Genomic DNA, 144,179 nt, shown 5'->3' on the forward strand with positions numbered 1-144,179 from the left:
GCCCAGACTCCGAATAATGCACACATTCACTCAGACCTTAATGAAGCCCAGACCCCGAATAATGCACACATTCACTAAGATCTTAATGAAGCCCAGACCCCGAATAATGCACACATTCACTCAGACCTTAATGAAGCCCAGACCCCGAATAATGCACACATTCACTCAGACCTTAAAGAAGCCCACACCCCGAATAATGCACACATTCACTCAGATCTTAATGAAGCCCAGACCCCGAATAATGCACACATTCACTCAGATCTTAATGAAGCCCAGACTCCGAATAATGCACACATTCACTCAGATCTTAATGAAGCCCAGACCCGCAATGATGCACACATTCACTCAGATCTTAATGAAGCCCAGTCCCCGAATAATGCACACATTCACTCAGATCATAATGAAGCCCACACCCCGAATAATGCACACATTCACTCAGACCTTAATAAAGCCCACACCCTGAATAATGCACACATTCACTCAGACCTTAATGAAGCCCAGACTCTGAATAATGCACACATTCACTCAGACCTTAATGAAGCCCACACCCCGAGTAATGCACATATTCACTCAGATCTTAATGAAGCCCACACCCCGAGTAATGCACACATTCACTCAGACCTTAATGAAGCCCACACCCCGAATAATGCACACATTCACTCAGACCTTAATGAAGCCCACACCCCGAATAATGCACACATTCACTCAGATCTTAATGAAGCCCAGACCCTAAATAATGCACACATTCACTCAGACCTTAATGAAGCCCACACCCCGAATAATGCACACATTCACTCAGATCTTAATGAAGCCCAGACTCCGAATAATACACACATTCACTCAGATCTTAATGAAGCCCAGACCCGAATAATGCACACATTCACTCAGATCTTAATGAAGCCCAGACTCTGAATGATGCACAATTCACTCAGATCTTAATGAAGCCCAGACCCCGAATGATGCACACATTCACTCAGATCTTAATGAAGCCCAGACCCCGAATAATGCACACATTCACTCAGATCATAATGAAGCCCAGACCCCGAATAATGCGCATATTCACTCTCATCTTAATGATGCCCAGACTCAGAATAATGCACACATTCACTCAGACCACAATGAAGCCCAGACCCCGAATAATGCACACATTCACTCAGATCTTAATGAAGCCCAGACCCCGAATAATGCATACATTCACTCAGACCTTAATGAAGCCCGCAGCCCGAGTATTGCACACATTCACTCAGATCTTAATGAAGCCCCGACCCCGAATAATGCACACATTCACTCAGATCTTAATGAAGCCCAGCCCTCGAATAATGCACACATTCACTCAGATCTTAATGAAGCCCAGACCCCGAATAATGCACACATTCACTCAGATCTTAATGAAGGCCAGACCCCGAATAATGCACACATTCACTCAGATCTTAAAGAAGCCCAGCCCTCGAATAATGCATTCACTCAGATCTTAATGAAGCCCAGACCCCGAATAATGCACACATTCACTCAGATCTTAATGATGCCCAGACTCAGAATAATGCACACATTCACTCAGACCATAATGAAGCCCAGACACAGAATAATGCACACATTCACTCAGATCTTAATGAAGCCCAGACCCCGAATAATGCACACATTCACTCAGATCTTAATGAAGCCCAGACCCCGAATAATGCACACATTCACTCAGATCTTAATAATGCCCAGACCCCGAATAATGCACACATTCACTCAGACCATAATGAAGCCCAGACCCCGAATAATGCACACATTCACTCAGATCTGAATGAAGCCCAGACACCGAATAATGCACACATTCACTCAGACCTTAATGAAGCCCACACCCTGAATAATGCACACATTCACTCAGATCTTAATGAAGCCCAGACCCCGAATAATGCACACATTCACTCAGATCTTAATGAAGCCCAGACCCCGAATAATGCACACATTCACTCAGATCTTAATGAAGCCCAGCCCTCGAATAATGCATTCATTCAGATTTTAATGAAGCAAAGACCCCGAATAATGCACACATTCACTCAGATCTTAATGATGCCCAGACTCAGAATAATGCACACATTCACTCAGACCATAATGAAGCCCAGACCCCGAATAATGCACACATTCACTCAGATCTTAACGAAGCCCAGACCCCGAATAATGCACACATTCACTCAGATCTTAATGAAGCCCAGACCCCGAATAATGCACACATTCACTCAGATCTTAATAATGCCCAGACCCCGCATAATGCACACATTCACTCAGACCATAATGAAGCCCAGACCCCGAATAATGCACACATTCACTCAGATCTTAATGAAGCCCAGACCCCGAATAATGCACACATTCACTCAGATCTTAATGAAGCCCAGACCCCGAATAATGCACACATTCACTCAGATCTTAATGAAGCCCACACCCCGAATAATGCACACATTCACTCAGATCTTAATGAAGCCTACACCCCGAATAATGCACACATTCACTCAGACCTTAATGAAGCCCACACCCTGAATGATGCACACATTCACTCAGATCTTAATGAAGCCTACACCCCGAATAATGCACACATTCACTCAGACCTTAATGAAGCCCACACCCTGAATAATGCACACATTCACTCAGATCTTAATGAAGCCCAGACCCCGAATAATGCACACATTCACTCAGATCTTAATGATGCCCAGACTCAGAATAATGCACACATTCACTCAGACCATAATGAATCCCAGTCCCCGAATAATGCACACATTCACTCGGATCTTAATGAAGCCCAGACCCCGAATAATGCACACATTCACTCGGATCTTAATGAAGCCCAGCCCTCGAATAATGCACACATTTACTCAGATCTTAATGAAGCCCACACCCCGAATAATGCACACATTCACTCAGATCTTAATGAAGCCCACACCCTGAATAATGCACACATTCACTAAGACAATAATGAAGCCCAAACCCCGAATAATGCACACATTCACTCAGATCTTAATGAAGCCCAGACCCCGAATAATGCACACATTCACTCAGATCTTAATGAAGCCCAGACCTCGAATAATGCACACATTCACTCAGATCTTAATGAAGCCCAGACCACGAGTAATGCACACATTCACTCAGATCTTAATGAAGCCCACACCATGAATAATGCACACATTCACTCAGATCTTAATGAAGCCTACACCATGAATAATGCACACATTCACTCAGATCTTAATGAAGTCCAGACCCTGAATAATGCACACATTCACTCAGATCTTAATGAAGCCCACACCCTGAATAATGCACACATTCACTCAGACCTTAATGAAGCCCAGACTCCGAATAATGCACACATTCACTCAGACCTTAATGAAGCCCACAGCCTGAATAATGCACACATTCAAACAGATCTTAATGAAGTCCAGACCCCGAATAATGCACACATTAACTCAGATCTTAATGAGGTCCAGACCCTGAATAATGCACACATTAACTCAGATCTTAATGAAGCCCAGACCCCGAATAATTCACACATTCACTCAGACCTTAATGAAGCCCACACCCCGAATAATGCACACATTCACTCAGACCTTAATGAAGCCCAGACCCCGAATAATGCACACATTCACCCAGACCTTAATGAAGCCCACACCCTGAATAATGCACACATTCACTCAGACCTTAATGAAGCCCAGACCCCGAATAATGCACACATTCACTAAGATCTTAATGAAGCCCAGACCCCGAATAATGCACACATTCACTCAGACCTTAATGAAGCCCAGACCCCGAATAATGCACACATTCACTCAGACCTTAAAGAAGGCCACACCCCGAATAATGCACACATTCACTCAGATCTTAATGAAGCCCAGACCCCGAATAATGCACACATTCACTCAGACCTTAATGAAGCCCACACCCTGAATAATGCACACATTCACTCAGATCTTAATGAAGCCCAGACTCCGAATAATGCGCACATTCACTCAGATCTTAATGAAGCCCAGACCCCGAAAAATGCACACATTCACTCAGATCTTAATGAAGCCCAGACTCTGAATAATGCACACATTCACTCAGATCTTAATGAAGCCCAGACCCCGAATGATGCACACATTCACTCAGATCTTAATGAAGCCCAGTCCCCGAATAATGCACACATTCACTCAGATCATAATGAAGCCCAGACCAGGAATAATGCACACATTCACTCAGACCTTAATGAAGCCCACACCCTGAATAATGCACACATTCACTCAGACCTTAATGAAGTCCACACCCCGAATAATGCACACATTCACTCAGATCTTAATGAAGCCTAGACCCCGAATAATGCACACATTCACTCAGACCTTAATGAAACCCACACCCCGAATAATGCACACATTCACTCAGATCTTAATGAAGCCCAGACCCCGAATAATGCACACATTCACTCAGACCTTAATAAAGCCCACACCCTGAATAATGCACACATTCACTCAGACCTTAATGAAGCCCAGACCCCGAATAATGCACACATTCACTCAGACCTTAATGAAGCCCAGACTCCGAATAATGCACACATTCACTCAGACCTTAATGAAGCCCAGACCCCGAATAATGCACACATTCACTAAGATCTTAATGAAGCCCAGACCCCGAATAATGCACACATTCACTCAGACCTTAATGAAGCCCAGACCCCGAATAATGCACACATTCACTCAGACCTTAAAGAAGCCCACACCCCGAATAATGCACACATTCACTCAGATCTTAATGAAGCCCAGACCCCGAATAATGCACACATTCACTCAGACCTTAATGAAGCCCACACCCTGAATAATGCACACATTCACTCAGATCTTAATGAAGCCCAGACTCCGAATAATGCACACATTCACTCAGATCTTAATGAAGCCCAGACCCCGAATAATGCACACATTCACTCAGATCTTAATGAAGCCCAGACTCCGAATAATGCACACATTCACTCAGATCTTAATGAAGCCCAGACCCCGAATGATGCACACATTCACTCAGATCTTAATGAAGCCCAGTCCCCGAATAATGCACACATTCACTCAGATCATAATGAAGCCCACACCCCGAATAATGCACACATTCACTCAGATCTTAATGAAGCCCAGTCCCCGAATAATGCACACATTCACTCAGATCATAATGAAGCCCACACCCCGAATAATGCACACATTCACTCAGATCTTAATGATGCCCAGACTCAGAATAATGCACACATTCACTCAGACCATAATGAAGCCCAGACCCGGAATAATGCACACATTCACTCAGATCTTAATGAAGCCCAGACTCAGTATAATGCACACATTCACTCAGACCATAATGAAGCCCAGACCCCGAATAATGCACACATTCACTCGGATCTTAATGAAGCCCAGACCCCGAATAATGCACACATTCACTCGGATCTTAATGAAGCCCAGCCCTCGAATAATGCACACATTTACTCAGATCTTAATGAAGCCCACACCCCGAATAATGCACACATTCACTCAGATCTTAATGAAGCCCACACCCTGAATAATGCACACATTCACTCAGACCATAATGAAGCCCAAACCCCGAATAATGCACACATTCACTCAGATCTTAATGAAGCCCAGACCCCGAATAATGCACACATTCACTCAGATCTTAATGAAGCCCAGCCCTCGAATAATGCACACATTCACTCAGATCTTAATGAAGCCCAGACCCCGAATAATGCACACATTCACTCACATCTTAATGAAGCCCACACCCTGAATAATGCACACATTCACTCAGATCTTAATGAAGCCTACACCATGAATAATGCACACATTCACTCAGATCTTAATGAAGTCCAGACCCTGAATAATGCACACATTCACTCAGATCTTAATGAAGCCCACACCCTGAATAATGCACACATTCACTCAGACCTTAATGAAGCCCAGACTCCGAATAATGCACACATTCACTCAGACCTTAATGAAGCCCACAGCCTGAATAATGCACACATTCACCCAGATCTTAATGAAGTCCCGACCCCGAATAATGCACACATTAACTCAGATCTTAATGAGGTCCAGACCCTGAATAATGCACACATTAACTCAGATCTTAATGAAGCCCAGACCCCGAATAATTCACACATTCACTCAGACCTTAATGAAGCCCAGACCCCGAATAATGCACACATTCACTCAGATCTTAATGAAGTCCAGACCCTGAATAATGCACACATTCACTCAGATCTTAATGAAGCCCACACCCTGAATAATGCACACATTCACTCAGATCTTAATGAAGCATACACCATGAATAATGCACACATTCACTAAGACCTTAATGAAGCCTACACCCCGAATAATGCACACATTCACTAAGATCTTAATGAAGCCCAGACCCCGAATAATGCACACATTCACTCAGACCTTAATGAAGCCCAGACCCCGAATAATGCACACATTCACTCAGATCTTAATGAAGCCCACACCCTGAATAATGCGCAAATTCACTCAGATGTTAATGAAGCCCAGACTCCGAATAATGCACACATTCACTCAGACCTTAATGAAGCCCACACCCTGAATAATGCACACATTCACTCAGAATAATGCACACATTCACTCAGACCTTAATGAAGCCCACACCCTGAATAATGCACACATTCACTAAGATCTTAATGAAGCCCAGACCCCGAATAATGCACACATTCACTCAGATCTTAATGAAGCCCAGACCCCGAATAATGCAGACATTCACTCAGACTTTAATGAAGCCCAGACTCCGAATAATGCACACATTCACTCAGATCTTAATGAAGCCCACACCCCGAATAATGCACACATTCACTCAGATCTTAATGAAGCCCAGACCCCGAATAATGCACACATTCACTCAGACCTTAATGAAGCCCACACCCTGAATAATGCACACATTCACTCAGACCTTAATGAAGCCCACACCCTGAATAATGCACACATCCACTCAGACCTTAATGAAGCCCAGACCGCGAATAATGCACACATTCACTCAGATCTTAATGAAGCCCAGACCCCGAATAATGCACACATTCACTCAGACTTTAATGAAGCCCAGACTCCGAATAATGCACACATTCACTCAGATCTTAATGAAGCCCACACCCCGAATAATGCACACATTCACTCAGATCTTAATGAAGCCCAGACCCCGAATAATGCACACATTCACTCAGACCTTAATGAAGCCCACACCCTGAATAATGCACACATTCACTCAGACCTTAATGAAGCCCACACCCTGAATAATGCACACATCCACTCAGACCTTAATGAAGCCCAGACCCCGAATAATGCACACATTCACTCAGATCTTAATGAAGCCCAGACCCCGAATAATGCACACATTCACTCAGACCTTAATGAAGCCCACACCCTGAATAATGCACACATTCATTCAGACCTTAATGAAGCCCAGACCCCAAATAATGCACACATTCAATCAGACCTTAATGAAGCCCACACCCTGAATAATGCACACATTCACTCAGACCTTAATGAAGCCCAGACCTCGAATAATGCACACATTCACTCAGATCTTAATGAAGCCCAGACCCGAATAATGCACACATTCACTCAGACCTTAATGAAGCCCACACCCCGAATAATGCACACATTCACTCAGACCTAAATGAAGCCCACACCCCGAATAATGCACACTTTCACTCAGATCTTAATGAAGCCCAGACCCCGAATAATGCACACATTCACTCAGAACTTAATGAAGCCCACACCCTGAATAATGCACACATTCACTCAGACCTTAATGAAGCCCATACCCCGAATAATGCACACATTCACTCAGACCTTAATGAAGCCCAGACTCCGAATAATGCACACATTCACTCAGACCTTAATGAAGCCCACACCCCGAATAATGCACACATTCACTCAGATCTTAATGAAGCCCACACCCCGAATAATGCACACATTCACTCAGACCTTAATGAAGCCCACACCCCGAATAATGCACACATTCACTCAGACCTTAATGAAGCCTACACCCCGAATAATGCACACATTCACTCAGATCTTAATGAAGCCCAGACCCCGAATAATGCACACATTCACTCAGATCTTAATGATGCCCAGACTCAGAATAATGCACACATTCATTCAGACCTTAATGAATCCCAGTCCCCGAATAATGCACACATTCACTCGGATCTTAATGAAGCCCAGACCCCGAATAATGCACACATTCACTCGGATCTTAATGAAGCCCAGCCCTCGAATAATGCACACATTTACTCAGATCTTAATGAAGCCCACACCCCGAATAATGCACACATTCACTCAGATCTTAATGAAGCCCACACCCTGAATAATGCACACATTCACTCAGACCATAATGAAGCCCAAACCCCGAATAATGCACACATTCACTCAGATCTTAATGAAGCCCAGACCCCGAATAATGCACACATTCACTCAGATCTTAATGAAGCCCAGACCTCGAATAATGCACACATTCACTCAGATCTTAATGAAGCCCAGACCACGAGTAATGCACACATTCACTCAGATCTTAATGAAGCCCACACCATGAATAATGCACACATTCACTCAGATCTTAATGAAGCCTACACCATGAATAATGCACACATTCACTCAGATCTTAATGAAGTCCAGACCCTGAATAATGCACACATTCACTCAGATCTTAATGAAGCCCACACCCTGAATAATGCACACATTCACTCAGACCTTAATGAAGCCCAGACTCCGAATAATGCACACATTCACTCAGACCTTAATGAAGCCCACAGCCTGAATAATGCACACATTCACCCAGATCTTAATGAAGTCCAGACCCCGAATAATGCACACATTAACTCAGATCTTAATGAGGTCCAGACCCTGAATAATGCACACATTAACTCAGATCTTAATGAAGCCCAGACCCCGAATAATTCACACATTCACTCAGACCTTAATGAAGGCCACACCCCGAATAATGCACACATTCACTCAGACCTTAATGAAGCCCAGACCCCGAATAATGCACACATTCACCCAGACCTTAATGAAGCCCACACCCTGAATAATGCACACATTCACTCAGACCTTAATGAAGCCCAGACCCCGAATAATGCACACATTCACTAAGATCTTAATGAAGCCCAGACCCCGAATAATGCACACATTCACTCAGACCTTAATGAAGCCCAGACCCCGAATAATGCACACATTCACTCAGACCTTAAAGAAGCCCAGACCCCGAATAATGCACACATTCACTCAGATCTTAATGAAGCCCAGACCCCGAATAATGCACACATTCACTCAGACCTTAATGAAGCCCACACCCTGAATAATGCACACATTCACTCAGATCTTAATGAAGCCCAGACTCCGAATAATGCGCACATTCACTCAGATCTTAATGAAGCCCAGACCCCGAATAATGCACACATTCACTCAGATCTTAATGAAGCCCAGACTCTGAATAATGCACACATTCACTCAGATCTTAATGAAGCCCAGACCCCGAATGATGCACACATTCACTCAGATCTTAATGAAGCCCAGTCCCCGAATAATGCACACATTCACTCAGATCATAATGAAGCCCAGACCAGGAATAATGCACACATTCACTCAGACCTTAATGAAGCCCACACCCTGAATAATGCACACATTCACTCAGACCTTAATGAAGTCCACACCCCGAATAATGCACACATTCACTCAGATCTTAATGAAGCCTAGACCCCGAATAATGCACACATTCACTCAGACCTTAATGAAACCCACACCCCGAATAATGCACACATTCACTCAGATCTTAATGAAGCCCAGACCCCGAATAATGCACACATTCACTCAGACCTTAATAAAGCCCACACCCTGAATAATGCACACATTCACTCAGACCTTAATGAAGCCCAGACCCCGAATAATGCACACATTCACTCAGACCTTAATGAAGCCCAGACTCCGAATAATGCACACATTCACTCAGACCTTAATGAAGCCCAGACCCCGAATAATGCACACATTCACTAAGATCTTAATGAAGCCCAGACCCCGAATAATGCACACATTCACTCAGACCTTAATGAAGCCCAGACCCCGAATAATGCACACATTCACTCAGACCTTAAAGAAGCCCACACCCCGAATAATGCACACATTCACTCAGATCTTAATGAAGCCCAGACCCCGAATAATGCACACATTCACTCAGACCTTAATGAAGCCCACACCCTGAATAATGCACACATTCACTCAGATCTTAATGAAGCCCAGACTCCGAATAATGCACACATTCACTCAGATCTTAATGAAGCCCAGACCCCGAATAATGCACACATTCACTCAGATCTTAATGAAGCCCAGACCCCGAATAATGCACACATTCACTCAGATCTTAATGAAGCCCAGACCCCGAATGATGCACACATTCACTCAGATCTTAATGAAGCCCAGTCCCCGAATAATGCACACATTCACTCAGATCATAATGAAGCCCACACCCCGAATAATGCACACATTCACTCAGATCTTAATGATGCCCAGACTCAGAATAATGCACACATTCACTCAGACCATAATGAAGCCCAGACCCGGAATAATGCACACATTCACTCAGATCTTAATGAAGCCCAGACTCAGTATAATGCACACATTCACTCAGACCATAATGAAGCCCAGACCCCGAATAATGCACACATTCACTCGGATCTTAATGAAGCCCAGACCCCGAATAATGCACACATTCACTCGGATCTTAATGAAGCCCAGCCCTCGAATAATGCACACATTTACTCAGATCTTAATGAAGCCCACACCCCGAATAATGCACACATTCACTCAGATCTTAATGAAGCCCACACCCTGAATAATGCACACATTCACTCAGACCATAATGAAGCCCAAACCCCGAATAATGCACACATTCAATCAGATCTTAATGAAGCCCAGACCCCGAATAATGCACACATTCACTCAGATCTTAATGAAGCCCAGCCCTCGAATAATGCACACATTCACTCAGATCTTAATGAAGCCCAGACCCCGAATAATGCACACATTCACTCACATCTTAATGAAGCCCACACCCTGAATAATGCACACATTCACTCAGATCTTAATGAAGCCTACACCATGAATAATGCACACATTCACTCAGATCTTAATGAAGTCCAGACCCTGAATAATGCACACATTCACTCAGATCTTAATGAAGCCCACACCCTGAATAATGCACACATTCACTCAGATCTTAATGAAGCCCACACCCCGAATAATGCACACATTCACTCAGATCTTAATAATGCCCAGACCCCGAAAAATGCACACATTCACTCAGACCATAATGAAGCCCAGACCCCGAATAATGCACACATTCACTCAGATCTTAATGAAGCCCACACCCCGAATAATGCACACATTCACTCAGATCTTAATGAAGCCCACACCCTGAATAATGCACACATTCACTCAGACCATAATGAAGCCCAAACCCCGAATAATGCACACATTCACTCAGATCTTAATGAAGCCCAGACCCCGAATAATGCACACATTCACTCAGATCTTAATGAAGCCCAGACCTCGAATAATGCACACATTCACTCAGATCTTAATGAAGCCCAGACCACGAGTAATGCACACATTCACTCAGATCTTAATGAAGCCCACACCATGAATAATGCACACATTCACTCAGATCTTAATGAAGCCTACACCATGAATAATGCACACATTCACTCAGATCTTAATGAAGTCCAGACCCTGAATAATGCACACATTCACTCAGATCTTAATGAAGCCCACACCCTGAATAATGCACACATTCACTCAGACCTTAATGAAGCCCAGACTCCGAATAATGCACACATTCACTCAGACCTTAATGAAGCCCACAGCCTGAATAATGCACACATTCACCCAGATCTTAATGAAGTCCAGACCCCGAATAATGCACACATTAACTCAGATCTTAATGAGGTCCAGACCCTGAATAATGCACACATTAACTCAGATCTTAATGAAGCCCAGACCCCGAATAATTCACACATTCACTCAGACCTTAATGAAGGCCACACCCCGAATAATGCACACATTCACTCAGACCTTAATGAAGCCCAGACCCCGAATAATGCACACATTCACCCAGACCTTAATGAAGCCCACACCCTGAATAATGCACACATTCACTCAGACCTTAATGAAGCCCAGACCCCGAATAATGCACACATTCACTAAGATCTTAATGAAGCCCAGACCCCGAATAATGCACACATTCACTCAGACCTTAATGAAGCCCAGACCCCGAATAATGCACACATTCACTCAGACCTTAAAGAAGCCCAGACCCCGAATAATGCACACATTCACTCAGATCTTAATGAAGCCCAGACCCCGAATAATGCACACATTCACTCAGACCTTAATGAAGCCCACACCCTGAATAATGCACACATTCACTCAGATCTTAATGAAGCCCAGACTCCGAATAATGCGCACATTCACTCAGATCTTAATGAAGCCCAGACCCCGAATAATGCACACATTCACTCAGATCTTAATGAAGCCCAGACTCTGAATAATGCACACATTCACTCAGATCTTAATGAAGCCCAGACCCCGAATGATGCACACATTCACTCAGATCTTAATGAAGCCCAGTCCCCGAATAATGCACACATTCACTCAGATCATAATGAAGCCCAGACCAGGAATAATGCACACATTCACTCAGACCTTAATGAAGCCCACACCCTGAATAATGCACACATTCACTCAGACCTTAATGAAGTCCACACCCCGAATAATGCACACATTCACTCAGATCTTAATGAAGCCTAGACCCCGAATAATGCACACATTCACTCAGACCTTAATGAAACCCACACCCCGAATAATGCACACATTCACTCAGATCTTAATGAAGCCCAGACCCATGAATAATGCACACATTCACTCAGACCTTAATAAAGCCCACACCCTGAATAATGCACACATTCACTCAGACCTTAATGAAGCCCAGACCCCGAATAATGCACACATTCACTCAGACCTTAATGAAGCCCAGACTCCGAATAATGCACACATTCACTCAGACCTTAATGAAGCCCAGACCCCGAATAATGCACACATTCACTAAGATCTTAATGAAGCCCAGACCCCGAATAATGCACACATTCACTCAGACCTTAATGAAGCCCATACCCCGAATAATGCACACATTCACTCAGACCTTAAAGAAGCCCACACCCCGAATAATGCACACATTCACTCAGATCTTAATGAAGCCCAGACCCCGAATAATGCACACATTCACTCAGACCTTAATGAAGCCCACACCCTGAATAATGCACACATTCACTCAGATCTTAATGAAGCCCAGACTCCGAATAATGCACACATTCACTCAGATCTTAATGAAGCCCAGACCCCGAATAATGCACACATTCACTCAGATCTTAATGAAGCCCAGACCCCGAATAATGCACACATTCACTCAGATCTTAATGAAGCCCAGACCCCGAATGATGCACACATTCACTCAGATCTTAATGAAGCCCAGTCCCCGAATAATGCACACATTCACTCAGATCATAATGAAGCCCACACCCCGAATAATGCACACATTCACTCAGATCTTAATGATGCCCAGACTCAGAATAATGCACACATTCACTCAGACCATAATGAAGCCCAGACCCGGAATAATGCACACATTCACTCAGATCTTAATGAAGCCCAGACTCAGTATAATGCACACATTCACTCAGACCATAATGAAGCCCAGACCCCGAATAATGCACACATTCACTCGGATCTTAATGAAGCCCAGACCCCGAATAATGCACACATTCACTCGGATCTTAATGAAGCCCAGCCCTCGAATAATGCACACATTTACTCAGATCTTAATGAAGCCCACACCCCGAATAATGCACACATTCACTCAGATCTTAATGAAGCCCACACCCTGAATAATGCACACATTCACTCAGACCATAATGAAGCCCAAACCCCGAATAATGCACACATTCAATCAGATCTTAATGAAGCCCAGACCCCGAATAATGCACACATTCACTCAGATCTTAATGAATCCCAGCCCTCGAATAATGCACACATTCACTCAGATCTTAATGAAGCCCAGACCCCGAATAATGCACACATTCACTCACATCTTAATGAAGCCCACACCCTGAATAATGCACACATTCACTCAGATCTTAATGAAGCCTACACCATGAATAATGCACACATTCACTCAGATCTTAATGAAGTCCAGACCCTGAATAATGCACACATTCACTCAGATCTTAATGAAGCCCACACCCTGAATAATGCACACATTCACTCAGACCTTAATGAAGCCCAGACTCCGAATAATGCACACATTCACTCAGACCTTAATGAAGCCCACAGCCTGAATAATGCACACATTCACCCAGATCTTAATGAAGTCCCGACCCCGAATAATGCACACATTAACTCAGATCTTAATGAGGTCCAGACCCTGAATAATGCACACATTAACTCAGATCTTAATGAAGCCCAGACCCCGAATAATTCACACATTCACTCAGACCTTAATGAAGCCCAGACCCCGAATAATGCACACATTCACACAGATCTTAATGAAGTCCAGACCCTGAATAATGCACACATTCACTCAGATCTTAATGAAGCCCACACCCTGAATAATGCACACATTCACTCAGATCTTAATGAAGCATACACCATGAATAATGCACACATTCACTAAGACCTTAATGAAGCCTACACCCCGAATAATGCACACATTCACTCAGATCTTAATGAAGCCCAGACCCCGAATAATGCACACATTCACTCAGACCTTAATGAAGCCCAGACCCCGAATAATGCACACATTCACTCAGATCTTAATGAAGCCCACACCCTGAATAATGCGCAAATTCACTCAGATGTTAATGAAGCCCAGACTCCGAATAATGCACACATTCACTCAGACCTTAATGAAGCCCACACCCTGAATAATGCACACATTCACTCAGAATAATGCACACATTCACTCAGACCTTAATGAAGCCCACACCCTGAATAATGCACACATTCACTAAGATCTTAATGAAGCCCAGACCCCGAATAATGCACACATTCACTCAGATCTTAATGAAGCCCAGACCCCGAATAATGCACACATTCACTCAGACTTTAATGAAGCCCAGACTCCGAATAATGCACACATTCACTCAGATCTTAATGAAGCCCACACCCCGAATAATGCACACATTCACTCAGATCTTAATGAAGCCCAGACCCCGAATAATGCACACATTCACTCAGACCTTAATGAAGCCCACACCCTGAATAATGCACACATTCACTCAGACCTTAATGAAGCCCACACCCTGAATAATGCACACATCCACTCAGACCTTAATGAAGCCCAGACCCCGAATAATGCACACATTCACTCAGATCTTAATGAAGCCCAGACCCCGAATAATGCACACATTCACTCAGACTTTAATGAAGCCCAGACTCCGAATAATGCACACATTCACTCAGATCTTAATGAAGCCCACACCCCGAATAATGCACACATTCACTCAGATCTTAATGAAGCCCAGACCCCGAATAATGCACACATTCACTCAGACCTCAATGAAGCCCACACCCTGAATAATGCACACATTCACTCAGACCTTAATGAAGCCCACACCCTGAATAATGCACACATCCACTCAGACCTTAATGAAGCCCAGACCCCGAATAATGCACACATTCACTCAGATCTTAATGAAGCCCAGACCCCGAATAATGCACACATTCACTCAGACCTTAATGAAGCCCACACCCTGAATAATGCACACATTCATTCAGACCTTAATGAAGCCCAGACCCCAAATAATGCACACATTCAATCAGACCTTAATGAAGCCCACACCCTGAATAATGCACACATTCACTCAGACCTTAATGAAGCCCAGACCTCGAATAATGCACACATTCACTCAGATCTTAATGAAGCCCAGACCCGAATAATGCACACATTCACTCAGACCTTAATGAAGCCCACACCCCGAATAATGCACACATTCACTCAGACCTAAATGAAGCCCACACCCCGAATAATGCACACTTTCACTCAGATCTTAATGAAGCCCAGACCCCGAATAATGCACACATTCACTCAGAACTTAATGAAGCCCACACCCTGAATAATGCACACATTCACTCAGACCTTAATGAAGCCCATACCCCGAATAATGCACACATTCACTCAGACCTTAATGAAGCCCAGACTCCGAATAATGCACACATTCACTCAGACCTTAATGAAGCCCACACCCCGAATAATGCACACATTCACTCAGATCTTAATGAAGCCCACACCCCGAATAATGCACACATTCACTCAGACCTTAATGAAGCCCACACCCCGAATAATGCACACATTCACTCAGACCTTAATGAAGCCTACACCCCGAATAATGCACACATTCACTCACACCTTAATGAAGCCCACACCCTGAATAATGCACACAGTCACTCAGATCTTAATGAAGCCCAGACCCCGAATAATGCACACATTCACTCAGATCTTAATGATGCCCAGACTCAGAATAATGCACACATTCACTCAGACCATAATGAATCCCAGTCCCCGAATAATGCACACATTCACTCGGATCTTAATGAAGCCCAGACCCCGAATAATGCACACATTCACTCGGATCTTAATGAAGCCCAGCCCTCGAATAATGCACACATTTACTCAGATCTTAATGAAGCCCACACCCCGAATAATGCACACATTCACTCAGATCTTAATGAAGCCCACACCCTGAATAATGCACACATTCACTCAGACCATAATGAAGCCCAAACCCCGAATAATGCACACATTCACTCAGATCTTAATGAAGCCCAGACCCCGAATAATGCACACATTCACTCAGATCTTAATGAAGCCCAGACCTCGAATAATGCACACATTCACTCAGATCTTAATGAAGCCCAGACCACGAGTAATGCACACATTCACTCAGATCTTAATGAAGCCCACACCATGAATAATGCACACATTCACTCAGATCTTAATGAAGCCTACACCATGAATAATGCACACATTCACTCAGATCTTAATGAAGTCCAGACCCTGAATAATGCACACATTCACTCAGATCTTAATGAAGCCCACACCCTGAATAATGCACACATTCACTCAGACCTTAATGAAGCCCAGACTCCGAATAATGCACACATTCACTCAGACCTTAATGAAGCCCACAGCCTGAATAATGCACACATTCACCCAGATCTTAATGAAGTCCAGACCCCGAATAATGCACACATTAACTCAGATCTTAATGAGGTCCAGACCCTGAATAATGCACACATTAACTCAGATCTTAATGAAGCCCAGACCCCGAATAATTCACACATTCACTCAGACCTTAATGAAGGCCACACCCCGAATAATGCACACATTCACTCAGACCTTAATGAAGCCCAGACCCCGAATAATGCACACATTCACCCAGACCTTAATGAAGCCCACACCCTGAATAATGCACACATTCACTCAGACCTTAATGAAGCCCAGACCCCGAATAATGCACACATTCACTAAGATCTTAATGAAGCCCAGACCCCGAATAATGCACACATTCACTCAGACCTTAATGAAGCCCAGACCCCGAATAATGCACACATTCACTCAGACCTTAAAGAAGCCCACACCCCGAATAATGCACACATTCACTCAGATCTTAATGAAGCCCAGACCCCGAATAATGCACACATTCACTCAGACCTTAATGAAGCCCACACCCTGAATAATGCACACATTCACTCAGATCTTAATGAAGCCCAGACTCCGAATAATGCGCACATTCACTCAGATCTTAATGAAGCCCAGACCCCGAATAATGCACACATTCACTCAGATCTTAATGAAGCCCAGACTCTGAATAATGCACACATTCACTCAGATCTTAATGAAGCCCAGACCCCGAATGATGCACACATTCACTCAGATCTTAATGAAGCCCAGTCCCCGAATAATGCACACATTCACTCAGATCATAATGAAGCCCAGACCAGGAATAATGCACACATTCACTCAGACCTTAATGAAGCCCACACCCTGAATAATGCACACATTCACTCAGACCTTAATGAAGTCCACACCCCGAATAATGCACACATTCACTCAGATCTTAATGAAGCCTAGACCCCGAATAATGCACACATTCACTCAGACCTTAATGAAACCCACACCCCGAATAATGCACACATTCACTCAGATCTTAATGAAGCCCAGACCCCGAATAATGCACACATTCACTCAGACCTTAATAAAGCCCACACCCTGAATAATGCACACATTCACTCAGACCTTAATGAAGCCCAGACCCCGAATAATGCACACATTCACTCAGACCTTAATGAAGCCCAGACTCCGAATAATGCACACATTCACTCAGACCTTAATGAAGCCCAGACCCCGAATAATGCACACATTCACTAAGATCTTAATGAAGCCCAGACCCCGAATAATGCACACATTCACTCAGACCTTAATGAAGCCCAGACCCCGAATAATGCACACATTCACTCAGACCTTAAAGAAGCCCACACCCCGAATAATGCACACATTCACTCAGATCTTAATGAAGCCCAGACCCTGAATAATGCACACATTCACTCAGACCTTAATGAAGCCCACACCCTGAATAATGCACACATTCACTCAGATCTTAATGAAGCCCAGACTCCGAAGAATGCACACATTCACTCAGATCTTAATGAAGCCCAGACCCCGAATAATGCACACATTCACTCAGATCTTAATGAAGCCCAGACTCCGAATAATGCACACATTCACTCAGATCTTAATGAAGCCCAGACCCCGAATGATGCACACATTCACTCAGATCTTAATGAAGCCCAGTCCCCGAATAATGCACACATTCACTCAGATCATAATGAAGCCCACACCCCGAATAATGCACACATTCACTCAGATCTTAATGATGCCCAGACTTAGAATAATGCACACATTCACTCAGACCATAATGAAGCCCAGACCCGGAATAATGCACACATTCACTCAGATCTTAATGAAGCCCAGACTCAGTATAATGCACACATTCACTCAGACCATAATGAAGCCCAGACCCCGAATAATGCACACATTCATTCGGATCTTAATGAAGCCCAGACCCCGAATAATGCACACATTCACTCGGATCTTAATGAAGCCCAGCCCTCGAATAATGCACACATTTACTCAGATCTTAATGAAGCCCACACCCCGAATAATGCACACATTCACTCAGATCTTAATGAAGCCCACACCCTGAATAATGCACACATTCACTCAGACCATAATGAAGCCCAAACCCCGAATAATGCACACATTCACTCAGATCTTAATGAAGCCCAGACCCCAAATAATGCACACATTCACTCAGATCTTAATGAAGCCCAGCCCTCGAATAATGCACACATTCACTCAGATCTTAATGAAGCCCAGACGCCGAATAATGCACACATTCACTCACATCTTAATGAAGCCCACACCCTGAATAATGCACACATTCACTCAGATCTTAATGAAGCCTACACCATGAATAATGCACACATTCACTCAGATCTTAATGAAGTCCAGACCCTGAATAATGCACACATTCACTCAGATCTTAATGAAGCCCACGCCCTGAATAATGCACACATTCACTCAGACCTTAATGAAGCCCAGACTCCGAATAATGCACACATTCACTCAGACCTTAATGAAGCCCACAGCCTGAATAATGCACACATTCACCCAGATCTTAATGAAGTCCCGACCCCGAATAATGCACACATTAACTCAGATCTTAATGAGGTCCAGACCCTGAATAATGCACACATTAACTCAGATCTTAATGAAGCCCAGACCCCGAATAATTCACACATTCACTCAGACCTTAATGAAGCCCAGACCCCGAATAATGCACACATTCACTCAGATCTTAATGAAGTCCAGACCCTGAATAATGCACACATTCACTCAGATCTTAATGAAGCCCACACCCTGAATAATGCACACATTCACTCAGATCTTAATGAAGCATACACCATGAATAATGCACACATTCACTAAGACCTTAATGAAGCCTACACCCCGAATAATGCACACATTCACTCAGATCTTAATGAAGCCCAGACCCCGAATAATGCACACATTCACTCAGACCTTAATGAAGCCCAGACCCCGAATAATGCACACATTCACTCAGATCTTAATGAAGCCCACACCCTGAATAATGCGCAAATTCACTCAGATGTTAATGAAGCCCAGACTCCGAATAATGCACACATTCACTCAGACCTTAATGAAGCCCACACCCTGAATAATGCACACATTCACTCAGAATAATGCACACATTCACTCAGACCTTAATGAAGCCCACACCCTGAATAATGCACACATTCACTAAGATCTTAATGAAGCCCAGACCCCGAATAATGCACACATTCATTCAGATCTTAATGAAGCCCAGACCCCGAATAATGCACACATTCACTCAGACTTTAATGAAGCCCAGACTCCGAATAATGCACACATTCACTCAGATCTTAATGAAGCCCACACCCCGAATAATGCACACATTCACTCAGATCTTAATGAAGCCCAGACCCCGAATAATGCACACATTCACTCAGACCTTAATGAAGCCCACACCCTGAATAATGCACACATTCACTCAGACCTTAATGAAGCCCACACCCTGAATAATGCACACATCCACTCAGACCTTAATGAAGCCCAGACCCCGAATAATGCACACATTCACTCAGATCTTAATGAAGCCCAGACCCCGAATAATGCACACATTCACTCAGATCTTAATGAAGCCCACACCCCGAATAATGCACACATTCACTCAGATCTTAATGAAGCCCAGACCCCGAATAATGCACACATTCACTCAGACCTTAATGAAGCCCACACCCTGAATAATGCACACATTCACTCAGACCTTAATGAAGCCCACACCCTGAATAATGCACACATCCACTCAGACCTTAATGAAGCCCAGACCCCGAATAATGCACACATTCACTCAGATCTTAATGAAGCCCAGACCCCGAATAATGCACACATTCACTCAGACCTTAATGAAGCCCACACCCTGAATAATGCACACATTCATTCAGACCTTAATGAAGCCCAGACCCCAAATAATGCACACATTCAATCAGACCTTAATGAAGCCCACACCCTGAATAATGCACACATTCACTCAGACCTTAATGAAGCCCAGACCTCGAATAATGCACACATTCACTCAGATCTTAATGAAGCCCAGACCCGAATAATGCACACATTCACTCAGACCTTAATGAAGCCCACACCCCGAATAATGCACACATTCACTCAGACCTAAATGAAGCCCACACCCCGAATAATGCACACTTTCACTCAGATCTTAATGAAGCCCAGACCCCGAATAATGCACACATTCATTCAGAACTTAATGAAGCCCACACCCTGAATAATGCACACATTCACTCAGACCTTAATGAAGCCCATACCCCGAATAATGCACACATTCACTCAGACCTTAATGAAGCCCAGACTCCGAATAATGCACACATTCACTCAGACCTTAATGAAGCCCACACCCCGAATAATGCACACATTCACTCAGATCTTAATGAAGCCCACACCCCGAATAATGCACACATTCACTCAGACCTTAATGAAGCCCACACCCCGAATAATGCACACATTCACTCAGACCTTAATGAAGCCCAGACCCCGAATAATGCACACATTCACTCAGACCTTAATGAAGCCCAGACCCTGAATAATGTACACATTCACTCAGACCATAATGAAGCCCAGACCCCGAATAATGCACATATTCACTAAGATCTTAATGAAGCCCAGACCTCGAATAATGCACACATTCACTCAGACCTTAATGAAGCCCAGACCCCGAATAATGCACACATTCACTCAGACCTTAATGAAGCCCACACCCCGAATAATGCACACATTCACTCAGATCTTAATGAAGCCCAGACCCTGAATAATGCACACATTCACTCAGACCTTAATGAAGCCCACACCCCGAATAATGCACACATTCACTCAGATCTTAATGAAGCCCAGACTCCGAATAATACACACATTCATTCAGATCTTAATGAAGCCCAGACCCGAATAATGCACACATTCACTCAGATCTTAATGAAGCCCAGACTCCGAATGATGCACAATTCACTCAGATCTTAATGAAGCCCAGACCCCGAATGATGCACACATTCACTCAGATCTTAATGAAGCCCAGACCCCGAATAATGCACACATTCACTCAGATCATAATGAAGCCCAGACCCCGAATAATGCACATATTCACTCTGATCTTAATGATGCCATTACTCAGAATAATGCACACATTCACTCAGACCATAATGAAGCCCAGACCCCGAATAATGCACACATTCACTCAGATCTTAATGAAGCCCAGACCCCGAATAATGCACACATTCCCTCAGATCTTAATGATGCCCAGACTCAGAATAATGCACACATTCACTCAGACCTTAATGAAGCCCGCAGCCCGAGTATTGCACACATTCACTCAGATCTTAATGAAGCCCCGACCCCGAATAATGCACACATTCACTCAGATCTTAATGAAGCCCAGCCCTCGAATAATGCACACATTCACTCAGATCTTAATGAAGCCCAGACCCCGAATAATGCACACATTCACTCAGATCTTAATGAAGGCCAGACCCCGAATAATGCACACATTCACTCAGATCTTAATGAAGCCCAGCCCTCGAATAATGCATTCACTCAGATCTTAATGAAGCCCAGACCCCGAATAATGCACACATTCACTCAGATCTTAATGATGCCCAGACTCAGAATAATGCACACATTCACTTAGACCATAATGAAGCCCAGACACAGAATAATGCACACTTTCACTCAGATCTTAATGAAGCCCAGACCCCGAATAATGCACACATTCACTCAGATCTTAATGAAGCCCAGACCCCGAATAATGCACACATTCACTCAGTTCTTAATAATGCCCAGACCCCGAATAATGCACACATTCACTCAGACCATAATGAAGCCCAGACCCCGAATAATGCACACATTCACTCAGATCTTAATGAAGCCCAGACCCCGAATAATGCACACATTCACTCAGACCTTAATGAAGCCCACACCCTGAATAATGCACACATTCACTCAGATCTTAATGAAGCCCAGACCCCGAATAATGCACACATTCACTCAGATCTTAATGAAGGCCAGACCCCGAATAATGCACACATTCACTCAGATCTTAATGAAGCCCAGCCCTCGAATAATGCATTCACTCAGATTTTAATGAAGCCCAGACCCCGAATAATGCACACATTCACTCAGATCTTAATGATGCCCAGACTCAGAATGATGCACACATTCACTCAGACCATAATGAAGCCCAGACCCCGAATAATGCACACATTCACTCAGATCTTAACGAAGCCCAGACCCCGAATAATGCACACATTCACTCAGATCTTAACGAAGCCCAGACCCCGAATAATGCACACATTCACTCAGATCTTAATAATGCCCAGACCCCGCATAATGCACACATTCACTCAGACCATAATGAAGCCCAGACCCCGAATAATGCACAAATTCACTCAGATCTTAATGAAGCCCAGACCCCGAATAATGCACACATTCATTCAGATCTTAATGAAGCCCAGACCCCGAATAATGCACACATTCACTCAGATCTTAATGAAGCCCACACCCCGAATAATGCACACATTCACTCAGATCTTAATGAAGCCTACACCCCGATTAATGCACACATTCACTCAGACCTTAATGAAGCCCACACCCTGAATAATGCACACATTCACTCAGATCTTAATGAAGCCCACACCCCGAATAATGCACACATTCACTCAGATCTTAATGAAGCCCACACCCTGAATAATGCACACATTCACTCAGATCTTAATGAAGCCCAGACCCTGAATAATGCACACATTCACTCAGATCTTAATGAAGCCCAGACCCTGAATAATGCACACATTCACTCAGATCTTAATGAAGCCCAGACCCCGAATAATGCACACATTCACTCAGATCTTAATGGAGCCCAGACCCCGAATAATGCACACATTCACTCAGATCTTAATGGAGCCCACACCCTGAATAATGCACACATTCACTCAGATCTTAATGAAGCCCAGACCCCGAATAATGCACACATTCACTCAGATCTTAATGAAGCCCAGACCCCGAATAATGCACACATTCACTCAGATCTTAATGAAGCCCAGACCCCGAATAATGCACACATTCACTCAGATCTTAATGAAGCCCAGACCTCGAATCATGCACACATTCACTCAGATCTTAATGAAGCCCAGCCCTCGAATAATGCACACATTCACTCAGATCTTAATGAAGCCCACACCCTGAATAATTCACACATTCACTAAGATCTTAATGAAGCCCAGACTCTGAATAATGCACACATTCACTCAGATCTTAATGAAGCCCAGACCCCGAATAATGCACACATTCACTCAGACTTTAATGAAGCCCAGACTCCGAATAATGCACACATTCACTCAGACCTTAATGAAGCCCACACCCCAAATAATGCACACATTCACTCAGATCTTAATGAAGCCCAGACCCCGAATAATGCACACATTCACTCAGACCTTAATAAAGCCCACACCCTGAATAATGCACACATTCACTCAGACCTTAATGAAGCCCACACCCTGAATAATGCACACATCCACTCAGACCTTAATGAAGCCCACACCCCGAATAATGCACACATTCACTCAGATCTTAATGAAGCCCAGACCCCGAATAATGCACACATTCACTCAGACCTTAATGAAGCCCACACCCTGAATAATGCACACATTCACTCAGAACTTAATGAAGCCCAGACCCCAAATAATGCACACATTCACTCAGACCTTAATGAAGCCCACACCCTGAATAATGCACACATTCACTCAGACCTTAATGAAGCCCAGACCTCGAATAATGCACACATTCACTCAGATCTTAATGAAGCCCAGTCCCGAATAATGCACACATTCACTCAGACCTTAATGAAGCCCACACCCCGAATAATGCACACATTCACTCAGACCTTAATGAAGCCCACACCCCGAATAATGCACACATTCACTCAGACCTTAATGAAGCCCAGACCCCGAATAATGCACACTTTCACTCAGATCTTAATGAAGCCCAGACCCCGAATAATGCACACATTCACTCAGACCTTAATGAAGCCCACACCCTGAATAATGCACACATTCACTCAGACCTTAATGAAGCCCACACCCCGAATAATGCACACATTCACTCAGACCTTAATGAAGCCCAGACTCCGAATAATGCACACATTCACTCAGACCTTAATGAAGCCCAGACCCCGAATAATGCACACATTCACTCAGATCTTAATGAAGCCCACACCCCGAATAATGCACACATTCACTCAGACCTTAATGAAACCCACACCCCGAATAATGCACATATTCACTCAGATCTTAATGAAGCCCACACCCCGAGTAATGCACACATTCACTCAGACCTTAATGAAGCCCACACCCCGAATAATGCACACATTCACTCAGACCTTAAAGAAGCCCAGACCCTGAATAATGCACACATTCACCCAGACCTTAATGAAGCCCACACCCTGAATAATGCACACATTCACTCAGACCTTAATGAAGCCCAGACCCTGAATAATGCACACATTCACTCAGACCTTAATGAAGCCCAGACCCCGAATAATGTACACATTCACTCAGACCTTAATGAAGCCCAGACCCCGAATAATGCACACATTCACTCACACCTTAAAGAAGCCCACACCCCGAATAATGCACACATTCACTCAGATCTTAATGAAGCCCAGACCCCGAATAATGTACACATTCACTCAGACCTTAATGAAGCCCACACCCTGAATAATGCACACATTCACTCAGATCTTAATGAAGCCCAGACTCTGAATAATGCACACATTCACTCAGATCTCAATGAAGCCCAGACCCCGAATAATGCACACATTCACTCAGATCTTAATGAAGCCCAGACTCCGAATAATGCACACATTTACTCAGATCTTAATGAAGCCCAGACCCCGAATGATGCACACATTCACTCAGATCTTAATGAAGCCCAGTCCCCGAATAATGCACACATTCACTCAGATCATAATGAAGCCCACACCCCGAATAATGCACACATTCAATCAGACCTTAATAAAGCCCACACCCTGAATAATGCACACATTCACTCAGACCTTAATGAAGCCCAGACCCCGAATAATGCACACATTCACTCAGACCTTAATGAAGCCCAGACTCCGAATAATGCACACATTCACTCAGACCTTAATGAAGCCCACACCCCGAATAATGCACATATTCACTCAGATCTTAATGAAGCCCACACCCCGAGTAATGCACACATTCACTCAGACCTTAATGAAGCCCACACCCCGAATAATGCACACATTCACTCAGACCTTAATGAAGCCCACACCCCGAATAATGCACACATTCACTCAGATCTTAATGAAGCCCAGACCCTGAATAATGCACACATTCACTCAGACCTTAATGAAGCCCACACCCCGAATAATGCACACATTCACTCAGATCTTAATGAAGCCCAGACTCCGAATAATACACACATTCACTCAGATCTTAATGAAGCCCAGACCCGAATAATGCACACATTCACTCAGATCTTAATGAAGCCCAGACTCTGAATGATGCACAATTCACTCAGATCTTAATGAAGCCCAGACCCCGAATGATGCACACATTCACTCAGATCTTAATGAAGCCCAGACCCCGAATAATGCACACATTCACTCAGATCATAATGAAGCCCAGACCCTGAATAATGCACATATTCACTCTGATCTTAATGATGCCCAGACTCAGAATAATGCACACATTCACTCAGACCATAATGAAGCCCAGACCCCGAATAATGCACACATTCACTCAGATCTTAATGAAGCCCTGACCCCGAATAATGCACACATTCCCTCAGATCTTAATGATGCCCAGACTCAGAATAATGCATACATTCACTCAGACCTTAATGAAGCCCGCAGCCCGAGTATTGCACACATTCACTCAGATCTTAATGAAGCCCCGACCCCGAATAATGCACACATTCACTCAGATCTTAATGAACCCCAGCCCTCGAATAATGCACACATTCACTCAGATCTTAATGAAGCCCAGACCCCGAATAATGCACACATTCACTCAGATCTTAATGAAGGCCAGACCCCGAATAATGCACACATTCACTCAGATCTTAATGAAGCCCAGCCCTCGAATAATGCACACATTCACTCAGATCTTAATGAAGCCCAGCCCTCGAATAATGCATTCACTCAGATCTTAATAATGCCCAGACCCCGAATAATGCACACATTCACTCAGACCATAATGAAGCCCAGACACAGAATAATGCACACATTCACTCAGATCTTAATGAAGCCCATACCCCGAATAATGCACACATTCACTCAGATCTTAATGAAGCCCACACCCGAATAATGCACACATTCACTCAGATCTTAATAATGCCCAGACCCCGAAAAATGCACACATTCACTCAGACCATAATGAAGCCCAGACCCCGAATAATGCACACATTCACTCAGATCTTAATGAAGCCCACACCCGAATAATGCACACATTCACTCAGATCTTAATAATGCCCAGACCCCGAAAAATGCACACATTCACTCAGACCATAATGAAGCCCAGACCCCGAATAATGCACACATTCACTCAGATCTTAATGAAGCCCAGACCCCGAGTAATGCACACATTCACTCAGACCTTAATGAAGCCCACACCCTGAATAATGCACACATTCACTCAGATCTTAATGAAGCCCAGACTCCGAATAATGCACACATTCACTCAGATCTTAATGAAGCCCAGACCCCGAATAATGCACACATTCACTCAGATCTTAATGAAGCCCAGACCCCGAATAATGCACACATTCACTCAGACCTTAATGAAGCCCACACCCTGAATAATGCACACATTCACTCAGATCTTAATGAAGCCCAGACCCCGAATAATGCACACATTCACTCAGATCTTAATGAAGGCCAGACCCCGAATAATGCACACATTCACTCAGATCTTAATGAAGCCCAGCCCTCGAATAATGCATTCACTCAGATTTTAATGAAGCCCAGACCCCGAATAATGCACACATTCACTCAGATCTTAATGATGCCCAGACTCAGAATGATGCACACATTCACTCAGACCATAATGAAGCCCAGACCCCGAATAATGCACACATTCACTCAGATCTTAACGAAGCCCAGACCCCGAATAATGCACACATTCACTCAGATCTTAACGAAGCCCAGACCCCGAATAATGCACACATTCACTCAGATCTTAATAATGCCCAGACCCCGCATAATGCACACATTCACTCAGACCATAATGAAGCCCAGACCCCGAATAATGCACACATTCACTCAGATCTTAATGAAGCCCAGACCCCGAATAATGCACACATTCATTCAGATCTTAATGAAGCCCAGACCCCGAATAATGCACACATTCACTCAGATCTTAATGAAGCCCACACCCCGAATAATGCACACATTCACTCAGATCTTAATGAAGCCTACACCCCGATTAATGCACACATTCACTCAGACCTTAATGAAGCCCACACCCTGAATAATGCACACATTCACTCAGATCTTAATGAAGCCCACACCCCGAATAATGCACACATTCACTCAGATCTTAATGAAGCCCACACCCTGAATAATGCACACATTCACTCAGATCTTAATGAAGCCCAGACCCTGAATAATGCACACATTCACTCAGATCTTAATGAAGCCCAGACCCTGAATAATGCACACATTCACTCAGATCTTAATGAAGCCCAGACCCCGAATAATGCACACATTCACTCAGATCTTAATGGAGCCCAGACCCCGAATAATGCACACATTCACTCAGATCTTAATGGAGCCCACACCCTGAATAATGTACACATTCACTCAGATCTTAATGAAGCCCAGACCCCGAATAATGCACACATTCACTCAGATCTTAATGAAGCCCAGACCCCGAATAATGCACACATTCACTCAGATCTTAATGAAGCCCAGACCCCGAATAATGCACACATTCACTCAGATCTTAATGAAGCCCAGACCTCGAATCATGCACACATTCACTCAGATCTTAATGAAGCCCAGCCCTCGAATAATGCACACATTCACTCAGATCTTAATGAAGCCCACACCCTGAATAATTCACACATTCACTAAGATCTTAATGAAGCCCAGACTCCGAATAATGCACACATTCACTCAGATCTTAATGAAGCCCAGACCCCGAATAATGCACACATTCACTCAGACTTTAATGAAGCCCAGACTCCGAATAATGCACACATTCACTCAGACCTTAATGAAGCCCACACCCCAAATAATGCACACATTCACTCAGATCTTAATGAAGCCCAGACCCCGAATAATGCACACATTCACTCAGACCTTAATAAAGCCCACACCCTGAATAATGCACACATTCACTCAGACCTTAATGAAGCCCACACCCTGAATAATGCACACATCCACTCAGACCTTAATGAAGCCCACACCCCGAATAATGCACACATTCACTCAGATCTTAATGAAGCCCAGACCCCGAATAATGCACACATTCACTCAGACCTTAATGAAGCCCACACCCTGAATAATGCACACATTCACTCAGAACTTAATGAAGCCCAGACCCCAAATAATGCACACATTCACTCAGACCTTAATGAAGCCCACACCCTGAATAATGCACACATTCACTCAGACCTTAATGAAGCCCAGACCTCGAATAATGCACACATTCACTCAGATCTTAATGAAGCCCAGTCCCGAATAATGCACACATTCACTCAGACCTTAATGAAGCCCACACCCCGAATAATGCACACATTCACTCAGACCTTAATGAAGCCCACACCCCGAATAATGCACACATTCACTCAGACCTTAATGAAGCCCAGACCCCGAATAATGCACACTTTCACTCAGATCTTAATGAAGCCCAGACCCCGAATAATGCACACATTCACTCAGACCTTAATGAAGCCCACACCCTGAATAATGCACACATTCACTCAGACCTTAATGAAGCCCACACCCCGAATAATGCACACATTCACTCAGACCTTAATGAAGCCCAGACTCCGAATAATGCACACATTCACTCAGACCTTAATGAAGCCCAGACCCCGAATAATGCACACATTCACTCAGATCTTAATGAAGCCCACACCCCGAATAATGCACACATTCACTCAGACCTTAATGAAACCCACACCCCGAATAATGCACATATTCACTCAGATCTTAATGAAGCCCACACCCCGAATAATGCACACATTCACTCAGACCTTAATGAAGCCCAGACCCCGAATAATGCACACATTCACTCAGACCTTAAAGAAGCCCAGACCCTGAATAATGCACACATTCACCCAGACCTTAATGAAGCCCACACCCTGAATAATGCACACATTCACTCAGACCTTAATGAAGCCCAGACCCTGAATAATGTACACATTCACTCAGACCTTAATGAAGCCCAGACCCCGAATAATGCACACATTCACTCACACCTTAAAGAAGCCCACACCCCGAATAATGCACACATTCACTCAGATCTTAATGAAGCCCAGACCCCGAATAATGTACACATTCACTCAGACCTTAATGAAGCCTACACCCTGAATAATGCACACATTCACTCAGATCTTAATGAAGCCCAGACTCTGAATAATGCACACATTCACTCAGATCTCAATGAAGCCCAGACCCCGAATAATGCACACATTCACTCAGATCTCAATGAAGCCCAGACTCCGAATAATGCACACATTCACTCAGATCTTAATGAAGCCCAGACCCCGAATGATGCACACATTCACTCAGATCTTAATGAAGCCCAGTCCCCGAATAATGCACACATTCACTCAGATCATAATGAAGCCCACACCCCGAATAATGCACACATTCAATCAGACCTTAATAAAGCCCACACCCCGAATAATGCACACATTCACTCAGACCTTAATGAAGCCCAGACCCCGAATAATGCACACATTCACTCAGACCTTAATGAAGCCCAGACTCTGAATAATGCACACATTCACTCAGACCTTAATGAAGCCCACACCCCGAATAATGCACATATTCACTCAGATCTTAATGAAGCCCACACCCCGAGTAATGCACACATTCACTCAGACCTTAATGAAGCCCACACCCCGAATAATGCACACATTCACTCAGACCTTAATGAAGCCCACACCCCGAATAATGCACACATTCACTCAGATCTTAATGAAGCCCAGACCCTGAATAATGCACACATTCACTCAGACCTTAATGAAGCCCACACCCCGAATAATGCACACATTCACTCAGATCTTAATGAAGCCCAGACTCCGAATAATACACACATTCACTCAGATCTTAATGAAGCCCAGACCCGAATAATGCACACATTCACTCAGATCTTAATGAAGCCCAGACTCTGAATGATGCACAATTCACTCAGATCTTAATGAAGCCCAGACCCCGAATGATGCACACATTCACTCAGATCTTAATGAAGCCCAGACCCCGAATAATGCACACATTCACTCAGATCATAATGAAGCCCAGACCCTGAATAATGCACATATTCACTCTGATCTTAATGATGCCCAGACTCAGAATAATGCACACATTCACTCAGACCATAATGAAGCCCAGACCCCGAATAATGCACACATTCACTCAGATCTTAATGAAGCCCTGACCCCGAAAAATGCACACATTCCCTCAGATCTTAATGATGCCCAGACTCAGAATAATGCATACATTCACTCAGACCTTAATGAAGCCCGCAGCCCGAGTATTGCACACATTCACTCAGATCTTAATGAAGCCCCGACCCCGAATAATGCACACATTCACTCAGATCTTAATGAACCCCAGCCCTCGAATAATGCACACATTCACTCAGATCTTAATGAAGCCCAGACCCCGAATAATGCACACATTCACTCAGATCTTAATGAAGGCCAGACCCCGAATAATGCACACATTCACTCAGATCTTAATGAAGCCCAGCCCTCGAATAATGCACACATTCACTCAGATCTTAATGAAGCCCAGCCCTCGAATAATGCATTCACTCAGATCTTAATAATGCCCAGACCCCGAATAATGCACACATTCACTCAGACCATAATGAAGCCCAGACACAGAATAATGCACACATTCACTCAGATCTTAATGAAGCCCATACCCCGAATAATGCACACATTCACTCAGATCTTAATGAAGCCCACACCCGAATAATGCACACATTCACTCAGATCTTAATAATGCCCAGACCCCGAAAAATGCACACATTCACTCAGACCATAATGAAGCCCAGACCCCGAATAATGCACACATTCACTCAGATCTTAATGAAGCCCAGACCCCGAGTAATGCACACATTCACTCAGACCTTAATGAAGCCCACACCCTGAATAATGCACACATTCACTCAGATCTTAATGAAGCCCAGACTCCGAATAATGCACACATTCACTCAGATCTTAATGAAGCCCAGACCCCGAATAATGCACACATTCACTCAGATCTTAATGAAGCCCAGCCCTCGAATAATGCATTCACTCAGATTTTAATGAAGCCCAGACCCCGAATAATGCACACATTCACTCAGATCTTAATGATGCCCAGACTCAGAATAATGCACACATTCACTCAGACCATAATGAAGCCCAGACCCCGAATAATGCACACATTCACTCAGATCTTAACGAAGCCCAGACCCCGAATAATACACACATTCACTCAGATCTTAATGAAGCCCAGACCCCGAATAATGCACACATTCACTCAGATCTTAATGAAACCCAGACCCCGAATAATGCACACATTCACTCAGATCTTAATAATGCCCAGACCCCGCATAATGCACACATTCACTCAGACCATAATGAAGCCCAGACCCCGAATAATGCACACATTCACTCAGATCTTAATGAAGCTCAGACCCCGAATAATGCACACATTCACTCAGATCTTAATGAAGCCCAGACCCCGAATAATGCACACATTCACTCAGATCTTAATGAAGCCCACACCCCGAATAATGCACACATTCACTCAGATCTTAATGAAGCCTACACCCCGAATAATGCACACATTCACTCAGACCTTAATGAAGCCCACACCCTGAATAATGCACACATTCACTCAGATCTTAATGAAGCCCAGACCCCGAATAATGCACACATTCACTCAGATCTTAATGATGCCCAGACTCAGAATAATGCACACATTCACTCAGACCATAATGAATCCCAGACCCCGAATAATGCACACATTCACTCGGATCTTAATAAAGCCCAGACCCCGAATAATGCACACATTCACTCGGATCTTAATGAAGCCCAGCCCTCGAATAATGCACACATTTACTCAGATCTTAATGAAGCCCACACCCCGAATAATGCACACATTCACTCAGATCTTAATGAAGCCCACACCCTGAATAATGCACACATTCACTCAGACCATAATGAAGCCCAAACCCCGAATAATGCACACATTCACTCAGATCTTAATGAAGCCCAGACCCCGAATAATGCACACATTCACTCAGATCTTAATGAAGCCCAGACCTCGAATAATGCACACATTCACTCAGATCTTAATGAAGCCCAGACCCCGAGTAATGCACACATTCACTCAGATCTTAATGAAGCCCACACCCTGAATAATGCACACATTCACTCAGATCTTAATGAAGCCTACACCATGGATAATGCACACATTCACTCAGATCTTAATGAAGTCCAGACCCTGAATAATGCACACATTCACTCAGATCTTAATGAAGCCCACACCCTGAATAATGCACACATTCACTCAGACCTTAATGAAGCCCACACCCTGAATAATGCACACATTCACTCAGACCTTAATGAAGCCCAGACCCCGAATAATGCACACATTCACTAAGATCTTAATGAAGCCCAGACCCCGAATAATGCACACATTCACTCAGACCTTAATGAAGCCCAGACCCCGAATAATGCACACATTCACTCAGACCGTAAAGAAGCCCACACCCCGAATAATGCACACATTCACTCAGATCTTAATGAAGCCCAGACCCCGAATAATGCACACATTCACTCAGACCTTAATGAAGCCCACACCCTGAATAATGCACACATTCACTCAGATCTTAATGAAGCCCAGACTCCGAATAATGCACACATTCACTCAGATCTTAATGAAGCCCAGACCCCGAATAATGCACACATTCACTCAGATCTTAATGAAGCCCAGACTCCGAATAATGCACACATTCACTCAGATCTTAATGAAGCCCAGACCCCGAATGATGCACACATTCACTCAGATCTTAATGAAGCCCAGTCCCCGAATAATGCACACATTCATTCAGATCATAATGAAGCCCAGACCCCGAATAATGCACACATTCACTCAGACCTTAATGAAGCCCACACCCTGAATAATGCACACATTCACTCAGACCTTAATGAAGTCCACACCCCGAATAATGCACACATTCACTCAGATCTTAATGAAGCCTAGACCCCGAATAATGCACACATTCACTCAGACCTTAATGAAACCCACACCCCGAATAATGCACACATTCACTGAGATCTTAATGAAGCCCAGACCCCGAATAATGCACACATTCACTCAGACCTTAATAAAGCCCACACCCTAAATAATGCACACATTCACTCAGACCTTAATGAAGCCCAGACCCCGAATAATGCACACATTCACTCAGACCTTAATGAAGCCCAGACTCCGAATAATGCACACATTCACTCAGACCTTAATGAAGCCCAGACCCCGAATAATGCACACATTCACTAAGATCTTAATGAAGCCCAGACCCCGAATAATGCACACATTCACTCAAACCTTAATGAAGCCCAGACCCCGAATAATGCACACATTCACTCAGACCTTAAAGAAGCCCACACCCCGAATAATGCACACATTCACTCAGATCTTAATGAAGCCCAGACCCCGAATGATGCACACATTCACTCAGACCTTAATGAAGCCCACACCCCGAATAATGCACACATTCACTCAGATCTTAATGAAGCCCAGACACCGAATAATGCACACATTCACTCAGATCTTAATGAAGCCCAGACCCCGAATAATGCACACATTCACTCAGTTCTTAATGAAGCCCAGACTCCGAATAATGCACACATTCACTCAGATCTTAATGAAGCCCAGACCCCGAATGATGCACACATTCACTCAGATCTTAATGAAGCCCAGTCCCCGAATAATGCACACATTCACTCAGATCATAATGAAGCCCACACCCCGAATAATGCACACATTCGCTCAGATCTTAATGATGCCCAGACTCAGAATAATGCACACATTCACTCAGACCATAATGAAGCCCAGACCCGGAATAATGCACACATTCACTCAGATCTTAATGAAGCCCAGACTCAGTATAATGCACACATTCACTCAGACCTTAATGAAGCCCAGACCTCGAATAATGCACACATTCACTCAGATCTTAATGAAGCCCAGACCCCGAATAATGCACACATTCACTCAGACCTTAATGAAGCCCACACCCCGAATAATGCACACATTCACTCAGACCTTAATGAAGCCCACACCCCGAATAATGCACACATTCACTCAGACCTTAATGAAGCCCACACCCCGAATAATGCACACATTCACTCAGACCTTAATGAAGCCCAGACCCCGAATAATGCACACTTTCACTCAGATCTTAATGAAGCCCAGACCCCGAATAATGCACACATTCACTCAGACCTTAATGAAGCCCACACCCTGAATAATGCACACATTCACTCAGACCTTAATGAAGCCCATACCCCGAATAATGCACACATTCACTCAGACCTTAATGAAGCCCAGACTCCGAATAATGCACACATTCACTCAGAACTTAATGAAGCCCAGACCCCGAATAATGCACACATTCACTCAGATCTTAATGAAGCCCACACCCCGAATAATGCACACATTCACTCAGACCTTAATGAAACCCACACCCCGAATAATGCACATATTCACTCAGATCTTAATGAAGCCCACACCCCGAGTAATGCACACATTCACTCAGACCTTAATGAAGCCCACACCCCGAATAATGCACACATTCACTCAGACCTTAAAGAAGCCCAGACCCTGAATAATGCACACATTCACCCAGACCTTAATGAAGCCCACACCCTGAATAATGCACACATTCACTCAGACCTTAATGAAGCCCAGACCCCGAATAATGTACACATTCACTCAGACCTTAATGAAGCCCAGACCCCGAATAATGCACACATTCACTCACACCTTAAAGAAGCCCACACCCCGAATAATGCACACATTCACTCAGATCTTAATGAAGCCCAGACCCCGAATAATGTACACATTCACTCAGACCTTAATGAAGCCCACACCCTGAATAATGCACACATTCACTCAGATCTTAATGAAGCCCAGACTCTGAATAATGCACACATTCACTCAGATCTCAATGAAGCCCAGACCCCGAATAATGCACACATTCACTCAGATCTTAATGAAGCCCAGACTCCGAATGATGCACACATTTACTCAGATCTTAATGAAGCCCAGACCCCGAATGATGCACACATTCACTCAGATCTTAATGAAGCCCAGTCCCCGAATAATGCACACATTCACTCATTTCATAATGAAGCCCACACCCCGAATAATGCACACATTCACTCAGACCTTAATAAAGCCCACACCCTGAATAATGCACACATTCACTCAGACCTTAATGAAGCCCAGACCCCGAATAATGCACACATTCACTCAGACCTTAATGAAGCCCAGACTCCGAATAATGCACACATTCACTCAGACCTTAATGAAGCCCACACCCCGAATAATGCACATATTCACTCAGATCTTAATGAAGCCCACACCCCGAGTAATGCACACATTCACTCAGACCTTAATGAAGCCCACACCCCGAATAATGCACACATTCACTCAGACCTTAATGAAGCCCACACCCCGAATAATGCACACATTCACTCAGATCTTAATGAAGCCCAGACCCTGAATAATGCACACATTCACTCAGACCTTAATGAAGCCCACACCCCGAATAATGCACACATTCACTCAGATCTTAATGAAGCCCAGACTCCGAATAATACACACATTCACTCAGATCTTAATGAAGCCCAGACCCGAATAATGCACACATTCACTCAGATCTTAATGAAGCCCAGACTCTGAATGATGCACAATTCACTCAGATCTTAATGAAGCCCAGACCCCGAATGATGCACACATTCACTCAGATCTTAATGAAGCCCAGACCCCGAATAATGCACACATTCACTCAGATCATAATGAAGCCCAGACCCCGAATAATGCACATATTCACTCTGATCTTAATGATGCCCAGACTCAGAATAATGCACACATTCACTCAGACCATAATGAAGCCCAGACCCCGAATAATGCACACATTCACTCAGATCTTAATGAAGCCCTGACCCCGAATAATGCACACATTCCCTCAGATCTTAATGATGCCCAGACTCAGAATAATGCATACATTCACTCAGACCTTAATGAAGCCCGCAGCCCGAGTATTGCACACATTCACTCAGATCTTAATGAAGCCCCGACCCCGAATAATGCACACATTCACTCAGATCTTAATGAAGCCCAGCCCTCGAATAATGCACACATTCACTCAGATCTTAATGAAGCCCAGACCCCGAATAATGCACACATTCACTCAGATCTTAATGAAGGCCAGACCCCGAATAATGCACACATTCACTCAGATCTTAATGAAGCCCAGCCCTCGAATAATGCACACATTCACTCAGATCTTAATGAAGCCCAGCCCTCGAATAATGCATTCACTCAGATCTTAATAATGCCCAGACCCCGAATAATGCACACATTCACTCAGATCTTAATGAAGCCCAGACACAGAATAATGCACACATTCACTCAGATCTTAATGAAGCCCATACCCCGAATAATGCACACATTCACTCAGATCTTAATGAAGCCCACACCCCGAATAATGCACACATTCACTCAGATCTTAATAATGCCCAGACCCCGAAAAATGCACACATTCACTCAGACCATAATGAAGCCCAGACCCCGAATAATGCACACATTCACTCAGATCTTAATGAAGCCCAGACCCCGAATAATGCACATATTCACTCAGACCTTAATGAAGCCCACACCCTGAATAATGCACACATTCACTCAGATCTTAATGAAGCCCAGACCCCGAATAATGCACACATTCACTCAGATCTTAATGAAGCCCAGACCCCGAATAATGCACACATTCACTCAGATCTTAATGAAGCCCAGCCCTCGAATAATGCATTCACTCAGATTTTAATGAAGCCCAGACCACGAATAATGCACACATTCACTCAGATCTTAATGATGCCCAGACTCAGAATAATGCACACATTCACTCAGACCATAATGAAGCCCAGACCCCGAATAATGCACACATTCACTCAGATCTTAACGAAGCCCAGACCCCGAATAATGCACACATTCACTCAGATCTTAATGAAGCCCAGACCCCGAATAATGCACACATTCACTCAGATCTTAATGAAGCCCAGACCCCGAATAATGCACACATTCACTCAGATCTTAATAATGCCCAGACCCCGCATAATGCACACATTCACTCAGACCATAATGAAGCCCAGACCCCGAATAATGCACACATTCACTCAGATCTTAATGAAGCCCAGACCCCGAATAATGCACACATTCACTCAGATCTTAATGAAGCCCAGACCCCGAATAATGCACACATTCACTCAGATCTTAATGAAGCCCACACCCCGAATAATGCACACATTCACTCAGATCTTAATGAAGCCTACACCCCGAATAATGCACACATTCACTCAGACCTTAATGAAGCCTACACCCCGAATAATGCACACATTCACTCAGATCTTAATGAAGCCCAGACCCCGAATAATGCACACATTCACTCAGATCTTAATGATGCCCAGACTCAGAATAATGCACACATTCAACCAGACCATAATGAATTCCAGACCCCGAATAATGCACACATTCACTCGGATCTTAATAAAGCCCAGACCCCGAATAATGCACACATTCACTCGGATCTTAATGAAGCCCAGCCCTCGAATAATGCACACATTTACTCAGATCTTAATGAAGCCCACACCCCGAATAATGCACACATTCACTCAGATCTTAATGAAGCCCACACCCTGAATAATGCACACATTCACTCAGACCATAATGAAGCCCAAACCCCGAATAATGCACACATTCACTCAGATCTTAATGAAGCCCAGACCCCGAATAATGCACACATTCACTCAGATCTTAATGAAGCCCAGACCTCGAATAATGCACACATTCACTCAGATCTTAATGAAGCCCAGACCCCGAGTAATGCACACATTCACTCAGATCTTAATGAAGCCCACACCCTGAATAATGCACACATTCACTCAGATCTTAATGAAGCCTACACCATGGATAATGCACACATTCACTCAGATCTTAATGAAGTCCAGACCCTGAATAATGCACACATTCACTCAGATCTTAATGAAGCCCACACCCTGAATAATGCACACATTCACTCAGACCTTAATGAAGCCCAGACTCCGAATAACGCACACATTCACTCAGACCTTAATGAAGCCCACAGCCTGAATAATGCACACATTCACCCAGATCTTAATGAAGTCCAGACCCCGAATAATGCACACATTAACTCAGATCTTAATGAGGTCCAGACCCTGAATAATGCACACATTAACTCAGATCTTAATGAAGCCCAGACCCCGAATAATTCACACATTCACTCAGACCTTAATGAAGCCCACACCCCGAATAATGCACACATTCACTCAGACCTTAATGAAGCCCAGACCCCGAATAATGCACACATTCACCCAGACCTTAATGAAGCCCACACCCCGAATAATGCACACATTCACTCAGACCTTAATGAAGCCCAGACCCCGAATAATGCACACATTCACTAAGATCTTAATGAAGCCCAGACCCCGAATAATGCACACATTCACTCAGACCTTAATGAAGCCCAGACCCCGAATAATGCACACATTCACTCAGACCTTAAAGAAGCCCACACCCCGAATAATGCACACATTCACTCAGATCTTAATGAAGCCCAGACCCCGAATAATGCACACATTCACTCAGACCTTAATGAAGCCCACACCCTGAATAATGCACACATTCACTCAGATCTTAATGAAGCCCAGACTCCGAATAATGCGCACATTCACTCAGATCTTAATGAAGCCCAGACCCCGAATAATGCACACATTAACTCAGATCTTAATGAAGCCCTGACTCCGAATAATGCATACATTCACTCAGATCTTAATGAAGCCCAGACCCCGAATAATGCACACATTCATTCAGATCATAATGAAGCCCAGACCCCGAATAATGCACACATTCACTCAGACCTTAATGAAGCCCACACCCTGAATAATGCACACATTCACTCAGACCTTAATGAAGTCCACACCCCGAATAATGCACACATTCACTCAGATCTTAATGAAGCCTAGACCGCGAATAATGCACACATTCACTCAGACCTTAATGAAACCCACACCCCAAATAATGCACACATTCACTGAGATCTTAATGAAGCCCAGACCCCGAATAATGCACACATTCACTCAGACCTTAATAAAGCCCACACCCTGAATAATGCACACATTCACTCAGACCTTAATGAAGCCCAGACCCCGAATAATGCACACATTCACTCAGACCTTAATGAAGCCCAGACTCCGAATAATGCACACATTCACTCAGACCTTAATGAAGCCCAGACCCCGAATAATGCACACATTCACTAAGATCTTAATGAAGCCCAGACCCCGAATAATGCACATATTCACTCAAACCTTAATGAAGCCCAGACCCCGAATAATGCACACATTCACTCAGACCTTAAAGAAGCCCACACCCCGAATAATGCACACATTCACTCAGATCTTAATGAAGCCCAGACCCCGAATAATGCACACATTCACTCAGACCTTAATGAAGCCCACACCCTGAATAATGCACACATTCACTCAGATCTTAATGAAGCCCAGACACCGAATAATGCACACATTCACTCAGATCTTAATGAAGCCCAGACCCCGAATAATGCACACATTCACTCAGTTCTTAATGAAGCCCAGACTCCGAATAATGCACACATTCACTCAGATCTTAATGAAGCCCAGACCCCGAATGATGCACACATTCACTCAGATCTTAATGAAGCCCAGTCCCCGAATAATGCACACATTCACTCAGATCATAATGAAGCCCACACCCCGAATAATGCACACATTTGCTCAGATCTTAATGATGCCCAGACTCAGAATAATGCACACATTCACTCAGACCATAATGAAGCCCAGACCCGGAATAATGCACACATTCACTCAGACCTTAATGAAGCCCAGACTCCGAATAATGCACACATTCACTCAGAACTTAATGAAGCCCAGACCCCGAATAATGCACACATTCACTCAGATCTTAATGAAGCCCACACCCCGAATAATGCACACATTCACTCAGACCTTAATGAAACCCACACCCCGAATAATGCACATATTCACTCAGATCTTAATGAAGCCCACACCCCGAGTAATGCACACATTCACTCAGACCTTAATGAAGCCCACACCCCGAATAATGCACACATTCACTCAGACCTTAAAGAAGCCCAGACCCTGAATAATGCACACATTCACCCAGACCTTAATGAAGCCCACACCCTGAATAATGCACACATTCACTCAGACCTTAATGAAGCCCAGACCCCGAATAATGTACACATTCACTCAGACCTTAATGAAGCCCAGACCCCGAATAATGCACACATTCACTCACACCTTAAAGAAGCCCACACTCCGAATAATGCACACATTCACTCAGATCTTAATGAAGCCCAGACCCCGAATAATGTACACATTCACTCAGACCTTAATGAAGCCCACACCCTGAATAATGCACACATTCACTCAGATCTTAATGAAGCCCAGACTCTGAATAATGCACACATTCACTCAGATCTCAATGAAGCCCAGACCCCGAATAATGCACACATTCACTCAGATCTTAATGAAGCCCAGACTCCGAATGATGCACACATTTACTCAGATCTTAATGAAGCCCAGACCCCGAATGATGCACACATTCACTCAGATCTTAATGAAGCCCAGTCCCCGAATAATGCACACATTCACTCATTTCATAATGAAGCCCACACCCCGAATAATGCACACATTCACTCAGACCTTAATAAAGCCCACACCCTGAATAATGCACACATTCACTCAGACCTTAATGAAGCCCAGACCCCGAATAATGCACACATTCACTCAGACCTTAATGAAGCCCAGACTCCGAATAATGCACACATTCACTCAGACCTTAATGAAGCCCACACCCCGAATAATGCACATATTCACTCAGATCTTAATGAAGCCCACACCCCGAGTAATGCACACATTCACTCAGACCTTAATGAAGCCCACACCCCGAATAATGCACACATTCACTCAGACCTTAATGAAGCCCACACCCCGAATAATGCACACATTCACTCAGATCTTAATGAAGCCCAGACCCTGAATAATGCACACATTCACTCAGACCTTAATGAAGCCCACACCCCGAATAATGCACACATTCACTCAGATCTTAATGAAGCCCAGACTCCGAATAATACACACATTCACTCAGATCTTAATGAAGCCCAGACCCGAATAATGCACACATTCACTCAGATCTTAATGAAGCCCAGACTCTGAATGATGCACAATTCACTCAGATCTTAATGAAGCCCAGACCCCGAATGATGCACACATTCACTCAGATCTTAATGAAGCCCAGACCCCGAATAATGCACACATTCACTCAGATCATAATGAAGCCCAGACCCCGAATAATGCACATATTCACTCTGATCTTAATGATGCCCAGACTCAGAATAATGCACACATTCACTCAGACCATAATGAAGCCCAGACCCCGAATAATGCACACATTCACTCAGATCTTAATGAAGCCCTGACCCCGAATAATGCACACATTCCCTCAGATCTTAATGATGCCCAGACTCAGAATAATGCATACATTCACTCAGACCTTAATGAAGCCCGCAGCCCGAGTATTGCACACATTCACTCAGATCTTAATGAAGCCCCGACCCCGAATAATGCACACATTCACTCAGATCTTAATGAAGCCCAGCCCTCGAATAATGCACACATTCACTCAGATCTTAATGAAGCCCAGACCCCGAATAATGTACACATTCACTCAGATCTTAATGAAGGCCAGACCCCGAATAATGCACACATTCACTCAGATCTTAATGAAGCCCAGCCCTCGAATAATGCACACATTCACTCAGATCTTAATGAAGCCCAGCCCTCGAATAATGCATTCACTCAGATCTTAATAATGCCCAGACCCCGAATAATGCACACATTCACTCAGATCTTAATGAAGCCCAGACACAGAATAATGCACACATTCACTCAGATCTTAATGAAGCCCATACCCCGAATAATGCACACATTCACTCAGATCTTAATGAAGCCCACACCCCGAATAATGCACACATTCACTCAGATCTTAATAATGCCCAGACCCCGAAAAATGCACACATTCACTCAGACCATAATGAAGCCCAGACCCCGAATAATGCACACATTCACTCAGATCTTAATGAAGCCCAGACCCCGAATAATGCACATATTCACTCAGACCTTAATGAAGCCCACACCCTGAATAATGCACACATTCACTCAGATCTTAATGAAGCCCAGACCCCGAATAATGCACACATTCACTCAGATCTTAATGAAGCCCAGACCCCGAATAATGCACACATTCACTCAGATCTTAATGAAGCCCAGCCCTCGAATAATGCATTCACTCAGATTTTAATGAAGCCCAGACCACGAATAATGCACACATTCACTCAGATCTTAATGATGCCCAGACTCAGAATAATGCACACATTCACTCAGACCATAATGAAGCCCAGACCCCGAATAATGCACACATTCACTCAGATCTTAACGAAGCCCAGACCCCGAATAATGCACACATTCACTCAGATCTTAATGAAGCCCAGACCCCGAATAATGCACACATTCACTCAGATCTTAATGAAGCCCAGACCCCGAATAATGCACACATTCACTCAGATCTTAATAATGCCCAGACCCCGCATAATGCACACATTCACTCAGACCATAATGAAGCCCAGACCCCGAATAATGCACACATTCACTCAGATCTTAATGAAGCCCAGACCCCGAATAATGCACACATTCACTCAGATCTTAATGAAGCCCAGACCCCGAATAATGCACACATTCACTCAGATCTTAATGAAGCCCACACCCCGAATAATGCACACATTCACTCAGATCTTAATGAAGCCTACACCCCGAATAATGCACACATTCACTCAGACCTTAATGAAGCCTACACCCCGAATAATGCACACATTCACTCAGATCTTAATGAAGCCCAGACCCCGAATAATGCACACATTCACTCAGATCTTAATGATGCCCAGACTCAGAATAATGCACACATTCAACCAGACCATAATGAATTCCAGACCCCGAATAATGCACACATTCACTCGGATCTTAATAAAGCCCAGACCCCGAATAATGCACACATTCACTCGGATCTTAATGAAGCCCAGCCCTCGAATAATGCACACATTTACTCAGATCTTAATGAAGCCCACACCCCGAATAATGCACACATTCACTCAGATCTTAATGAAGCCCACACCCTGAATAATGCACACATTCACTCAGACCATAATGAAGCCCAAACCCCGAATAATGCACACATTCACTCAGATCTTAATGAAGCCCAGACCCCGAATAATGCACACATTCACTCAGATCTTAATGAAGCCCAGACCTCGAATAATGCACACATTCACTCAGATCTTAATGAAGCCCAGACCCCGAGTAATGCACACATTCACTCAGATCTAAATGAAGCGCACACCCTGAATAATGCACACATTCACTCAGATCTTAATGAAGCCTACACCATGGATAATGCACACATTCACTCAGATCTTAATGAAGTCCAGACCCTGAATAATGCACACATTCACTCAGATCTTAATGAAGCCCACACCCTGAATAATGCACACATTCACTCAGACCTTAATGAAGCCCAGACTCCGAATAACGCACACATTCACTCAGACCTTAATGAAGCCCACAGCCTGAATAATGCACACATTCACCCAGATCTTAATGAAGTCCAGACCCCGAATAATGCACACATTAACTCAGATCTTAATGAGGTCCAGACCCTGAATAATGCACACATTAACTCAGATCTTAATGAAGCCCAGACCCCGAATAATTCACACATTCACTCAGACCTTAATGAAGCCCACACCCCGAATAATGCACACATTCACTCAGACCTTAATGAAGCCCAGACCCCGAATAATGCACACATTCACCCAGACCTTAATGAAGCCCACACCCCGAATAATGCACACATTCACTCAGACCTTAATGAAGCCCAGACCCCGAATAATGCACACATTCACTAAGATCTTAATGAAGCCCAGACCCCGAATAATGCACACATTCACTCAGACCTTAATGAAGCCCAGACCCCGAATAATGCACACATTCACTCAGACCTTAAAGAAGCCCACACCCCGAATAATGCACACATTCACTCAGATCTTAATGAAGCCCAGACCCCGAATAATGCACACATTCACTCAGACCTTAATGAAGCCCACACCCTGAATAATGCACACATTCACTCAGATCTTAATGAAGCCCAGACTCCGAATAATGCGCACATTCACTCAGATCTTAATGAAGCCCAGACCCCGAATAATGCACACATTAACTCAGATCTTAATGAAGCCCAGACTCCGAATAATGCATACATTCACTCAGATCTTAATGAAGCCCAGACCCCGAATAATGCACACATTCATTCAGATCATAATGAAGCCCAGACCCCGAATAATGCACACATTCACTCAGACCTTAATGAAGCCCACACCCTGAATAATGCACACATTCACTCAGACCTTAATGAAGTCCACACCCCGAATAATGCACACATTCACTCAGATCTTAATGAAGCCTAGACCCCGAATAATGCACACATTCACTCAGACCTTAATGAAACCCACACCCCAAATAATGCACACATTCACTGAGATCTTAATGAAGCCCAGACCCCGAATAATGCACACATTCACTCAGACCTTAATAAAGCCCACACCCTGAATAATGCACACATTCACTCAGACCTTAATGAAGCCCAGACCCCGAATAATGCACACATTCACTCAGACCTTAATGAAGCCCAGACTCCGAATAATGCACACATTCACTCAGACCTTAATGAAGCCCAGACCCCGAATAATGCACACATTCACTAAGATCTTAATGAAGCCCAGACCCCGAATAATGCACACATTCACTCAAACCTTAATGAAGCCCAGACCCCGAATAATGCACACATTCACTCAGACCTTAAAGAAGCCCACACCCCGAATAATGCACACATTCACTCAGATCTTAATGAAGCCCAGACCCCGAATAATGCACACATTCACTCAGACCTTAATGAAGCCCACACCCTGAATAATGCACACATTCACTCAGATCTTAATGAAGCCCAGACACCGAATAATGCACACATTCACTCAGATCTTAATGAAGCCCAGACCCCGAATAATGCACACATTCACTCAGTTCTTAATGAAGCCCAGACTCCGAATAATGCACACATTCACTCAGATCTTAATGAAGCCCAGACCCCGAATGATGCACACATTCACTCAGATCTTAATGAAGCCCAGTCCCCGAATAATGCACACATTCACTCAGATCATAATGAAGCCCACACCCCGAATAATGCACACATTTGCTCAGATCTTAATGATGCCCAGACTCAGAATAATGCACACATTCACTCAGACCATAATGAAGCCCAGACCCGGAATAATGCACACATTCACTCAGATCTTAATGAAGCCCAGACTCAGTATAATGCACACATTCACTCAGACCTTAATGAAGCCCAGACCTCGAATAATGCACACATTCACTCAGATCTTAATGAAGCCCAGACCCCGAATAATGCACACATTCACTCAGACCTTAATGAAGCCCACACCCCGAATAATGCACACATTCACTCAGACCTTAATGAAGCCCACACCCCGAATAATGCACACATTCATTCAGACCTTAATGAAGCCAACACCCCGAATAATGCACACATTCACTCAGACCTTAATGAAGCCCAGACCCCGAATAATGCACACTTTCACTCAGATCTTAATGAAGCCCAGACCCCGAATAATGCACACATTCACTCAGACCTTAATGAAGCCCACACCCTGAATAATGCACACATTCACTCAGACCTTAATGAAGCCCATACCCCGAATAATGCACACATTCACTCAGACCTTAATGAAGCCCAGACTCCGAATAATGCACACATTCACTCAGACCTTAATGAAGCCCAGACCCCGAATAATGCACACATTCACTCAGATCTTAATGAAGCCCACACCCCGAATAATGCACACATTCACTCAGACCTTAATGAAACCCACACCCCGAATAATGCACATATTCACTCAGATCTTAATGAAGCCCACACCCCGAGTAATGCACACATTCACTCAGACCTTAATGAAGCCCACACCCCGAATAATGCACACATTCACTCAGACCTTAAAGAAGCCCAGACCCTGAATAATGCACACATTCACCCAGACCTTAATGAAGCCCACACCCTGAATAATGCACACATTCACTCAGACCTTAATGAAGCCCAGACCCCGAATAATGTACACATTCACTCAGACCTTAATGAAGCCCAGACCCCGAATAATGCACACATTCACTCACACCTTAAAGAAGCCCACACCCCGAATAATGCACACATTCACTCAGATCTTAATGAAGCCCAGACCCCGAATAATGTACACATTCACTCAGACCTTAATGAAGCCCAGACCCCGAATAATGCACACATTCACTCAGATCTTAATGAAGCCCACACCCCGAATAATGCACACATTCACTCAGACCTTAATGAAACCCACACCCCGAATAATGCACATATTCACTCAGATCTTAATGAAGCCCACACCCCGAGTAATGCACACATTCACTCAGACCTTAATGAAGCCCACACCCCGAATAATGCACACATTCACTCAGACCTTAATGAAGCCCACACCCCGAATAATGCACACATTCACTCAGATCTTAATGAAGCCCAGACCCTGAATAATGCACACATTCACTCAGACCTTAATGAAGCCCACACCCCGAATAATACACACATTCACTCAGATCTTAATGAAGCCCAGACCCGAATAATGCACACATTCACTCAGATCTTAATGAAGCCCAGACTCTGAATGATGCACAATTCACTCAGATCTTAATGAAGCCCAGACCCCGAATGATGCACACATTCACTCAGATCTTAATGAAGCCCAGACCCCGAATAATGCACACATTCACTCAGATCATAATGAAGCCCAGACCCCGAATAATGCACATATTCACTCTGATCTTAATGATGCCCAGACTCAGAATAATGCACACATTCACTCAGACCATAATGAAGCCCAGACCCCGAATAATGCACACATTCACTCAGATCTTAATGAAGCCCTGACCCCGAATAATGCATACATTCACTCAGACCTTAATGAAGCCCGCAGCCCGAGTATTGCACACATTCACTCAGATCTTAATGAAGCCCCGACCCCGAATAATGCACACATTCACTCAGATCTTAATGAAGCCCAGCCCTCGAATAATGCACACATTCACTCAGATCTTAATGAAGCCCAGACCCCGAATAATGCACACATTCACTCAGATCTTAATGAAGGCCAGACCCCGAATAATGCACACATTCACTCAGATCTTAATGAAGCCCAGCCCTCGAATAATGCACACATTCACTCAGATCTTAATGAAGCCCAGCCCTCGAATAATGCATTCACTCAGATCTTAATAATGCCCAGACCCCGAATAATGCACACATTCACTCAGATCTTAATGAAGCCCAGACACAGAATAATGCACACATTCACTCAGATCTTAATGAAGCCCATACCCCGAATAATGCACACATTCACTCAGATCTTAATGAAGCCCACACCCCGAATAATGCACACATTCACTCAGATCTTAATAATGCCCAGACCCCGAAAAATGCACACATTCACTCAGACCATAATGAAGCCCAGACCCCGAATAATGCACACATTCACTCAGATCTTAATGAAGCCCAGACCCCGAATAATGCACACATTCACTCAGACCTTAATGAAGCCCACACCCTGAATAATGCACACATTCACTCAGATCTTAATGAAGCCCAGACCCCGAATAATGCACACATTCACTCAGATCTTAATGAAGCCCAGACCCCGAATAATGCACACATTCACTCAGATCTTAATGAAGCCCAGCCCTCGAATAATGCATTCACTCAGATTTTAATGAAGCCCAGACCACGAATAATGCACACATTCACTCAGATCTTAATGATGCCCAGACTCAGAATAATGCACACATTCACTCAGACCATAATGAAGCCCAGACCCCGAATAATGCACACATTCACTCAGATCTTAACGAAGCCCAGACCCCGAATAATGCACACATTCACTCAGATCTTAATGAAGCCCAGACCCCGAATAATGCACACATTCACTCAGATCTTAATGAAGCCCAGACCCCAAATAATGCACACATTCACTCAGATCTTAATAATGCCCAGACCCCGCATAATGCACACATTCACTCAGACCATAATGAAGCCCAGACCCCGAATAATGCACACATTCACTCAGATCTTAATGAAGCCCAGACCCCGAATAATGCACACATTCACTCAGATCTTAATGAAGCCCAGACCCCGAATAATGCACACATTCACTCAGATCTTAATGAAGCCCACACCCCGAATAATGCACACATTCACTCAGATCTTAATGAAGCCTACACCCCGAATAATGCACACATTCACTCAGACCTTAATGAAGCCTACACCCCGAATAATGCACACATTCACTCAGATCTTAATGAAGCCCAGACCCCGAATAATGCACACATTCACTCAGATCTTAATGATGCCCAGACTCAGAATAATGCACACATTCAACCAGACCATAATGAATTCCAGACCCCGAATAATGCACACATTCACTCGGATCTTAATAAAGCCCAGACCCCGAATAATGCACACATTCACTCAGACCTTAATGAAGCCCACACCCTGAATAATGCACACATTCACTCAGAACTTAATGAAGCCCAGACCCCAAATAATGCACACATTCACTCAGACCTTAATGAAGCCCACACCCTGAATAATGCACACATTCACTCAGACCTTAATGAAGCCCAGACCTCGAATAATGCACACATTCACTCAGATCTTAATGAAGCCCAGTCCCGAATAATGCACACATTCACTCAGACCTTAATGAAGCCCACACCCCGAATAATGCACACATTCACTCAGACCTTAATGAAGCCCACACCCCGAATAATGCACACATTCACTCAGACCTTAATGAAGCCCAGACCCCGAATAATGCACACTTTCACTCAGATCTTAATGAAGCCCAGACCCCGAATAATGCACACATTCACTCAGACCTTAATGAAGCCCACACCCTGAATAATGCACACATTCACTCAGACCTTAATGAAGCCCACACCCCGAATAATGCACACATTCACTCAGACCTTAATGAAGCCCAGACTCCGAATAATGCACACATTCACTCAGACCTTAATGAAGCCCAGACCCCGAATAATGCACACATTCACTCAGATCTTAATGAAGCCCACACCCCGAATAATGCACACATTCACTCAGACCTTAATGAAACCCACACCCCGAATAATGCACATATTCACTCAGATCTTAATGAAGCCCACACCCCGAATAATGCACACATTCACTCAGACCTTAATGAAGCCCAGACCCCGAATAATGCACACATTCACTCAGACCTTAAAGAAGCCCAGACCCTGAATAATGCACACATTCACCCAGACCTTAATGAAGCCCACACCCTGAATAATGCACACATTCACTCAGACCTTAATGAAGCCCAGACCCTGAATAATGTACACATTCACTCAGACCTTAATGAAGCCCAGACCCCGAATAATGCACACATTCACTCACACCTTAAAGAAGCCCACACCCCGAATAATGCACACATTCACTCAGATCTTAATGAAGCCCAGACCCCGAATAATGTACACATTCACTCAGACCTTAATGAAGCCTACACCCTGAATAATGCACACATTCACTCAGATCTTAATGAAGCCCAGACTCTGAATAATGCACACATTCACTCAGATCTCAATGAAGCCCAGACCCCGAATAATGCACACATTCACTCAGATCTCAATGAAGCCCAGACTCCGAATAATGCACACATTCACTCAGATCTTAATGAAGCCCAGACCCCGAATGATGCACACATTCACTCAGATCTTAATGAAGCCCAGTCCCCGAATAATGCACACATTCACTCAGATCATAATGAAGCCCACACCCCGAATAATGCACACATTCAATCAGACCTTAATAAAGCCCACACCCCGAATAATGCACACATTCACTCAGACCTTAATGAAGCCCAGACCCCGAATAATGCACACATTCACTCAGACCTTAATGAAGCCCAGACTCTGAATAATGCACACATTCACTCAGACCTTAATGAAGCCCACACCCCGAATAATGCACATATTCACTCAGATCTTAATGAAGCCCACACCCCGAGTAATGCACACATTCACTCAGACCTTAATGAAGCCCACACCCCGAATAATGCACACATTCACTCAGACCTTAATGAAGCCCACACCCCGAATAATGCACACATTCACTCAGATCTTAATGAAGCCCAGACCCTGAATAATGCACACATTTACTCAGACCTTAATGAAGCCCACACCCCGAATAATGCACACATTCACTCAGATCTTAATGAAGCCCAGACTCCGAATAATACACACATTCACTCAGATCTTAATGAAGCCCAGACCCGAATAATGCACACATTCACTCAGATCTTAATGAAGCCCAGACTCTGAATGATGCACAATTCACTCAGATCTTAATGAAGCCCAGACCCCGAATGATGCACACATTCACTCAGATCTTAATGAAGCCCAGACCCCGAATAATGCACACATTCACTCAGATCATAATGAAGCCCAGACCCTGAATAATGCACATATTCACTCTGATCTTAATGATGCCCAGACTCAGAATAATGCACACATTCACTCAGACCATAATGAAGCCCAGACCCCGAATAATGCACACATTCACTCAGATCTTAATGAAGCCCTGACCCCGAAAAATGCACACATTCCCTCAGATCTTAATGATGCCCAGACTCAGAATAATGCATACATTCACTCAGACCTTAATGAAGCCCGCAGCCCGAGTATTGCACACATTCACTCAGATCTTAATGAAGCCCCGACCCCGAATAATGCACACATTCACTCAGATCTTAATGAACCCCAGCCCTCGAATAATGCACACATTCACTCAGATCTTAATGAAGCCCAGACCCCGAATAATGCACACATTCACTCAGATCTTAATGAAGGCCAGACCCCGAATAATGCACACATTCACTCAGATCTTAATGAAGCCCAGCCCTCGAATAATGCACACATTCACTCAGATCTTAATGAAGCCCAGCCCTCGAATAATGCATTCACTCAGATCTTAATAATGCCCAGACCCCGAATAATGCACACATTCACTCAGACCATAATGAAGCCCAGACACAGAATAATGCACACATTCACTCAGATCTTAATGAAGCCCATACCCCGAATAATGCACACATTCACTCAGATCTTAATGAAGCCCACACCCGAATAATGCACACATTCACTCAGATCTTAATAATGCCCAGACCCCGAAAAATGCACACATTCACTCAGACCATAATGAAGCCCAGACCCCGAATAATGCACACATTCACTCAGATCTTAATGAAGCCCAGACCCCGAGTAATGCACACATTCACTCAGACCTTAATGAAGCCCACACCCTGAATAATGCACACATTCACTCAGATCTTAATGAAGCCCAGACTCCGAATAATGCACACATTCACTCAGATCTTAATGAAGCCCAGACCCCGAATAATGCACACATTCACTCAGATCTTAATGAAGCCCAGCCCTCGAATAATGCATTCACTCAGATTTTAATGAAGCCCAGACCCCGAATAATGCACACATTCACTCAGATCTTAATGATGCCCAGACTCAGAATAATGCACACATTCACTCAGACCATAATGAAGCCCAGACCCCGAATAATGCACACATTCACTCAGATCTTAACGAAGCCCAGACCCCGAATAATACACACATTCACTCAGATCTTAATGAAGCCCAGACCCCGAATAATGCACACATTCACTCAGATCTTAATGAAACCCAGACCCCGAATAATGCACACATTCACTCAGATCTTAATAATGCCCAGACCCCGCATAATGCACACATTCACTCAGACCATAATGAAGCCCAGACCCCGAATAATGCACACATTCACTCAGATCTTAATGAAGCTCAGACCCCGAATAATGCACACATTCACTCAGATCTTAATGAAGCCCAGACCCCGAATAATGCACACATTCACTCAGATCTTAATGAAGCCCACACCCCGAATAATGCACACATTCACTCAGATCTTAATGAAGCCTACACCCCGAATAATGCACACATTCACTCAGACCTTAATGAAGCCCACACCCTGAATAATGCACACATTCACTCAGATCTTAATGAAGCCCAGACCCCGAATAATGCACACATTCACTCAGATCTTAATGATGCCCAGACTCAGAATAATGCACACATTCACTCAGACCATAATGAATCCCAGACCCCGAATAATGCACACATTCACTCGGATCTTAATAAAGCCCAGACCCCGAATAATGCACACATTCACTCGGATCTTAATGAAGCCCAGCCCTCGAATAATGCACACATTTACTCAGATCTTAATGAAGCCCACACCCCGAATAATGCACACATTCACTCAGATCTTAATGAAGCCCACACCCTGAATAATGCACACATTCACTCAGACCATAATGAAGCCCAAACCCCGAATAATGCACACATTCACTCAGATCTTAATGAAGCCCAGACCCCGAATAATGCACACATTCACTCAGATCTTAATGAAGCCCAGACCTCGAATAATGCACACATTCACTCAGATCTTAATGAAGCCCAGACCCCGAGTAATGCACACATTCACTCAGATCTTAATGAAGCCCACACCCTGAATAATGCACACATTCACTCAGATCTTAATGAAGCCTACACCATGGATAATGCACACATTCACTCAGATCTTAATGAAGTCCAGACCCTGAATAATGCACACATTCACTCAGATCTTAATGAAGCCCACACCCTGAATAATGCACACATTCACTCAGACCTTAATGAAGCCCACACCCTGAATAATGCACACATTCACTCAGACCTTAATGAAGCCCAGACCCCGAATAATGCACACATTCACTAAGATCTTAATGAAGCCCAGACCCCGAATAATGCACACATTCACTCAGACCTTAATGAAGCCCAGACCCCGAATAATGCACACATTCACTCAGACCTTAAAGAAGCCCACACCCCGAATAATGCACACATTCACTCAGATCTTAATGAAGCCCAGACCCCGAATAATGCACACATTCACTCAGACCTTAATGAAGCCCACACCCTGAATAATGCACACATTCACTCAGATCTTAATGAAGCCCAGACTCCGAATAATGCGCACATTCACTCAGATCTTAATGAAGCCCAGACCCCGAATAATGCACACATTCACTCAGATCTTAATGAAGCCCAGACTCCGAATAATGCACACATTCACTCAGATCTTAATGAAGCCCAGACCCCGAATGATGCACACATTCACTCAGATCTTAATGAAGCCCAGTCCCCGAATAATGCACACATTCATTCAGATCATAATGAAGCCCAGACCCCGAATAATGCACACATTCACTCAGACCTTAATGAAGCCCACACCCTGAATAATGCACACATTCACTCAGACCTTAATGAAGTCCACACCCCGAATAATGCACACATTCACTCAGATCTTAATGAAGCCTAGACCCCGAATAATGCACACATTCACTCAGACCTTAATGAAACCCACACCCCGAATAATGCACACATTCACTGAGATCTTAATGAAGCCCAGACCCCGAATAATGCACACATTCACTCAGACCTTAATAAAGCCCACACCCTAAATAATGCACACATTCACTCAGACCTTAATGAAGCCCAGACCCCGAATAATGCACACATTCACTCAGACCTTAATGAAGCCCAGACTCCGAATAATGCACACATTCACTCAGACCTTAATGAAGCCCAGACCCCGAATAATGCACACATTCACTAAGATCTTAATGAAGCCCAGACCCCGAATAATGCACACATTCACTCAAACCTTAATGAAGCCCAGACCCCGAATAATGCACACATTCACTCAGACCTTAAAGAAGCCCACACCCCGAATAATGCACACATTCACTCAGATCTTAATGAAGCCCAGACCCCGAATAATGCACACATTCACTCAGACCTTAATGAAGCCCACACCCTGAATAATGCACACATTCACTCAGATCTTAATGAAGCCCAGACACCGAATAATGCACACATTCACTCAGATCTTAATGAAGCCCAGACCCCGAATAATGCACACATTCACTCAGTTCTTAATGAAGCCCAGACTCCGAATAATGCACACATTCACTCAGATCTTAATGAAGCCCAGACCCCGAATGATGCACACATTCACTCAGATCTTAATGAAGCCCAGTCCCCGAATAATGCACACATTCACTCAGATCTTAATGAAGCCCACACCCCGAATAATGCACACATTCACTCAGATCTTAATGAAGCCTACACCCCGAATAATGCACACATTCACTCAGACCTTAATGAAGCCTACACCCCGAATAATGCACACATTCACTCAGATCTTAATGAAGCCCAGACCCCGAATAATGCACACATTCACTCAGATCTTAATGATGCCCAGACTCAGAATAATGCACACATTCAACCAGACCATAATGAATTCCAGACCCCGAATAATGCACACATTCACTCGGATCTTAATAAAGCCCAGACCCCGAATAATGCACACATTCACTCAGACCTTAATGAAGCCCACACCCTGAATAATGCACACATTCACTCAGAACTTAATGAAGCCCAGACCCCAAATAATGCACACATTCACTCAGACCTTAATGAAGCCCACACCCTGAATAATGCACACATTCACTCAGACCTTAATGAAGCCCAGACCTCGAATAATGCACACATTCACTCAGATCTTAATGAAGCCCAGTCCCGAATAATGCACACATTCACTCAGACCTTAATGAAGCCCACACCCCGAATAATGCACACATTCACTCAGACCTTAATGAAGCCCACACCCCGAATAATGCACACATTCACTCAGACCTTAATGAAGCCCAGACCCCGAATAATGCACACTTTCACTCAGATCTTAATGAAGCCCAGACCCCGAATAATGCACACATTCACTCAGACCTTAATGAAGCCCACACCCTGAATAATGCACACATTCACTCAGACCTTAATGAAGCCCACACCCCGAATAATGCACACATTCACTCAGACCTTAATGAAGCCCAGACTCCGAATAATGCACACATTCACTCAGACCTTAATGAAGCCCAGACCCCGAATAATGCACACATTCACTCAGATCTTAATGAAGCCCACACCCCGAATAATGCACACATTCACTCAGACCTTAATGAAACCCACACCCCGAATAATGCACATATTCACTCAGATCTTAATGAAGCCCACACCCCGAATAATGCACACATTCACTCAGACCTTAATGAAGCCCAGACCCCGAATAATGCACACATTCACTCAGACCTTAAAGAAGCCCAGACCCTGAATAATGCACACATTCACCCAGACCTTAATGAAGCCCACACCCTGAATAATGCACACATTCACTCAGACCTTAATGAAGCCCAGACCCTGAATAATGTACACATTCACTCAGACCTTAATGAAGCCCAGACCCCGAATAATGCACACATTCACTCACACCTTAAAGAAGCCCACACCCCGAATAATGCACACATTCACTCAGATCTTAATGAAGCCCAGACCCCGAATAATGTACACATTCACTCAGACCTTAATGAAGCCTACACCCTGAATAATGCACACATTCACTCAGATCTTAATGAAGCCCAGACTCTGAATAATGCACACATTCACTCAGATCTCAATGAAGCCCAGACCCCGAATAATGCACACATTCACTCAGATCTCAATGAAGCCCAGACTCCGAATAATGCACACATTCACTCAGATCTTAATGAAGCCCAGACCCCGAATGATGCACACATTCACTCAGATCTTAATGAAGCCCAGTCCCCGAATAATGCACACATTCACTCAGATCATAATGAAGCCCACACCCCGAATAATGCACACATTCAATCAGACCTTAATAAAGCCCACACCCCGAATAATGCACACATTCACTCAGACCTTAATGAAGCCCAGACCCCGAATAATGCACACATTCACTCAGACCTTAATGAAGCCCAGACTCTGAATAATGCACACATTCACTCAGACCTTAATGAAGCCCACACCCCGAATAATGCACATATTCACTCAGATCTTAATGAAGCCCACACCCCGAGTAATGCACACATTCACTCAGACCTTAATGAAGCCCACACCCCGAATAATGCACACATTCACTCAGACCTTAATGAAGCCCACACCCCGAATAATGCACACATTCACTCAGATCTTAATGAAGCCCAGACCCTGAATAATGCACACATTTACTCAGACCTTAATGAAGCCCACACCCCGAATAATGCACACATTCACTCAGATCTTAATGAAGCCCAGACTCCGAATAATACACACATTCACTCAGATCTTAATGAAGCCCAGACCCGAATAATGCACACATTCACTCAGATCTTAATGAAGCCCAGACTCTGAATGATGCACAATTCACTCAGATCTTAATGAAGCCCAGACCCCGAATGATGCACACATTCACTCAGATCTTAATGAAGCCCAGACCCCGAATAATGCACACATTCACTCAGATCATAATGAAGCCCAGACCCTGAATAATGCACATATTCACTCTGATCTTAATGATGCCCAGACTCAGAATAATGCACACATTCACTCAGACCATAATGAAGCCCAGACCCCGAATAATGCACACATTCACTCAGATCTTAATGAAGCCCTGACCCCGAAAAATGCACACATTCCCTCAGATCTTAATGATGCCCAGACTCAGAATAATGCATACATTCACTCAGACCTTAATGAAGCCCGCAGCCCGAGTATTGCACACATTCACTCAGATCTTAATGAAGCCCCGACCCCGAATAATGCACACATTCACTCAGATCTTAATGAACCCCAGCCCTCGAATAATGCACACATTCACTCAGATCTTAATGAAGCCCAGACCCCGAATAATGCACACATTCACTCAGATCTTAATGAAGGCCAGACCCCGAATAATGCACACATTCACTCAGATCTTAATGAAGCCCAGCCCTCGAATAATGCACACATTCACTCAGATCTTAATGAAGCCCAGCCCTCGAATAATGCATTCACTCAGATCTTAATAATGCCCAGACCCCGAATAATGCACACATTCACTCAGACCATAATGAAGCCCAGACACAGAATAATGCACACATTCACTCAGATCTTAATGAAGCCCATACCCCGAATAATGCACACATTCACTCAGATCTTAATGAAGCCCACACCCGAATAATGCACACATTCACTCAGATCTTAATAATGCCCAGACCCCGAAAAATGCACACATTCACTCAGACCATAATGAAGCCCAGACCCCGAATAATGCACACATTCACTCAGATCTTAATGAAGCCCAGACCCCGAGTAATGCACACATTCACTCAGACCTTAATGAAGCCCACACCCTGAATAATGCACACATTCACTCAGATCTTAATGAAGCCCAGACTCCGAATAATGCACACATTCACTCAGATCTTAATGAAGCCCAGACCCCGAATAATGCACACATTCACTCAGATCTTAATGAAGCCCAGCCCTCGAATAATGCATTCACTCAGATTTTAATGAAGCCCAGACCCCGAATAATGCACACATTCACTCAGATCTTAATGATGCCCAGACTCAGAATAATGCACACATTCACTCAGACCATAATGAAGCCCAGACCCCGAATAATGCACACATTCACTCAGATCTTAACGAAGCCCAGACCCCGAATAATACACACATTCACTCAGATCTTAATGAAGCCCAGACCCCGAATAATGCACACATTCACTCAGATCTTAATGAAACCCAGACCCCGAATAATGCACACATTCACTCAGATCTTAATAATGCCCAGACCCCGCATAATGCACACATTCACTCAGACCATAATGAAGCCCAGACCCCGAATAATGCACACATTCACTCAGATCTTAATGAAGCTCAGACCCCGAATAATGCACACATTCACTCAGATCTTAATGAAGCCCAGACCCCGAATAATGCACACATTCACTCAGATCTTAATGAAGCCCACACCCCGAATAATGCACACATTCACTCAGATCTTAATGAAGCCTACACCCCGAATAATGCACACATTCACTCAGACCTTAATGAAGCCCACACCCTGAATAATGCACACATTCACTCAGATCTTAATGAAGCCCAGACCCCGAATAATGCACACATTCACTCAGATCTTAATGATGCCCAGACTCAGAATAATGCACACATTCACTCAGACCATAATGAATCCCAGACCCCGAATAATGCACACATTCACTCGGATCTTAATAAAGCCCAGACCCCGAATAATGCACACATTCACTCGGATCTTAATGAAGCCCAGCCCTCGAATAATGCACACATTTACTCAGATCTTAATGAAGCCCACACCCCGAATAATGCACACATTCACTCAGATCTTAATGAAGCCCACACCCTGAATAATGCACACATTCACTCAGACCATAATGAAGCCCAAACCCCGAATAATGCACACATTCACTCAGATCTTAATGAAGCCCAGACCCCGAATAATGCACACATTCACTCAGATCTTAATGAAGCCCAGACCTCGAATAATGCACACATTCACTCAGATCTTAATGAAGCCCAGACCCCGAGTAATGCACACATTCACTCAGATCTTAATGAAGCCCACACCCTGAATAATGCACACATTCACTCAGATCTTAATGAAGCCTACACCATGGATAATGCACACATTCACTCAGATCTTAATGAAGTCCAGACCCTGAATAATGCACACATTCACTCAGATCTTAATGAAGCCCACACCCTGAATAATGCACACATTCACTCAGACCTTAATGAAGCCCACACCCTGAATAATGCACACATTCACTCAGACCTTAATGAAGCCCAGACCCCGAATAATGCACACATTCACTAAGATCTTAATGAAGCCCAGACCCCGAATAATGCACACATTCACTCAGACCTTAATGAAGCCCAGACCCCGAATAATGCACACATTCACTCAGACCTTAAAGAAGCCCACACCCCGAATAATGCACACATTCACTCAGATCTTAATGAAGCCCAGACCCCGAATAATGCACACATTCACTCAGACCTTAATGAAGCCCACACCCTGAATAATGCACACATTCACTCAGATCTTAATGAAGCCCAGACTCCGAATAATGCGCACATTCACTCAGATCTTAATGAAGCCCAGACCCCGAATAATGCACACATTCACTCAGATCTTAATGAAGCCCAGACTCCGAATAATGCACACATTCACTCAGATCTTAATGAAGCCCAGACCCCGAATGATGCACACATTCACTCAGATCTTAATGAAGCCCAGTCCCCGAATAATGCACACATTCATTCAGATCATAATGAAGCCCAGACCCCGAATAATGCACACATTCACTCAGACCTTAATGAAGCCCACACCCTGAATAATGCACACATTCACTCAGACCTTAATGAAGTCCACACCCCGAAAAATGCACACATTCACTCAGATCTTAATGAAGCCTAGACCCCGAATAATGCACACATTCACTCAGACCTTAATGAAACCCACACCCCGAATAATGCACACATTCACTGAGATCTTAATGAAGCCCAGACCCCGAATAATGCACACATTCACTCAGACCTTAATAAAGCCCACACCCTAAATAATGCACACATTCACTCAGACCTTAATGAAGCCCAGACCCCGAATAATGCACACATTCACTCAGACCTTAATGAAGCCCAGACTCCGAATAATGCACACATTCACTCAGACCTTAATGAAGCCCAGACCCCGAATAATGCACACATTCACTAAGATCTTAATGAAGCCCAGACCCCGAATAATGCACACATTCACTCAAACCTTAATGAAGCCCAGACCCCGAATAATGCACACATTCACTCAGACCTTAAAGAAGCCCACACCCCGAATAATGCACACATTCACTCAGATCTTAATGAAGCCCAGACCCCGAATAATGCACACATTCACTCAGACCTTAATGAAGCCCACACCCTGAATAATGCACACATTCACTCAGATCTTAATGAAGCCCAGACACCGAATAATGCACACATTCACTCAGATCTTAATGAAGCCCAGACCCCGAATAATGCACACATTCACTCAGTTCTTAATGAAGCCCAGACTCCGAATAATGCACACATTCACTCAGATCTTAATGAAGCCCAGACCCCGAATGATGCACACATTCACTCAGATCTTAATGAAGCCCAGTCCCCGAATAATGCACACATTCACTCAGATCATAATGAAGCCCACACCCCGAATAATGCACACATTCGCTCAGATCTTAATGATGCCCAGACTCAGAATAATGCACACATTCACTCAGACCATAATGAAGCCCAGACCCGGAATAATGCACACATTCACTCAGATCTTAATGAAGCCCAGACTCAGTATAATGCACACATTCACTCAGACCTTAATGAAGCCCAGACCTCGAATAATGCACACATTCACTCAGATCTTAATGAAGCCCAGACCCCGAATAATGCACACATTCACTCAGGCCTTAATGAAGCCCACACCCCGAATAATGCACACATTCACTCAGACCTTAATGAAGCCCACACCCCGAATAATGCACACATTCACTCAGACCTTAATGAAGCCCACACCCCGAATAATGCACACATTCACTCAGACCTTAATGAAGCCCAGACCCCGAATAATGCACACTTTCACTCAGATCTTAATGAAGCCCAGACCCCGAATAATGCACACATTCACTCAGACCTTAATGAAGCCCACACCCTGAATAATGCACACATTCACTCAGACCTTAATGAAGCCCATACCCCGAATAATGCACACATTCACTCAGACCTTAATGAAGCCCAGACTCCGAATAATGCACACATTCACTCAGAACTTAATGAAGCCCAGACCCCGAATAATGCACACATTCACTCAGATCTTAATGAAGCCCACACCCCGAATAATGCACACATTCACTCAGACCTTAATGAAACCCACACCCCGAATAATGCACATATTCACTCAGATCTTAATGAAGCCCACACCCCGAGTAATGCACACATTCACTCAGACCTTAATGAAGCCCACACCCCGAATAATGCACACATTCACTCAGACCTTAAAGAAGCCCAGACCCTGAATAATGCACACATTCACCCAGACCTTAATGAAGCCCACACCCTGAATAATGCACACATTCACTCAGACCTTAATGAAGCCCAGACCCCGAATAATGTACACATTCACTCAGACCTTAATGAAGCCCAGACCCCGAATAATGCACACATTCACTCACACCTTAAAGAAGCCCACACCCCGAATAATGCACACATTCACTCAGATCTTAATGAAGCCCAGACCCCGAATAATGTACACATTCACTCAGACCTTAATGAAGCCCACACCCTGAATAATGCACACATTCACTCAGATCTTAATGAAGCCCAGACTCTGAATAATGCACACATTCACTCAGATCTCAATGAAGCCCAGACCCCGAATAATGCACACATTCACTCAGATCTTAATGAAGCCCAGACTCCGAATGATGCACACATTTACTCAGATCTTAATGAAGCCCAGACCCCGAATGATGCACACATTCACTCAGATCTTAATGAAGCCCAGTCCCCGAATAATGCACACATTCACTCATTTCATAATGAAGCCCACACCCCGAATAATGCACACATTCACTCAGACCTTAATAAAGCCCACACCCTGAATAATGCACACATTCACTCAGACCTTAATGAAGCCCAGACCCCGAATAATGCACACATTCACTCAGACCTTAATGAAGCCCAGACTCCGAATAATGCACACATTCACTCAGACCTTAATGAAGCCCACACCCCGAATAATGCACATATTCACTCAGATCTTAATGAAGCCCACACCCCGAGTAATGCACACATTCACTCAGACCTTAATGAAGCCCACACCCCGAATAATGCACACATTCACTCAGACCTTAATGAAGCCCACACCCCGAATAATGCACACATTCACTCAGATCTTAATGAAGCCCAGACCCTGAATAATGCACACATTCACTCAGACCTTAATGAAGCCCACACCCCGAATAATGCACACATTCACTCAGATCTTAATGAAGCCCAGACTCCGAATAATACACACATTCACTCAGATCTTAATGAAGCCCAGACCCGAATAATGCACACATTCACTCAGATCTTAATGAAGCCCAGACTCTGAATGATGCACAATTCACTCAGATCTTAATGAAGCCCAGACCCCGAATGATGCACACATTCACTCAGATCTTAATGAAGCCCAGACCCCGAATAATGCACACATTCACTCAGATCATAATGAAGCCCAGACCCCGAATAATGCACATATTCACTCTGATCTTAATGATGCCCAGACTCAGAATAATGCACACATTCACTCAGACCATAATGAAGCCCAGACCCCGAATAATGCACACATTCACTCAGATCTTAATGAAGCCCTGACCCCGAATAATGCACACATTCCCTCAGATCTTAATGATGCCCAGACTCAGAATAATGCATACATTCACTCAGACCTTAATGAAGCCCGCAGCCCGAGTATTGCACACATTCACTCAGATCTTAATGAAGCCCCGACCCCGAATAATGCACACATTCACTCAGATCTTAATGAAGCCCAGCCCTCGAATAATGCACACATTCACTCAGATCTTAATGAAGCCCAGACCCCGAATAATGCACACATTCACTCAGATCTTAATGAAGGCCAGACCCCGAATAATGCACACATTCACTCAGATCTTAATGAAGCCCAGCCCTCGAATAATGCACACATTCACTCAGATCTTAATGAAGCCCAGCCCTCGAATAATGCATTCACTCAGATCTTAATAATGCCCAGACCCCGAATAATGCACACATTCACTCAGATCTTAATGAAGCCCAGACACAGAATAATGCACACATTCACTCAGATCTTAATGAAGCCCATACCCCGAATAATGCACACATTCACTCAGATCTTAATGAAGCCCACACCCCGAATAATGCACACATTCACTCAGATCTTAATAATGCCCAGACCCCGAAAAATGCACACATTCACTCAGACCATAATGAAGCCCAGACCCCGAATAATGCACACATTCACTCAGATCTTAATGAAGCCCAGACCCCGAATAATGCACATATTCACTCAGACCTTAATGAAGCCCACACCCTGAATAATGCACACATTCACTCAGATCTTAATGAAGCCCAGACCCCGAATAATGCACACATTCACTCAGATCTTAATGAAGCCCAGACCCCGAATAATGCACACATTCACTCAGATCTTAATGAAGCCCAGCCCTCGAATAATGCATTCACTCAGATTTTAATGAAGCCCAGACCACGAATAATGCACACATTCACTCAGATCTTAATGATGCCCAGACTCAGAATAATGCACACATTCACTCAGACCATAATGAAGCCCAGACCCCGAATAATGCACACATTCACTCAGATCTTAACGAAGCCCAGACCCCGAATAATGCACACATTCACTCAGATCTTAATGAAGCCCAGACCCCGAATAATGCACACATTCACTCAGATCTTAATGAAGCCCAGACCCCGAATAATGCACACATTCACTCAGATCTTAATAATGCCCAGACCCCGCATAATGCACACATTCACTCAGACCATAATGAAGCCCAGACCCCGAATAATGCACACATTCACTCAGATCTTAATGAAGCCCAGACCCCGAATAATGCACACATTCACTCAGATCTTAATGAAGCCCAGACCCCGAATAATGCACACATTCACTCAGATCTTAATGAAGCCCACACCCCGAATAATGCACACATTCACTCAGATCTTAATGAAGCCTACACCCCGAATAATGCACACATTCACTCAGACCTTAATGAAGCCTACACCCCGAATAATGCACACATTCACTCAGATCTTAATGAAGCCCAGACCCCGAATAATGCACACATTCACTCAGATCTTAATGATGCCCAGACTCAGAATAATGCACACATTCAACCAGACCATAATGAATTCCAGACCCCGAATAATGCACACATTCACTCGGATCTTAATAAAGCCCAGACCCCGAATAATGCACACATTCACTCGGATCTTAATGAAGCCCAGCCCTCGAATAATGCACACATTTACTCAGATCTTAATGAAGCCCACACCCCGAATAATGCACACATTCACTCAGATCTTAATGAAGCCCACACCCTGAATAATGCACACATTCACTCAGACCATAATGAAGCCCAAACCCCGAATAATGCACACATTCACTCAGATCTTAATGAAGCCCAGACCCCGAATAATGCACACATTCACTCAGATCTTAATGAAGTCCAGACCTCGAATAATGCACACATTCACTCAGATCTTAATGAAGCCCAGACCCCGAGTAATGCACACATTCACTCAGATCTTAATGAAGCCCACACCCTGAATAATGCACACATTCACTCAGATCTTAATGAAGCCTACACCATGGATAATGCACACATTCACTCAGATCTTAATGAAGTCCAGACCCTGAATAATGCACACATTCACTCAGATCTTAATGAAGCCCACACCCTGAATAATGCACACATTCACTCAGACCTTAATGAAGCCCAGACTCCGAATAACGCACACATTCACTCAGACCTTAATGAAGCCCACAGCCTGAATAATGCACACATTCACCCAGATCTTAATGAAGTCCAGACCCCGAATAATGCACACATTAACTCAGATCTTAATGAGGTCCAGACCCTGAATAATGCACACATTAACTCAGATCTTAATGAAGCCCAGACCCCGAATAATTCACACATTCACTCAGACCTTAATGAAGCCCACACCCCGAATAATGCACACATTCACTCAGACCTTAATGAAGCCCAGACCCCGAATAATGCACACATTCACCCAGACCTTAATGAAGCCCACACCCCGAATAATGCACACATTCACTCAGACCTTAATGAAGCCCAGACCCCGAATAATGCACACATTCACTAAGATCTTAATGAAGCCCAGACCCCGAATAATGCACACATTCACTCAGACCTTAATGAAGCCCAGACCCCGAATAATGCACACATTCACTCAGACCTTAAAGAAGCCCACACCCCGAATAATGCACACATTCACTCAGATCTTAATGAAGCCCAGACCCCGAATAATGCACACATTCACTCAGACCTTAATGAAGCCCACACCCTGAATAATGCACACATTCACTCAGATCTTAATGAAGCCCAGACTCCGAATAATGCGCACATTCACTCAGATCTTAATGAAGCCCAGACCCCGAATAATGCACACATTAACTCAGATCTTAATGAAGCCCAGACTCCGAATAATGCATACATTCACTCAGATCTTAATGAAGCCCAGACCCCGAATAATGCACACATTCATTCAGATCATAATGAAGCCCAGACCCCGAATAATGCACACATTCACTCAGACCTTAATGAAGCCCACACCCTGAATAATGCACACATTCACTCAGACCTTAATGAAGTCCACACCCCGAATAATGCACACATTCACTCAGATCTTAATGAAGCCTAGACCCCGAATAATGCACACATTCACTCAGACCTTAATGAAACCCACACCCCAAATAATGCACACATTCACTGAGATCTTAATGAAGCCCAGACCCCGAATAATGCACACATTCACTCAGACCTTAATAAAGCCCACACCCTGAATAATGCACACATTCACTCAGACCTTAATGAAGCCCAGACCCCGAATAATGCACACATTCACTCAGACCTTAATGAAGCCCAGACTCCGAATAATGCACACATTCACTCAGACCTTAATGAAGCCCAGACCCCGAATAATGCACACATTCACTAAGATCTTAATGAAGCCCAGACCCCGAATAATGCACACATTCACTCAAACCTTAATGAAGCCCAGACCCCGAATAATGCACACATTCACTCAGACCTTAAAGAAGCCCACACCCCGAATAATGCACACATTCACTCAGATCTTAATGAAGCCCAGACCCCGAATAATGCACACATTCACTCAGACCTTAATGAAGCCCACACCCTGAATAATGCACACATTCACTCAGATCTTAATGAAGCCCAGACACCGAATAATGCACACATTCACTCAGATCTTAATGAAGCCCAGACCCCGAATAATGCACACATTCACTCAGTTCTTAATGAAGCCCAGACTCCGAATAATGCACACATTCACTCAGATCTTAATGAAGCCCAGACCCCGAATGATGCACACATTCACTCAGATCTTAATGAAGCCCAGTCCCCGAATAATGCACACATTCACTCAGATCATAATGAAGCCCACACCCCGAATAATGCACACATTTGCTCAGATCTTAATGATGCCCAGACTCAGAATAATGCACACATTCACTCAGACCATAATGAAGCCCAGACCCGGAATAATGCACACATTCACTCAGATCTTAATGAAGCCCAGACCCCGAATAATGCACATATTCACTCTGATCTTAATGATGCCCAGACTCAGAATAATGCACACATTCACTCAGACCATAATGAAGCCCAGACCCCGAATAATGCACACATTCACTCAGATCTTAATGAAGCCCTGACCCCGAATAATGCACACATTCCCTCAGATCTTAATGATGCCCAGACTCAGAATAATGCATACATTCACTCAGACCTTAATGAAGCCCGCAGCCCGAGTATTGCACACATTCACTCAGATCTTAATGAAGCCCCGACCCCGAATAATGCACACATTCACTCAGATCTTAATGAAGCCCAGCCCTCGAATAATGCACACATTCACTCAGATCTTAATGAAGCCCAGACCCCGAATAATGCACACATTCACTCAGATCTTAATGAAGGCCAGACCCCGAATAATGCACACATTCACTCAGATCTTAATGAAGCCCAGCCCTCGAATAATGCACACATTCACTCAGATCTTAATGAAGCCCAGCCCTCGAATAATGCATTCACTCAGATCTTAATAATGCCCAGACCCCGAATAATGCACACATTCACTCAGATCTTAATGAAGCCCAGACACAGAATAATGCACACATTCACTCAGATCTTAATGAAGCCCATACCCCGAATAATGCACACATTCACTCAGATCTTAATGAAGCCCACACCCCGAATAATGCACACATTCACTCAGATCTTAATAATGCCCAGACCCCGAAAAATGCACACATTCACTCAGACCATAATGAAGCCCAGACCCCGAATAATGCACACATTCACTCAGATCTTAATGAAGCCCAGACCCCGAATAATGCACATATTCACTCAGACCTTAATGAAGCCCACACCCTGAATAATGCACACATTCACTCAGATCTTAATGAAGCCCAGACCCCGAATAATGCACACATTCACTCAGATCTTAATGAAGCCCAGACCCCGAATAATGCACACATTCACTCAGATCTTAATGAAGCCCAGCCCTCGAATAATGCATTCACTCAGATTTTAATGAAGCCCAGACCACGAATAATGCACACATTCACTCAGATCTTAATGATGCCCAGACTCAGAATAATGCACACATTCACTCAGACCATAATGAAGCCCAGACCCCGAATAATGCACACATTCACTCAGATCTTAACGAAGCCCAGACCCCGAATAATGCACACATTCACTCAGATCTTAATGAAGCCCAGACCCCGAATAATGCACACATTCACTCAGATCTTAATGAAGCCCAGACCCCGAATAATGCACACATTCACTCAGATCTTAATAATGCCCAGACCCCGCATAATGCACACATTCACTCAGACCATAATGAAGCCCAGACCCCGAATAATGCACACATTCACTCAGATCTTAATGAAGCCCAGACCCCGAATAATGCACACATTCACTCAGATCTTAATGAAGCCCAGACCCCGAATAATGCACACATTCACTCAGATCTTAATGAAGCCCACACCCCGAATAATGCACACATTCACTCAGATCTTAATGAAGCCTACACCCCGAATAATGCACACATTCACTCAGACCTTAATGAAGCCTACACCCCGAATAATGCACACATTCACTCAGATCTTAATGAAGCCCAGACCCCGAATAATGCACACATTCACTCAGATCTTAATGATGCCCAGACTCAGAATAATGCACACATTCAACCAGACCATAATGAATTCCAGACCCCGAATAATGCACACATTCACTCGGATCTTAATAAAGCCCAGACCCCGAATAATGCACACATTCACTCGGATCTTAATGAAGCCCAGCCCTCGAATAATGCACACATTTACTCAGATCTTAATGAAGCCCACACCCCGAATAATGCACACATTCACTCAGATCTTAATGAAGCCCACACCCTGAATAATGCACACATTCACTCAGACCATAATGAAGCCCAAACCCCGAATAATGCACACATTCACTCAGATCTTAATGAAGCCCAGACCCCGAATAATGCACACATTCACTCAGATCTTAATGAAGTCCAGACCTCGAATAATGCACACATTCACTCAGATCTTAATGAAGCCCAGACCCCGAGTAATGCACACATTCACTCAGATCTTAATGAAGCCCACACCCTGAATAATGCACACATTCACTCAGATCTTAATGAAGCCTACACCATGGATAATGCACACATTCACTCAGATCTTAATGAAGTCCAGACCCTGAATAATGCACACATTCACTCAGATCTTAATGAAGCCCACACCCTGAATAATGCACACATTCACTCAGACCTTAATGAAGCCCAGACTCCGAATAACGCACACATTCACTCAGACCTTAATGAAGCCCACAGCCTGAATAATGCACACATTCACCCAGATCTTAATGAAGTCCAGACCCCGAATAATGCACACATTAACTCAGATCTTAATGAGGTCCAGACCCTGAATAATGCACACATTAACTCAGATCTTAATGAAGCCCAGACCCCGAATAATTCACACATTCACTCAGACCTTAATGAAGCCCACACCCCGAATAATGCACACATTCACTCAGACCTTAATGAAGCCCAGACCCCGAATAATGCACACATTCACCCAGACCTTAATGAAGCCCACACCCCGAATAATGCACACATTCACTCAGACCTTAATGAAGCCCAGACCCCGAATAATGCACACATTCACTAAGATCTTAATGAAGCCCAGACCCCGAATAATGCACACATTCACTCAGACCTTAATGAAGCCCAGACCCCGAATAATGCACACATTCACTCAGACCTTAAAGAAGCCCACACCCCGAATAATGCACACATTCACTCAGATCTTAATGAAGCCCAGACCCCGAATAATGCACACATTCACTCAGACCTTAATGAAGCCCACACCCTGAATAATGCACACATTCACTCAGATCTTAATGAAGCCCAGACTCCGAATAATGCGCACATTCACTCAGATCTTAATGAAGCCCAGACCCCGAATAATGCACACATTAACTCAGATCTTAATGAAGCCCAGACTCCGAATAATGCATACATTCACTCAGATCTTAATGAAGCCCAGACCCCGAATAATGCACACATTCATTCAGATCATAATGAAGCCCAGACCCCGAATAATGCACACATTCACTCAGACCTTAATGAAGCCCACACCCTGAATAATGCACACATTCACTCAGACCTTAATGAAGTCCACACCCCGAATAATGCACACATTCACTCAGATCTTAATGAAGCCTAGACCCCGAATAATGCACACATTCACTCAGACCTTAATGAAACCCACACCCCAAATAATGCACACATTCACTGAGATCTTAATGAAGCCCAGACCCCGAATAATGCACACATTCACTCAGACCTTAATAAAGCCCACACCCTGAATAATGCACACATTCACTCAGACCTTAATGAAGCCCAGACCCCGAATAATGCACACATTCACTCAGACCTTAATGAAGCCCAGACTCCGAATAATGCACACATTCACTCAGACCTTAATGAAGCCCAGACCCCGAATAATGCACACATTCACTAAGATCTTAATGAAGCCCAGACCCCGAATAATGCACACATTCACTCAAACCTTAATGAAGCCCAGACCCCGAATAATGCACACATTCACTCAGACCTTAAAGAAGCCCACACCCCGAATAATGCACACATTCACTCAGATCTTAATGAAGCCCAGACCCCGAATAATGCACACATTCACTCAGACCTTAATGAAGCCCACACCCTGAATAATGCACACATTCACTCAGATCTTAATGAAGCCCAGACACCGAATAATGCACACATTCACTCAGATCTTAATGAAGCCCAGACCCCGAATAATGCACACATTCACTCAGTTCTTAATGAAGCCCAGACTCCGAATAATGCACACATTCACTCAGATCTTAATGAAGCCCAGACCCCGAATGATGCACACATTCACTCAGATCTTAATGAAGCCCAGTCCCCGAATAATGCACACATTCACTCAGATCATAATGAAGCCCACACCCCGAATAATGCACACATTTGCTCAGATCTTAATGATGCCCAGACTCAGAATAATGCACACATTCACTCAGACCATAATGAAGCCCAGACCCGGAATAATGCACACATTCACTCAGATCTTAATGAAGCCCAGACTCAGTATAATGCACACATTCACTCAGACCTTAATGAAGCCCAGACCTCGAATAATGCACACATTCACTCAGATCTTAATGAAGCCCAGACCCCGAATAATGCACACATTCACTCAGACCTTAATGAAGCCCACACCCCGAATAATGCACACATTCACTCAGACCTTAATGAAGCCCACACCCCGAATAATGCACACATTCATTCAGACCTTAATGAAGCCAACACCCCGAATAATGCACACATTCACTCAGACCTTAATGAAGCCCAGACCCCGAATAATGCACACTTTCACTCAGATCTTAATGAAGCCCAGACCCCGAATAATGCACACATTCACTCAGACCTTAATGAAGCCCACACCCTGAATAATGCACACATTCACTCAGACCTTAATGAAGCCCATACCCCGAATAATGCACACATTCACTCAGACCTTAATGAAGCCCAGACTCCGAATAATGCACACATTCACTCAGACCTTAATGAAGCCCAGACCCCGAATAATGCACACATTCACTCAGATCTTAATGAAGCCCACACCCCGAATAATGCACACATTCACTCAGACCTTAATGAAACCCACACCCCGAATAATGCACATATTCACTCAGATCTTAATGAAGCCCACACCCCGAGTAATGCACACATTCACTCAGACCTTAATGAAGCCCACACCCCGAATAATGCACACATTCACTCAGACCTTAAAGAAGCCCAGACCCTGAATAATGCACACATTCACCCAGACCTTAATGAAGCCCACACCCTGAATAATGCACACATTCACTCAGACCTTAATGAAGCCCAGACCCCGAATAATGTACACATTCACTCAGACCTTAATGAAGCCCAGACCCCGAATAATGCACACATTCACTCACACCTTAAAGAAGCCCACACCCCGAATAATGCACACATTCACTCAGATCTTAATGAAGCCCAGACCCCGAATAATGTACACATTCACTCAGACCTTAATGAAGCCCAGACCCCGAATAATGCACACATTCACTCAGATCTTAATGAAGCCCACACCCCGAATAATGCACACATTCACTCAGACCTTAATGAAACCCACACCCCGAATAATGCACATATTCACTCAGATCTTAATGAAGCCCACACCCCGAGTAATGCACACATTCACTCAGACCTTAATGAAGCCCACACCCCGAATAATGCACACATTCACTCAGACCTTAATGAAGCCCACACCCCGAATAATGCACACATTCACTCAGATCTTAATGAAGCCCAGACCCTGAATAATGCACACATTCACTCAGACCTTAATGAAGCCCACACCCCGAATAATACACACATTCACTCAGATCTTAATGAAGCCCAGACCCGAATAATGCACACATTCACTCAGATCTTAATGAAGCCCAGACTCTGAATGATGCACAATTCACTCAGATCTTAATGAAGCCCAGACCCCGAATGATGCACACATTCACTCAGATCTTAATGAAGCCCAGACCCCGAATAATGCACACATTCACTCAGATCATAATGAAGCCCAGACCCCGAATAATGCACATATTCACTCTGATCTTAATGATGCCCAGACTCAGAATAATGCACACATTCACTCAGACCATAATGAAGCCCAGACCCCGAATAATGCACACATTCACTCAGATCTTAATGAAGCCCTGACCCCGAATAATGCACACATTCCCTCAGATCTTAATGATGCCCAGACTCAGAATAATGCATACATTCACTCAGACCTTAATGAAGCCCGCAGCCCGAGTATTGCACACATTCACTCAGATCTTAATGAAGCCCCGACCCCGAATAATGCACACATTCACTCAGATCTTAATGAAGCCCAGCCCTCGAATAATGCACACATTCACTCAGATCTTAATGAAGCCCAGACCCCGAATAATGCACACATTCACTCAGATCTTAATGAAGGCCAGACCCCGAATAATGCACACATTCACTCAGATCTTAATGAAGCCCAGCCCTCGAATAATGCACACATTCACTCAGATCTTAATGAAGCCCAGCCCTCGAATAATGCATTCACTCAGATCTTAATAATGCCCAGACCCCGAATAATGCACACATTCACTCAGATCTTAATGAAGCCCAGACACAGAATAATGCACACATTCACTCAGATCTTAATGAAGCCCATACCCCGAATAATGCACACATTCACTCAGATCTTAATGAAGCCCACACCCCGAATAATGCACACATTCACTCAGATCTTAATAATGCCCAGACCCCGAAAAATGCACACATTCACTCAGACCATAATGAAGCCCAGACCCCGAATAATGCACACATTCACTCAGATCTTAATGAAGCCCAGACCCCGAATAATGCACACATTCACTCAGACCTTAATGAAGCCCACACCCTGAATAATGCACACATTCACTCAGATCTTAATGAAGCCCAGACCCCGAATAATGCACACATTCACTCAGATCTTAATGAAGCCCAGACCCCGAATAATGCACACATTCACTCAGATCTTAATGAAGCCCAGCCCTCGAATAATGCATTCACTCAGATTTTAATGAAGCCCAGACCACGAATAATGCACACATTCACTCAGATCTTAATGATGCCCAGACTCAGAATAATGCACACATTCACTCAGACCATAATGAAGCCCAGACCCCGAATAATGCACACATTCACTCAGATCTTAACGAAGCCCAGACCCCGAATAATGCACACATTCACTCAGATCTTAATGAAGCCCAGACCCCGAATAATGCACACATTCACTCAGATCTTAATGAAGCCCAGACCCCGAATAATGCACACATTCACTCAGATCTTAATAATGCCCAGACCCCGCATAATGCACACATTCACTCAGACCATAATGAAGCCCAGACCCCGAATAATGCACACATTCACTCAGATCTTAATGAAGCCCAGACCCCGAATAATGCACACATTCACTCAGATCTTAATGAAGCCCAGACCCCGAATAATGCACACATTCACTCAGATCTTAATGAAGCCCACACCCCGAATAATGCACACATTCACTCAGATCTTAATGAAGCCTACACCCCGAATAATGCACACATTCACTCAGACCTTAATGAAGCCTACACCCCGAATAATGCACACATTCACTCAGATCTTAATGAAGCCCAGACCCCGAATAATGCACACATTCACTCAGATCTTAATGATGCCCAGACTCAGAATAATGCACACATTCAACCAGACCATAATGAATTCCAGACCCCGAATAATGCACACATTCACTCGGATCTTAATAAAGCCCAGACCCCGAATAATGCACACATTCACTCGGATCTTAATGAAGCCCAGCCCTCGAATAATGCACACATTTACTCAGATCTTAATGAAGCCCACACCCCGAATAATGCACACATTCACTCAGATCTTAATGAAGCCCACACCCTGAATAATGCACACATTCACTCAGACCATAATGAAGCCCAAACCCCGAATAATGCACACATTCACTCAGATCTTAATGAAGCCCAGACCCCGAATAATGCACACATTCACTCAGATCTTAATGAAGCCCAGACCTCGAATAATGCACACATTCACTCAGATCTTAATGAAGCCCAGACCCCGAGTAATGCACACATTCACTCAGATCTTAATGAAGCCCACACCCTGAATAATGCACACATTCACTCAGATCTTAATGAAGCCTACACCATGGATAATGCACACATTCACTCAGATCTTAATGAAGTCCAGACCCTGAATAATGCACACATTCACTCAGATCTTAATGAAGCCCACACCCTGAATAATGCACACATTCACTCAGACCTTAATGAAGCCCAGACTCCGAATAACGCACACATTCACTCAGACCTTAATGAAGCCCACAGCCTGAATAATGCACACATTCACCCAGATCTTAATGAAGTCCAGACCCCGAATAATGCACACATTAACTCAGATCTTAATGAGGTCCAGACCCTGAATAATGCACACATTAACTCAGATCTTAATGAAGCCCAGACCCCGAATAATTCACACATTCACTCAGACCTTAATGAAGCCCACACCCCGAATAATGCACACATTCACTCAGACCTTAATGAAGCCCAGACCCCGAATAATGCACACATTCACCCAGACCTTAATGAAGCCCACACCCCGAATAATGCACACATTCACTCAGACCTTAATGAAGCCCAGACCCCGAATAATGCACACATTCACTAAGATCTTAATGAAGCCCAGACCCCGAATAATGCACACATTCACTCAGACCTTAATGAAGCCCAGACCCCGAATAATGCACACATTCACTCAGACCTTAAAGAAGCCCACACCCCGAATAATGCACACATTCACTCAGATCTTAATGAAGCCCAGACCCCGAATAATGCACACATTCACTCAGACCTTAATGAAGCCCACACCCTGAATAATGCACACATTCACTCAGATCTTAATGAAGCCCAGACTCCGAATAATGCGCACATTCACTCAGATCTTAATGAAGCCCAGACCCCGAATAATGCACACATTAACTCAGATCTTAATGAAGCCCAGACTCCGAATAATGCATACATTCACTCAGATCTTAATGAAGCCCAGACCCCGAATGATGCACACATTCACTCAGATCTTAATGAAGCCCAGTCCCCGAATAATGCACACATTCATTCAGATCATAATGAAGCCCAGACCCCGAATAATGCACACATTCACTCAGACCTTAATGAAGCCCACACCCTGAATAATGCACTCATTCACTCAGACCTTAATGAAGTCCACACCCCGAATAATGCACACATTCACTCAGATCTTAATGAAGCCTAGACCCCGAATAATGCACACATTCACTCAGACCTTAATGAAACCCACACCCCGAATAATGCACACATTCACTGAGATCTTAATGAAGCCCAGACCCCGAATAATGCACACATTCACTCAGACCTTAATAAAGCCCACACCCTGAATAATGCACACATTCACTCAGACCTTAATGAAGCCCAGACCCCAAATAATGCACACATTCACTCAGACCTTAATGAAGCCCAGACTCCGAATAATGCACACATTCACTCAGACCTTAATGAAGCCCAGACCCCGAATAATGCACACATTCACTAAGATCTTAATGAAGCCCAGACCCCGAATAATGCACACATTCACTCAAACCTTAATGAATCCCAGACCCCGAATAATGCACACATTCACTCAGACCTTAAAGAAGCCCACACCCCGAATAATGCACACATTCACTCAGATCTTAATGAAGCCCAGACCCCGAATAATGCACACATTCACTCAGACCTTAATGAAGCCCACACCCTGAATAATGCACACATTCACTCAGATCTTAATGAAGCCCAGACACCGAATAATGCACACATTCACTCAGATCTTAATGAAGCCCAGACCCCGAATAATGCACACATTCACTCAGTTCTTAATGAAGCCCAGACTCCGAATAATGCACACATTCACTCAGATCTTAATGAAGCCCAGACCCCGAATGATGCACACATTCACTCAGATCTTAATGAAGCCCAGTCCCCGAATAATGCACACATTCACTCAGATCATAATGAAGCCCACACCCCGAATAATGCACACATTCGCTCAGATCTTAATAATGCCCAGACTCAGAATAATGCACACATTCACTCAGACCATAATGAAGCCCAGACCCGGAATAATGCACACATTCACTCAGATCTTAATGAAGCCCAGACTCAGTATAATGCACACATTCACTCAGACCTTAATGAAGCCCAGACCTCGAATAATGCACACATTCACTCAGATCTTAATGAAGCCCAGACCCCGAATAATGCACACATTCACTCAGACCTTAATGAAGCCCACACCCCGAATAATGCACACATTCATTCAGACCTTAATGAAGCCAACACCCCGAATAATGCACACATTCACTCAGACCTTAATGAAGCCCAGACCCCGAATAATGCACACTTTCACTCAGATCTTAATGAAGCCCAGACCCCGAATAATGCACACATTCACTCAGACCTTAATGAAGCCCACACCCTGAATAATGCACACATTCACTCAGACCTTAATGAAGCCCATACCCCGAATAATGCACACATTCACTCAGACCTTAATGAAGCCCAGACTCCGAATAATGCACACATTCACTCAGACCTTAATGAAGCCCAGACCCCGAATAATGCACACATTCACTCAGATCTTAATGAAGCCCACACCCCGAATAATGCACACATTCACTCAGACCTTAATGAAACCCACACCCCGAATAATGCACATATTCACTCAGATCTTAATGAAGCCCACACCCCGAGTAATGCACACATTCACTCAGACCTTAATGAAGCCCACACCCCGAATAATGCACACATTCACTCAGACCTTAAAGAAGCCCAGACCCTGAATAATGCACACATTCACCCAGACCTTAATGAAGCCCACACCCTGAATAATGCACACATTCACTCAGACCTTAATGAAGCCCAGACCCCGAATAATGTACACATTCACTCAGACCTTAATGAAGCCCAGACCCCGAATAATGCACACATTCACTCACACCTTAAAGAAGCCCACACCCCGAATAATGCACACATTCACTCAGATCTTAATGAAGCCCAGACCCCGAATAATGTACACATTCACTCAGACCTTAATGAAGCCCACACCCTGAATAATGCACACATTCACTCAGATCTTAATGAAGCCCAGACTCTGAATAATGCACACATTCACTCAGATCTCAATGAAGCCCAGACCCCGAATAATGCACACATTCACTCAGATCTTAATGAAGCCCAGACTCCGAATAATGCACACATTTACTCAGATCTTAATGAAGCCCAGACCCCGAATGATGCACACATTCACTCAGATCTTAATGAAGCCCAGTCCCCGAATAATGCACACATTCACTCAGATCATAATGAAGCCCACACCCCGAATAATGCACACATTCACTCAGACCTTAATAAAGCCCACACCCTGAATAATGCACACATTCACTCAGACCTTAATGAAGCCCAGACCCCGAATAATGCACACATTCACTCAGACCTTAATGAAGCCCAGACTCCGAATAATGCACACATTCACTCAGACCTTAATGAAGCCCACACCCCGAATAATGCACATATTCACTCAGATCTTAATGAAGCCCACACCCCGAGTAATGCACACATTCACTCAGACCTTAATGAAGCCCACACCCCGAATAATGCACACATTCACTCAGACCTTAATGAAGCCCACACCCCGAATAATGCACACATTCACTCAGATCTTAATGAAGCCCAGACCCTGAATAATGCACACATTCACTCAGACCTTAATGAAGCCCACACCCCGAATAATGCACACATTCACTCAGATCTTAATGAAGCCCAGACTCCGAATAATACACACATTCACTCAGATCTTAATGAAGCCCAGACCCGAATAATGCACACATTCACTCAGATCTTAATGAAGCCCAGACTCTGAATGATGCACAATTCACTCAGATCTTAATGAAGCCCAGACCCCGAATGATGCACACATTCACTCAGATCTTAATGAAGCCCAGACCCCAAATAATGCACACATTCACTCAGATCATAATGAAGCCCAGACCCCGAATAATGCACATATTCACTCTGATCTTAATGATGCCCAGACTCAGAATAATGCACACATTCACTCAGACCATAATGAAGCCCAGACCCCGAATAATGCACACATTCACTCAGATCTTAATGAAGCCCTGACCCCGAATAATGCACACATTCCCTCAGATCTTAATGATGCCCAGACTCAGAATAATGCATACATTCACTCAGACCTTAATGAAGCCCGCAGCCCGAGTATTGCACACATTCACTCAGATCTTAATGAAGCCCCGACCCCGAATAATGCACACATTCACTCAGATCTTAATGAAGCCCAGCCCTCGAATAATGCACACATTCACTCAGATCTTAATGAAGCCCAGACCCCGAATAATGCACACATTCACTCAGATCTTAATGAAGGCCAGACCCCAAATAATGCACACATTCACTCAGATCTTAATGAAGCCCAGCCCTCGAATAATGCACACATTCACTCAGATCTTAATGAAGCCCAGCCCTCGAATAATGCATTCACTCAGATCTTAATAATGCCCAGACCCCGAATAATGCACACATTCACTCAGACCATAATGAAGCCCAGACACAGAATAATGCACACATTCACTCAGATCTTAATGAAGCCCATACCCCGAATAATGCACACATTCACTCAGATCTTAATGAAGCCCACACCCCGAATAATGCACACATTCACTCAGATCTTAATAATGCCCAGACCCCGAAAAATGCACACATTCACTCAGACCATAATGAAGCCCAGACCCCGAATAATGCACACATTCACTCAGATCTTAATGAAGCCCAGACCCCGAATAATGCACACATTCACTCAGACCTTAATGAAGCCCACACCCTGAATAATGCACACATTCACTCAGATCTTAATGAAGCCCAGACCCCGAATAATGCACACATTCACTCAGATCTTAATGAAGCCCAGACCCCAAATAATGCACACATTCACTCAGATCTTAATGAAGCCCAGCCCTCGAATAATGCATTCACTCAGATTTTAATGAAGCCCAGACCACGAATAATGCACACATTCACTCAGATCTTAATGATGCCCAGACTCAGAATAATGCACACATTCACTCAGACCATAATGAAGCCCAGACCCCGAATAATGCACACATTCACTCAGATCTTAACGAAGCCCAGACCCCGAATAATGCACATATTCACTCAGATCTTAATGAAGCCCACACCCCGAATAATGCACACATTCACTCAGATCTTAATGAAGCCCAGACCCCGAATAATGCACACATTCACTCAGATCTTAATAATGCCCAGACCCCGCATAATGCACACATTCACTCAGACCATAATGAAGCCCAGACCCCGAATAATGCACACATTCACTCAGATCTTAATGAAGCCCAGACCCCGAATAATGCACACATTCACTCAGATCTTAATGAAGCCCAGACCCCGAATAATGCACACATTCACTCAGATCTTAATGAAGCCCACACCCCGAATAATGCACACATTCACTCAGATCTTAATGAAGCCTACACCCCGAATAATGCACACATTCACTCAGACCTTAATGAAGCCCACACCCTGAATAATGCACACATTCACTCAGATCTTAATGAAGCCCAGACCCCGAATAATGCACACATTCACTCAGATCTTAATGATGCCCAGACTCAGAATAATGCACACATTCACTCAGACCATAATGAATCCCAGACCCCGAATAATGCACACATTCACTCGGATCTTAATAAAGCCCAGACCCCGAATAATGCACACATTCACTCGGATCTTAATGAAGCCCAGCCCTCGAATAATGCACACATTTACTCAGATCTTAATGAAGCCCACACCCCGAATAATGCACACATTCACTCAGATCTTAATGAAGCCCACACCCTGAATAATGCACACATTCACTCAGACCATAATGAAGCCCAAACCCCGAATAATGCACACATTCACTCAGATCTTAATGAAGCCCAGACCCCGAATAATGCACACATTCACTCAGATCTTAATGAAGCCCAGACCTCGAATAATGCACACATTCACTCAGATCTTAATGAAGCCCAGACCCCGAGTAATGCACACATTCACTCAGATCTTAATGAAGCCCACACCCTGAATAATGCACAGATTCACTCAGATCTTAATGAAGCCTACACCATGGATAATGCACACATTCACTCAGATCTTAATGAAGTCCAGACCCTGAATAATGCACACATTCACTCAGATCTTAATGAAGCCCACACCCTGAATAATGCACACATTCACTCAGACCTTAATGAAGGCCAGACTCCGAATAACGCACACATTCACTCAGACCTTAATGAAGCCCACAGCCTGAATAATGCACACATTCACCCAGATCTTAATGAAGTCCAGACCCCGAATAATGCACACATTAACTCAGATCTTAATGAGGTCCAGACCCTGAATAATGCACACATTAACTCAGATCTTAATGAGGTCCAGACCCTGAATAATGCACACATTAACTCAGATCTTAATGAAGCCCAGACCCCGAATAATTCACACATTCACTCAGACCTTAATGAAGCCCACACCCCGAATAATGCACACATTCACTCAGACCTTAATGAAGCCCAGACCCCGAATAATGCACACATTCACCCAGACCTTAATGAAGCCCACACCCTGAATATTGCACACATTCACTCAGACCTTAATGAAGCCCAGACCCCGAATAATGCACACATTCACTAAGATCTTAATGAAGCCCAGACCCCGAATAATGCACACATTCACTCAGACCTTAATGAAGCCCAGACCCCGAATAATGCACACATTCACTCAGACCTTAAAGAAGCCCACACCCCGAATAATGCACACATTCACTCAGATCTTAATGAAGCCCAGACCCCGAATAATGCACACATTCACTCAGACCTTAATGAAGCCCACACCCTGAATAATGCACACATTCACTCAGATCTTAATGAAGCCCAGACTCCGAATAATGCGCACATTCACTCAGATCTTAATGAAGCCCAGACCCCGAATAATGCACACATTCACTCAGATCTTAATGAAGCCCAGACTCCGAATAATGCACACATTCACTCAGATCTTAATGAAGCCCAGACCCCGAATGATGCACACATTCACTCAGATCTTAATGAAGCCCAGTCCCCGAATAATGCACACATTCACTCAGATCATAATGAAGCCCAGACCCCGAATAATGCACACATTCACTCAGACCTTAATGAAGCCCACACCCTGAATAATGCACACATTCACTCAGACCTTAATGAAGTCCACACCCCGAATAATGCACACATTCACTCAGATCTTAATGAAGCCTAGACCCCGAATAATGCACACATTCACTCAGACCTTAATGAAACCCACACCCCGAATAATGCACACATTCACTGAGATCTTAATGAAGCCCAGACCCCGAATAATGCACACATTCACTCAGACCTTAATAAAGCCCACACCCTGAATAATGCACACATTCACTCAGACCTTAATGAAGCCCAGACCCCGAATAATGCACACATTCACTCAGACCTTAATGAAGCCCAGACTCCGAATAATGCACACATTCACTCAGACCTTAATGAAGCCCAGACCCCGAATAATGCACACATTCACTAAGATCTTAATGAAGCCCAGACCCCGAATAATGCACACATTCACTCAGACCTTAATGAAGCCCAAACCCCGAATAATGCACACATTCACTCAGACCTTAAAGAAGCCCACACCCCGAATAATGCACACATTCACTCAGATCTTAATGAAGCCCAGACCCCGAATAATGCACACATTCACTCAGACCTTAATGAAGCCCACACCCTGAATAATGCACACATTCACTCAGATCTTAATGAAGCCCAGACACCGAATAATGCACACATTCACTCAGATCTTAATGAAGCCCAGACCCCGAATAATGCACACATTCACTCAGTTCTTAATGAAGCCCAGACTCCGAATAATGCACACATTCACTCAGATCTTAATGAAGCCCAGACCCCGAATGATGCACACATTCACTCAGATCTTAATGAAGCCCAGTCCCCGAATAATGCACACATTCACTCAGACCATAATGAAGCCCAGACCCGGAATAATGCACACATTCACTCAGATCTTAAAGAAGCCCAGACTCAGTATAATGCACACATTCACTCAGACCATAATGAAGCCCAGACCCCGAATAATGCACACATTCACTCGGATCTTAATGAAGCCCAGACCCCGAATAATGCACACATTCACTCGGATCTTAATGAAGCCCAGCCCTCGAATAATGCACACATTTACTCAGATCTTAATGAAGCCCACACCCCGAATAATGCACACATTCACTCAGATCTTAATGAAGCCCACACCCTGAATAATGCACACCATCACTCAGACCATAATGAAGCCCAAACCCCGAATAATGCACACATTCACTCAGATCTTAATGAAGCCCATACCCTGAATAATGCACACATTCACTCAGATCTTAATGAAGCCCAGCCCTCGTATAATGCACACATTCACTCAGATCTTAATGAAGCCCAGACCCCGAATAATGCACACATTCACTCAGATCTTAATGAAGCCCACACCCTGAATAATGCACACATTCACTCAGATCTTAATAAAGCCTACACCATGAATAATGCACACATTCACTCAGATCTTAATGAAGCCCAGACACCGAATAATGCACACATTCACTCAGATCTTAATGAAGCCCAGACCCCGAATAATGTACACATTCACTCAGTTCTTAATGAAGCCCAGACTCCGAATAATGCACACATTCACTCAGATCTTAATGAAGCCCAGACCCCGAATGATGCACACATTCACTCAGATCTTAATGAAGCCCAGTCCCCGAATAATGCACACATTCACTCAGATCTTAATGAAGCCCTGACCCCGAATAATGCACACATTCACTCAGATCTTAATGAAGCCCAGCCCTCGAATAATGCACACATTCACTCAGATCTTAATGAAGCCCAGACCCCGAATAATGCACACATTCACTCAGATCTTAATGAAGGCCAGACCCCGAATAATGCACACATTCACTCAGACTTTAATGAAGCCCAGACTCCGAATAATGCACACATTCACTCAGATCTTAATGAAGCCCAGCCCTCGAATAATGCACACATTCACTCAGATCTTAATGAAGCCCACACCCCGAATAATGCACACATTCACTCAGATCTTAATGAAGCCCAGACCCCGAATAATGCACACATTCACTCAGACCTTAATGAAGCCCACACCCTGAATAATGCACACATTCACTCAGACCTTAATGAAGCCCACACCCTGAATAATGCACACATCCACTCAGACCTTAATGAAGCCCAGACCCCGAATAATGCACACATTCACTCAGATCTTAATGAAGCCCAGACCCCGAATAATGCACACATTCACTCAGACCTTAATGAAGCCCACACCCTGAATAATGCACACATTCATTCAGACCTTAATGAAGCCCAGACCCTAAATAATGCACACATTCAATCAGACCTTAATGAAGCCCACACCCTGAATAATGCACACATTCACTCAGACCTTAATGAAGCCCAGACCTCGAATAATGCACACATTCACTCAGATCTTAATGAAGCCCAGACCCGAATAATGCACACATTCACTCAGACCTTAATGAAGCCCACACCCCGAATAATGCACACATTCACTCAGACCTAAATGAAGCCCACACCCCGAATAATGCACACTTTCACTCAGATCTTAATGAAGCCCAGACCCCGAATAATGCACACATTCACTCAGAACTTAATGAAGCCCACACCCTGAATAATGCACACATTCACTCAGACCTTAATGAAGCCCATACCCCGAATAATGCACACATTCACTCAGACCTTAATGAAGCCCACACTCCGAATAATGCACACATTCACTCAGACCTTAATGAAGCCCACACCCTGAATAATGCACACATTCACTCAGATCTTAATGAAGCCCACACCCCGAATAATGCACACATTCACTCAGACCTTAATGAAGCCCACACCCCGAATAATGCACACATTCACTCAGACCTTAATGAAGCCCAGACCCCGAATAATGCACACATTCACTCAGACCTTAATGAAGCCCAGACCCTGAATAATGTACACATTCACTCAGACCATAATGAAGCCCAGACCCCGAATAATGCACATATTCACTAAGATCTTAATGAAGCCCAGACCTCGAATAATGCACACATTCACTCAGACCTTAATGAAGCCCAGACCCCGAATAATGCACACATTCACTCAGACCTTAATGAAGCCCACACCCCGAATAATGCACACATTCACTCAGATCTTAATGAAGCCCAGACCCTGAATAATGCACACATTCACTCAGACCTTAATGAAGCCCACACCCCGAATAATGCACACATTCACTCAGATCTTAATGAAGCCCAGACTCCGAATAATACACACATTCACTCAGATCTTAATGAAGCCCAGACCCGAATAATGCACACATTCACTCAGATCTTAATGAAGCCCAGACTCCGAATGATGCACAATTCACTCAGATCTTAATGAAGCCCAGACCCCGAATGATGCACACATTCACTCAGATCTTAATGAAGCCCAGACCCCGAATAATGCACACATTCACTCAGATCATAATGAAGCCCAGACCCCGAATAATGCACATATTCACTCTGATCTTAATGATGCCATTACTCAGAATAATGCACACATTCACTCAGACCATAATGAAGCCCAGACCCCGAATAATGCACACATTCACTCAGATCTTAATGAAGCCCAGACCCCGAATAATGCACACATTCCCTCAGATCTTAATGATGCCCAGACTCAGAATAATGCACACATTCACTCAGACCTTAATGAAGCCCGCAGCCCGAGTATTGCACACATTCACTCAGATCTTAATGAAGCCCCGACCCCGAATAATGCACACATTCACTCAGATCTTAATGAAGCCCAGCCCTCGAATAATGCACACATTCACTCAGATCTTAATGAAGCCCAGACCCCGAATAATGCACACATTCACTCAGATCTGAATGAAGGCCAGACCCCGAATAATGCACACATTCACTCAGATCTTAATGAAGCCCAGACTCCGAATAATGCGCACATTCACTCAGATCTTAATGAAGCCCAGACCCCGAATAATGCACACATTAACTCAGATCTTAATGAAGCCCAGACTCCGAATAATGCATACATTCACTCAGATCTTAATGAAGCCCAGACCCCGAATGATGCACACATTCACTCAGATCTTAATGAAGCCCAGTCCCCGAATAATGCACACATTCATTCAGATCATAATGAAGCCCAGACCCCGAATAATGCACACATTCACTCAGACCTTAATGAAGCCCACACCCTGAATAATGCACACATTCACTCAGACCTTAATGAAGTCCACACCCCGAATAATGCACACATTCACTCAGATCTTAATGAAGCCTAGACCCCGAATAATGCACACATTCACTCAGACCTTAATGAAACCCACACCCCGAATAATGCACACATTCACTGAGATCTTAATGAAGCCCAGACCCCGAATAATGCACACATTCACTCAGACCTTAATAAAGCCCACACCCTGAATAATGCACACATTCACTCAGACCTTAATGAAGCCCAGACCCCGAATAATGCACACATTCACTCAGACCTTAATGAAGCCCAGACTCCGAATAATGCACACATTCACTCAGACCTTAATGAAGCCCAGACCCCGAATAATGCACACATTCACTAAGATCTTAATGAAGCCCAGACCCCGAATAATGCACACATTCACTCAAACCTTAATGAAGCCCAGACCCCGAATAATGCACACATTCACTCAGACCTTAAAGAAGCCCACACCCCGAATAATGCACACATTCACTCAGATCTTAATGAAGCCCAGACCCCGAATAATGCACACATTCACTCAGACCTTAATGAAGCCCACACCCTGAATAATGCACACATTCACTCAGATCTTAATGAAGCCCAGACACCGAATAATGCACACATTCACTCAGATCTTAATGAAGCCCAGACCCCGAATAATGCACACATTCACTCAGTTCTTAATGAAGCCCAGACTCCGAATAATGCACACATTCACTCAGATCTTAATGAAGCCCAGACCCCGAATGATGCACACATTCACTCAGATCTTAATGAAGCCCAGTCCCCGAATAATGCACACATTCACTCAGATCATAATGAAGCCCACACCCCGAATAATGCACACATTCGCTCAGATCTTAATGATGCCCAGACTCAGAATAATGCACACATTCACTCAGACCATAATGAAGCCCAGACCCGGAATAATGCACACATTCACTCAGATCTTAATGAAGCCCAGACTCAGTATAATGCACACATTCACTCAGACCTTAATGAAGCCCACACCCTGAATAATGCACACATCCACTCAGACCTTAATGAAGCCCAGACCCCGAATAATGCACACATTCACTCAGATCTTAATGAAGCCCAGACCCCGAATAATGCACACATTCACTCAGACCTTAATGAAGCCCACACCCTGAATAATGCACACATTCATTCAGACCTTAATGAAGCCCAGACCCTAAATAATGCACACATTCAATCAGACCTTAATGAAGCCCACACCCTGAATAATGCACACATTCACTCAGACCTTAATGAAGCCCAGACCTCGAATAATGCACACATTCACTCAGATCTTAATGAAGCCCAGACCCGAATAATGCACACATTCACTCAGACCTTAATGAAGCCCACACCCCGAATAATGCACACATTCACTCAGACCTAAATGAAGCCCACACCCCGAATAATGCACACTTTCACTCAGATCTTAATGAAGCCCAGACCCCGAATAATGCACACATTCACTCAGAACTTAATGAAGCCCACACCCTGAATAATGCACACATTCACTCAGACCTTAATGAAGCCCATACCCCGAATAATGCACACATTCACTCAGACCTTAATGAAGCCCACACTCCGAATAATGCACACATTCACTCAGACCTTAATGAAGCCCACACCCTGAATAATGCACACATTCACTCAGATCTTAATGAAGCCCACACCCCGAATAATGCACACATTCACTCAGACCTTAATGAAGCCCACACCCCGAATAATGCACACATTCACTCAGACCTTAATGAAGCCCAGACCCCGAATAATGCACACATTCACTCAGACCTTAATGAAGCCCAGACCCTGAATAATGTACACATTCACTCAGACCATAATGAAGCCCAGACCCCGAATAATGCACATATTCACTAAGATCTTAATGAAGCCCAGACCTCGAATAATGCACACATTCACTCAGACCTTAATGAAGCCCAGACCCCGAATAATGCACACATTCACTCAGACCTTAATGAAGCCCACACCCCGAATAATGCACACATTCACTCAGATCTTAATGAAGCCCAGACCCTGAATAATGCACACATTCACTCAGACCTTAATGAAGCCCACACCCCGAATAATGCACACATTCACTCAGATCTTAATGAAGCCCAGACTCCGAATAATACACACATTCACTCAGATCTTAATGAAGCCCAGACCCGAATAATGCACACATTCACTCAGATCTTAATGAAGCCCAGACTCCGAATGATGCACAATTCACTCAGATCTTAATGAAGCCCAGACCCCGAATGATGCACACATTCACTCAGATCTTAATGAAGCCCAGACCCCGAATAATGCACACATTCACTCAGATCATAATGAAGCCCAGACCCCGAATAATGCACATATTCACTCTGATCTTAATGATGCCATTACTCAGAATAATGCACACATTCACTCAGACCATAATGAAGCCCAGACCCCGAATAATGCACACATTCACTCAGATCTTAATGAAGCCCAGACCCCGAATAATGCACACATTCCCTCAGATCTTAATGATGCCCAGACTCAGAATAATGCACACATTCACTCAGACCTTAATGAAGCCCGCAGCCCGAGTATTGCACACATTCACTCAGATCTTAATGAAGCCCCGACCCCGAATAATGCACACATTCACTCAGATCTTAATGAAGCCCAGCCCTCGAATAATGCACACATTCACTCAGATCTTAATGAAGCCCAGACCCCGAATAATGCACACATTCACTCAGATCTGAATGAAGGCCAGACCCCGAATAATGCACACATTCACTCAGATCTTAATGAAGCCCAGACTCCGAATAATGCGCACATTCACTCAGATCTTAATGAAGCCCAGACCCCGAATAATGCACACATTAACTCAGATCTTAATGAAGCCCAGACTCCGAATAATGCATACATTCACTCAGATCTTAATGAAGCCCAGACCCCGAATGATGCACACATTCACTCAGATCTTAATGAAGCCCAGTCCCCGAATAATGCACACATTCATTCAGATCATAATGAAGCCCAGACCCCGAATAATGCACACATTCACTCAGACCTTAATGAAGCCCACACCCTGAATAATGCACACATTCACTCAGACCTTAATGAAGTCCACACCCCGAATAATGCACACATTCACTCAGATCTTAATGAAGCCTAGACCCCGAATAATGCACACATTCACTCAGACCTTAATGAAACCCACACCCCGAATAATGCACACATTCACTGAGATCTTAATGAAGCCCAGACCCCGAATAATGCACACATTCACTCAGACCTTAATAAAGCCCACACCCTGAATAATGCACACATTCACTCAGACCTTAATGAAGCCCAGACCCCGAATAATGCACACATTCACTCAGACCTTAATGAAGCCCAGACTCCGAATAATGCACACATTCACTCAGACCTTAATGAAGCCCAGACCCCGAATAATGCACACATTCACTAAGATCTTAATGAAGCCCAGACCCCGAATAATGCACACATTCACTCAAACCTTAATGAAGCCCAGACCCCGAATAATGCACACATTCACTCAGACCTTAAAGAAGCCCACACCCCGAATAATGCACACATTCACTCAGATCTTAATGAAGCCCAGACCCCGAATAATGCACACATTCACTCAGACCTTAATGAAGCCCACACCCTGAATAATGCACACATTCACTCAGATCTTAATGAAGCCCAGACACCGAATAATGCACACATTCACTCAGATCTTAATGAAGCCCAGACCCCGAATAATGCACACATTCACTCAGTTCTTAATGAAGCCCAGACTCCGAATAATGCACACATTCACTCAGATCTTAATGAAGCCCAGACCCCGAATGATGCACACATTCACTCAGATCTTAATGAAGCCCAGTCCCCGAATAATGCACACATTCACTCAGATCATAATGAAGCCCACACCCCGAATAATGCACACATTCGCTCAGATCTTAATGATGCCCAGACTCAGAATAATGCACACATTCACTCAGACCATAATGAAGCCCAGACCCGGAATAATGCACACATTCACTCAGATCTTAATGAAGCCCAGACTCAGTATAATGCACACATTCACTCAGACCTTAATGAAGCCCAGACCTCGAATAATGCACACATTCACTCAGATCTTAATGAAGCCCAGACCCCGAATAATGCACACATTCACTCAGACCTTAATGAAGCCCACACCCCGAATAATGCACACATTCACTCAGACCTTAATGAAGCCCACACCCCGAATAATGCACACATTCATTCAGACCTTAATGAAGCCAACACCCCGAATAATGCACACATTCACTCAGACCTTAATGAAGCCCAGACCCCGAATAATGCACACTTTCACTCAGATCTTAATGAAGCCCAGACCCCGAATAATGCACACATTCACTCAGACCTTAATGAAGCCCACACCCTGAATAATGCACACATTCACTCAGACCTTAATGAAGCCCATACCCCGAATAATGCACACATTCACTCAGACCTTAATGAAGCCCAGACTCCGAATAATGCACACATTCACTCAGACCTTAATGAAGCCCAGACCCCGAATAATGCACACATTCACTCAGATCTTAATGAAGCCCACACCCCGAATAATGCACACATTCACTCAGACCTTAATGAAACCCACACCCCGAATAATGCACATATTCACTCAGATCTTAATGAAGCCCACACCCCGAGTAATGCACACATTCACTCAGACCTTAATGAAGCCCACACCCCGAATAATGCACACATTCACTCAGACCTTAAAGAAGCCCAGACCCTGAATAATGCACACATTCACCCAGACCTTAATGAAGCCCACACCCTGAATAATGCACACATTCACTCAGACCTTAATGAAGCCCAGACCCCGAATAATGTACACATTCACTCAGACCTTAATGAAGCCCAGACCCCGAATAATGCACACATTCACTCACACCTTAAAGAAGCCCACACCCCGAATAATGCACACATTCACTCAGATCTTAATGAAGCCCAGACCCCGAATAATGTACACATTCACTCAGACCTTAATGAAGCCCAGACCCCGAATAATGCACACATTCACTCAGATCTTAATGAAGCCCACACCCCGAATAATGCACACATTCACTCAGACCTTAATGAAACCCACACCCCGAATAATGCACATATTCACTCAGATCTTAATGAAGCCCACACCCCGAGTAATGCACACATTCACTCAGACCTTAATGAAGCCCACACCCCGAATAATGCACACATTCACTCAGACCTTAATGAAGCCCACACCCCGAATAATGCACACATTCACTCAGATCTTAATGAAGCCCAGACCCTGAATAATGCACACATTCACTCAGACCTTAATGAAGCCCACACCCCGAATAATACACACATTCACTCAGATCTTAATGAAGCCCAGACCCGAATAATGCACACATTCACTCAGATCTTAATGAAGCCCAGACTCTGAATGATGCACAATTCACTCAGATCTTAATGAAGCCCAGACCCCGAATGATGCACACATTCACTCAGATCTTAATGAAGCCCAGACCCCGAATAATGCACACATTCACTCAGATCATAATGAAGCCCAGACCCCGAATAATGCACATATTCACTCTGATCTTAATGATGCCCAGACTCAGAATAATGCACACATTCACTCAGACCATAATGAAGCCCAGACCCCGAATAATGCACACATTCACTCAGATCTTAATGAAGCCCTGACCCCGAATAATGCACACATTCCCTCAGATCTTAATGATGCCCAGACTCAGAATAATGCATACATTCACTCAGACCTTAATGAAGCCCGCAGCCCGAGTATTGCACACATTCACTCAGATCTTAATGAAGCCCCGACCCCGAATAATGCACACATTCACTCAGATCTTAATGAAGCCCAGCCCTCGAATAATGCACACATTCACTCAGATCTTAATGAAGCCCAGACCCCGAATAATGCACACATTCACTCAGATCTTAATGAAGGCCAGACCCCGAATAATGCACACATTCACTCAGATCTTAATGAAGCCCAGCCCTCGAATAATGCACACATTCACTCAGATCTTAATAATGCCCAGACCCCGAATAATGCACACATTCACTCAGATCTTAATGAAGCCCAGACACAGAATAATGCACACATTCACTCAGATCTTAATGAAGCCCATACCCCGAATAATGCACACATTCACTCAGATCTTAATGAAGCCCACACCCCGAATAATGCACACATTCACTCAGATCTTAATAATGCCCAGACCCCGAAAAATGCACACATTCACTCAGACCATAATGAAGCCCAGACCCCGAATAATGCATACATTCACTCAGATCTTAATGAAGCCCAGACCCCGAATAATGCACACATTCACTCAGACCTTAATGAAGCCCACACCCTGAATAATGCACACATTCACTCAGATCTTAATGAAGCCCAGACCCCGAATAATGCACACATTCACTCAGACCTTAATGAAGCCCAGACTCCGAATAATGCACACATTCACTCAGACCATAATGAAGCCCAGACCCGGAATAATGCACACATTCACTCAGATCTTAATGAAGCCCAGACTCAGTATAATGCACACATTCACTCAGACCTTAATGAAGCCCAGACCTCGAATAATGCACACATTCACTCAGATCTTAATGAAGCCCAGACCCCGAATAATGCACACATTCACTCAGACCTTAATGAAGCCCACACCCCGAATAATGCACACATTCATTCAGACCTTAATGAAGCCAACACCCCGAATAATGCACACATTCACTCAGACCTTAATGAAGCCCAGACCCCGAATAATGCACACTTTCACTCAGATCTTAATGAAGCCCAGACCCCGAATAATGCACACATTCACTCAGACCTTAATGAAGCCCACACCCTGAATAATGCACACATTCACTCAGACCTTAATGAAGCCCATACCCCGAATAATGCACACATTCACTCAGACCTTAATGAAGCCCAGACTCCGAATAATGCACACATTCACTCAGACCTTAATGAAGCCCAGACCCCGAATAATGCACACATTCACTCAGATCTTAATGAAGCCCACACCCCGAATAATGCACACATTCACTCAGACCTTAATGAAACCCACACCCCGAATAATGCACATATTCACTCAGATCTTAATGAAGCCCACACCCCGAGTAATGCACACATTCACTCAGACCTTAATGAAGCCCACACCCCGAATAATGCACACATTCACTCAGACCTTAAAGAAGCCCAGACCCTGAATAATGCACACATTCACCCAGACCTTAATGAAGCCCACACCCTGAATAATGCACACATTCACTCAGACCTTAATGAAGCCCAGACCCCGAATAATGTACACATTCACTCAGACCTTAATGAAGCCCAGACCCCGAATAATGCACACATTCACTCACACCTTAAAGAAGCCCACACCCCGAATAATGCACACATTCACTCAGATCTTAATGAAGCCCAGACCCCGAATAATGTACACATTCACTCAGACCTTAATGAAGCCCACACCCTGAATAATGCACACATTCACTCAGATCTTAATGAAGCCCAGACTCTGAATAATGCACACATTCACTCAGATCTCAATGAAGCCCAGACCCCGAATAATGCACACATTCACTCAGATCTTAATGAAGCCCAGACTCCGAATAATGCACACATTTACTCAGATCTTAATGAAGCCCAGACCCCGAATGATGCACACATTCACTCAGATCTTAATGAAGCCCAGTCCCCGAATAATGCACACATTCACTCAGATCATAATGAAGCCCACACCCCGAATAATGCACACATTCACTCAGACCTTAATAAAGCCCACACCCTGAATAATGCACACATTCACTCAGACCTTAATGAAGCCCAGACCCCGAATAATGCACACATTCACTCAGACCTTAATGAAGCCCAGACTCCGAATAATGCACACATTCACTCAGACCTTAATGAAGCCCACACCCCGAATAATGCACATATTCACTCAGATCTTAATGAAGCCCACACCCCGAGTAATGCACACATTCACTCAGACCTTAATGAAGCCCACACCCCGAATAATGCACACATTCACTCAGACCTTAATGAAGCCCACACCCCGAATAATGCACACATTCACTCAGATCTTAATGAAGCCCAGACCCTGAATAATGCACACATTCACTCAGACCTTAATGAAGCCCACACCCCGAATAATGCACACATTCACTCAGATCTTAATGAAGCCCAGACTCCGAATAATACACACATTCACTCAGATCTTAATGAAGCCCAGACCCGAATAATGCACACATTCACTCAGATCTTAATGAAGCCCAGACTCTGAATGATGCACAATTCACTCAGATCTTAATGAAGCCCAGACCCCGAATGATGCACACATTCACTCAGATCTTAATGAAGCCCAGACCCCAAATAATGCACACATTCACTCAGATCATAATGAAGCCCAGACCCCGAATAATGCACATATTCACTCTGATCTTAATGATGCCCAGACTCAGAATAATGCACACATTCACTCAGACCATAATGAAGCCCAGACCCCGAATAATGCACACATTCACTCAGATCTTAATGAAGCCCTGACCCCGAATAATGCACACATTCCCTCAGATCTTAATGATGCCCAGACTCAGAATAATGCATACATTCACTCAGACCTTAATGAAGCCCGCAGCCCGAGTATTGCACACATTCACTCAGATCTTAATGAAGCCCCGACCCCGAATAATGCACACATTCACTCAGATCTTAATGAAGCCCAGCCCTCGAATAATGCACACATTCACTCAGATCTTAATGAAGCCCAGACCCCGAATAATGCACACATTCACTCAGATCTTAATGAAGGCCAGACCCCAAATAATGCACACATTCACTCAGATCTTAATGAAGCCCAGCCCTCGAATAATGCACACATTCACTCAGATCTTAATGAAGCCCAGCCCTCGAATAATGCATTCACTCAGATCTTAATAATGCCCAGACCCCGAATAATGCACACATTCACTCAGACCATAATGAAGCCCAGACACAGAATAATGCACACATTCACTCAGATCTAAATGAAGCCCATACCCCGAATAATGCACACATTCACTCAGATCTTAATGAAGCCCACACCCCGAATAATGCACACATTCACTCAGATCTTAATAATGCCCAGACCCCGAAAAATGCACACATTCACTCAGACCATAATGAAGCCCAGACCCCGAATAATGCACACATTCACTCAGATCTTAATGAAGCCCAGACCCCGAATAATGCACACATTCACTCAGACCTTAATGAAGCCCACACCCTGAATAATGCACACATTCACTCAGATCTTAATGAAGCCCAGACCCCGAATAATGCACACATTCACTCAGATCTTAATGAAGCCCAGACCCCGAATAATGCACACATTCACTCAGATCTTAATGAAGCCCAGCCCTCGAATAATGCATTCACTCAGATTTTAATGAAGCCCAGACCACGAATAATGCACACATTCACTCAGATCTTAATGATGCCCAGACTCAGAATAATGCACACATTCACTCAGACCATAATGAAGCCCAGACCCCGAATAATGCACACATTCACTCAGATCTTAACGAAGCCCAGACCCCGAATAATGCACATATTCACTCAGATCTTAATGAAGCCCACACCCCGAATAATGCACACATTCACTCAGATCTTAATGAAGCCCAGACCCAGAATAATGCACACATTCACTCAGATCTTAATAATGCCCAGACCCCGCATAATGCACACATTCACTCAGACCATAATGAAGCCCAGACCCCGAATAATGCACACATTCACTCAGATCTTAATGAAGCCCAGACCCCGAATAATGCACACATTCACTCAGATCTTAATGAAGCCCAGACCCCGAATAATGCACACATTCACTCAGATCTTAATGAAGCACACACCCCGAATAATGCACACATTCACTCAGATCTTAATGAAGCCTACACCCCGAATAATGCACACATTCACTCAGACCTTAATGAAGCCCACACCCTGAATAATGCACACATTCACTCAGATCTTAATGAAGCCCAGACCCCGAATAATGCACACATTCACTCAGATCTTAATGATGCCCAGACTCAGAATAATGCACACATTCACTCAGACCATAATGAATCCCAGACCCCGAATAATGCACACATTCACTCGGATCTTAATAAAGCCCAGACCCCGAATAATGCACACATTCACTCGGATCTTAATGAAGCCCAGCCCTCGAATAATGCACACATTTACTCAGATCTTAATGAAGCCCACACCCCGAATAATGCACACATTCACTCAGATCTTAATGAAGCCCACACCCTGAATAATGCACACATTCACTCAGACCATAATGAAGCCCAAACCCCGAATAATGCACACATTCACTCAGATCTTAATGAAGCCCAGACCCCGAATAATGCACACATTCACTCAGATCTTAATGAAGCCCAGACCTCGAATAATGCACACATTCACTCAGATCTTAATGAAGCCCAGACCCCGAGTAATGCACACATTCACTCAGATCTTAATGAAGCCCACACCCTGAATAATGCACAGATTCACTCAGATCTTAATGAAGCCTACACCATGGATAATGCACACATTCACTCAGATCTTAATGAAGTCCAGACCCTGAATAATGCACACATTCACTCAGATCTTAATGAAGCCCACACCCTGAATAATGCACACATTCACTCAGACCTTAATGAAGGCCAGACTCCGAATAACGCACACATTCACTCAGACCTTAATGAAGCCCACAGCCTGAATAATGCACACATTCACCCAGATCTTAATGAAGTCCAGACCCCGAATAATGCACACATTAACTCAGATCTTAATGAGGTCCAGACCCTGAATAATGCACACATTAACTCAGATCTTAATGAGGTCCAGACCCTGAATAATGCACACATTAACTCAGATCTTAATGAAGCCCAGACCCCGAATAATTCACACATTCACTCAGACCTTAATGAAGCCCACACCCCGAATAATGCACACATTCACTCAGACCTTAATGAAGCCCAGACCCCGAATAATGCACACATTCACCCAGACCTTAATGAAGCCCACACCCTGAATAATGCACACATTCACTCAGACCTTAATGAAGCCCAGACCCCGAATAATGCACACATTCACTAAGATCTTAATGAAGCCCAGACCCCGAATAATGCACACATTCACTCAGACCTTAATGAAGCCCAGACCCCGAATAATGCACACATTCACTCAGACCTTAAAGAAGCCCACACCCCGAATAATGCACACATTCACTCAGATCTTAATGAAGCCCAGACCCCGAATAATGCACACATTCACTCAGACCTTAATGAAGCCCACACCCTGAATAATGCACACATTCACTCAGATCTTAATGAAGCCCAGACTCCGAATAATGCGCACATTCACTCAGATCTTAATGAAGCCCAGACCCCGAATAATGCACACATTCACTCAGATCTTAATGAAGCCCAGACTCCGAATAATGCACACATTCACTCAGATCTTAATGAAGCCCAGACCCCGAATGATGCACACATTCACTCAGATCTTAATGAAGCCCAGTCCCCGAATAATGCACACATTCACTCAGATCATAATGAAGCCCAGACCCCGAATAATGCACACATTCACTCAGACCTTAATGAAGCCCACACCCTGAATAATGCACACATTCACTCAGACCTTAATGAAGTCCACACCCCGAATAATGCACACATTCACTCAGATCTTAATGAAGCCTAGACCCCGAATAATGCACACATTCACTCAGACCTTAATGAAACCCACACCCCGAATAATGCACACATTCACTGAGATCTTAATGAAGCCCAGACCCCGAATAATGCACACATTCACTCAGACCTTAATAAAGCCCACACCCTGAATAATGCACACATTCACTCAGACCTTAATGAAGCCCAGACCCCGAATAATGCACACATTCACTCAGACCTTAATGAAGCCCAGACTCCGAATAATGCACACATTCACTCAGACCTTAATGAAGCCCAGACCCCGAATAATGCACACATTCACTAAGATCTTAATGAAGCCCAGACCCCGAATAATGCACACATTCACTCAGACCTTAATGAAGCCCAAACCCCGAATAATGCACACATTCACTCAGACCTTAAAGAAGCCCACACCCCGAATAATGCACACATTCACTCAGACCTTAATGAAGCCCAGACCCCGAATAATGCACACATTCACTCAGACCTTAATGAAGCCCACACCCTGAATAATGCACACATTCACTCAGATCTTAATGAAGCCCAGACACCGAATAATGCACACATTCACTCAGATCTTAATGAAGCCCAGACCCCGAATAATGCACACATTCACTCAGTTCTTAATGAAGCCCAGACTCCGAATAATGCACACATTCACTCAGATCTTAATGAAGCCCAGACCCCGAATGATGCACACATTCACTCAGATCTTAATGAAGCCCAGTCCCCGAATAATGCACACATTCACTCAGACCATAATGAAGCCCAGACCCGGAATAATGCACACATTCACTCAGATCTTAAAGAAGCCCAGACTCAGTATAATGCACACATTCACTCAGACCATAATGAAGCCCAGACCCCGAATAATGCACACATTCACTCGGATCTTAATGAAGCCCAGACCCCGAATAATGCACACATTCACTCGGATCTTAATGAAGCCCAGCCCTCGAATAATGCACACATTTACTCAGATCTTAATGAAGCCCACACCCCGAATAATGCACACATTCACTCAGATCTTAATGAAGCCCACACCCTGAATAATGCACACCATCACTCAGACCATAATGAAGCCCAAACCCCGAATAATGCACACATTCACTCAGATCTTAATGAAGCCCATACCCTGAATAATGCACACATTCACTCAGATCTTAATGAAGCCCAGCCCTCGTATAATGCACACATTCACTCAGATCTTAATGAAGCCCATACCCCGAATAATGCACACATTCACTCAGATCTTAATGAAGCCCACACCCCGAATAATGCACACATTCACTCAGATCTTAATAATGCCCAGACCCCGAAAAATGCACACATTCACTCAGACCATAATGAAGCCCAGACCCCGAATAATGCACACATTCACTCAGATCTTAATGAAGCCCAGACCCCGAATAATGCACACATTCACTCAGACCTTAATGAAGCCCACACCCTGAATAATGCACACATTCACTCAGATCTTAATGAAGCCCAGACCCCGAATAATGCACACATTCACTCAGACCTTAATGAAGCCCAGACTCCGAATAATGCACACATTCACTCAGACCATAATGAAGCCCAGACCCGGAATAATGCACACATTCACTCAGATCTTAATGAAGCCCAGACTCAGTATAATGCACACATTCACTCAGACCTTAATGAAGCCCAGACCTCGAATAATGCACACATTCACTCAGATCTTAATGAAGCCCAGACCCCGAATAATGCACACATTCACTCAGACCTTAATGAAGCCCACACCCCGAATAATGCACACATTCATTCAGACCTTAATGAAGCCAACACCCCGAATAATGCACACATTCACTCAGACCTTAATGAAGCCCAGACCCCGAATAATGCACACTTTCACTCAGATCTTAATGAAGCCCAGACCCCGAATAATGCACACATTCACTCAGACCTTAATGAAGCCCACACCCTGAATAATGCACACATTCACTCAGACCTTAATGAAGCCCATACCCCGAATAATGCACACATTCACTCAGACCTTAATGAAGCCCAGACTCCGAATAATGCACACATTCACTCAGACCTTAATGAAGCCCAGACCCCGAATAATGCACACATTCACTCAGATCTTAATGAAGCCCACACCCCGAATAATGCACACATTCACTCAGACCTTAATGAAACCCACACCCCGAATAATGCACATATTCACTCAGATCTTAATGAAGCCCACACCCCGAGTAATGCACACATTCACTCAGACCTTAATGAAGCCCACACCCCGAATAATGCACACATTCACTCAGACCTTAAAGAAGCCCAGACCCTGAATAATGCACACATTCACCCAGACCTTAATGAAGCCCACACCCTGAATAATGCACACATTCACTCAGACCTTAATGAAGCCCAGACCCCGAATAATGTACACATTCACTCAGACCTTAATGAAGCCCAGACCCCGAATAATGCACACATTCACTCACACCTTAAAGAAGCCCACACCCCGAATAATGCACACATTCACTCAGATCTTAATGAAGCCCAGACCCCGAATAATGTACACATTCACTCAGACCTTAATGAAGCCCACACCCTGAATAATGCACACATTCACTCAGATCTTAATGAAGCCCAGACTCTGAATAATGCACACATTCACTCAGATCTCAATGAAGCCCAGACCCCGAATAATGCACACATTCACTCAGATCTTAATGAAGCCCAGACTCCGAATAATGCACACATTTACTCAGATCTTAATGAAGCCCAGACCCCGAATGATGCACACATTCACTCAGATCTTAATGAAGCCCAGTCCCCGAATAATGCACACATTCACTCAGATCATAATGAAGCCCACACCCCGAATAATGCACACATTCACTCAGACCTTAATAAAGCCCACACCCTGAATAATGCACACATTCACTCAGACCTTAATGAAGCCCAGACCCCGAATAATGCACACATTCACTCAGACCTTAATGAAGCCCAGACTCCGAATAATGCACACATTCACTCAGACCTTAATGAAGCCCACACCCCGAATAATGCACATATTCACTCAGATCTTAATGAAGCCCACACCCCGAGTAATGCACACATTCACTCAGACCTTAATGAAGCCCACACCCCGAATAATGCACACATTCACTCAGACCTTAATGAAGCCCACACCCCGAATAATGCACACATTCACTCAGATCTTAATGAAGCCCAGACCCTGAATAATGCACACATTCACTCAGACCTTAATGAAGCCCACACCCCGAATAATGCACACATTCACTCAGATCTTAATGAAGCCCAGACTCCGAATAATACACACATTCACTCAGATCTTAATGAAGCCCAGACCCGAATAATGCACACATTCACTCAGATCTTAATGAAGCCCAGACTCTGAATGATGCACAATTCACTCAGATCTTAATGAAGCCCAGACCCCGAATGATGCACACATTCACTCAGATCTTAATGAAGCCCAGACCCCAAATAATGCACACATTCACTCAGATCATAATGAAGCCCAGACCCCGAATAATGCACATATTCACTCTGATCTTAATGATGCCCAGACTCAGAATAATGCACACATTCACTCAGACCATAATGAAGCCCAGACCCCGAATAATGCACACATTCACTCAGATCTTAATGAAGCCCTGACCCCGAATAATGCACACATTCCCTCAGATCTTAATGATGCCCAGACTCAGAATAATGCATACATTCACTCAGACCTTAATGAAGCCCGCAGCCCGAGTATTGCACACATTCACTCAGATCTTAATGAAGCCCCGACCCCGAATAATGCACACATTCACTCAGATCTTAATGAAGCCCAGCCCTCGAATAATGCACACATTCACTCAGATCTTAATGAAGCCCAGACCCCGAATAATGCACACATTCACTCAGATCTTAATGAAGGCCAGACCCCAAATAATGCACACATTCACTCAGATCTTAATGAAGCCCAGCCCTCGAATAATGCACACATTCACTCAGATCTTAATGAAGCCCAGCCCTCGAATAATGCATTCACTCAGATCTTAATAATGCCCAGACCCCGAATAATGCACACATTCACTCAGACCATAATGAAGCCCAGACACAGAATAATGCACACATTCACTCAGATCTTAATGAAGCCCATACCCCGAATAATGCACACATTCACTCAGATCTTAATGAAGCCCACACCCCGAATAATGCACACATTCACTCAGATCTTAATAATGCCCAGACCCCGAAAAATGCACACATTCACTCAGACCATAATGAAGCCCAGACCCCGAATAATGCACACATTCACTCAGATCTTAATGAAGCCCAGACCCCGAATAATGCACACATTCACTCAGACCTTAATGAAGCCCACACCCTGAATAATGCACACATTCACTCAGATCTTAATGAAGCCCAGACCCCGAATAATGCACACATTCACTCAGATCTTAATGAAGCCCAGACCCCGAATAATGCACACATTCACTCAGATCTTAATGAAGCCCAGCCCTCGAATAATGCATTCACTCAGATTTTAATGAAGCCCAGACCACGAATAATGCACACATTCACTCAGATCTTAATGATGCCCAGACTCAGAATAATGCACACATTCACTCAGACCATAATGAAGCCCAGACCCCGAATAATGCACACATTCACTCAGATCTTAACGAAGCCCAGACCCCGAATAATGCACATATTCACTCAGATCTTAATGAAGCCCACACCCCGAATAATGCACACATTCACTCAGATCTTAATGAAGCCCAGACCCCGAATAATGCACACATTCACTCAGATCTTAATAATGCCCAGACCCCGCATAATGCACACATTCACTCAGACCATAATGAAGCCCAGACCCCGAATAATGCACACATTCACTCAGATCTTAATGAAGCCCAGACCCCGAATAATGCACACATTCACTCAGATCTTAATGAAGCCCAGACCCCGAATAATGCACACATTCACTCAGATCTTAATGAAGCCCACACCCCGAATAATGCACACATTCACTCAGATCTTAATGAAGCCTACACCCCGAATAATGCACACATTCACTCAGACCTTAATGAAGCCCACACCCTGAATAATGCACACATTCACTCAGATCTTAATGAAGCCCAGACCCCGAATAATGCACACATTCACTCAGATCTTAATGATGCCCAGACTCAGAATAATGCACACATTCACTCAGACCATAATGAATCCCAGACCCCGAATAATGCACACATTCACTCGGATCTTAATAAAGCCCAGACCCCGAATAATGCACACATTCACTCGGATCTTAATGAAGCCCAGCCCTCGAATAATGCACACATTTACTCAGATCTTAATGAAGCCCACACCCCGAATAATGCACACATTCACTCAGATCTTAATGAAGCCCACACCCTGAATAATGCACACATTCACTCAGACCATAATGAAGCCCAAACCCCGAATAATGCACACATTCACTCAGATCTTAATGAAGCCCAGACCCCGAATAATGCACACATTCACTCAGATCTTAATGAAGCCCAGACCTCGAATAATGCACACATTCACTCAGATCTTAATGAAGCCCAGACCCCGAGTAATGCACACATTCACTCAGATCTTAATGAAGCCCACACCCTGAATAATGCACAGATTCACTCAGATCTTAATGAAGCCTACACCATGGATAATGCACACATTCACTCAGATCTTAATGAAGTCCAGACCCTGAATAATGCACACATTCACTCAGATCTTAATGAAGCCCACACCCTGAATAATGCACACATTCACTCAGACCTTAATGAAGGCCAGACTCCGAATAACGCACACATTCACTCAGACCTTAATGAAGCCCACAGCCTGAATAATGCACACATTCACCCAGATCTTAATGAAGTCCAGACCCCGAATAATGCACACATTAACTCAGATCTTAATGAGGTCCAGACCCTGAATAATGCACACATTAACTCAGATCTTAATGAGGTCCAGACCCTGAATAATGCACACATTAACTCAGATCTTAATGAAGCCCAGACCCCGAATAATTCACACATTCACTCAGACCTTAATGAAGCCCACACCCCGAATAATGCACACATTCACTCAGACCTTAATGAAGCCCAGACCCTGAATAATGCACACATTCACCCAGACCTTAATGAAGCCCACACCCTGAATAATGCACACATTCACTCAGACCTTAATGAAGCCCAGACCCCGAATAATGCACACATTCACTAAGATCTTAATGAAGCCCAGACCCCGAATAATGCACACATTCACTCAGACCTTAATGAAGCCCAGACCCCGAATAATGCACACATTCACTCAGACCTTAAAGAAGCCCACACCCCGAATAATGCACACATTCACTCAGATCTTAATGAAGCCCAGACCCCGAATAATGCACACATTCACTCAGACCTTAATGAAGCCCACACCCTGAATAATGCACACATTCACTCAGATCTTAATGAAGCCCAGACTCCGAATAATGCGCACATTCACTCAGATCTTAATGAAGCCCAGACCCCGAATAATGCACACATTCACTCAGATCTTAATGAAGCCCAGACTCCGAATAATGCACACATTCACTCAGATCTTAATGAAGCCCAGACCCCGAATGATGCACACATTCACTCAGATCTTAATGAAGCCCAGTCCCCGAATAATGCACACATTCACTCAGATCATAATGAAGCCCAGACCCCGAATAATGCACACATTCACTCAGACCTTAATGAAGCCCACACCCTGAATAATGCACACATTCACTCAGACCTTAATGAAGTCCACACCCCGAATAATGCACACATTCACTCAGATCTTAATGAAGCCTAGACCCCGAATAATGCACACATTCACTCAGACCTTAATGAAACCCACACCCCGAATAATGCACACATTCACTGAGATCTTAATGAAGCCCAGACCCCGAATAATGCACACATTCACTCAGACCTTAATAAAGCCCACACCCTGAATAATGCACACATTCACTCAGACCTTAATGAAGCCCAGACCCCGAATAATGCACACATTCACTCAGACCTTAATGAAGCCCAGACTCCGAATAATGCACACATTCACTCAGACCTTAATGAAGCCCAGACCCCGAATAATGCACACATTCACTAAGATCTTAATGAAGCCCAGACCCCGAATAATGCACACATTCACTCAGACCTTAATGAAGCCCAAACCCCGAATAATGCACACATTCACTCAGACCTTAAAGAAGCCCACACCCCGAATAATGCACACATTCACTCAGATCTTAATGAAGCCCAGACCCCGAATAATGCACACATTCACTCAGACCTTAATGAAGCCCACACCCTGAATAATGCACACATTCACTCAGATCTTAATGAAGCCCAGACACCGAATAATGCACACATTCACTCAGATCTTAATGAAGCCCAGACCCCGAATAATGCACACATTCACTCAGTTCTTAATGAAGCCCAGACTCCGAATAATGCACACATTCACTCAGATCTTAATGAAGCCCAGACCCCGAATGATGCACACATTCACTCAGATCTTAATGAAGCCCAGTCCCCGAATAATGCACACATTCACTCAGACCATAATGAAGCCCAGACCCGGAATAATGCACACATTCACTCAGATCTTAAAGAAGCCCAGACTCAGTATAATGCACACATTCACTCAGACCATAATGAAGCCCAGACCCCGAATAATGCACACATTCACTCGGATCTTAATGAAGCCCAGACCCCGAATAATGCACACATTCACTCGGATCTTAATGAAGCCCAGCCCTCGAATAATGCACACATTTACTCAGATCTTAATGAAGCCCACACCCCGAATAATGCACACATTCACTCAGATCTTAATGAAGCCCACACCCTGAATAATGCACACCATCACTCAGACCATAATGAAGCCCAAACCCCGAATAATGCACACATTCACTCAGATCTTAATGAAGCCCATACCCTGAATAATGCACACATTCACTCAGATCTTAATGAAGCCCAGCCCTCGTATAATGCACACATTCACTCAGATCTTAATGAAGCCCAGACCCCGAATAATGCACACATTCACTCAGATCTTAATGAAGCCCACACCCTGAATAATGCACACATTCACTCAGATCTTAATAAAGCCTACACCATGAATAATGCACACATTCACTCAGATCTTAATGAAGCCCAGACACCGAATAATGCACACATTCACTCAGATCTTAATGAAGCCCAGACCCCGAATAATGTACACATTCACTCAGTTCTTAATGAAGCCCAGACTCCGAATAATGCACACATTCACTCAGATCTTAATGAAGCCCAGACCCCGAATGATGCACACATTCACTCAGATCTTAATGAAGCCCAGTCCCCGAATAATGCACACATTCACTCAGATCTTAATGAAGCCCTGACCCCGAATAATGCACACATTCACTCAGATCTTAATGAAGCCCAGCCCTCGAATAATGCACACATTCACTCAGATCTTAATGAAGCCCAGACCCCGAATAATGCACACATTCACTCAGATCTTAATGAAGGCCAGACCCCGAATAATGCACACATTCACTCAGACTTTAATGAAGCCCAGACTCCGAATAATGCACACATTCACTCAGATCTTAATGAAGCCCAGCCCTCGAATAATGCACACATTCACTCAGATCTTAATGAAGCCCACACCCCGAATAATGCACACATTCACTCAGATCTTAATGAAGCCCAGACCCCGAATAATGCACACATTCACTCAGACCTTAATGAAGCCCACACCCTGAATAATGCACACATTCACTCAGACCTTAATGAAGCCCACACCCTGAATAATGCACACATCCACTCAGACCTTAATGAAGCCCAGACCTCGAATAATGCACACATTCACTCAGATCTTAATGAAGCCCAGACCCGAATAATGCACACATTCACTCAGACCTTAATGAAGCCCACACCCCGAATAATGCACACATTCACTCAGACCTAAATGAAGCCCACACCCCGAATAATGCACACTTTCACTCAGATCTTAATGAAGCCCAGACCCCGAATAATGCACACATTCACTCAGAACTTAATGAAGCCCACACCCTGAATAATGCACACATTCACTCAGACCTTAATGAAGCCCATACCCCGAATAATGCACACATTCACTCAGACCTTAATGAAGCCCACACTCCGAATAATGCACACATTCACTCAGACCTTAATGAAGCCCACACCCTGAATAATGCACACATTCACTCAGATCTTAATGAAGCCCACACCCCGAATAATGCACACATTCACTCAGACCTTAATGAAGCCCACACCCCGAATAATGCACACATTCACTCAGACCTTAATGAAGCCCAGACCCCGAATAATGCACACATTCACTCAGACCTTAATGAAGCCCAGACCCTGAATAATGTACACATTCACTCAGACCATAATGAAGCCCAGACCCCGAATAATGCACATATTCACTAAGATCTTAATGAAGCCCAGACCTCGAATAATGCACACATTCACTCAGACCTTAATGAAGCCCAGACCCCGAATAATGCACACATTCACTCAGACCTTAATGAAGCCCACACCCCGAATAATGCACACATTCACTCAGATCTTAATGAAGCCCAGACCCTGAATAATGCACACATTCACTCAGACCTTAATGAAGCCCACACCCCGAATAATGCACACATTCACTCAGATCTTAATGAAGCCCAGACTCCGAATAATACACACATTCACTCAGATCTTAATGAAGCCCAGACCCGAATAATGCACACATTCACTCAGATCTTAATGAAGCCCAGACTCCGAATGATGCACAATTCACTCAGATCTTAATGAAGCCCAGACCCCGAATGATGCACACATTCACTCAGATCTTAATGAAGCCCAGACCCCGAATAATGCACACATTCACTCAGATCATAATGAAGCCCAGACCCCGAATAATGCACATATTCACTCTGATCTTAATGATGCCATTACTCAGAATAATGCACACATTCACTCAGACCATAATGAAGCCCAGACCCCGAATAATGCACACATTCACTCAGATCTTAATGAAGCCCAGACCCCGAATAATGCACACATTCCCTCAGATCTTAATGATGCCCAGACTCAGAATAATGCACACATTCACTCAGACCTTAATGAAGCCCGCAGCCCGAGTATTGCACACATTCACTCAGATCTTAATGAAGCCCCGACCCCGAATAATGCACACATTCACTCAGATCTTAATGAAGCCCAGCCCTCGAATAATGCACACATTCACTCAGATCTTAATGAAGCCCAGACCCCGAATAATGCACACATTCACTCAGATCTGAATGAAGGCCAGACCCCGAATAATGCACACATTCACTCAGATCTTAATGAAGCCCAGACTCCGAATAATGCGCACATTCACTCAGATCTTAATGAAGCCCAGACCCCGAATAATGCACACATTAACTCAGATCTTAATGAAGCCCAGACTCCGAATAATGCATACATTCACTCAGATCTTAATGAAGCCCAGACCCCGAATGATGCACACATTCACTCAGATCTTAATGAAGCCCAGTCCCCGAATAATGCACACATTCATTCAGATCATAATGAAGCCCAGACCCCGAATAATGCACACATTCACTCAGACCTTAATGAAGCCCACACCCTGAATAATGCACACATTCACTCAGACCTTAATGAAGTCCACACCCCGAATAATGCACACATTCACTCAGATCTTAATGAAGCCTAGACCCCGAATAATGCACACATTCACTCAGACCTTAATGAAACCCACACCCCGAATAATGCACACATTCACTGAGATCTTAATGAAGCCCAGACCCCGAATAATGCACACATTCACTCAGACCTTAATAAAGCCCACACCCTGAATAATGCACACATTCACTCAGACCTTAATGAAGCCCAGACCCCGAATAATGCACACATTCACTCAGACCTTAATGAAGCCCAGACTCCGAATAATGCACACATTCACTCAGACCTTAATGAAGCCCAGACCCCGAATAATGCACACATTCACTAAGATCTTAATGAAGCCCAGACCCCGAATAATGCACACATTCACTCAAACCTTAATGAAGCCCAGACCCCGAATAATGCACACATTCACTCAGACCTTAAAGAAGCCCACACCCCGAATAATGCACACATTCACTCAGATCTTAATGAAGCCCAGACCCCGAATAATGCACACATTCACTCAGACCTTAATGAAGCCCACACCCTGAATAATGCACACATTCACTCAGATCTTAATGAAGCCCAGACACCGAATAATGCACACATTCACTCAGATCTTAATGAAGCCCAGACCCCGAATAATGCACACATTCACTCAGTTCTTAATGAAGCCCAGACTCCGAATAATGCACACATTCACTCAGATCTTAATGAAGCCCAGACCCCGAATGATGCACACATTCACTCAGATCTTAATGAAGCCCAGTCCCCGAATAATGCACACATTCACTCAGATCATAATGAAGCCCACACCCCGAATAATGCACACATTCGCTCAGATCTTAATGATGCCCAGACTCAGAATAATGCACACATTCACTCAGACCATAATGAAGCCCAGACCCGGAATAATGCACACATTCACTCAGATCTTAATGAAGCCCAGACTCAGTATAATGCACACATTCACTCAGACCTTAATGAAGCCCAGACCTCGAATAATGCACACATTCACTCAGATCTTAATGAAGCCCAGACCCCGAATAATGCACACATTCACTCAGACCTTAATGAAGCCCACACCCCGAATAATGCACACATTCACTCAGACCTTAATGAAGCCCACACCCCGAATAATGCACACATTCATTCAGACCTTAATGAAGCCAACACCCCGAATAATGCACACATTCACTCAGACCTTAATGAAGCCCAGACCCCGAATAATGCACACTTTCACTCAGATCTTAATGAAGCCCAGACCCCGAATAATGCACACATTCACTCAGACCTTAATGAAGCCCACACCCTGAATAATGCACACATTCACTCAGACCTTAATGAAGCCCATACCCCGAATAATGCACACATTCACTCAGACCTTAATGAAGCCCAGACTCCGAATAATGCACACATTCACTCAGACCTTAATGAAGCCCAGACCCCGAATAATGCACACATTCACTCAGATCTTAATGAAGCCCACACCCCGAATAATGCACACATTCACTCAGACCTTAATGAAACCCACACCCCGAATAATGCACATATTCACTCAGATCTTAATGAAGCCCACACCCCAAGTAATGCACACATTCACTCAGACCTTAATGAAGCCCACACCCCGAATAATGCACACATTCACTCAGACCTTAAAGAAGCCCAGACCCTGAATAATGCACACATTCACCCAGACCTTAATGAAGCCCACACCCTGAATAATGCACACATTCACTCAGACCTTAATGAAGCCCAGACCCCGAATAATGTACACATTCACTCAGACCTTAATGAAGCCCAGACCCCGAATAATGCACACATTCACTCACACCTTAAAGAAGCCCACACCCCGAATAATGCACACATTCACTCAGATCTTAATGAAGCCCAGACCCCGAATAATGTACACATTCACTCAGACCTTAATGAAGCCCAGACCCCGAATAATGCACACATTCACTCAGATCTTAATGAAGCCCACACCCCGAATAATGCACACATTCACTCAGACCTTAATGAAACCCACACCCCGAATAATGCACATATTCACTCAGATCTTAATGAAGCCCACACCCCGAGTAATGCACACATTCACTCAGACCTTAATGAAGCCCACACCCCGAATAATGCACACATTCACTCAGACCTTAATGAAGCCCACACCCCGAATAATGCACACATTCACTCAGATCTTAATGAAGCCCAGACCCTGAATAATGCACACATTCACTCAGACCTTAATGAAGCCCACACCCCGAATAATACACACATTCACTCAGATCTTAATGAAGCCCAGACCCGAATAATGCACACATTCACTCAGATCTTAATGAAGCCCAGACTCTGAATGATGCACAATTCACTCAGATCTTAATGAAGCCCAGACCCCGAATGATGCACACATTCACTCAGATCTTAATGAAGCCCAGACCCCGAATAATGCACACATTCACTCAGATCATAATGAAGCCCAGACCCCGAATAATGCACATATTCACTCTGATCTTAATGATGCCCAGACTCAGAATAATGCACACATTCACTCAGACCATAATGAAGCCCAGACCCCGAATAATGCACACATTCACTCAGATCTTAATGAAGCCCTGACCCCGAATAATGCACACATTCCCTCAGATCTTAATGATGCCCAGACTCAGAATAATGCATACATTCACTCAGACCTTAATGAAGCCCGCAGCCCGAGTATTGCACACATTCACTCAGATCTTAATGAAGCCCCGACCCCGAATAATGCACACATTCACTCAGATCTTAATGAAGCCCAGCCCTCGAATAATGCACACATTCACTCAGATCTTAATGAAGCCCAGACCCCGAATAATGCACACATTCACTCAGATCTTAATGAAGGCCAGACCCCGAATAATGCACACATTCACTCAGATCTTAATGAAGCCCAGCCCTCGAATAATGCACACATTCACTCAGATCTTAATGAAGCCCAGCCCTCGAATAATGCATTCACTCAGATCTTAATAATGCCCAGACCCCGAATAATGCACACATTCACTCAGATCTTAATGAAGCCCAGACACAGAATAATGCACACATTCACTCAGATCTTAATGAAGCCCATACCCCGAATAATGCACACATTCACTCAGATCTTAATGAAGCCCACACCCCGAATAATGCACACATTCACTCAGATCTTAATAATGCCCAGACCCCGAAAAATGCACACATTCACTCAGACCATAATGAAGCCCAGACCCCGAATAATGCACACATTCACTCAGATCTTAATGAAGCCCAGACCCCGAATAATGCACACATTCACTCAGACCTTAATGAAGCCCACACGCTGAATAATGCACACATTCACTCAGATCTTAATGAAGCCCAGACCCCGAATAATGCACACATTCACTCAGACCTTAATGAAGCCCAGACTCCGAATAATGCACACATTCACTCAGACCATAATGAAGCCCAGACCCGGAATAATGCACACATTCACTCAGATCTTAATGAAGCCCAGACTCAGTATAATGCACACATTCACTCAGACCTTAATGAAGCCCAGACCTCGAATAATGCACACATTCACTCAGATCTTAATGAAGCCCAGACCCCGAATAATGCACACATTCACTCAGACCTTAATGAAGCCCACACCCCGAATAATGCACACATTCATTCAGACCTTAATGAAGCCAACACCCCGAATAATGCACACATTCACTCAGACCTTAATGAAGCCCAGACCCCGAATAATGCACACTTTCACTCAGATCTTAATGAAGCCCAGACCCCGAATAATGCACACATTCACTCAGACCTTAATGAAGCCCACACCCTGAATAATGCACACATTCACTCAGACCTTAATGAAGCCCATACCCCGAATAATGCACACATTCACTCAGACCTTAATGAAGCCCAGACTCCGAATAATGCACACATTCACTCAGACCTTAATGAAGCCCAGACCCCGAATAATGCACACATTCACTCAGATCTTAATGAAGCCCACACCCCGAATAATGCACACATTCACTCAGACCTTAATGAAACCCACACCCCGAATAATGCACATATTCACTCAGATCTTAATGAAGCCCACACCCCGAGTAATGCACACATTCACTCAGACCTTAATGAAGCCCACACCCCGAATAATGCACACATTCACTCAGACCTTAAAGAAGCCCAGACCCTGAATAATGCACACATTCACCCAGACCTTAATGAAGCCCACACCCTGAATAATGCACACATTCACTCAGACCTTAATGAAGCCCAGACCCCGAATAATGTACACATTCACTCAGACCTTAATGAAGCCCAGACCCCGAATAATGCACACATTCACTCACACCTTAAAGAAGCCCACACCCCGAATAATGCACACATTCACTCAGATCTTAATGAAGCCCAGACCCCGAATAATGTACACATTCACTCAGACCTTAATGAAGCCCACACCCTGAATAATGCACACATTCACTCAGATCTTAATGAAGCCCAGACTCTGAATAATGCACACATTCACTCAGATCTCAATGAAGCCCAGACCCCGAATAATGCACACATTCACTCAGATCTTAATGAAGCCCAGACTCCGAATAATGCACACATTTACTCAGATCTTAATGAAGCCCAGACCCCGAATGATGCACACATTCACTCAGATCTTAATGAAGCCCAGTCCCCGAATAATGCACACATTCACTCAGATCATAATGAAGCCCACACCCCGAATAATGCACACATTCACTCAGACCTTAATAAAGCCCACACCCTGAATAATGCACACATTCACTCAGACCTTAATGAAGCCCAGACCCCGAATAATGCACACATTCACTCAGACCTTAATGAAGCCCAGACTCCGAATAATGCACACATTCACTCAGACCTTAATGAAGCCCACACCCCGAATAATGCACATATTCACTCAGATCTTAATGAAGCCCACACCCCGAGTAATGCACACATTCACTCAGACCTTAATGAAGCCCACACCCCGAATAATGCACACATTCACTCAGACCTTAATGAAGCCCACACCCCGAATAATGCACACATTCACTCAGATCTTAATGAAGCCCAGACCCTGAATAATGCACACATTCACTCAGACCTTAATGAAGCCCACACCCCGAATAATGCACACATTCACTCAGATCTTAATGAAGCCCAGACTCCGAATAATACACACATTCACTCAGATCTTAATGAAGCCCAGACCCGAATAATGCACACATTCACTCAGATCTTAATGAAGCCCAGACTCTGAATGATGCACAATTCACTCAGATCTTAATGAAGCCCAGACCCCGAATGATGCACACATTCACTCAGATCTTAATGAAGCCCAGACCCCAAATAATGCACACATTCACTCAGATCATAATGAAGCCCAGACCCCGAATAATGCACATATTCACTCTGATCTTAATGATGCCCAGACTCAGAATAATGCACACATTCACTCAGACCATAATGAAGCCCAGACCCCGAATAATGCACACATTCACTCAGATCTTAATGAAGCCCTGACCCCGAATAATGCACACATTCCCTCAGATCTTAATGATGCCCAGACTCAGAATAATGCATACATTCACTCAGACCTTAATGAAGCCCGCAGCCCGAGTATTGCACACATTCACTCAGATCTTAATGAAGCCCCGACCCCGAATAATGCACACATTCACTCAGATCTTAATGAAGCCCAGCCCTCGAATAATGCACACATTCACTCAGATCTTAATGAAGCCCAGACCCCGAATAATGCACACATTCACTCAGATCTTAATGAAGGCCAGACCCCAAATAATGCACACATTCACTCAGATCTTAATGAAGCCCAGCCCTCGAATAATGCACACATTCACTCAGATCTTAATGAAGCCCAGCCCTCGAATAATGCATTCACTCAGATCTTAATAATGCCCAGACCCCGAATAATGCACACATTCACTCAGACCATAATGAAGCCCAGACACAGAATAATGCACACATTCACTCAGATCTTAATGAAGCCCATACCCCGAATAATGCACACATTCACTCAGATCTTAATGAAGCCCACACCCCGAATAATGCACACATTCACTCAGATCTTAATAATGCCCAGACCCCGAAAAATGCACACATTCACTCAGACCATAATGAAGCCCAGACCCCGAATAATGCACACATTCACTCAGATCTTAATGAAGCCCAGACCCCGAATAATGCACACATTCACTCAGATCTTAATGAAGCCCACACCCTGAATAATGCACACATTCACTCAGATCTTAATGAAGCCCAGACCCCGAATAATGCACACATTCACTCAGATCTTAATGAAGCCCAGACCCCGAATAATGCACACATTCACTCAGATCTTAATGAAGCCCAGACCCCGAATAATGCACACATTCACTCAGATCTTAATAATGCCCAGACCCCGCATAATGCACACATTCACTCAGACCATAATGAAGCCCAGACCCCGAATAATGCACACATTCACTCAGATCTTAATGAAGCCCAGACCCCGAATAATGCACACATTCACTCAGATCTTAATGAAGCCCAGACCCCGAATAATGCACACATTCACTCAGATCTTAATGAAGCCCACACCCCGAATAATGCACACATTCACTCAGATCTTAATGAAGCCTACACCCCGAATAATGCACACATTCACTCAGACCTTAATGAAGCCCACACCCTGAATAATGCACACATTCACTCAGATCTTAATGAAGCCCAGACCCCGAATAATGCACACATTCACTCAGATCTTAATGATGCCCAGACTCAGAATAATGCACACATTCACTCAGACCATAATGAATCCCAGACCCCGAATAATGCACACATTCACTCGGATCTTAATAAAGCCCAGACCCCGAATAATGCACACATTCACTCGGATCTTAATGAAGCCCAGCCCTCGAATAATGCACACATTTACTCAGATCTTAATGAAGCCCACACCCCGAATAATGCACACATTCACTCAGATCTTAATGAAGCCCACACCCTGAATAATGCACACATTCACTCAGACCATAATGAAGCCCAAACCCCGAATAATGCACACATTCACTCAGATCTTAATGAAGCCCAGACCCCGAATAATGCACACATTCACTCAGATCTTAATGAAGCCCAGACCTCGAATAATGCACACATTCACTCAGATCTTAATGAAGCCCAGACCCCGAGTAATGCACACATTCACTCAGATCTTAATGAAGCCCACACCCTGAATAATGCACAGATTCACTCAGATCTTAATGAAGCCTACACCATGGATAATGCACACATTCACTCAGATCTTAATGAAGTCCAGACCCTGAATAATGCACACATTCACTCAGATCTTAATGAAGCCCACACCCTGAATAATGCACACATTCACTCAGACCTTAATGAAGGCCAGACTCCGAATAACGCACACATTCACTCAGACCTTAATGAAGCCCACAGCCTGAATAATGCACACATTCACCCAGATCTTAATGAAGTCCAGACCCCGAATAATGCACACATTAACTCAGATCTTAATGAGGTCCAGACCCTGAATAATGCACACATTAACTCAGATCTTAATGAGGTCCAGACCCTGAATAATGCACACATTAACTCAGATCTTAATGAAGCCCAGACCCCGAATAATTCACACATTCACTCAGACCTTAATGAAGCCCACACCCCGAATAATGCACACATTCACTCAGACCTTAATGAAGCCCAGACCCTGAATAATGCACACATTCACCCAGACCTTAATGAAGCCCACACCCTGAATAATGCACACATTCACTCAGACCTTAATGAAGCCCAGACCCCGAATAATGCACACATTCACTAAGATCTTAATGAAGCCCAGACCCCGAATAATGCACACATTCACTCAGACCTTAATGAAGCCCAGACCCCGAATAATGCACACATTCACTCAGACCTTAAAGAAGCCCACACCCCGAATAATGCACACATTCACTCAGATCTTAATGAAGCCCAGACCCCGAATAATGCACACATTCACTCAGACCTTAATGAAGCCCACACCCTGAATAATGCACACATTCACTCAGATCTTAATGAAGCCCAGACTCCGAATAATGCGCACATTCACTCAGATCTTAATGAAGCCCAGACCCCGAATAATGCACACATTCACTCAGATCTTAATGAAGCCCAGACTCCGAATAATGCACACATTCACTCAGATCTTAATGAAGCCCAGACCCCGAATGATGCACACATTCACTCAGATCTTAATGAAGCCCAGTCCCCGAATAATGCACACATTCACTCAGATCATAATGAAGCCCAGACCCCGAATAATGCACACATTCACTCAGACCTTAATGAAGCCCACACCCTGAATAATGCACACATTCACTCAGACCTTAATGAAGTCCACACCCCGAATAATGCACACATTCACTCAGATCTTAATGAAGCCTAGACCCCGAATAATGCACACATTCACTCAGACCTTAATGAAACCCACACCCCGAATAATGCACACATTCACTGAGATCTTAATGAAGCCCAGACCCCGAATAATGCACACATTCACTCAGACCTTAATAAAGCCCACACCCTGAATAATGCACACATTCACTCAGACCTTAATGAAGCCCAGACCCCGAATAATGCACACATTCACTCAGACCTTAATGAAGCCCAGACTCCGAATAATGCACACATTCACTCAGACCTTAATGAAGCCCAGACCCCGAATAATGCACACATTCACTAAGATCTTAATGAAGCCCAGACCCCGAATAATGCACACATTCACTCAGACCTTAATGAAGCCCAAACCCCGAATAATGCACACATTCACTCAGACCTTAAAGAAGCCCACACCCCGAATAATGCACACATTCACTCAGATCTTAATGAAGCCCAGACCCCGAATAATGCACACATTCACTCAGACCTTAATGAAGCCCACACCCTGAATAATGCACACATTCACTCAGATCTTAATGAAGCCCAGACACCGAATAATGCACACATTCACTCAGATCTTAATGAAGCCCAGACCCCGAATAATGCACACATTCACTCAGTTCTTAATGAAGCCCAGACTCCGAATAATGCACACATTCACTCAGATCTTAATGAAGCCCAGACCCCGAATGATGCACACATTCACTCAGATCTTAATGAAGCCCAGTCCCCGAATAATGCACACATTCACTCAGACCATAATGAAGCCCAGACCCGGAATAATGCACACATTCACTCAGATCTTAAAGAAGCCCAGACTCAGTATAATGCACACATTCACTCAGACCATAATGAAGCCCAGACCCCGAATAATGCACACATTCACTCGGATCTTAATGAAGCCCAGACCCCGAATAATGCACACATTCACTCGGATCTTAATGAAGCCCAGCCCTCGAATAATGCACACATTTACTCAGATCTTAATGAAGCCCACACCCCGAATAATGCACACATTCACTCAGATCTTAATGAAGCCCACACCCTGAATAATGCACACCATCACTCAGACCATAATGAAGCCCAAACCCCGAATAATGCACACATTCACTCAGATCTTAATGAAGCCCATACCCTGAATAATGCACACATTCACTCAGATCTTAATGAAGCCCAGCCCTCGTATAATGCACACATTCACTCAGATCTTAATGAAGCCCAGACCCCGAATAATGCACACATTCACTCAGATCTTAATGAAGCCCACACCCTGAATAATGCACACATTCACTCAGATCTTAATAAAGCCTACACCATGAATAATGCACACATTCACTCAGATCTTAATGAAGCCCAGACACCGAATAATGCACACATTCACTCAGATCTTAATGAAGCCCAGACCCCGAATAATGTACACATTCACTCAGTTCTTAATGAAGCCCAGACTCCGAATAATGCACACATTCACTCAGATCTTAATGAAGCCCAGACCCCGAATGATGCACACATTCACTCAGATCTTAATGAAGCCCAGTCCCCGAATAATGCACACATTCACTCAGATCTTAATGAAGCCCTGACCCCGAATAATGCACACATTCACTCAGATCTTAATGAAGCCCAGCCCTCGAATAATGCACACATTCACTCAGATCTTAATGAAGCCCAGACCCCGAATAATGCACACATTCACTCAGATCTTAATGAAGGCCAGACCCCGAATAATGCACACATTCACTCAGACTTTAATGAAGCCCAGACTCCGAATAATGCACACATTCACTCAGATCTTAATGAAGCCCAGCCCTCGAATAATGCACACATTCACTCAGATCTTAATGAAGCCCACACCCCGAATAATGCACACATTCACTCAGATCTTAATGAAGCCCAGACCCCGAATAATGCACACATTCACTCAGACCTTAATGAAGCCCACACCCTGAATAATGCACACATTCACTCAGACCTTAATGAAGCCCACACCCTGAATAATGCACACATCCACTCAGACCTTAATGAAGCCCAGACCTCGAATAATGCACACATTCACTCAGATCTTAATGAAGCCCAGACCCGAATAATGCACACATTCACTCAGACCTTAATGAAGCCCACACCCCGAATAATGCACACATTCACTCAGACCTAAATGAAGCCCACACCCCGAATAATGCACACTTTCACTCAGATCTTAATGAAGCCCAGACCCCGAATAATGCACACATTCACTCAGAACTTAATGAAGCCCACACCCTGAATAATGCACACATTCACTCAGACCTTAATGAAGCCCATACCCCGAATAATGCACACATTCACTCAGACCTTAATGAAGCCCACACTCCGAATAATGCACACATTCACTCAGACCTTAATGAAGCCCACACCCTGAATAATGCACACATTCACTCAGATCTTAATGAAGCCCACACCCCGAATAATGCACACATTCACTCAGACCTTAATGAAGCCCACACCCCGAATAATGCACACATTCACTCAGACCTTAATGAAGCCCAGACCCCGAATAATGCACACATTCACTCAGACCTTAATGAAGCCCAGACCCTGAATAATGTACACATTCACTCAGACCATAATGAAGCCCAGACCCCGAATAATGCACATATTCACTAAGATCTTAATGAAGCCCAGACCTCGAATAATGCACACATTCACTCAGACCTTAATGAAGCCCAGACCCCGAATAATGCACACATTCACTCAGACCTTAATGAAGCCCACACCCCGAATAATGCACACATTCACTCAGATCTTAATGAAGCCCAGACCCTGAATAATGCACACATTCACTCAGACCTTAATGAAGCCCACACCCCGAATAATGCACACATTCACTCAGATCTTAATGAAGCCCAGACTCCGAATAATACACACATTCACTCAGATCTTAATGAAGCCCAGACCCGAATAATGCACACATTCACTCAGATCTTAATGAAGCCCAGACTCCGAATGATGCACAATTCACTCAGATCTTAATGAAGCCCAGACCCCGAATGATGCACACATTCACTCAGATCTTAATGAAGCCCAGACCCCGAATAATGCACACATTCACTCAGATCATAATGAAGCCCAGACCCCGAATAATGCACATATTCACTCTGATCTTAATGATGCCATTACTCAGAATAATGCACACATTCACTCAGACCATAATGAAGCCCAGACCCCGAATAATGCACACATTCACTCAGATCTTAATGAAGCCCAGACCCCGAATAATGCACACATTCCCTCAGATCTTAATGATGCCCAGACTCAGAATAATGCACACATTCACTCAGACCTTAATGAAGCCCGCAGCCCGAGTATTGCACACATTCACTCAGATCTTAATGAAGCCCCGACCCCGAATAATGCACACATTCACTCAGATCTTAATGAAGCCCAGCCCTCGAATAATGCACACATTCACTCAGATCTTAATGAAGCCCAGACCCCGAATAATGCACACATTCACTCAGATCTGAATGAAGGCCAGACCCCGAATAATGCACACATTCACTCAGATCTTAATGAAGCCCAGACTCCGAATAATGCGCACATTCACTCAGATCTTAATGAAGCCCAGACCCCGAATAATGCACACATTAACTCAGATCTTAATGAAGCCCAGACTCCGAATAATGCATACATTCACTCAGATCTTAATGAAGCCCAGACCCCGAATGATGCACACATTCACTCAGATCTTAATGAAGCCCAGTCCCCGAATAATGCACACATTCATTCAGATCATAATGAAGCCCAGACCCCGAATAATGCACACATTCACTCAGACCTTAATGAAGCCCACACCCTGAATAATGCACACATTCACTCAGACCTTAATGAAGTCCACACCCCGAATAATGCACACATTCACTCAGATCTTAATGAAGCCTAGACCCCGAATAATGCACACATTCACTCAGACCTTAATGAAACCCACACCCCGAATAATGCACACATTCACTGAGATCTTAATGAAGCCCAGACCCCGAATAATGCACACATTCACTCAGACCTTAATAAAGCCCACACCCTGAATAATGCACACATTCACTCAGACCTTAATGAAGCCCAGACCCCGAATAATGCACACATTCACTCAGACCTTAATGAAGCCCAGACTCCGAATAATGCACACATTCACTCAGACCTTAATGAAGCCCAGACCCCGAATAATGCACACATTCACTAAGATCTTAATGAAGCCCAGACCCCGAATAATGCACACATTCACTCAAACCTTAATGAAGCCCAGACCCCGAATAATGCACACATTCACTCAGACCTTAAAGAAGCCCACACCCCGAATAATGCACACATTCACTCAGATCTTAATGAAGCCCAGACCCCGAATAATGCACACATTCACTCAGACCTTAATGAAGCCCACACCCTGAATAATGCACACATTCACTCAGATCTTAATGAAGCCCAGACACCGAATAATGCACACATTCACTCAGATCTTAATGAAGCCCAGACCCCGAATAATGCACACATTCACTCAGTTCTTAATGAAGCCCAGACTCCGAATAATGCACACATTCACTCAGATCTTAATGAAGCCCAGACCCCGAATGATGCACACATTCACTCAGATCTTAATGAAGCCCAGTCCCCGAATAATGCACACATTCACTCAGATCATAATGAAGCCCACACCCCGAATAATGCACACATTCGCTCAGATCTTAATGATGCCCAGACTCAGAATAATGCACACATTCACTCAGACCATAATGAAGCCCAGACCCGGAATAATGCACACATTCACTCAGATCTTAATGAAGCCCAGACTCAGTATAATGCACACATTCACTCAGACCTTAATGAAGCCCAGACCTCGAATAATGCACACATTCACTCAGATCTTAATGAAGCCCAGACCCCGAATAATGCACACATTCACTCAGACCTTAATGAAGCCCACACCCCGAATAATGCACACATTCACTCAGACCTTAATGAAGCCCACACCCCGAATAATGCACACATTCATTCAGACCTTAATGAAGCCAACACCCCGAATAATGCACACATTCACTCAGACCTTAATGAAGCCCAGACCCCGAATAATGCACACTTTCACTCAGATCTTAATGAAGCCCAGACCCCGAATAATGCACACATTCACTCAGACCTTAATGAAGCCCACACCCTGAATAATGCACACATTCACTCAGACCTTAATGAAGCCCATACCCCGAATAATGCACACATTCACTCAGACCTTAATGAAGCCCAGACTCCGAATAATGCACACATTCACTCAGACCTTAATGAAGCCCAGACCCCGAATAATGCACACATTCACTCAGATCTTAATGAAGCCCACACCCCGAATAATGCACACATTCACTCAGACCTTAATGAAACCCACACCCCGAATAATGCACATATTCACTCAGATCTTAATGAAGCCCACACCCCAAGTAATGCACACATTCACTCAGACCTTAATGAAGCCCACACCCCGAATAATGCACACATTCACTCAGACCTTAAAGAAGCCCAGACCCTGAATAATGCACACATTCACCCAGACCTTAATGAAGCCCACACCCTGAATAATGCACACATTCACTCAGACCTTAATGAAGCCCAGACCCCGAATAATGTACACATTCACTCAGACCTTAATGAAGCCCAGACCCCGAATAATGCACACATTCACTCACACCTTAAAGAAGCCCACACCCCGAATAATGCACACATTCACTCAGATCTTAATGAAGCCCAGACCCCGAATAATGTACACATTCACTCAGACCTTAATGAAGCCCAGACCCCGAATAATGCACACATTCACTCAGATCTTAATGAAGCCCACACCCCGAATAATGCACACATTCACTCAGACCTTAATGAAACCCACACCCCGAATAATGCACATATTCACTCAGATCTTAATGAAGCCCACACCCCGAGTAATGCACACATTCACTCAGACCTTAATGAAGCCCACACCCCGAATAATGCACACATTCACTCAGACCTTAATGAAGCCCACACCCCGAATAATGCACACATTCACTCAGATCTTAATGAAGCCCAGACCCTGAATAATGCACACATTCACTCAGACCTTAATGAAGCCCACACCCCGAATAATACACACATTCACTCAGATCTTAATGAAGCCCAGACCCGAATAATGCACACATTCACTCAGATCTTAATGAAGCCCAGACTCTGAATGATGCACAATTCACTCAGATCTTAATGAAGCCCAGACCCCGAATGATGCACACATTCACTCAGATCTTAATGAAGCCCAGACCCCGAATAATGCACACATTCACTCAGATCATAATGAAGCCCAGACCCCGAATAATGCACATATTCACTCTGATCTTAATGATGCCCAGACTCAGAATAATGCACACATTCACTCAGACCATAATGAAGCCCAGACCCCGAATAATGCACACATTCACTCAGATCTTAATGAAGCCCTGACCCCGAATAATGCACACATTCCCTCAGATCTTAATGATGCCCAGACTCAGAATAATGCATACATTCACTCAGACCTTAATGAAGCCCGCAGCCCGAGTATTGCACACATTCACTCAGATCTTAATGAAGCCCCGACCCCGAATAATGCACACATTCACTCAGATCTTAATGAAGCCCAGCCCTCGAATAATGCACACATTCACTCAGATCTTAATGAAGCCCAGACCCCGAATAATGCACACATTCACTCAGATCTTAATGAAGGCCAGACCCCGAATAATGCACACATTCACTCAGATCTTAATGAAGCCCAGCCCTCGAATAATGCACACATTCACTCAGATCTTAATGAAGCCCAGCCCTCGAATAATGCATTCACTCAGATCTTAATAATGCCCAGACCCCGAATAATGCACACATTCACTCAGATCTTAATGAAGCCCAGACACAGAATAATGCACACATTCACTCAGATCTTAATGAAGCCCATACCCCGAATAATGCACACATTCACTCAGATCTTAATGAAGCCCACACCCCGAATAATGCACACATTCACTCAGATCTTAATAATGCCCAGACCCCGAAAAATGCACACATTCACTCAGACCATAATGAAGCCCAGACCCCGAATAATGCACACATTCACTCAGATCTTAATGAAGCCCAGACCCCGAATAATGCACACATTCACTCAGACCTTAATGAAGCCCACACGCTGAATAATGCACACATTCACTCAGATCTTAATGAAGCCCAGACCCCGAATAATGCACACATTCACTCAGACCTTAATGAAGCCCAGACTCCGAATAATGCACACATTCACTCAGACCATAATGAAGCCCAGACCCGGAATAATGCACACATTCACTCAGATCTTAATGAAGCCCAGACTCAGTATAATGCACACATTCACTCAGACCTTAATGAAGCCCAGACCTCGAATAATGCACACATTCACTCAGATCTTAATGAAGCCCAGACCCCGAATAATGCACACATTCACTCAGACCTTAATGAAGCCCACACCCCGAATAATGCACACATTCATTCAGACCTTAATGAAGCCAACACCCCGAATAATGCACACATTCACTCAGACCTTAATGAAGCCCAGACCCCGAATAATGCACACTTTCACTCAGATCTTAATGAAGCCCAGACCCCGAATAATGCACACATTCACTCAGACCTTAATGAAGCCCACACCCTGAATAATGCACACATTCACTCAGACCTTAATGAAGCCCATACCCCGAATAATGCACACATTCACTCAGACCTTAATGAAGCCCAGACTCCGAATAATGCACACATTCACTCAGACCTTAATGAAGCCCAGACCCCGAATAATGCACACATTCACTCAGATCTTAATGAAGCCCACACCCCGAATAATGCACACATTCACTCAGACCTTAATGAAACCCACACCCCGAATAATGCACATATTCACTCAGATCTTAATGAAGCCCACACCCCGAGTAATGCACACATTCACTCAGACCTTAATGAAGCCCACACCCCGAATAATGCACACATTCACTCAGACCTTAAAGAAGCCCAGACCCTGAATAATGCACACATTCACCCAGACCTTAATGAAGCCCACACCCTGAATAATGCACACATTCACTCAGACCTTAATGAAGCCCAGACCCCGAATAATGTACACATTCACTCAGACCTTAATGAAGCCCAGACCCCGAATAATGCACACATTCACTCACACCTTAAAGAAGCCCACACCCCGAATAATGCACACATTCACTCAGATCTTAATGAAGCCCAGACCCCGAATAATGTACACATTCACTCAGACCTTAATGAAGCCCACACCCTGAATAATGCACACATTCACTCAGATCTTAATGAAGCCCAGACTCTGAATAATGCACACATTCACTCAGATCTCAATGAAGCCCAGACCCCGAATAATGCACACATTCACTCAGATCTTAATGAAGCCCAGACTCCGAATAATGCACACATTTACTCAGATCTTAATGAAGCCCAGACCCCGAATGATGCACACATTCACTCAGATCTTAATGAAGCCCAGTCCCCGAATAATGCACACATTCACTCAGATCATAATGAAGCCCACACCCCGAATAATGCACACATTCACTCAGACCTTAATAAAGCCCACACCCTGAATAATGCACACATTCACTCAGACCTTAATGAAGCCCAGACCCCGAATAATGCACACATTCACTCAGACCTTAATGAAGCCCAGACTCCGAATAATGCACACATTCACTCAGACCTTAATGAAGCCCACACCCCGAATAATGCACATATTCACTCAGATCTTAATGAAGCCCACACCCCGAGTAATGCACACATTCACTCAGACCTTAATGAAGCCCACACCCCGAATAATGCACACATTCACTCAGACCTTAATGAAGCCCACACCCCGAATAATGCACACATTCACTCAGATCTTAATGAAGCCCAGACCCTGAATAATGCACACATTCACTCAGACCTTAATGAAGCCCACACCCCGAATAATGCACACATTCACTCAGATCTTAATGAAGCCCAGACTCCGAATAATACACACATTCACTCAGATCTTAATGAAGCCCAGACCCGAATAATGCACACATTCACTCAGATCTTAATGAAGCCCAGACTCTGAATGATGCACAATTCACTCAGATCTTAATGAAGCCCAGACCCCGAATGATGCACACATTCACTCAGATCTTAATGAAGCCCAGACCCCAAATAATGCACACATTCACTCAGATCATAATGAAGCCCAGACCCCGAATAATGCACATATTCACTCTGATCTTAATGATGCCCAGACTCAGAATAATGCACACATTCACTCAGACCATAATGAAGCCCAGACCCCGAATAATGCACACATTCACTCAGATCTTAATGAAGCCCTGACCCCGAATAATGCACACATTCCCTCAGATCTTAATGATGCCCAGACTCAGAATAATGCATACATTCACTCAGACCTTAATGAAGCCCGCAGCCCGAGTATTGCACACATTCACTCAGATCTTAATGAAGCCCCGACCCCGAATAATGCACACATTCACTCAGATCTTAATGAAGCCCAGCCCTCGAATAATGCACACATTCACTCAGATCTTAATGAAGCCCAGACCCCGAATAATGCACACATTCACTCAGATCTTAATGAAGGCCAGACCCCAAATAATGCACACATTCACTCAGATCTTAATGAAGCCCAGCCCTCGAATAATGCACACATTCACTCAGATCTTAATGAAGCCCAGCCCTCGAATAATGCATTCACTCAGATCTTAATAATGCCCAGACCCCGAATAATGCACACATTCACTCAGACCATAATGAAGCCCAGACACAGAATAATGCACACATTCACTCAGATCTTAATGAAGCCCATACCCCGAATAATGCACACATTCACTCAGATCTTAATGAAGCCCACACCCCGAATAATGCACACATTCACTCAGATCTTAATAATGCCCAGACCCCGAAAAATGCACACATTCACTCAGACCATAATGAAGCCCAGACCCCGAATAATGCACACATTCACTCAGATCTTAATGAAGCCCAGACCCCGAATAATGCACACATTCACTCAGATCTTAATGAAGCCCACACCCTGAATAATGCACACATTCACTCAGATCTTAATGAAGCCCAGACCCCGAATAATGCACACATTCACTCAGATCTTAATGAAGCCCAGACCCCGAATAATGCACACATTCACTCAGATCTTAATGAAGCCCAGCCCTCGAATAATGCATTCACTCAGATTTTAATGAAGCCCAGACCACGAATAATGCACACATTCACTCAGATCTTAATGATGCCCAGACTCAGAATAATGCACACATTCACTCAGACCATAATGAAGCCCAGACCCCGAATAATGCACACATTCACTCAGATCTTAACGAAGCCCAGACCCCGAATAATGCACATATTCACTCAGATCTTAATGAAGCCCACACCCCGAATAATGCACACATTCACTCAGATCTTAATGAAGCCCAGACCCCGAATAATGCACACATTCACTCAGATCTTAATAATGCCCAGACCCCGCATAATGCACACATTCACTCAGACCATAATGAAGCCCAGACCCCGAATAATGCACACATTCACTCAGATCTTAATGAAGCCCAGACCCCGAATAATGCACACATTCACTCAGATCTTAATGAAGCCCAGACCCCGAATAATGCACACATTCACTCAGATCTTAATGAAGCCCACACCCCGAATAATGCACACATTCACTCAGATCTTAATGAAGCCTACACCCCGAATAATGCACACATTCACTCAGACCTTAATGAAGCCCACACCCTGAATAATGCACACATTCACTCAGATCTTAATGAAGCCCAGACCCCGAATAATGCACACATTCACTCAGATCTTAATGATGCCCAGACTCAGAATAATGCACACATTCACTCAGACCATAATGAATCCCAGACCCCGAATAATGCACACATTCACTCGGATCTTAATAAAGCCCAGACCCCGAATAATGCACACATTCACTCGGATCTTAATGAAGCCCAGCCCTCGAATAATGCACACATTTACTCAGATCTTAATGAAGCCCACACCCCGAATAATGCACACATTCACTCAGATCTTAATGAAGCCCACACCCTGAATAATGCACACATTCACTCAGACCATAATGAAGCCCAAACCCCGAATAATGCACACATTCACTCAGATCTTAATGAAGCCCAGACCCCGAATAATGCACACATTCACTCAGATCTTAATGAAGCCCAGACCTCGAATAATGCACACATTCACTCAGATCTTAATGAAGCCCAGACCCCGAGTAATGCACACATTCACTCAGATCTTAATGAAGCCCACACCCTGAATAATGCACAGATTCACTCAGATCTTAATGAAGCCTACACCATGGATAATGCACACATTCACTCAGATCTTAATGAAGTCCAGACCCTGAATAATGCACACATTCACTCAGATCTTAATGAAGCCCACACCCTGAATAATGCACACATTCACTCAGACCTTAATGAAGGCCAGACTCCGAATAACGCACACATTCACTCAGACCTTAATGAAGCCCACAGCCTGAATAATGCACACATTCACCCAGATCTTAATGAAGTCCAGACCCCGAATAATGCACACATTAACTCAGATCTTAATGAGGTCCAGACCCTGAATAATGCACACATTAACTCAGATCTTAATGAGGTCCAGACCCTGAATAATGCACACATTAACTCAGATCTTAATGAAGCCCAGACCCCGAATAATTCACACATTCACTCAGACCTTAATGAAGCCCACACCCCGAATAATGCACACATTCACTCAGACCTTAATGAAGCCCAGACCCCGAATAATGCACACATTCACCCAGACCTTAATGAAGCCCACACCCTGAATAATGCACACATTCACTCAGACCTTAATGAAGCCCAGACCCCGAATAATGCACACATTCACTAAGATCTTAATGAAGCCCAGACCCCGAATAATGCACACATTCACTCAGACCTTAATGAAGCCCAGACCCCGAATAATGCACACATTCACTCAGACCTTAAAGAAGCCCACACCCCGAATAATGCACACATTCACTCAGATCTTAATGAAGCCCAGACCCCGAATAATGCACACATTCACTCAGACCTTAATGAAGCCCACACCCTGAATAATGCACACATTCACTCAGATCTTAATGAAGCCCAGACTCCGAATAATGCGCACATTCACTCAGATCTTAATGAAGCCCAGACCCCGAATAATGCACACATTCACTCAGATCTTAATGAAGCCCAGACTCCGAATAATGCACACATTCACTCAGATCTTAATGAAGCCCAGACCCCGAATGATGCACACATTCACTCAGATCTTAATGAAGCCCAGTCCCCGAATAATGCACACATTCACTCAGATCATAATGAAGCCCAGACCCCGAATAATGCACACATTCACTCAGACCTTAATGAAGCCCACACCCTGAATAATGCACACATTCACTCAGACCTTAATGAAGTCCACACCCCGAATAATGCACACATTCACTCAGATCTTAATGAAGCCTAGACCCCGAATAATGCACACATTCACTCAGACCTTAATGAAACCCACACCCCGAATAATGCACACATTCACTGAGATCTTAATGAAGCCCAGACCCCGAATAATGCACACATTCACTCAGACCTTAATAAAGCCCACACCCTGAATAATGCACACATTCACTCAGACCTTAATGAAGCCCAGACCCCGAATAATGCACACATTCACTCAGACCTTAATGAAGCCCAGACTCCGAATAATGCACACATTCACTCAGACCTTAATGAAGCCCAGACCCCGAATAATGCACACATTCACTAAGATCTTAATGAAGCCCAGACCCCGAATAATGCACACATTCACTCAGACCTTAATGAAGCCCAAACCCCGAATAATGCACACATTCACTCAGACCTTAAAGAAGCCCACACCCCGAATAATGCACACATTCACTCAGATCTTAATGAAGCCCAGACCCCGAATAATGCACACATTCACTCAGACCTTAATGAAGCCCACACCCTGAATAATGCACACATTCACTCAGATCTTAATGAAGCCCAGACACCGAATAATGCACACATTCACTCAGATCTTAATGAAGCCCAGACCCCGAATAATGCACACATTCACTCAGTTCTTAATGAAGCCCAGACTCCGAATAATGCACACATTCACTCAGATCTTAATGAAGCCCAGACCCCGAATGATGCACACATTCACTCAGATCTTAATGAAGCCCAGTCCCCGAATAATGCACACATTCACTCAGACCATAATGAAGCCCAGACCCGGAATAATGCACACATTCACTCAGATCTTAAAGAAGCCCAGACTCAGTATAATGCACACATTCACTCAGACCATAATGAAGCCCAGACCCCGAATAATGCACACATTCACTCGGATCTTAATGAAGCCCAGACCCCGAATAATGCACACATTCACTCGGATCTTAATGAAGCCCAGCCCTCGAATAATGCACACATTTACTCAGATCTTAATGAAGCCCACACCCCGAATAATGCACACATTCACTCAGATCTTAATGAAGCCCACACCCTGAATAATGCACACCATCACTCAGACCATAATGAAGCCCAAACCCCGAATAATGCACACATTCACTCAGATCTTAATGAAGCCCATACCCTGAATAATGCACACATTCACTCAGATCTTAATGAAGCCCAGCCCTCGTATAATGCACACATTCACTCAGATCTTAATGAAGCCCAGACCCCGAATAATGCACACATTCACTCAGATCTTAATGAAGCCCACACCCTGAATAATGCACACATTCACTCAGATCTTAATAAAGCCTACACCATGAATAATGCACACATTCACTCAGATCTTAATGAAGCCCAGACACCGAATAATGCACACATTCACTCAGATCTTAATGAAGCCCAGACCCCGAATAATGTACACATTCACTCAGTTCTTAATGAAGCCCAGACTCCGAATAATGCACACATTCACTCAGATCTTAATGAAGCCCAGACCCCGAATGATGCACACATTCACTCAGATCTTAATGAAGCCCAGTCCCCGAATAATGCACACATTCACTCAGATCTTAATGAAGCCCTGACCCCGAATAATGCACACATTCACTCAGATCTTAATGAAGCCCAGCCCTCGAATAATGCACACATTCACTCAGATCTTAATAAAGCCCAGACCCCGAATAATGCACACATTCACTCAGATCTTAATGAAGGCCAGACCCCGAATAATGCACACATTCACTCAGACTTTAATGAAGCCCAGACTCCGAATAATGCACACATTCACTCAGATCTTAATGAAGCCCAGCCCTCGAATAATGCACACATTCACTCAGATCTTAATGAAGCCCACACCCCGAATAATGCACACATTCACTCAGATCTTAATGAAGCCCAGACCCCGAATAATGCACACATTCACTCAGACCTTAATGAAGCCCACACCCTGAATAATGCACACATTCACTCAGACCTTAATGAAGCCCACACCCTGAATAATGCACACATCCACTCAGACCTTAATGAAGCCCAGACCCCGAATAATGCACACATTCACTCAGATCTTAATGAAGCCCAGACCCCGAATAATGCACACATTCACTCAGATCTTAATGAAGCCCAGACCTCGAATAATGCACACATTCACTCAGATCTTAATGAAGCCCAGACCCCGAGTAATGCACACATTCACTCAGATCTTAATGAAGCCCACACCCTGAATAATGCACAGATTCACTCAGATCTTAATGAAGCCTACACCATGGATAATGCACACATTCACTCAGATCTTAATGAAGTCCAGACCCTGAATAATGCACACATTCACTCAGATCTTAATGAAGCCCACACCCTGAATAATGCACACATTCACTCAGACCTTAATGAAGGCCAGACTCCGAATAACGCACACATTCACTCAGACCTTAATGAAGCCCACAGCCTGAATAATGCACACATTCACCCAGATCTTAATGAAGTCCAGACCCCGAATAATGCACACATTAACTCAGATCTTAATGAGGTCCAGACCCTGAATAATGCACACATTAACTCAGATCTTAATGAGGTCCAGACCCTGAATAATGCACACATTAACTCAGATCTTAATGAAGCCCAGACCCCGAATAATTCACACATTCACTCAGACCTTAATGAAGCCCACACCCCGAATAATGCACACATTCACTCAGACCTTAATGAAGCCCAGACCCCGAATAATGCACACATTCACCCAGACCTTAATGAAGCCCACACCCTGAATAATGCACACATTCACTCAGACCTTAATGAAGCCCAGACCCCGAATAATGCACACATTCACTAAGATCTTAATGAAGCCCAGACCCCGAATAATGCACACATTCACTCAGACCTTAATGAAGCCCAGACCCCGAATAATGCACACATTCACTCAGACCTTAAAGAAGCCCACACCCCGAATAATGCACACATTCACTCAGATCTTAATGAAGCCCAGACCCCGAATAATGCACACATTCACTCAGACCTTAATGAAGCCCACACCCTGAATAATGCACACATTCACTCAGATCTTAATGAAGCCCAGACTCCGAATAATGCGCACATTCACTCAGATCTTAATGAAGCCCAGACCCCGAATAATGCACACATTCACTCAGATCTTAATGAAGCCCAGACTCCGAATAATGCACACATTCACTCAGATCTTAATGAAGCCCAGACCCCGAATGATGCACACATTCACTCAGATCTTAATGAAGCCCAGTCCCCGAATAATGCACACATTCACTCAGATCATAATGAAGCCCAGACCCCGAATAATGCACACATTCACTCAGACCTTAATGAAGCCCACACCCTGAATAATGCACACATTCACTCAGACCTTAATGAAGTCCACACCCCGAATAATGCACACATTCACTCAGATCTTAATGAAGCCTAGACCCCGAATAATGCACACATTCACTCAGACCTTAATGAAACCCACACCCCGAATAATGCACACATTCACTGAGATCTTAATGAAGCCCAGACCCCGAATAATGCACACATTCACTCAGACCTTAATAAAGCCCACACCCTGAATAATGCACACATTCACTCAGACCTTAATGAAGCCCAGACCCCGAATAATGCACACATTCACTCAGACCTTAATGAAGCCCAGACTCCGAATAATGCACACATTCACTCAGACCTTAATGAAGCCCAGACCCCGAATAATGCACACATTCACTAAGATCTTAATGAAGCCCAGACCCCGAATAATGCACACATTCACTCAGACCTTAATGAAGCCCAAACCCCGAATAATGCACACATTCACTCAGACCTTAAAGAAGCCCACACCCCGAATAATGCACACATTCACTCAGATCTTAATGAAGCCCAGACCCCGAATAATGCACACATTCACTCAGACCTTAATGAAGCCCACACCCTGAATAATGCACACATTCACTCAGATCTTAATGAAGCCCAGACACCGAATAATGCACACATTCACTCAGATCTTAATGAAGCCCAGACCCCGAATAATGCACACATTCACTCAGTTCTTAATGAAGCCCAGACTCCGAATAATGCACACATTCACTCAGATCTTAATGAAGCCCAGACCCCGAATGATGCACACATTCACTCAGATCTTAATGAAGCCCAGTCCCCGAATAATGCACACATTCACTCAGACCATAATGAAGCCCAGACCCGGAATAATGCACACATTCACTCAGATCTTAAAGAAGCCCAGACTCAGTATAATGCACACATTCACTCAGACCATAATGAAGCCCAGACCCCGAATAATGCACACATTCACTCGGATCTTAATGAAGCCCAGACCCCGAATAATGCACACATTCACTCGGATCTTAATGAAGCCCAGCCCTCGAATAATGCACACATTTACTCAGATCTTAATGAAGCCCACACCCCGAATAATGCACACATTCACTCAGATCTTAATGAAGCCCACACCCTGAATAATGCACACCATCACTCAGACCATAATGAAGCCCAAACCCCGAATAATGCACACATTCACTCAGATCTTAATGAAGCCCATACCCTGAATAATGCACACATTCACTCAGATCTTAATGAAGCCCAGCCCTCGTATAATGCACACATTCACTCAGATCTTAATGAAGCCCAGACCCCGAATAATGCACACATTCACTCAGATCTTAATGAAGCCCACACCCTGAATAATGCACACATTCACTCAGATCTTAATAAAGCCTACACCATGAATAATGCACACATTCACTCAGATCTTAATGAAGCCCAGACACCGAATAATGCACACATTCACTCAGATCTTAATGAAGCCCAGACCCCGAATAATGTACACATTCACTCAGTTCTTAATGAAGCCCAGACTCCGAATAATGCACACATTCACTCAGATCTTAATGAAGCCCAGACCCCGAATGATGCACACATTCACTCAGATCTTAATGAAGCCCAGTCCCCGAATAATGCACACATTCACTCAGATCTTAATGAAGCCCTGACCCCGAATAATGCACACATTCACTCAGATCTTAATGAAGCCCAGCCCTCGAATAATGCACACATTCACTCAGATCTTAATGAAGCCCAGACCCCGAATAATGCACACATTCACTCAGATCTTAATGAAGGCCAGACCCCGAATAATGCACACATTCACTCAGACTTTAATGAAGCCCAGACTCCGAATAATGCACACATTCACTCAGATCTTAATGAAGCCCAGCCCTCGAATAATGCACACATTCACTCAGATCTTAATGAAGCCCACACCCTGAATAATGCACACATCCACTCAGACCTTAATGAAGCCCAGACCCCGAATAATGCACACATTCACTCAGATCTTAATGAAGCCCAGACCCCGAATAATGCACACATTCACTCAGATCTTAATGAAGCCCAGACCTCGAATAATGCACACATTCACTCAGATCTTAATGAAGCCCAGACCCCGAGTAATGCACACATTCACTCAGATCTTAATGAAGCCCACACCCTGAATAATGCACAGATTCACTCAGATCTTAATGAAGCCTACACCATGGATAATGCACACATTCACTCAGATCTTAATGAAGTCCAGACCCTGAATAATGCACACATTCACTCAGATCTTAATGAAGCCCACACCCTGAATAATGCACACATTCACTCAGACCTTAATGAAGGCCAGACTCCGAATAACGCACACATTCACTCAGACCTTAATGAAGCCCACAGCCTGAATAATGCACACATTCACCCAGATCTTAATGAAGTCCAGACCCCGAATAATGCACACATTAACTCAGATCTTAATGAGGTCCAGACCCTGAATAATGCACACATTAACTCAGATCTTAATGAGGTCCAGACCCTGAATAATGCACACATTAACTCAGATCTTAATGAAGCCCAGACCCCGAATAATTCACACATTCACTCAGACCTTAATGAAGCCCACACCCCGAATAATGCACACATTCACTCAGACCTTAATGAAGCCCAGACCCCGAATAATGCACACATTCACCCAGACCTTAATGAAGCCCACACCCTGAATAATGCACACATTCACTCAGACCTTAATGAAGCCCAGACCCCGAATAATGCACACATTCACTAAGATCTTAATGAAGCCCAGACCCCGAATAATGCACACATTCACTCAGACCTTAATGAAGCCCAGACCCCGAATAATGCACACATTCACTCAGACCTTAAAGAAGCCCACACCCCGAATAATGCACACATTCACTCAGATCTTAATGAAGCCCAGACCCCGAATAATGCACACATTCACTCAGACCTTAATGAAGCCCACACCCTGAATAATGCACACATTCACTCAGATCTTAATGAAGCCCAGACTCTGAATAATGCGCACATTCACTCAGATCTTAATGAAGCCCAGACCCCGAATAATGCACACATTCACTCAGATCTTAATGAAGCCCAGACTCCGAATAATGCACACATTCACTCAGATCTTAATGAAGCCCAGACCCCGAATGATGCACACATTCACTCAGATCTTAATGAAGCCCAGTCCCCGAATAATGCACACATTCACTCAGATCATAATGAAGCCCAGACCCCGAATAATGCACACATTCACTCAGACCTTAATGAAGCCCACACCCTGAATAATGCACACATTCACTCAGACCTTAATGAAGTCCACACCCCGAATAATGCACACATTCACTCAGATCTTAATGAAGCCTAGACCCCGAATAATGCACACATTCACTCAGACCTTAATGAAACCCACACCCCGAATAATGCACACATTCACTGAGATCTTAATGAAGCCCAGACCCCGAATAATGCACACATTCACTCAGACCTTAATAAAGCCCACACCCTGAATAATGCACACATTCACTCAGACCTTAATGAAGCCCAGACCCCGAATAATGCACACATTCACTCAGACCTTAATGAAGCCCAGACTCCGAATAATGCACACATTCACTCAGACCTTAATGAAGCCCAGACCCCGAATAATGCACACATTCACTAAGATCTTAATGAAGCCCAGACCCCGAATAATGCACACATTCACTCAGACCTTAATGAAGCCCAAACCCCGAATAATGCACACATTCACTCAGACCTTAAAGAAGCCCACACCCCGAATAATGCACACATTCACTCAGATCTTAATGAAGCCCAGACCCCGAATAATGCACACATTCACTCAGACCTTAATGAAGCCCACACCCTGAATAATGCACACATTCACTCAGATCTTAATGAAGCCCAGACACCGAATAATGCACACATTCACTCAGATCTTAATGAAGCCCAGACCCCGAATAATGCACACATTCACTCAGTTCTTAATGAAGCCCAGACTCCGAATAATGCACACATTCACTCAGATCTTAATGAAGCCCAGACCCCGAATGATGCACACATTCACTCAGATCTTAATGAAGCCCAGTCCCCGAATAATGCACACATTCACTCAGACCATAATGAAGCCCAGACCCGGAATAATGCACACATTCACTCAGATCTTAAAGAAGCCCAGACTCAGTATAATGCACACATTCACTCAGACCATAATGAAGCCCAGACCCCGAATAATGCACACATTCACTCGGATCTTAATGAAGCCCAGACCCCGAATAATGCACACATTCACTCGGATCTTAATGAAGCCCAGCCCTCGAATAATGCACACATTTACTCAGATCTTAATGAAGCCCACACCCCGAATAATGCACACATTCACTCAGATCTTAATGAAGCCCACACCCTGAATAATGCACACCATCACTCAGACCATAATGAAGCCCAAACCCCGAATAATGCACACATTCACTCAGTTCTTAATGAAGCCCAGACTCCGAATAATGCACACATTCACTCAGATCTTAATGAAGCCCAGACCCCGAATGATGCACACATTCACTCAGATCTTAATGAAGCCCAGTCCCCGAATAATGCACACATTCACTCAGATCATAATGAAGCCCACACCCCGAATAATGCACACATTCGCTCAGATCTTAATGATGCCCAGACTCAGAATAATGCACACATTCACTCAGACCATAATGAAGCCCAGACCCGGAATAATGCACACATTCACTCAGATCTTAATGAAGCCCAGACTCAGTATAATGCACACATTCACTCAGACCTTAATGAAGCCCAGACCTCGAATAATGCACACATTCACTCAGATCTTAATGAAGCCCAGACCCCGAATAATGCACACATTCACTCAGACCTTAATGAAGCCCACACCCCGAATAATGCACACATTCACTCAGACCTTAATGAAGCCCACACCCCGAATAATGCACACATTCATTCAGACCTTAATGAAGCCAACACCCCGAATAATGCACACATTCACTCAGACCTTAATGAAGCCCAGACCCCGAATAATGCACACTTTCACTCAGATCTTAATGAAGCCCAGACCCCGAATAATGCACACATTCACTCAGACCTTAATGAAGCCCACACCCTGAATAATGCACACATTCACTCAGACCTTAATGAAGCCCATACCCCGAATAATGCACACATTCACTCAGACCTTAATGAAGCCCAGACTCCGAATAATGCACACATTCACTCAGACCTTAATGAAGCCCAGACCCCGAATAATGCACACATTCACTCAGATCTTAATGAAGCCCACACCCCGAATAATGCACACATTCACTCAGACCTTAATGAAACCCACACCCCGAATAATGCACATATTCACTCAGATCTTAATGAAGCCCACACCCCGAGTAATGCACACATTCACTCAGACCTTAATGAAGCCCACACCCCGAATAATGCACACATTCACTCAGACCTTAAAGAAGCCCAGACCCTGAATAATGCACACATTCACCCAGACCTTAATGAAGCCCACACCCTGAATAATGCACACATTCACTCAGACCTTAATGAAGCCCAGACCCCGAATAATGTACACATTCACTCAGACCTTAATGAAGCCCAGACCCCGAATAATGCACACATTCACTCACACCTTAAAGAAGCCCACACCCCGAATAATGCACACATTCACTCAGATCTTAATGAAGCCCAGACCCCGAATAATGTACACATTCACTCAGACCTTAATGAAGCCCAGACCCCGAATAATGCACACATTCACTCAGATCTTAATGAAGCCCACACCCCGAATAATGCACACATTCACTCAGACCTTAATGAAACCCACACCCCGAATAATGCACATATTCACTCAGATCTTAATGAAGCCCACACCCCGAGTAATGCACACATTCACTCAGACCTTAATGAAGCCCACACCCCGAATAATGCACACATTCACTCAGACCTTAATGAAGCCCACACCCCGAATAATGCACACATTCACTCAGATCTTAATGAAGCCCAGACCCTGAATAATGCACACATTCACTCAGACCTTAATGAAGCCCACACCCCGAATAATACACACATTCACTCAGATCTTAATGAAGCCCAGACCCGAATAATGCACACATTCACTCAGATCTTAATGAAGCCCAGACTCTGAATGATGCACAATTCACTCAGATCTTAATGAAGCCCAGACCCCGAATGATGCACACATTCACTCAGATCTTAATGAAGCCCAGACCCCGAATAATGCACACATTCACTCAGATCATAATGAAGCCCAGACCCCGAATAATGCACATATTCACTCTGATCTTAATGATGCCCAGACTCAGAATAATGCACACATTCACTCAGACCATAATGAAGCCCAGACCCCGAATAATGCACACATTCACTCAGATCTTAATGAAGCCCTGACCCCGAATAATGCACACATTCCCTCAGATCTTAATGATGCCCAGACTCAGAATAATGCATACATTCACTCAGACCTTAATGAAGCCCGCAGCCCGAGTATTGCACACATTCACTCAGATCTTAATGAAGCCCCGACCCCGAATAATGCACACATTCACTCAGATCTTAATGAAGCCCAGCCCTCGAATAATGCACACATTCACTCAGATCTTAATGAAGCCCAGACCCCGAATAATGCACACATTCACTCAGATCTTAATGAAGGCCAGACCCCGAATAATGCACACATTCACTCAGATCTTAATGAAGCCCAGCCCTCGAATAATGCACACATTCACTCAGATCTTAATGAAGCCCAGCCCTCGAATAATGCATTCACTCAGATCTTAATAATGCCCAGACCCCGAATAATGCACACATTCACTCAGATCTTAATGAAGCCCAGACACAGAATAATGCACACATTCACTCAGATCTTAATGAAGCCCATACCCCGAATAATGCACACATTCACTCAGATCTTAATGAAGCCCACACCCCGAATAATGCACACATTCACTCAGATCTTAATAATGCCCAGACCCCGAAAAATGCACACATTCACTCAGACCATAATGAAGCCCAGACCCCGAATAATGCACACATTCACTCAGATCTTAATGAAGCCCAGACCCCGAATAATGCACACATTCACTCAGACCTTAATGAAGCCCACACCCTGAATAATGCACACATTCACTCAGATCTTAATGAAGCCCAGACCCCGAATAATGCACACATTCACTCAGACCTTAATGAAGCCCAGACTCCGAATAATGCACACATTCACTCAGACCATAATGAAGCCCAGACCCGGAATAATGCACACATTCACTCAGATCTTAATGAAGCCCAGACTCAGTATAATGCACACATTCACTCAGACCTTAATGAAGCCCAGACCTCGAATAATGCACACATTCACTCAGATCTTAATGAAGCCCAGACCCCGAATAATGCACACATTCACTCAGACCTTAATGAAGCCCACACCCCGAATAATGCACACATTCATTCAGACCTTAATGAAGCCAACACCCCGAATAATGCACACATTCACTCAGACCTTAATGAAGCCCAGACCCCGAATAATGCACACTTTCACTCAGATCTTAATGAAGCCCAGACCCCGAATAATGCACACATTCACTCAGACCTTAATGAAGCCCACACCCTGAATAATGCACACATTCACTCAGACCTTAATGAAGCCCATACCCCGAATAATGCACACATTCACTCAGACCTTAATGAAGCCCAGACTCCGAATAATGCACACATTCACTCAGACCTTAATGAAGCCCAGACCCCGAATAATGCACACATTCACTCAGATCTTAATGAAGCCCACACCCCGAATAATGCACACATTCACTCAGACCTTAATGAAACCCACACCCCGAATAATGCACATATTCACTCAGATCTTAATGAAGCCCACACCCCGAGTAATGCACACATTCACTCAGACCTTAATGAAGCCCACACCCCGAATAATGCACACATTCACTCAGACCTTAAAGAAGCCCAGACCCTGAATAATGCACACATTCACCCAGACCTTAATGAAGCCCACACCCTGAATAATGCACACATTCACTCAGACCTTAATGAAGCCCAGACCCCGAATAATGTACACATTCACTCAGACCTTAATGAAGCCCAGACCCCGAATAATGCACACATTCACTCACACCTTAAAGAAGCCCACACCCCGAATAATGCACACATTCACTCAGATCTTAATGAAGCCCAGACCCCGAATAATGTACACATTCACTCAGACCTTAATGAAGCCCACACCCTGAATAATGCACACATTCACTCAGATCTTAATGAAGCCCAGACTCTGAATAATGCACACATTCACTCAGATCTCAATGAAGCCCAGACCCCGAATAATGCACACATTCACTCAGATCTTAATGAAGCCCAGACTCCGAATAATGCACACATTTACTCAGATCTTAATGAAGCCCAGACCCCGAATGATGCACACATTCACTCAGATCTTAATGAAGCCCAGTCCCCGAATAATGCACACATTCACTCAGATCATAATGAAGCCCACACCCCGAATAATGCACACATTCACTCAGACCTTAATAAAGCCCACACCCTGAATAATGCACACATTCACTCAGACCTTAATGAAGCCCAGACCCCGAATAATGCACACATTCACTCAGACCTTAATGAAGCCCAGACTCCGAATAATGCACACATTCACTCAGACCTTAATGAAGCCCACACCCCGAATAATGCACATATTCACTCAGATCTTAATGAAGCCCACACCCCGAGTAATGCACACATTCACTCAGACCTTAATGAAGCCCACACCCCGAATAATGCACACATTCACTCAGACCTTAATGAAGCCCACACCCCGAATAATGCACACATTCACTCAGATCTTAATGAAGCCCAGACCCTGAATAATGCACACATTCACTCAGACCTTAATGAAGCCCACACCCCGAATAATGCACACATTCACTCAGATCTTAATGAAGCCCAGACTCCGAATAATACACACATTCACTCAGATCTTAATGAAGCCCAGACCCGAATAATGCACACATTCACTCAGATCTTAATGAAGCCCAGACTCTGAATGATGCACAATTCACTCAGATCTTAATGAAGCCCAGACCCCGAATGATGCACACATTCACTCAGATCTTAATGAAGCCCAGACCCCAAATAATGCACACATTCACTCAGATCATAATGAAGCCCAGACCCCGAATAATGCACATATTCACTCTGATCTTAATGATGCCCAGACTCAGAATAATGCACACATTCACTCAGACCATAATGAAGCCCAGACCCCGAATAATGCACACATTCACTCAGATCTTAATGAAGCCCTGACCCCGAATAATGCACACATTCCCTCAGATCTTAATGATGCCCAGACTCAGAATAATGCATACATTCACTCAGACCTTAATGAAGCCCGCAGCCCGAGTATTGCACACATTCACTCAGATCTTAATGAAGCCCCGACCCCGAATAATGCACACATTCACTCAGATCTTAATGAAGCCCAGCCCTCGAATAATGCACACATTCACTCAGATCTTAATGAAGCCCAGACCCCGAATAATGCACACATTCACTCAGATCTTAATGAAGGCCAGACCCCAAATAATGCACACATTCACTCAGATCTTAATGAAGCCCAGC

This window comes from Ambystoma mexicanum, chromosome 7p (genome assembly GCF_040938575.1).
Source record: "Ambystoma mexicanum isolate Mex_15411 chromosome 7p, UKY_AmexF1_1, whole genome shotgun sequence".
NCBI lineage: Eukaryota > Metazoa > Chordata > Amphibia > Caudata > Ambystomatidae > Ambystoma > Ambystoma mexicanum.